The sequence below is a fragment of the Equus przewalskii genome, chromosome 21, assembly GCF_037783145.1.
Source record: "Equus przewalskii isolate Varuska chromosome 21, EquPr2, whole genome shotgun sequence".
Taxonomy (NCBI): domain Eukaryota; kingdom Metazoa; phylum Chordata; class Mammalia; order Perissodactyla; family Equidae; genus Equus; species Equus przewalskii.
Genome location: NC_091851.1, coordinates 20157602 through 20297219, shown reverse-complemented (window position 1 = coordinate 20297219; position 139618 = coordinate 20157602). Strand labels below are relative to the sequence as shown.

The following is a 139618-nucleotide window of genomic DNA, read 5'->3' as shown; positions in this document are numbered from 1 at the left end:
GGGAGCTGCTTGTTATAGGCAGGCTTGGAACCCTCTCTGTGCCACCCAGCACTCTCTATTTGGGCTTTTCTACAGGCGTAGGAGTGAGAGGGGACTTCCAAGTCTTCATGGAGCCCGTTTGCAGAGCAGGTGCCGGTGGCAGCCGGCCTTTGCTTACGCTGGGCTCTTCCCTCCTTGTGCCACGCTCCTCCTCTTGCAGCCAGGAGAGAATGTGCCGCTTCCAGTAGCCACAGCAGTACCCGTTAACGGGAACCTTCTCTGCCCTCACACGCTCTCATGGCTCCTTCGTCTTTGCCCCTTAAAATAACCCCAGGCAGGTCCCATAGCTCTCCGATCAGCTGTGCTGATGAATCCCATTTTGGTAATCATGCCTCACTGTCAAAACGTAGGGGACCAATCCAGTCAAAACAGAAGCTTCAACCGCCAGCTCAAAGCTTCTCTGCTGTGCTCAGCTTGGGTCCTAACTCTCCTTGTCTCCCTTCCTCTCCTGCCACCTGTGACTTGACCCTCAGGGTTGCAGCAGGGAGAGAGGGAGTTAGGAGGAAAACGACAAAGGTCTATTTCACTGGTGCTGAAGGAGCACGGCCACGGAAGCCCTCTGTGTGGCTGGTGTGTAAATGCACGCATTCTGCACTCCATCTTCCTTGATGTGGGCAACATGCCCCTCGGTTTTGACCACAGGAGGTTCACCCGACTCCTTCTAACTGTGCTGGAAGTAGTGGTCCTTTCATGATGACTTGAGCCCAGTTCCCTTTCGTGGGGTCCGCTGGCCCATGGGAAGCTCACACGTCCTTGCTCCAGCAAACAACAGGAAAGCAGGCTGCTCCTAGCTGGCCCCTCTCCTCCTCCTGCATCTCAAGCTGCTCCAGCCTCAGCTTCCCACCTCCAGAATTCCCCTGGGGCAGCCAGCACCAGACCTGTGTCCACACGGACTCCCCATGTCAAGGAACTCTCACCAGGCCCGGCTCTGGTGTCTGAACGAGCAGGGCCACCCAGTCTCTGCAGAACAGCAGGCCTGCAGCCGTGGAGTGAGAAGCTTGTCTCTCCCCCTGCGAGCTTCGCCACTCTCTCCAAGTCTTCTTGGGGCCTTGCCCCTTGACCCGGCCTGGAGACGGGGTATTCCATTCCTCCTCAGAGACTCTGCACCAGTCCCCAGCAAGGAGGGTTAGGGTGAAATAGACTGCTGCTCTGGTTTCTATAGAAAGAAAGAAATTTGGGGATTTCCATTTCCTCCCATCCACGTGAGGCCTGCCCTGGACCTTAACTCCCTCCAGCATCAGCCTCGGCAAGCAAGCATTTCTTGCATTCCTACTGTGTGCCAGGCTTTGTGCTGTGCTGAGCGCAGGGTCCAGAGAGATTAAAAACCAACAACAGCATGATCCTTGCCTTTGGATTTCCACCCTCGAGGGAGACTCCTAAGATGCGACATTGAAAATCCCTGTGGAATTTCTAACCACCCCCAGGCACATGCGTCCCGTGAGAGCTGTATCTAACAACACCGTTCCAGCTCACTTGGGTTCTAAAGAATTTTAGCAAAAAAGTGAAAGAACAGCAGGCAGAGGCCACAACACCACGTTTATTGCTGGTAGGACTGAAGCTGGAGGTTGTAGAGTTAAACTGCAGAGTGAGGCGGCTTTGCTGTGTTGGTTGGTGCACATGCTCAGCTGCCGTAGCAGGAAATCCAAAATGCCAGGGTCCGAAACAAAATGGGCCTTTATTTCCCTCTTGTGTAAGAGCCAAGGGAGGCAGTTCAGGGACTCAGACTCCTTTGTCTTATGACTCTGTCATCCTCCACGCGTCGCTTCCACCCAGTGGCTGTTCCAGTTTAAGGCAAAATGCCCACAGTCCTTCCAGGAGGGAGATAGATGGGCACCTCTTTCCCACTAAGGGAACAATCCGACAGTTGAAAGTTGAAATTGTAGCTCTCACTTCTGCTCACATCCCGTTGGCCACAACTTAGTGACGTGGCCACTAAGGGCCGCATCTACAACAGAGTTTGGGAAGTGTGGTCACTAACTGAGGGGGCATAGACCCAGCTAATAGTCAGGATTTCTACTACTAAAGAGAGAAAGGGAATAGATATTGAGGGAACCAGCAGTCTCCTGATTCTTCAAGACATGGGCCACACTGGACTAGGGTGGTGTTCTCTTCCTTGGGGCAGAAAACCCAAAGGAGCCTAGAGGACCCTTGAGCCAAGAGGAGCAGAGGAGCTAAGTCACCCATACCAATTATTCTTCCCAAATTAATCCATCAGGTCAGCCGCACCACCTGCCCAAGGACAGAGAGATCTGGGGCCGTGCCCAGAGGGAAATTGCTCAATGTAGAAACCCAAAGTCGGGGCCGGCCCGGTGGCACAGCAGTTAAGTTCGTGCGGTCCACTTCGGCAGCCTGGGGTTCGCCAGTTCGGATGCACCTATGCACCACTCATCAAGCCATGCTATGGCAGGCGTCCCACATATAAAGTAGAGGAAGATGGGCACAGATGTTAGCTCAGGGCCAATCTTCCCCCAAAAAAGAAAAAAAAAACAAGGAATCCAAAGTGGGAAAGGCCTTTTCCCAGAACAGATCTCTGCAGCCTTAATTTGCTCTTTGCTCCTTCCATTTCTAGACCTGGCTGCAGGATGACCTCTGGAGCCCGAAGCATGCTCTTCTGAAAATATCCTCACTGGGCGGAACTCTGCCCTTTGAAACTGGATTTAGTGTTTGGAACCAGGCAGAAGTTACCTGGGAGGGGCTCAAAATGAGAATCATTTGGGGCAAAAAATAGAATGTATCTGTTAAGTCCTTAGGAATGTCAAGTTGGAGTTAAAAGTCCGAGAGATTCATTGGAGGGTGATGGCTATGAAAACAAAAGTGGGACAGGAGTACAAGGTAAGCCTTCAGACAGTGACGCAGGTCTGCCATCTGCGAAAGAAGAGGCAGAAGGAAGGAGGGTTGAGTAGGAAGAGCTGTGTTGCAGCTCTGAGAAGACCGGGAGCTGCAGTGCAAAGGTTTCCCATATAGGAGTCGCCCTGGGGCAGACGGCAGACAGGGCCGTGCTCAATCATGGCCAAGGCTTCCGCGGAAGATCACAGCCTCAGCTAGAAAGCGAGGGCAGACCCCGGAGGCGCTGCGCTCTGTGTGCAGCTGATCAGCAAGTTCCTTATCGAAGGGAGCGCTGAGCAGCACACCGCCACGGCTGACACACCGACGCTGGAGGCAGTTCTGACTGGTTGGTGGACTCCTCGAGGACAGAGACCAGACCTGCTTCACTTCTGCATTCTTTATCCAGGCAAAGGGTCCTTACCCAGGGCACACGGACGGTCTGATGGATGAATGAGTGTGTGTGTTCAAGTGTGCCTGTGACTCCTGTGAAAGAAACAATCTGATTCCTAGGAACCCCTTCTCTTACTTGTTTTAATTGTCAGTCTTACGGAGTCCCACCCCGACACGTTTGAGGAGATAATGCAATTCAGTTTACAGTTAATCCCTGCCTCTTGAGAATGCTCACTACCTGTCCTTCCCCGAGCCAAGCACTTATTTGCAGTATCTGATTTAATCCTCCCAACCTACCTATGGGATAGACACTAACATCCCCCACGTCACCACTGAGGGCGCTAAGGCTTACAGATATTGCTCATTCATGCAAGATCGCAGAGCCATGAAGTGGAGGAACTGGAGACCACTGTCCTCTGGACCTCTCTCCACCTTCAGAGCCAAAGCCATTCCGCTAACACGTCAGACGCTTTTGGTGGCCTACAGTCATTTCTTCTTCTTCCTTCTAATTGAATCCTGGTTTCATCTAGGCTTCAAAACCAGTTGGTCTAAACCCATCACAACAATCTTCTTCCCTTTTGCCAGTGATTACCCTGGAGGGGGACGTGTAACCCAGTTCTAACTGATGGGATGGAAGGGAGGTTTTTTGACAGACTTTTGGGAAAGATTTTCCTTCCTAATAAAAAAAAAAAAAAGAAACTTGGAGGAGAAGCCCTGCCCGCTTTGAACTACTTTTAACATTTCTTGCAAGGCAGATCTACTGGCAACAAATTCCCTCAGTTTTTGTTTGCCCGGGAAAGTCTCTATTTTTCTCCTTCACTTTTGAAGGATGATTTCACAACGTACAGAATTCTAATTTGATGATTTTTTTCTCTTAACCCTTGAAATATTTCCCTGCACTCTCTTCTTGTTTGCGTGATTTCTGAGGAGAAATCAGAAGTAATTCTTATCATTGCTCCTTTATAGATAAGGCTTTTTTTTTCCCCTCTGGTATTTTTCAGGATTTTTTCTCTCTCTTTGATTTTCTGTAGTTTGAAAATGATATGCGTAGGTACAGTTTTTTGGTTTTTTTTTTTTGGCGTTTATCCTGTCTGATGTTCTCTGAGTTACCTGCACCTCTGGCTTGGGGTCTGACATTAATTTGGGGAAATTCTCAGTCATTATTATTTCAAATATTTCTTCTACTCCTTTCTCTTTTTCTTCTCCTTATGGTATTCTCATAATATGTATATGTTATATCTTTTGTAGTTGCCCCACAGTTCTTGCATGTTCTGTTCTGCTTTTTTTTTTCCCCCAGTCTTTTTTCTCTTTGCTTTTCAGTTTTGGAGGTTTCTATTGAGATATTTCAAGCTCAGAGATTCTCTCCTCAGTCATATCCAGTCTACTAATAAGCTCATCAAAGGCATTCTTTGTTTCTCTGAAAGTGTTTTGGGGGCCAGCCCAGTGGAGCACCACACGTTACTCTTCAGCGGCCCGGGGTTCACTGGTTCAGATCCTGGGTGTGGACATGGCACCGCTTGGCAAGCCATGCTCTGGCAGGCGTCCCACATATAAAGTAGAGGAAGATGGGCATGGATGTTAGCTCAGGGCCAGTCTTCCTCAGCAAAAAGAGGAGGATTGGCATCAGATGTTAGCTCAGGGCTAATCTTCCTGGAAAAAAAAAAAAGTGTTTTTGATCTTTTGCATTTCTTTTTTCTTTTTTGTGTGTGTTTTTTCTTTTTTGTGTTTTTTCTTAGGATTTCCATGTCTCTGCTTACATTACCCATCTGCTCTTGCATGCTGTGTGCTTTATCCATTAGAGCCCTTAGCATATTAATCATAGTTGTTTTAAATTTCTGGTCTGATGATTTCAACATTCCTGCCTTATCTGAGTCTGGTTTTGCTGCTTGTTCTTTCTCTTTAAACTGTGTCTTTTTGCCTTTTAGTATGTCTTGTGATTTTTTCTTGATAGCCAGATGTGATACACTGGGTAAAATGAGCTGCCATAAGGAAGCTTTAGTAATGTGGTGGTAAGGTAAGGGGGAGCGGAAGCATTCTCTAGTCCTGTGATTAGGTCTGTCTTCAGCGAGCCCCTGCCTCTGACTCTGAACTTTACACGTGCGTCTCAGTGCCTCCTCCTCCTCCGCAGGAGACAGGATGGCTGGAGTGTGCTGGAGTTGTGCGTGTCCTCCCTCCCACCTGGAAGGCTAGAGAGGCTGACGTTGGGTGTTTCCCTTCCTCCAGGTCAGTTAGGCTCTGACAAAACCGCAGCAGATTAGGCTCTGGTTAAGCAGTTTCTCCTGAAGGCAACCTTGTTAAGAAGAGCAGAATGCTCTGGCCTATTTCAAGATAGTTGTTTTCCTCTCCTCCTGCCTGAAGCATGAGAGAATTTCTCTTTGATTTTCACCGGGAGAACCTGATAGGGCCCCTGGAGGTAAAACTCCCAGAAGTGTTGCGGCTTCCCTATGATGGGGTCCCCCTGGAGTTTTTTACTCTCAGACTTGTGCACCCTGAACCTCCAGGAGTGCATCAATCACAGTCCAGGTGTCCCTACCCCAGCGCTGGTTCCCACAGAGTTTCTGCTCCCAGAAGCTGTGATTCTCTGTATTCACTGGTCAGTCTCGCCAATTTGGGAGGCAGCAGTTTGCACTCTGACCTCACTTCTCTTACAGATCTAAGAAGAGCTGTTGGTTTTTCAGTTCAACTTTTTACTTGTTCTTGGGATGGAATCCCAAGCTCCATACATGCCAAACAGGAAGCCAGAAGTCTGTTCTAAGCACTTTACAGGTGTTTATTTAATTCTTCCAACAATCCTTTGAGGAAAGAACTGATATATATATATATGAGGAAGATTGTCACTGAGCTAACATCTGTGCCCATATTCCTCTATTTTATGTGGGATGCCGCCACAGCATGGCTTGATGAGTGGAGCTAGGTCTGCACCCAGGATCTGAACCTGCACATCCCAGGCTGCGAAGCGGAGTGTGTGAACTTAACCACTACACCACCCGGCTGGCCCTAGAAAGGACAAATCTGATCTTCATTTCACAGATGAGGGAACTGAGGCTTAGAGAGTTAATTAGTCACAGGAGAGTTAGTAAATGGCAGCCCTGGATCCCAGGTGGACTGGCTCCAGGGCCTACCCTCTATGTTATACAGTGCTGCCTACACAAATTCCAAACAAGTGTCCAGTGATAAATGCCATCACAGGTTGACAAAGAGAAAGGGAGGTAAACAATGCAGAAACTCGAGGACGCATGTCTCTGTCAGGGCACGCAGCCCTGGAGAGGAATTCTCAGATGCCTCCTCCCAGCCTGCTTTCCTGCAACAGCTTAGTTATTGGCTCTCTCATTCCCATACCGAGTGCCACCAGCAGGGGACCTAAGAGTCCCTCTTTCCAGAGCAGCCTCTCCATTGGCCCTGGTTCTAGCTCGAGGCCACTCCTCCTCCCAACCTTGGTCACACCTACCTGGGAAGGTAGCCTCAAACGCCTGGATTCAGTCAGCATCTCCTGGAGCCTGCCCAGTAGCAGGGGCTCCTCCTGCCATTATGTCATTTCTCCCCCCAACAACCTTCAAAGGCAGACATTATTTACCCTCCTTGCACCGATGAAGAAACAAAGGCTTAGAGCAAGTTCTCTCCGTTCTTTGCTCTCATTCGAGTCTTCACAGACCTTTGTGATCTCCTTCAGTACTTTATTGCAGTCATTTCTTTATCTGTCAATGGTTGACAACTTGTAGGGTAGAAACATAGGCAAATGTACATACAAATGATTTATTGGTATCACATTATAATACATGACATGTTCAGCGACATTACATAAGTTCAACGTGTCTGAATTATTGCACAGCATAATTTATTGTGCTGTGCAAAACTGCGATGAAATTGGAGTGTTAACGCAGCGATTCCATTAATCCTGCACACTGCCTCAAATGATCTGTCTCTGATTTTCACTGAATAAACCGGTACCCTTAGCGTGCCTCAGAAGATATAATCAAGGGACATCAGTATGGAACAAAATAAAATAATATTACTTATGTATTCCAACTTTATGGCCACTTTGTAGTAAATTAGATGTCTCTCCTGTAAAATAAAAAAATTTAAATATATAGACACATTTATTAAGATATTTTGTGCAAATATATTCATGGTATAAAAATTCCCTAAACATACAAGCATACAAGAAAATGAAAAAATAGTTCTTCTTCCTCATTCCTCTTCCACTGCTCTCCCCAGAGGACTCACGAGCTGTCACTTTGGAACGTGCCCTTCCCAGTGCTCCTAAGCCCTTGAGAGGTGACAGTAGGGTGCCTCCTGCTGTTCCATGGTGGGAATTACAGGCTTTTGTAAAATCATGTGATGGCCAGTGCTTCAGAGTGCACCCAGCCTACTATTTAAACTTGAAATGCCCGTGGAGACTGGGGCATCACTCTACACAAAGATTTTGGTATTTTCATGTACGACATTGGCCATCCAGCTCACCTGATCCTGGAAGATGTGACTTGCCAGGGTCACCACGCCATTAAATTGCACGGCCAAGATTTCGCTGAATCAGAGATGACTAATGAGCCCCTATTATGACCAGGTTCTAGGGATTCAGCACAGATGATCTGTGCTTTCTGGGAGTTTGTTGTCATGAGGAGGCAGAGGTAGGGGGGTGGACGTGGGAAGATGGATAATAAATGAGTACTCAAATAAATACAAAGTATAAATTCAAGTAATGATTAGTGCACTGATGAATAAGATTCAGGATGGGGGTCTGTATTGGGGAGGGAGGGGTAGGCAGACCCTCCGACAGAGGGTTGTGGGTAGCACCCTAACATGAACGAGGAGGGAGAGTCATGTGAAGACCCACAGGAGTTCCAGGAACAGTGGGGCCAAGGCCCAAGGCAGGAGTGTGCCAGGTGTGCACACAGAGAATAGAGGCAGCGATGCTCCTGAGCGATGCTCCTGAGCGGTGGGGAGTAATTGAATTAAGATAGAGAGGTGGGGGAGGGAGAACAGACTCCCTAGGGCCGTGTAGGCCACTGTAAGGACTTGAGCTTCTGTCCTGAATGCGATGGGGAGCCCCGGAGGGTTTCAAGCAAAGAAGCGACAGGATCTGACTTGTGTTTTTTTCTTTTTTGAGGAAGACTGGCCCTGAGCTAACATCCGTGCCCATCTTCCTCTATTTTATATGTGGGATGCCTGCCACAGCATGGCTTGACAAGCAATGCTAGGTCCACGCTGGGGATCAAAACCGACAAACCCCAGGCTGCCAGAGTACAGCGCACAAACTTAACCACTATGTCATCGGTCCAGCCCCTGACTTGTGTTTTAAAAGAAACCCTTTGGCTGTTGCACAGAGCCCAGTGAGGAGGCTAGTGAACCCACCCAGGTAAGAGGTGATAGTGGCTCAGACCAGGGTGGTAGCAACGGATGGGGTGAGAAGAAGGGAGAAGGCAGAACCCACCGGAAGACTGGAGGGATTGGATGTGGGATGTGAAGAAAGGAGGCAGGCAACTGACGCCAACACCCGCCAGCCTGAGCAATCTGCTGATTCCAGATCTCACAGAGCACAGCTCTTTTGTTCCTGCACCAGGTGAGCCCTGGGGGAATGTCAAGTGGGGAGCTCTTAACCTCCCTCTCCAGGCTCACTCCCACCCCCTAGCCACTGTGCTGGGACCCTGACCTAAGCCCAGGGAGCATCTTCTTTGGTCGAGTCCCAGGTGCTTAGGGCTCCACACCAGTCCCACAAGGAGGAGGAGTTTTCAGAGGAAAAGGAAGACTTGTGGTCCAGCTGGGAGGCCGGGGCAATCAGGGAGGACTTCTCAGATGAGTTGGCCTTGAAGGATGTTAGGACTTCCTCATGTTCAGGCAGGGGGCCTCGCACCCTGGCATAGGGAGACATGAGGAGGGGCGATGTGTTGCCAAACCTGAGAGACAGGAGGCTTTAGAGGCAGGTGGATGAGGACTGGGGAAAGCCGGATACTGACTGACCAGAGTTAATTTTGGTTTACCGGGGCAGAACAGGGGGAGGGGCCCTGTGGCAGATAAGATTTTCCAAAAATGGCCATAGTAATAGTTCTGATTCCATCTGCTCTTCCAGACTCAATCAAACGGTGGAGTCTAATGTCCTCCTTTCCCAAAGGTTGTCCTCTGAGTCTGTCTTGATGAACAGAAGGCAGCAGAAGCGATGCTACATGACTTCTGATAAATCATGAAGGACCACATGGCTTCCGCCAGCTCTGTCTCTCAGGACACTCACCTTTGGAACCCAGCCTCTGTTTTGTGAGGATGCCCAGGCCACACGGAGAGGCCTCATGTAGGTGTAGCCGGAAGTCCAGCTGAGATTCCCGCCACCAGCCAGAATCAACCGCCAGCCAGGGGAGTAAATGAGCCTTCAGGAGGCTTCAGCCCCAGGCATTGAGTTATCCTCGGCCCTCAAGTCTTTGAGCTGAGGCCCTGGACGTCGTGGCACAGCGGCAAGCCGTCCCCACCATGCCCTGTCTGAAATCGTCTCTCCTAAGAACAATAAATGGATGTTTTACACCACTAAGTTTGGGGATAGTTTGTTATGCATCAATGGTAACTGGAACAAAGTCCAACACGTGTCAGCCTGGTGAATAATTTCCCAGCGTCATTTATGTCTCCCTATTATTTCCAGGGTTATCAATGTCTAAGTAGGCATTATGCACAGGCATTAAAGCCAATTGCATAGACTTTTATCTGAATATTATTTTATTGTTGTTCCCCACTGGGCTTGGCTGGTGCCTGTTTGTTGGGGAGGCCGGCACCCTCCCCACACAGGGCAGGGACAACTCTTGTGACTCTGTTTGAGAATAGAATTTTCTGATCATCATGCTCTCTCACGGCCAATGATGTGTCTGCTCATGATGAATGAAGAGAACTGGGAGACTCCAGGTGACTCTGGAGGAAGGAATGTGGCCTGAGGTAAGGGGCTTCTCTGCCCATCTGGTGACTCCCAGAGCCTTATCCCAAAACAAGCCTCTTTAACCATCCACGCATCCATCAGTCATCTGGGCATCCATTAGTCATCTGGGCATCCATCAGTCAATCACAAGTATCTTGAACACCTGCCATGTGTCAGGCATTGCACTGCACACATGAGAACACAATGGTCCATGGCCTCATGGACTTTACACCCTAATAGGGAGCCAGACAGAAGCAGGTAAACAAATAAAATACTGATAGCTTGTGCTAAGTGTGATGAAGGAAAGACACAGGCGTTGTCCTGGGGAAAAACAGGCTACCTTCCCCTCGGCCAGAGAAGGTCTCCCTGAGGGGTTGCCTTTCAGCTGAGACCTGAAGGAGCCAAGCATGGTAGACCTTCTGCAAACAATGGAAACTGACTCCGGCTGAATCAAGGAGAGGGAAATATTGAAAGGACATCAAGGAATTCACAGACTAAGCAGAAAATTTGGAGGACCAGGCTTAGAAAGTGGGCAGGAGCAAAGGGTGGCCACGCAGCCAGCATCACAGTAAAATTTCATCACAAAACCCCTCAAGTGAGAACATTGGTGCTTGATCTGAGAATAATATGGCAATCCATTTTGGCCTCTAGGGCCATCAACATTGTCCTCCAGAATGGGCTTCTCATTGTTCCCACTTCTTCTTCCCACTGGCTCCCAATTTAAAATTCTAGGTGAGAACACATGCTTGGCTGAGCCTAAGTCACATGACTGTACTCTTGTTGCAGCAAAGTCTGGGAAGTTTGGACAAGATGTCTGGATCTGCAGCAGCCATCTGGCAATTACGAAGCAACAAGCATGAAGAAGAAAAGCGGAACAGAAAACTTGAAAGAACTAGGCCCTTGATGGCACCGCTGAGCTGCTGCACCAGTCTTAAGACTGTCTAATTCTAGGCGTTTTGTTAAATAAAATTCTTTAGAATTTATGGGGCTGGCCCGGTGGCTGAGTGGTTAAGTTCGCGCACTCTGCTTCAGTGGCCCAGGATTTCACCAGTTCGGATCCTGGGCGCGGACATGGCACCACTCACAAGGCCATGTTGAGGCAGCTTCCCACATGCCACAACTAGAAGGACCCACACCTAAAATACACAACTATGTACTGGGGGGATTTGAGGAGAAAAATCAGGAAAAGAAAAGATTGGCAACAGTTTTTAGCTCAGGTGCCAATCTTAAAACAAAAATAAAGAATTTAAGCCACTGTTGTCAGAGATTCTATTACTTGCAGCAAAAGCATTTTTAATCGTTCTAAAAGGAAAGAGACACATGCTCAAGTACTTTTCATCTAAAGCGACTACTGTGCTCTACTTGGTGGAGTGGGGAGGGCAGTAAGGTTTCTCAAACTTTTATGCAAATCAGGATCAACAAGGGGAGCTTGTTAAAATGCAGATTCCCACAGTCCATCCCCCAAACTTGCTGGCTCAATATCACGAGGCGTAAGCATCTTTGTGGCATCCAGATGCACCTGATGGAGGCAGCCCACTGAACACACTTGATCAGTTCTGCCAACACGGGCACCCTGGTTTAGAGGAGCGTGGGAACAGGCAAACCCAAGTCTGCTCAATTTTCTTACTCCTCTTCTCTGAGTCTTACTTCTCATCTGCGAAACTCAATGTGATAATGCATGTCAAGTGGCTAACAATGCCTGGACACAGAAACAATATAAATAATATTATTTAGTGCACCAGACTGCCTAGGGATCCTGGCTCTGCCTCTGAACCAACTGTATGACTTTGGACCAATTCCTACTCTCTGTGCCTCAGTTTCCTCATTTGTACAATGCAGACAATGGCACCCACCTCACAGAGTTGTGATGATCAGTGAGTTAATCATGTTGAGCGCTCAGAACAGTGTCTGGCAGAGAGTAAGTGTTCAGTAAAGGTCAGCTTTAACTACTATTGCCAGGGTCAAGCACTGGTCAAAGCATTGTCTTAGTCAGAGAGGCTCCCCACCCCCACCCCACAGCACCGGGTGTAAGAGTACCAGGGAGGACCCCATCATCCTGCATGGAGGTCGTTGGGAGGACTTTTGAAGGAGGCAAGAATTGATTTCCCCTTTGGTCAGAAGTGGTCTAATCAGGGCTGAGTCCGTGGCGCTGGGGAGAGACCGAGGCTGAGGCTCAGCTCAGAGCTCTGAGGGTCTGCCTGGAGCAGAGCTGAGGCCTCTTCTCTGGGAAATCACAGGGACAGAGACTGAGAGCCGTGGCCTGCGTGTTAAGGAAAGAACGAAGGATGCTGAGGGCTGGGGACAGCCTGCTGCAATCTTAAAGACAACCCACAGAGGGAGACGTAGACCAGAACCAGCCTCCAGAATACGGCAACTAGCAAACTCCAAGCTCCGGCAACTGATGATTTCAAAGTGTGGTCAAGATTGAGAAACAAGCAGCTGGGGAGCGTGTTCTGACTGCATGTATTAATCCAGCATGGGAGGGGGACAGGGAGTGGGGTGGAACATAAATGTGTATCTTACACTCCAAATTCCTTTAGCCTCATCTCTCACCTGTCCCAGTCACTACCGCAGGAACTGACTCTGGCATCCGACAGTACTTTCCCTTGTACCTCCACTGTAACTTTCATCCCCTGTCCATGACTTTCCTTCAGATGCTAAGGACCCAGCTCAGCATCCACTGAGCTGTATACTTAAAAATAGTTAAAATGGTAAATTTTATGTTATGTGTATTTTACCACAATTTTTAAAAATAAATAATTTTTTAAAAAACAGTATGAAACAATAATTGTAAAACTATGTTGATGTGTTCATAATGTATAAAGATGTAATTTGTATGACAATAATTACACAAAGGATTGGGCAAGAAATGGAGTTATATTAAAGTTTCTGTATACAATTCACATTAAGTTAATATTAATCCAAACTAGATTGTTTTAAGTTAAGATGCTAATTGTAACCCTAGGGCAATCACTAAGAAAATAACTTAAAAATTACAGAGAAAGAAACAAGGAAATTAAAATGGTATAGTAGAAAATACCCACTTAACACAAGAGAAGTCAGTAATAGAGGAACAAAGACATAAGACAGAAAACAAATAGCAAGGTGGCAGGTGTAAATCCTATCATAATGGTAATGACATTAAATGTAAATGGGTTAAACTCCAGTTAAAAGGCAGAGGTTGGCAGAATGAATACTAAAGAAAAAAATAACACCAAATTAAACACTATCTACAAGAGACACTTTCGATTCAAAGACACAAATATGTTGAAAGTTAAAGGATGGAAAAATATACACCATGCAAACATAATCAAAAGAGAGCTGGAGTGGCTATACTAATATTAAACAAAATAGACTTTAAGACAAAAATTCTTACTAGAGACAAAATAATGCATGTTCCTGGGGCAGGATCTCCCTAGAAAAAGCCCAGAAATATACATGCTTACCTTCACTCCAGAAGGGCCTCAAGAACGCTGATGTTTAAGAACCACTGGTGAATGTGGTCGGCCCTCGGAGCATTTAATTTAACCCATACTTCATTTTAAGTGTTTGAATTCATTGCTGACATTTAAAAATCAGGAAACTGACATGACGTTCAAACTCGCTGCTTCTCTGGAAAAGTCTGGCCACCCTGGGTCTGCATTTCTGCCTGATAAACATCGGCTCCAGCTGATGCCAGCTTCCTTTTTAGATGGGTCTGTTGGCCAGTTCTCCATAGTTCCCACTTGGAAGAGACTTGGAGTGTGGCCAGGCCAACACTTCCCTCCACCTTACTGTCCAATCTCACTTCATAGATGGTGAAACAGACCTAGCAAGGCAAGAGGCTTGCCAAGGGCCACACGGGGAGGCTCAGGCAGGAGCAGTTGTATGGCTCCTAGTCACCAACCCCCTCCACAGCACTAGCTTGTCTTACCAATAGAAGCAGAAATGCTGCCTTTGAATTCTTACCCCCAAGTCGTGCTAATGGGGGCCCTCCTTCGCCCTTCCCTCTTGCCTGGGATCTGCAGGTACTTTTCCCCCTATCAAAACCATTTCAGGAGAGCCCAACAATCACAGTAACCTTGACAGTTGTATGGATGACAGCAACTCAGGGAAGGTACTCTCAGGGGCACCTGCACCTTAACAGAGATCCAGTGTGAGTTGAATGAGTGATTAAGATTCGAATGCTGGAATTTCAGGCACCTGCCAGGGAATTGGGGCGATACATTCAGATGTATATTGGGGAGGGAGGCACATGGTGAATCTTCCCACTAGAGCTGAAATTGAAATCGGACTATAAAGAGACGTGTCTTTCAAATGATTCCAGCTGCAAAACTCTTTCTTCAAATCAAACAACTAATGAGATTTTAATATATATATAAAGCAATCAGGGAAGTTCCATGATTTGGTGGAAATGGGAGCTAGAGGCTGGGTTCACTCCACTTTCTCTTGTAGTAGACACTTGTGATGGACTGTGCCTTCCTCCCAGCACAGTAGGGTAGAGAGCCCCAGGCACCTGTGTCAGGGTCCCATAGCAAATGCATGCCGTGGCATGTCTCTGCTCTGCTTCCAGATAAGCTTCAGAAGGCTGCTCAGCCATGCGCAGGCACGTTCCAGAAGTGTGGGGGAGTTAACACGTGTGGAAGTGACTCACCAGAGTGGAGGCTGGAATCAGTCCTACCATCCTTTGGAGAGAGAGTTCTAAGGAATGTTCCACACAGTTCTTCAGAGGGCCCAGCAGGGTTAAGACCCAGTTGCCCATAGTAATTGTCTTAGTCTCTTCAGGTTGCTGTAACCAAGTACCAAAGACTGAACGACTTAGAAACAACAGAAATCCTTTTCTCACAGTTCTGGAGGCTGGAAGTCTGAGGTCAAGGTGCCAGTATGGTCAGGTTCTGGTAAGGGCTCTCTTCCAGGTTGCAGACTAGTGACTTCATGTCGTGTCGTATCCTCACATGGCAGAGTGAGGAAGCTCTCTTGGGTCTTTTTTATAAAGGCACTAATCCCTTTCATAAGTGCTCCATCCTCATGACCTAATCACCTCCCAGTGGGCACCTCCTAATGCTATCATATTGGGGGCTCAGATTTCAAGTGGTGAATTTTGGGTGGGACACAAACATTCAGTCTACTGCAGTAATGCACTTATTAACCCTCACTTTATTGAGTTCCTTCCTTCCACATCACTGTTAATGCTCCTTCACGTCTGGCTCCTTGGATCACCACCCAGATCTGTGGGCACCCAAGGCCTTGCCTCAAGTTCTGCTTTCAGGGGAATCCCAACTAAGACGGCCCTCATCATTGCCCCCAACACGCCTCCCCAGACACCTGCCAGGGCTCCTCCGTGTGGTGACAACCACTGCCCTAAGCTTCTCTGGACTCCAGGCTTCTTGACTACTGTGGCCTTGCCCCTTCACCTCCAAGATGCCATCTGGACTCAGGAGAAAGTAGTTAAAAGGAAAAGATCAATATAATTGACTTGATACAACATTTAAGATTCTTTATGTAGAAGAGCACAATAAACAGCCTTGATGCCTGGAAACAGGAGTTGAGAGACGGGAGAAGTAGCAGGGAGAGAGCCCCAGACTTCCGGCTGAGGTTACAGGAGGGGAAGTGACGCCATCAGAGCAACTTGGGGTAGACGAAAAGATTGCTTTTGGCCGTGTGCTTTCGGTCCTGAGGGCTATCCTGGTGGAGTTTCCAGTCAACGTTGGTTATCGGTCTCTGGAATTCAGGAGAGAGAGATTTGAAAGACATCAAACTGTAAGTGATGTTCAAAGTCACGGGCATGGGTGAGATCGCTCAAGGTGAATGTTTAGAGCAGAAAAAAGCTTAAAAATCACTGTTTTAAAACAACCATGGTGGGGCCGGCCCTGTGGCTAAGTGATTAAGTTCACACGCTTCACTTCAGTGGCCCAAGGTTTCGTTGGTTTGAATCCTGGGCACGGACCTGGCACCGCTCATCAGGCCATGCTGAGGCAGCGTCCCACATGCCACAACCAGAAGGACCTACAACTAGAATATACAACTATGTACTGGGGGCGCTTTGGGGAGAAAAAAGAAAAAAAAAAAAGAACATTGGCAACAGATGTTAGCTCAGGTGCCAATCTCTAACAAACAAACAAAATAAAATAAAACAACCATGGTGATTTCTGAAGGGTGGGGTTTTAGCGGTAGTGGAATGAAGGGACTTTTAGTTTAGTTTTTTACACTTTTTTCAGGTTTATTATTACAAATATTATTTGTATTTATCTTTTATGTTTTGTATTTGTATTTCTTTGTACTTTATTAGTATGAATAATTCAACTTTTTATTACAAATAAAATTGTGCAATATTTAACACATACATTGGGGTGATTTGATGCACATACAAATCATGAAAGGATCCCCCCATGTACTTAGTGAAGACATTCATCACCACATATTTCCCTCTCTCTTTTTTGTTGGTGAGAACATTTAAGTTCTACCCTCTCAGCAAATCTCCATTATACAATACGTCATCAACTACAGTCACCATGTTTTACATTATATCCTCGGACCTTATTCATCCTATAACTCAAAGTGTGTGCCCCTTACCAACCTCTCCCTCTTTCCCCCACCTCCCAGCCTCAGGCAGCCACCGTCCTCTCTGTTCTATGAGTCTGACTTTTTTTAATACACTTTTGATTGGTTGTTTTATCATATTTGTCTGTAGTAGTTGAGGGTAAGAGAAGAGAACCAAAGACAGGGTCATGGAGACCCCATGCTGTGCCTGCTGGCTGCTCCTCCTGACACCCTGTCAGCGCCTGTTGGAGGGTCCAGCTCCCAACACGTGCCCCAGCCCAGGGGGCAGGCTCATCCCATCCTCTGGACGTTAAGGATACCAGGCCTGCCCAGCATCCCAGACGTCGCATGCCATTGGCTGTGCTCAAGGGAGCCAAAGAGGGTTTATTTGTTCTCTATAGTCACCTCCTGAGCATTGCCAAGTGCGCCTGGGCTGTTTCGGAGGGCAGTTCCCCTGGTTGGGCATCAGCCTGCCCTCCTGCTGAAGAATGCCACCTATAAAACTCAGGACGAGACGCCAACCCACCAAAGGCTCCGGCCACCAGGAACTCCCAAAGGCAGGGAGGAGAGGCCTCACCTGGGGTCCTGGTGGGGAGCCGGGGCCAGAACACAGAGATGGAAGAGATTGGGGCAAAGTGGGAGTGGGGTCGACACAACTCCCCATCTCCCCATCCTGCCACAACCAACACAAGCATGGTCCTTGGCCAAAATACCCCATCTCTGAGCCTCAGTTCCTCACATCTGTAAAATGGAAATAATTATACACACATTTCAGCCTCTTTGAGCAAAAAAAAACAAAAATTGAAATTTTTTGTCAATTGTTATGTGCTGAACACACTACCAAGGAATTGTTATTATCACTCTGACTGTTGTCACCAGAAATGGCCTGCTCCCAAGCACGTTCCATGAAGTCTCAGAGAAGTTGGGCCTGAAGGCCACCTATCCACGAATCCCAATTTCTGTCGACTGTGAACCATCTTCCCGATTTTTACCTTTTCCTGAGAGGACTGCTTCTACCGTTCACTTAATACTTTTCTTTAAACAGCTGTGCCCTTTTTCTTAGCATCATCCTAAGCAAGCTAAGAGTTTGATGGAAGACCTTGCTGCAGCGGAAGCTGGATGAACCCTGAACTGACACCGGCCCTCATTCTCCCGGGAACACCCCGCCGTCTTCCTCATGTCTCTCTCAAAAACATGTAGAGGAGAAATAAAATAAAAATAAAGTCCGTTTTTCCTAATCTACTCACTAAATGGTGAGACTAGAAAAAAATGCTAAAAAGTATTTTTATTTTTTATCACTGTTTGATTTACATGCCCGTCAGGCATGCCCCTAGCATTTGTCAGCTGGGGCAATAATAGAAATAGAGGCCCACAAATTGTGTATGTAAATGTCTAAAAGTCAAAAATCAAGTTAATAGGCTGCTAAAAATATGCATTCTCTCCTCCAGGCTTGGCAAACACATCTTCAAAATGACCTAAAGGGGCCAGCCCAGTGGCACTGCAGTTGAGTTTGCACGTTCCACTTTGGCCACCCGGGGTTCTCTGGTTCGGATCCCGGGTGTGGACATGGCACCACTTGTCAAGCCATGCTGTGGCAGGCGTCCCACATATAAAGTAGAGGATGATGGGCACGGATCTTAGCTCAGGGCCAGTCTTGCTCAGCAAAAAGAAGAGGATTGGCAGCAGATGTTAGCTCAGGGCTCATCTTCCTCAACAACAACAAAAAAAAGACCTAGAAATATTATGTATCCTTAAAAAGGAAGGAAATTCTGACACATGCGACAACACGGATGAACCTTTAAGGAGGACATTATGCTAAGTGAAATAAGCCAGTCACAAAAAGACGAATACCGTATGATTCCACTTGTATGAAGTACCGAGAGTAGTCAAAATTACAGAAAGGGAAAGTAGAATTGTGGCTGCCAGGGCCTGGGCGTGAGGGCATGGGGAGTCAGCGTTCAATGGGTACAGAGCTGCAGTTTTACAAGATGAAAAGAATTATGGAGCTGGATGGTGTTGATGGTCGCACAACATTGTGACCGTATTTAATACCACTGAACCGTAGACTTAAAATTAGTTCAGACGGTAAATTTTATGTTGTGTGTATTTTGCCACGAAAAACGAATTTATAAACAACAACAAAAAACAATGACTTGGAAGATCAGGCGTGGATTTTAGACTCTTCTGATTTTGTGCCACAAATGATGGTGTAGAGAAAACAAGTCCCCAGCTCCTGGCCCTAAACCAGTTCCGCCTTCCTTCCCACCGGGGCCCTGAGCCAGCCTTCAGAGTGCAAAGGACCCCGCAGGACTCCCCGTCCAAACAAAGTGACGTAGACTTCAACTCTCTGTTTGTCCCCACTCGCTACAACTGTAAACCCTAGAAGTAACGCAAGAGGCAACGGAAGGAGAACCTTCCAGAGGAAAGATGGTAAGATGAAGGTGAACCGGCTGGAGACCCCAGGATAGAGGAAGAGCACCACAGCAGGATGTCCTAGGTTCCCCGCCCAACAGAAGGCGATCCAGACCCAACCCCAGCGTAGTAACTGAAGGTGAGCCAGGTGGACTCCTTCCTCCTCTGGATCCAACAGGGAGTCACTCCATCATCCCCAGGCAGACCCCAGCGCTGGTAAGGGGGACCAATCCAGACCCCCACTGAAAACAGGCAGCCAGGGAAGCGCTAGCCTTCCCCCAGGGCCTGAGACTTCCCTCCCCACCCAGAGACGCCAGGTGCTGGGCAGCGCTGGCAAGCAGGATCCTGCACAGTGAGCGCCAAGACGTCTCCAAACCCAGATGGTTTCACTGGAGAATTCCACCGAACATTAAAGAATAATTAGCACGAGTTTTGTGCATTCTCTTGCAGAAAACAGAAAAAAAGAACATTTCTCAATTTTTTTTTTTTTGGTCCCACCTTTATTCTGGTTTCTGTATCAGAGTAATATTGACTCCAAGTTGTCGTGTGTCTCAACAGTTCGTTCCTCTCTTTTGCTGAGTAGAATTCCATGGTGTGGACGCACCACAGTTTGTTAAACAACTCACTCGCTGAAGGACTATTTGCTTTCCTCTTTGGAGGATCACAAACAAAGCCGTTATGGACGTTCGTGTACAGGTTTTTGTGTGAACATAAGTTTTCACGTCTCTGGGATAAATGCCAAAGAGCGCAGTTACTGGGGCCTCTGGGAATTGCAGGTTTCATTTTATAAGAAACTATGAACCGTTTCCAGAGTGGCCATCCCATCCACCTTCCCCCATGGCATGTGCGGGATTCAGGGTCTCCACATCCTCACCAGCGTTTGGAATGAAATATTGATGCGCACAACAACTTAGAAGAACTTTGTGCAATTATGATGTGTGGAAGAGAAAAAAAAGCCAGTCCCGAGAGATTACCTACTTATGATCCTATTTATATAACGTGCTTGAAATGACAAAATTACGGAAATGGAAAACAGCTCAGTGCTGGTGGTGGTTAGAGACGGGGAGGAAGGTGCAGGAGGGAGGTTGGTGTGGTTATAAAAGAGCAACGGGAGGAGTCCATTATAGCGATGGGACGTTCTGTATCTTGGCTACGGTGGTGGATATGCAAACCTACATAGGTGACACAAATTTGCTTTAAACTAAATACACACACACACACACACACACACACACATCAACATGAGTAAAATGGGAAACCTGAATCAGGTCCATGCATTGCATCAATGTCAGTATCTTGCCCGCAATTCTGTGCTATAGTTTTGTAAGATGTTACCATTAGGGGAAACTGGGTAAAGAGTACCTGGGATCTCTCTGTGTTATGTCTTATAACTGTGTCTCATTCTACAATTATATCAAAATTAAAAGTTTAATTTAAAAAAGACATCTCAGCCAACATCTTCCAGTGCCATCTGCACCCATCTGCTGACAGCCAGCCCTGGTTATTTCTCAGATCTAGGGGTGCACGCAGCAGTGTCCAGTCTACCAACAAAAGGACTAAGCTGGGGAAGAGACCTGCTCAGGATTTAGATGCAGGCCTGGAGCTGTTTGCTCAGGGCATTCAGTGTTCCCAGAGCAAGGTCAAGATTAAAGATGGGCTCACAGGCTCCATGTGGTCATGGCCTCTTGGCTCCACAGAGCTCTCCCCCTGCAGGGAGGGACGTGATGCATGGCCCAGGTGTAAGGACAAATTAAATATCTTTATGAGATTTGTATGAAAAACATCAGTCCCGCACTCCCTTTCCCCTAATTTCCCCCTCTCCAGTGGCAACTTCCTCCTCTTTTTGTGGCAGGCAGAGTTCTAAAATGACCACTGTGATGGTTAATTTTATGTGTCAACTTCTGGGCCAAAGGCTGCCCAGATATTTGGTCAAACATTATTCTGAGTGTTTCTGTGAGGGTGTTGTTGGGTGAGAGTAACATTTAAATTGATAGACTGAGTAAAGCAGATTGCCCTTCCTAATGTGGGTGGGCCTCATCCAATCAGTTGAAGGCCTGCATAGAACAAAAGGCTGACCCTCAAACTGACACTTCGTCTCTTCTTGGGTCTCAAGCCTGCTGGCCTTCAGACTGAAATCAGTCATCAGTTCTCCTGTGTCTCCAACTTGCCAACCTACACTGCCCACCTTGAAATTTGTCAGCCTCCATCATTGCATGAGCCAATTCTTTATAATAAATCTCTATCTATCTATCTGTCTATCTATCATCTATCTACCTATCTTTTATTGATTCTGTTTTTCTGGAGAACCCTGACTTAATATAATCACCAGTGACCCTTGCCCTGATAAAATCCCCTTCCCTTGGAGTGTGGATAGAAACTGAGTGTGGTATCACTCCCATGATTCTGTTACAAAAGGGAGATTATTCTGGGTGGGCCTGACCTAAACAGGTGAGACCTTTGAAAGCAAAGAGTTTTCTCTGCCTGGCCACAGAAGAGGAAATCAGAAAGACCTGCTCCTGCTGGCCTGTGGGGCCATGTGGCAAGTAACTGTGGATGGCTTCCAGGAGCTGAGAGCAGTCCCTAGCTGACAGCGAGCAAGAAGACAAGGACCAAGTCCTACAACTGCGGGATTCTGCCAAGAAGTTGAATGAGTTTGGAAGAGAACCCCAATCCTCAGACGGGAGAGTGGCCCTGGCTGACGCTTCACTTTAGCCCTGTGAGAACCTGGTTCAACCAGCCTAGACTTACAGAAACCGAAATAATAGATGGGTGGGTTTTTCCATTTTGTTTTTTTGGTTGTTTTCAGAAACAGTTTTATTTCACATATACAAGGTCATAATTTCTGGGTATTCCTCCCCATGCTGGAGAATATAGACATGTTGTATTTAGTTACTACTCACCTTAAAGGGGCCCAGAACATTTTCAAAGGACACTAGTAAACACACCCTTTCCTCCATTCTTTAAAGTCAAGTGCACTACTCCAACTTTTTGGAATGGAATTAAACAGAAAAAAAGAATGGAACAGCCAAAAGAAAAAGAAAAAGAAGAAATAAAGTAAGGTTATTTTTTTAATTAATTTTTTAGTGAGGTAACATTGGTTTATAACATTATATCAATTTCAGGTGTACATCATTATATTTCAACTTCCGTATAGACTATGTCGTGTTCACCACAAGTCGGGTTGCCATCCAAAAATTCAGTTACAGCTCTTCCTCGCGGTAGGTTCTCTTCACCAGCTTAGCAGGCCACTGCACACATGAACCCAGAACTATACTGTACAGTTAGATTGTATAGGGGTGTTTCAAGTCAGGTGAAATTCACATAAACATAAAATTAACCACTTTAATTTAACAATTCAGTGACATTCAGTATGTCTACAATATTGTGCAACCATCACCTCTACACAGCGCTGACACATTTTCTCCACCCAAAACAGGAACCACACACCCATGGAGCGGTCCCCCTCCGCTCAGCCCTTGGCAACCATCAATCCTCTTTCTGTCTCTCTGGCTTTACCCATTCTGGATGTTTCATATGAAAGGAACCATACAGTATGGGACGTTTCGTGTCTATGTCTTTCCCTTAGCATAATGTCTTCAAGGCTCATCCACATCATGGCATGTGTCAATACTTCATTCCCTTTTATGGCTGAATAATATTCCATTGCATCCCACAATTTGTTTATCCATCCATCCATTGTTGCACAAATGGGTTGTTTCCTCCTTTCGGCCATTGTGAATCATGCTGCCATGATCGTGGGTGCACACTCACCCGTTTGAGGACCTGTTTTCAATTCTTTTGAACATGGCCCTAGGCGCAGAATTGCAGGGTCATATAGTAATTCTGTGTTCAACTCTGAGGAGCCACCAAACTGCTTCGAATGTTGTTTTAAGCCACTGTTTGTGGTAATTTATTATGCAGAATTACAAAATAAATACCCATTTCTTTTACCTGATTTTTTAAAAATTTACATTCATGTCTCCAAATAACATGCTCTGGGTCATTTGATCACTGGATCTTTATTTTTCAGAAATATAGTGACAACTGTCCCACCATGGAAAACGAGGACTCAGTCCTCTTACCTCCACCCCCGTTGCCTGAGCCCAGCCTCGCCGTCCTCCCCCTCCTCCCAGGTTACATTGTAATTTGGGTTAGATCATTATGCGGCGCTTCCGTTGTTGTGGTGTCCACGTGGTGAAACCACGCTTACTTTCCCTTTCCTGCACAGATTTTCTTTTCTCTGGAGTTAATGATTTAAAGTCTGAACTTTGCATTTGCCTCATTTTCTATACACATTGCTATTTCGAACACCAAACAGTGGTAGCCTCCCAAGATTTTGAGACGCCCCAGGTAGCCTGCCCATCTTACATGCCGCAGATGCCTCTCTCGGAGCCTCTGACCTGCTGGCCCATCTCTGGCTGCTCCTTGTGCCCAGTGCCCAGCTGGAGCCCTGGGGTTTCCCTTCTGGATCGCCCTGGGATTTGTTCTCTTCTGCATTGGAGCTCTGGTTTCCTGTATCACATATTATTTTCTTCCTAGCCAGCTTACTCTCTTTTTTATGCTGCAGGATATTCTCCAGTAATTTCCCAAGAAAGGGTCCCAAGAGGTAAATCTTTTGAGAACTTGCCTGTCTCCAAACGTCTTTATTTTACCCTCACACTTGGCTTGTAGTTTGGCTGGGTAGAGAATTCTAAATTGGAAATTATTCCCCCTCAGGATTTTCTGCATTCCAGTGTCATGCATTTATTTATCTGTTTTCAGTACAGAATAAACCATATTTTAAGACTTTGGTTCAAACAAAAACATGTACATGAATGTTCAGATCAGCAATATCTGCAGTAGCCAAAAAGTGGAAACAACCCAATGCTGGTCAAATGATGAATGGATAAACAAATATGGCGTAGCCACACAACGAAATATTATTCAGCCACAAAAAGGAATCAAGTACTGACACATGCTACAGCATAACAAAAATGTTCTGGAACTAGATAGTGGTTATGACTGCACAACATTGTGAATGTACTAAATGCCACTGAATTGTACTCTCTAAAATGGTTAAAATGATGAATTTTATGTTACGTGAATTTTACCTCAACTCGAAAACAAAGACTTTGAGATGTTTGCCAAAGTTCGGAATGTTGTGTGCTAGTGTTACTGTTGAGAAAATTGAAGCCACTTCCCCTCCCAGTTCTTTGGATGTGGTCTATTGCTTTCCTCTGGAAGCATGCGGGATATTCTCTTTGTCTCTAGCATTCTGTAATTTCACAAGGCTGGTGAGTGTCCCTATTCATCTGGTATCCATTCTACTTGGCATTCAGTGAGTCCTTTCAGCCTGGAAAGTTAAATGTTTTGGTTCTGAGAAATTTTCTTAAAATATTTCATTGATAATTTCTCTCTCTCTCTCTGTTTTTCTGAAACTCCTATTGCTCAGATATTGGACCTTATGGACTGGCCGTCGAATTTTTTCTTCTCTTTACTTTCTCTTGCATATGTCCTTATTTTTCTTTTTACACTTTGTCCTTGTTGAGCAGTATCTTCAGCTTTATTTCACAAGACTCATATTCAAATTCTTCATTTCTGCCATCATATTTGGAGCTTCCTGGAGCTTTTTCTTTGCTTTGAATGTTTCTTTTTTTTTTCATGCTTTGTTTTTATTTCACGGTTGCAAGGTAGTGTTAAAGATATCACAAATAGTGTATTTTCCTGAAATTTTTCTCCCCAAATAGGCTATTTTCTCCAGGGTTCTTGTTTCTGTGTTTATTTTTTCCTCTCTCTTTCATGTTGGAAGTTTTCTTCCGATGCCTGCCTGGCAATTCCTGTCTGTGCATATTTAAGGGTGAGGACTAAAGCTCTGATCCAAGTCTGAGAGCCTGGGGGAGGCTGGTGGACCCAGAGCCTCATGGTGGGGTGGCTGCTGGGGCTGTTTAGCTAGGGAAACTCCAAGTCAGCATCTTTAGATCTTTGGTTCTGAGCTGGTCTCATTCCTGAGAGGTGTTTCCTCCTGGCTGCCAGCATCATGGGGAGAAAGTGTGAGAAGAAGGTGGAGGTTGTGGACCAGCGTCTCAGCATCCAGTGTGTAAAGAACCCCTCAGGACCCCCATTTTCAGTGAGGTACCCCAGTGCTCAACTGTGTGACTGAGCATCAGTCTCTGTTGTATTTCCCCCAAAGAACAAAGCTTCAGAATTTACGGGGTAGGGGAAGGGGGAGTCATTCAGCTCACAGAGTCCGAGAGGGGACCCAGGACTGACTCCTTCACTAACAGACTTTCAAACAATTCTTATTTTATCACCATAAACCCTTGCACCCCAGCCTCCATTTATAGAAGTGTCTTATCCTGTCAGCTCCGGAGCCTTTGGGGGACTCTGCAAGGACTTTGGGTTGGTTTTCCCCACTGCCTGGCTTTCTCCACTGCCAGGTTAGGAATAATGTTTGTCAGGTCTGCTGGTTTTTTGCCATTCTTCCCTCTGCTTTCCAGATTGCAGAATTTTGCTGCTGTTCGAACCTTCTCCCTAGTTCCCCCATCCTTGCATACTTATGCTTTTTTGCATAGAAGCTCCTTCCTGCCATTTTGGTGAGGTTTCAGGAAATAAGTGCATGTGTTCATGCCAACATCTTTTCCTGAACGCCCTCCCCTCGCCCTGCCCTGTTCCATCAAGCTCCCAGTAAGGATTTGGGGGGAGCATTCGTGTCTGGCTTTCCGGGCCAGCCTGAGGACCATCCAGGGTGTGCTGGCCTTGGCACAGTCGAAGCCAGAAGACTCTCACTCCTAATCGTTCATCTTCCTTTTTCATCTCCCTTGAGAGTGTGAAGAATGCTTTGGGGCAGGAAAGATTGGGAATTAGATTATGAGAGTATTTTTCCAGTGGGTTCCATTTGAGATTTAATAAAGTGCTCAAGATTCACAGAGGAACATCATTCTCCCAACAGAATTAAATTATTTTTATTGTTTCCTAGGAAACTTTTGCTGGAAATGGCCTCTCCCAGCTCTGAGCTAACACATTCTCTAATTATGCATTTCTTAGGAATCATCCATTTCTACCATGCATTATAATTATCTTGTGCATTTGTGTTCTCTCTCTTACAAACATTGAGTTGCCTTAAGGCTAGAGACTCTGTCTTACTCATTTTTCTATCTTCCCTGCCCCTTTCCCCCATTATCACTTTGCCAGGAGCAGGTGTTAATAAACATTTTATAAATGATTGAGTAAATGAAAGAATGAATTGAGGGATTCTGAACAAGATAACATCTGTGTGTCTAACTCCCTAACCTTCCACAGAGCCTTACCCAAGGTGGGCACTAACGTATATGTTTAGCAGCTGGTAAGATGAAGTGGGAAATCTTGAACAGTGATAACTGGACCAGAGAGCCAAGAGCATGGCAACCTCCTTGCATTCCTGCTGTATTCTTGCTGTGCCTATCCTTGCCCAATAATAGCACTAGATATTTGCTGAAGAAATGAAGAAACAAAAGAATTGCAGTGAGGCTGGGAAGTTAATTCACTGCAGAACACCATGGTTAAGAATATAGGCTCTAAACTCAAGCTGCACAGGTTCAAATTTTGACTCCATCAGCATTTAACTTTGTGAAATATAACCTGGAGAAATATATGCATCCTTTTGAGCCTCCGTTTCCTCCTCTGAAAAGTGGGGACAGTGGAGCCTAATGATACATAAGAAGCAGACTAGGGGCAGGCCCAGTGGCGCAGCGGTTAAGTTCACACATTCCGCTTCGGTGGCCCGGGGTTCACCAGTTCGGATATCAGGTGCAGAGCTATGCACCACTTGGCAAGCCATGCTGTGGTAGGCATCCCACATATAAAGTAGTGGAAGACGGGCACAGATGTTAGCTCAGGGCCAGTCTTCCTCAGCAAAAAAGAGGAGGATTGGTGGCAGACGTTAACTCAGGGCTAATCTTCCTCAAAAAAACCAAAAACGAAAAAAGAAGCATATTAGATCAGCAGAACATAAGCATGCAGTAAATGGTAGCTATTATAATTGCTAAAAAGGGTAAAGAAAACATGGCTTTTAAATTTTCTATCAAGGATCTAATCTTTGTGAGCCCTGGTCCTGCTTGGTTCCAGGAGCAACACATTTTAAACTTGAGTCAATTGTACTTTAGATCCTTCCAGTCCACGTGGTCTATAGAGATGACCCAGCTCCTACTGGATGAACGCTCAGCCTCTCAAATCTCTTTCTCCTCTTCCTGTCCCTCTCCAGTACTGCATCTGGGGGTCCCTGGCTGGGAGCTTATATGAGGGAGTCCTCTGTTTATAGAGAGGCTCATGTGGTCCGCTCCTTGCCTGGTGACAGTGACTGTGTGCCTGATCCCATCTGGCCTTCAGGGAATGGGGCTGGCTCCAGGGCTGGAGGTTGTGGTCCCAGCCATGTGCCTTCAGTTGAGAAGCTTTTGCTCTCCATAGCTTCTGGCTCAATCCTAGGCCACTGCAGGTCAATCGGCCCTTTCACTTATCCTACTTGGCGCTTCCTGAGCTACTGAGATCTGTGGTTTGCTGTCTGATAATAATTTGGGGAAATTCTCATTCATTATTGCTTCAAATATTTCTTCTATTCCTTTCTCTTTCTTGTATTCTGGTGTTCCCATTATGCATATGTTATATCTTTTGTAGTTGTCCCACAATTCTTGGATATTCTGTTCTGCTCTTTTCTCATTCTTTTTTCTCTTCGCTTTTCCATTTTGGAAGTGTCTATCAACGTAACCTCAAGCTCACTGATTCTTTCCTCAGCCATGTCCAGTCTACTAATGAGCTCATCAAGACATTCTTCATTTGGGTTACAGTGTTCCCAACATTTCTTTTCTCAGGATTCTTTCTTAGGATTTCCATCCCTCTGCTTATATTGCCCATCTGCTCATGCATACTGTCTGCTTTTTCCATTAGAGCTCTTAGCATAATAATCATAGTTATTTTAAATTCCCAGTCTGATAATTCCAGCATCTCTACCATATCTGAATCTGGTTACAATGCTTGCTCTATCTCTTCAAACTGTGTTTTTGCCTTTTAGTATGCCTTGTAATTTTTCGTTGGAAGCCAGACTGGGCAAAACCAACTCCAGTAAATAGGCCTTTAGTGATGTGGTGGTGAGATGTAGGGGGAGGGGAAGGTTTCTACAGCCTTGTGATTAGGTCTCAGTCTTTTAATGAGCCCGTGTCTCTGGGCCGTGACCTTCCCAAGTGCTTCTCAGTACCACCACCACCCCCATCTCTTTGGTGGGTGAGGATGGCTAGAGTGGGCTGGAGTTGGGTATTTCCCTTGCCACAGATCAGTTAGGCTCTGATAAAACCCCAGGAGGTTAGGGTCTTGTAAAATAGTTTCTCTCAAGGGTAGCCCTTGTTAAGGAGAGCAGAAAGCTCTGGTATATTTCAAAATGGTTCCTTTTCCCCTCCCCCTGCCTGAAGCACAAGGGGATTTTTCTCTCACGTTCGCTGTGAGAACCTGGTAGGACTCCTGGTGTTTTCCATCTCAGAAGTGTGTGGGCCCCTCCATGCCTGGGCCCCCTGGAGTTTTTAATCTCAGTCTTATCTGTACTGAGCCTCCAGCAATTTGTCAATCACAGTTTAGGTTTTTCCGTCCCTGACTGGTTCCCGTGGAGATTTCTTCTCCGGTAAATTGTCATACTCTGTATCTGCTTGTCTCCCCAAACTGGGGGGCGGCAGTTTGCCTTGTGACCTCTCTTCTCTGACAGACCTAAGAAGAGTTGTTGGCTCAGTTGTTCACGTCTTCTTAGCACAGCGTGAGGCCTTCCGAGCTCCTTCCATGCCAAACCTTGAACCCGAAGTCCTCCTCCACTGGCCCTTCACCCTCTCCACTTCCCTGGGGCACATGGGGACACCTAGATCCCCACCTGTTACATAAAACAGGGCTGTTTCAGGCCCACCTCTCGGCCTCCTCTTCCTGCAACTGCAGTTTTCAGCAGAAAATGAGTTTATGGAAAGGATAAGGAGGACCCACAGAATCATCAGGAGCACTCAGCTCCCAGAAACAATACCTGGAACCTCACAACTGGCCTGAAGAGGAAAGAACAGCTGCTGCTGATGCTCCTGCCCCTGCCCTGCCAATGCCATCTCTGGGGCAGGAACTCATCCTTGCAATGCCTGGAAAAGCAAATCACCACAGAAGCTGGTCTCTGCCACCATGCCTGCAAACACAGTTGTGCAAGGAGAGGGTGTCATTGGATTGCACACTTCTGAGCTAGAGTCTGGGTGTGATTTGATGAGTGTAGACTGCAGGCCTGCATCCTAGCGGCAAAGGAGGCTGGACTTTGAGTTTTCCATGTTCTACCTCTGGATACTGGGATTCTTAAGGCTGGAGATTCACAAAGCACAAGAAAGGCATTCAAAAGGGGCCCAGCAGATAGATAAAATGACACCACATGGAGCAGAAACTTTTCTCCATTTTTTTATGAGAATTTTCAAACATATAGTAAAGTTAAAAGAGTCTTATAGAGAACCATTTACCCACCACACAGATTCTACCATTAACATTTTATTATACTTGTCTTATCATACATCTATCCATCCATTCGTCCATCCATCCATCCACCTCATCTTTGGTGCATTTCAAAGTAAGCTACAGACATCAGTACACTCCCCCCACATACTTGAGCATGCCTATCATTAATTAGAGTTTGAAATTTGCTTACAGCTTTTTTTCTCTTGAATGTTAAATTCATATACAACGAAACACACAAATCTTAAGCATACGTTTGTTGAAGTTTGACAAATGCCTGTGCAACCAACATCCCACTCAACTGTCCCAATCAAACTGTCACCCCAGAAAATTCCTTCGTGCCTCTTCCCAGTCAATCTCTGTCCACAGCTCACTCCCAAAGGCAACCACCTTTCTGATCTTTTCCCAGCATAGGTTAGTCTACAAAAACCTTTTTAATTTTGACTGTTCCCTCAAACTACGTAGCTACCAACACTTCGCCATCTGCCCTCCTGCCTCTCTGGAAATTTGGTCCAGAGAGGTGAGGTCAGGTGGAGAAACCTGCCTGCTTCTCCTCCTTTGATCTTCCTTCTCCTTCCCACCATCAGCAGAGGCAGGCTTCCTTCACTGCCTGGATGAAAGGACCTCCTTTAAATGCTATGTCTAGAGATCTCTGGCCCTGTTAAGTGAATTTTAGAAGGAGTGAATGGATGAAGAATGAATGGACAAGTGCATGAGAGGATCATGAGCGCTCAAAGCAAGAACACAGTCAGCTCTGAGTGCTTCGTAGCTTCATAGCAGCTTCTAGGTCCTGGTGATGTTTGATAGATGGGCAGGTGGGAGGACAGGGCAACATCTGGACGCTGGGGGTGAGGATGAGGCCGCCTCTAACCTCCCAGTTTGCCCCACGGCTTCTGGCCCACTCACAGGGGACATTAACAAGATCTGCTGACGATGGTAGAAGAGCGACTTACCTTCTGGCTGGGCAAGCACCTCCCTCCCTCCCAGAGTTTGAACGCTGGCCACCTATGTCACCGTGGTTGTTACTCTCAGGTCGAGGTGATGTAGAGATGAGTTAGAGCTTCACGGTCTTTTATTAGTTTCCCAATAGCTTTGCCTAGGGGTGGGAGGGAGGCCGTATAATCTTCCATTTTACAGCCCAGGTTAACAGAGGCCCAGAGAGGGGAAGGGACGGCCTGCCGCCAGGCCAGCCCAGGTCTAGCTTTGGTGGGTCCTTCTGATTCATTGTCTTATGAGGATGAATTCCCAAGACAATGCAGGTGACTCCAGTCCAAACACACAGGGATCATAAGTCCAGCTGGCTGCTCAGCCTTTGGAATTCGCCCACGGGCAGCACCAGGTCTGCCTGGATATGCTGGAGCACGGGGCCCGGGAAATGATGCTTCCCAGCACCAGAGGGCTCTGTGGCTGCCCACTGCAGAGCACAGCTGCCCCTGCATTTTTCTGGCACATGGCCTCGTCTTTATTTGCCTTGGGCCCCGTACCCTGTGATCTGGGTCAGCCTGCGGTTTTCTCTTGTGGGGACACAGTTGGAATCCTAGAGAGGAAGCACATTCTAGACCATTCTAAACACTTGAGTATGAGGACCTCTTCACACTCAAAAATTATTGAGTATCCCAAAAAGCGCTTGCTCACGGGGGTTGTATTTATGGAAAGTTACTGATCTGGAGATTAATCCTAGAAATTTACAAAATGTTTATTCATTAACTGATTTAAAAGCTAATTAACTCATTTAAAAACTAACTCATTGCATCTTAACATAAATAACAAATATTCATGAAAAATAACTACATTTTCCAAAACAAAAAATAATGTTAGCAAGAGTGGCATTGTTTTACCTTTTTTTTTTTTTTGCAAATCCCTTTAATTGAATAGTAGATAATAGAAAACCAGCTGTATTCTCATATCTGCTTTTTTTTTTTTTTAAGATTTTATTTTTTTCCTTTTTCTCCCCAAAGCCCCCCGGTACATAGTTGTATATTCTTCGTTGTGGGTCCTTCTAGTTGTGGCATGTGGGACGCCGCCTCAGCGTGGTTTGATGAGCGGTGCCATGTCCACGCCCAGGATTCGAACCAACGAAACACTGGGCCGCCTGGAGCGGAGCGCGCGAACTTAACCACTGGGCCACGGGGCCAGCCCCTTCTCATATCTGCTTTTGCATTCAACTTTTGGAAATATCACATATCATGTAGCCTCTGGAAAAGTCCACTGTACACTCATGAGGAAATGAAAGTGAAATAGACCCAAAAAAGAAAAAACGCATTAATAGTATTAAGAAAATAGGTGGGTTTTTTTTTTTTCTTGAGGAAGCTTAGCCCTGAGCTAACTGCTCCCAATCCTCCTCTTTTTGCTGAGGAAGACTGGCCCTGGGCTAACATCCGTGCCCATCTTCCTCTACTTTATATGTGGGATGCCTACCACAGCATGGCTTTTGCCAAGTGGTGCCATGTCCGCACCCGGGATCCCAACCGGTGAACCCCGGACCGTCGAGAAGCGGAACGTACAAACTTAACCGCTGCACCACCAGGCTGGCCCCTAAGAAAATAGTTTTGACCTCACAATTTCCCTAAAAGAGTCTTGGGGACCGTGGAGCTCCCTTCGAGAACTGCTGTTCTTCTCAAACTTCACTCTGCATGCGAATCACCGAGCAACTGTTAAAATGCAGATGCTGGCTCAGGGGGTCTGGGGCAGGCCCAGGAGTCTGCATTTCTACCCAGCTCCCAGGTGGTGCTGATGCTGCTGGTCGGAGGACCACACACTCAAGCTTCACAGATCTGACTCTGACGCTCTCCGTGGGCCGGAGAGATGCCCTGAGTCCTGAAAAAGTCGTGCTGCCCTCGCAATCCCTATAATTAAAGCAAGAGTAAATTTGAAATTACGTAAACCCAACAAAATTCTTATTTTTTCCCAAGGTGATCACTTTGATTTTTTTAAATTTTAAATTATCTTTTAAAATCATTTTTGGTGCCCACATTTTGCTGGTCTTAAACACGTGAATAAACATGTGAATAATAATAATAATTTACTGCTTAAAGTAATGAAACAGCCTAAATTCCCATAGGTTTGGGAAGGGTGAGCTAAATTATGTAAATTCACACAAGAGATGCTGCTAGTGGTGACAGCGCGTATCTATATTCTGTGATTTGAAAAGGGAGCACAATATGTCACAATATGTAGTTAAGCGTAAAGGGCAGGTTACAAACTCGCTTCTCCAGACGATTAGATTTATGTAAACTTATTTACATTTGTTTGCTGTGATATGCATGTGTGCTTGCTTCTTTCTCTATGATGCTTGGATTTTCTACATAAGTGGGTATTATCTTGAAGTCAGAAAAACCAGTAAACTATTTTTAAAGCATCTGTTCTTCCACAGGCTTAGATTTTAATTTGAGAGGCCCCCCACTGTTCGCCAGGCACTGGACCAGGTGCTGACGTTGGGGTATCCTGAGTTGCTCCAGTCTTTGGCTCCCATCTGCCATCTCTAGGCTGATCATTTAGAATCAGAAAATGTTGGGGCCAGTAAGACCTAGCCTGCAAGCTTGTTAGACACCAAGGCCCAGAGAAGGCAGGTAACTTGCTGAAGGTCACACAGCCAGTTTCGCCCAAAGATAACTTAGTCCAGTCTCCCGGCTCTCATCCCAGGGCTCTACTGCCAGGCTGCACTGCTCTCCCCTAATTCTGAGTATGAATTGTTGTTTGGAGTTGCTGGGGTAGTGCCTTTGAAAGCCCCGGCTTCTGGGAGCCCAAGTCCAGGCAAATCCAAGATGAAAGATAAAAGGGCCTTGAATGAGACTGTCATTAGTGGGGAGGAGCCTCACCCTGCACAGGCAGAAAAGCAGCTTCAATAGGGCCCGGGTCTGCCCGGCCACAGGGGCAGCCGGCTGCAGAACAAGAGGCAAGGAGCGCCCTGGGCCCGTGCCAGGTGTTCGTAATTACAGGCAATGCAGGCCTGCAAATAGCCCATTAAAGATGTTTGCCCTGTGTCAAACCGGCAAGCAGAACTCAACCCTTTGCCATTTTCTATAAGAAGTTCAATCACATCAAACACTTTCGGGTTTTTATACATTTTCCTGAATGCTTGCCTGATCCCAGGGAGCAATGGCACACAGCACATGTGACCGCCCGCCCCTCCTTGCCCCCATCTGAGGGAGTCCACCCCCTCCCACTGCCCTTTCCTCGCTGGTCCAGCCGCACCCAGCCTCTGATGGCCCCACGTCACCCCCTCAAGGAATTCCCCAACAGAGACAAACTTCCCTCCCAGCATCCATGAAAATTAAATTCCCTCTATTTAGAAGCTTTGAAGTCCGGAGTCCTTGAGCCCTGGAATCTTAGACTTTGAATTAGAACGGCCCTTAAGAATATTTTAACCCAGTCCCTTTAGTTCACAGGTTTAGTTTAGTCCCTGGAGAAGCGAGGGTTCTGAGAGGGGAGAGGTCTTGCCCAAGGTCATGGGCACCGTGGCTGCCAGTTCTCTAAGCCTCAGGCTGGAGCCAGTTCACAAAGTCAGGGACTCACAAAGTCTTTGAGCCAGAGAGCCGCTCCCCCCTTTTTCTGATCACCTCCCTCCCAAGGGCCTAAGTTAGCATCACTCCTGGCAATTAGGTTGTCACAGGGAGGCCCTGCAAGAAGCTCAAAGGACAGAAGACCTCGCGAGAAATCAGGCTGAGGGTCTCCTCCCAATTGCCAAGGTCTGAGTGATCGCAAGAGGGAAGGGCCAGGTGAGTCAGGCTCCCTGGGCTGCCAGGCTCCCTCCATGAGTAATCTCAATCACCCCCTCAGTGGCCCCGTAAAGAGAGGTCACTTCTGCATTTCACCAAGGCTCAGGGAGGACCACAGACCTAGCTGGGGCCACAGGGTGGCCAGGGGCAGGAGCTGGCCTTCAAACCCAGGCCTGTGCAAATCTAAAGTGTGTTCCTCTGAAACTCAGGGCCCCTCGTGGAGGATGAGCCTGAGGGTGGATGTGTGCAGGAGCGCAGGGGAGGGTGGGGCACAGCAGGGTCTCGGCCCCAGGAGAGGACCATGGGCCTTTGCTTCTGTAGATGCCTCTGGAGCCCACACAGAAGAGAGAACTGCGGTCCTTGGAACCTTCTCCTCTCACCCAGGAGGGGAGAAGACAGCCCCAGACTGGATGCCGTGAGTGAGACCTGGGTCCTAGTCCCGGCCCTGCAGCTTATAAGCATGCACCTTTAGGGTCTCCTGTCTGAGCCTCCGTCTTCTCATCTGCGGGCTGCTGCGAGGGCTGTGAAGGCCTGACCACAAACCCGGTTCCCTCCTTTCTCCTCCTCTTCTTGCACTGCTTGTACTCTTTCTGGGCCTCGGTTTCTCCCACAGCCCAGCTCTCAACTCTTGCTTTTAGAAGGCTTCTTGGCTGGAGCCCCTCCCACACTAGACACCTTCTTCTGCAAACTGGGGCAATTACTGGGTGATTAGGTGTCTGACAGGTGTCCTGCTGGGGTGAGGAGGCCACGCCTCCTCTTGCTTCTGACTGTCCTGCCTAGGAGTGTCCCGAGGTTTGCCTTGTTAGTGCTGGTCTGGCTGGCTGCTACGACACGCCGTCCTGAAAGTCCCGCACCACCGTGCAGAGGAAGCGAGGAGCCGGCCGGCCCTGGCATGGCAGGTGAGTGGGCAGGGACTGGGGGCGTTGGGCACAATGGCTCCTGAGAGGAGCTTCAGGAAGGGGGTGTCTGTGGAATGAAGCTTTGATCATCAATCCTTAGGATTTTAGGGCTGCTCAGTCCATGAGTTGTTCCATCATGTTCATGAGAACATGGAGGCCCAGAGATGGAAAGAGCTGGCCCCAGAGCACCCAGCAAGTCTGTGGCAGAGCCTTCCTGGGCGGGGCCAAGCCTTCCCCACTTGCCTGGATGGCCTGGAGGAGGGGGAGTAGACAGGGAAGAAGAGAAGAACTGGAATCTTCTCTTATCCCACGTACATTACATGGATCCAGAAACTTTTCTGGGCAGAGTCGGGGATTGGAGGTGGGGGAAAGGGGGAAGGAGAGGCCCCATGGGCTGTATCCTCTTCTAATTCCCATCCCAACGACTCAAGGGCGAGAACAGTTCTGTCTGAAGTGAAAAGAGCTAGGTGACCTTGAGCAAGAGATATTGCCCTCGGTGCCTCCATTTTCTCGTCTTCAAATGGGGATTATAATGCAAACCATCTCCAGGCCTGATGTGAGGAATTGATGAGACCCAGTGTACCGTACCGCCCAAAGTATCTCCTGTGGGGCCTTGTAAATAGTAGACTCAGAAAATGTGCCTCCCCCTGTGGCCCCAATACAGTGAGGGGCAAGTCCCCTCCCACCCCGGGAAACTCTCCATTAGTTAACAGTTCCGTATTTCACACCAGCTCTGTGCTGGGAGCTGGGGTCCAGGGATGAGCAAGTCAGCAGAAGCAGGGGTCCTACTCTCACAGGTCTTTAAGGGATGTTCCTAATTCCATACCTGCTATTGTCAATTGCCCAGCATCGTGTGACAATTATATGAGTCAACTCTTGTTTATTTTTTGACTTTCAAAGGCAGGCATTTTAATTTCGTTGCCATCTTTGCACTTCCTCGTCTTACTCCCCCTGGCAGTTGCTAACATCACCGGGTACCCTGGGCCCTTCTGGTGGGTCTGGTCCGTGAGGACCACGCCTTGCCATGCCAGCTTACTTCCCGACTGTTTCGAGAGCTGGGCTTGTCCTCCCTGTTAGCCCTGGGTTCGAGGGGACGGGTCTTGCTTCCTTCACATCTGCTTTTCAGAGCTCACCTAGAGGCGCCTCTCCCCTAACTATCTGATGTACTATCAGTCTTAAACTTGACCAAGTTTAATTGCTGAGAAAGGACCCTTCTAGAAGCAAAGTCAGTGACAAGGGGGTTCCAGTGTCAGGTCTGTTACTGACTCGCTGAATGACTGTTCCTCTCTCTGGACCTCAGTGTCTCTATCTACAGAATATCAGGGTTGGATCCACCATGCTTAGCATATAAACTATTAGTTAGGTTGAATTCAATTTACTGATCTTCTGGGTCTTCCTGGCTTCTTGGGGACCTGCTCCTCAAGCAGTAGAACACGCCTGCTATGCAATCTGAGGGTGAACAACTGAGACATCAGCTCCTGGATGGAAAGTGTGTGGCCTGGGTACTGTTCCTATGCTCCCCCTCCCTCACATGGCCCTTGGCAGACATCACTAATGGGCCCCAGAACTCTTCCCTACAGAGCCTGGATGTAGCCCCGTCATTCTTCTCAACACAGTTCTTCAAATAGCCCCTACCATTGATCAATGTTAGCAAATGGAGTGAGACCCTTTTGCCATTGTTGAATTATAATCATCTTTCAGCTCAGAAATTCTAAAAATCGAGGAGAATACTTTGTGTGGGGTTGGCTCTGGTGCGGACATTGGGCTGGAGTTGATGGACCACTGCCTACTGGTGAGAGAGAGGCCAGCAGCTTCCAACAGGACCAGGAAGGAAAGGGAGATTAGGCAGTGGCCCCAGGCAGGCCCCAGGCAACTCCCCAGTTAATCATTTAGCTATGAAGGTCAGGTGCCCATGATCCACACTAAGGATGGAGTCATAATGGGACCCATTAAAAACCAGTTACACTGAGTCCAGAGTCCGGAAGATGTTGCTGGCTTCAGCAGAGCCTCTTGGGCTCGGCCCCTCTGGGGGCCACCCCTGGGGTGGGGACAGAGATCTCGGGAGGAGAGCGGCATCAGCTCTTTGGTGTCACCCGAGGGCAGGAGGAGAAATAGCTGGGGTGAGCCAGGGCGGGGGTGGTGACGGTGGTGAAGAGCTGGGTGGGTGGGAGGCAATCTGCGCACAGACCTTCCCTCCAAGGACTCTTCCTTAAGCTGATTTCTGGGGCCAGCTGGTGAGCAAGTGAGCAGGGAAGAAGATGAGGTTGGCAGGGAGGGGAGTGGTAGGCAGGGCCGGTTTGTGAGGGACCTTGAATGCCAGCATAATGCTGTGGATTTGTTGGTTCTTGAGCAGGGGAAGTGACACGCTGACCCTCGTGCAATCGAGAAAGGCTCCTGCCCTCGCTGAACCTCACTCTCCATAGGAACAGGATACACTGAACAGGATGAGCTGAAAAACGTCCCAAGCCTGTCGGGGCCACGCAGCAACTTAAGGAAGGGGTGAAGAGGGGAGAACAGAAAGTAAAACCACATGTGTAGGACTTGCCGGGGGAGGACTGGAGTGGTGGGGGAGATTTGGGGAGAGGTGGGAGTGACTGTATGAACCCCACCTGTCGAGCTCATAGCTGTGGACCCAGTGCCGTGCTAAGTACCTTCTAAGTGGGGAGACCACTCGCTGCCTGAAGCTTGTTGTCCTGGGGTGTTTATTCTGTCTTCTCCTGTCACCCTCTGAATTTCCAGACGGAGGTGATGCATTTTCTCATCACCCTGTTTATGATTGTTACCGCTCCCTCCCCAAAACTCTGTGAGGAAGGTATTATTATTATTGCCACTTTTCAGGAAGGAAATCCGAGCCTCAGAGAGGGCCACTAACTTACCCAGTGCCACACAGTCAATAAGTGGAAGATTCAGCACAGCGTTAATCGGCAGAACACTGGAATGGCAGCCAGGAGTTCTGGTGCAAATACTGACGATACTAATGCGACTAATAACATGCACATTTACTGAGTACCTAATATGTGCCAGGTACTGTTCTAAGTACTCTAGGTGAAATATTTCATTTAATTCTCAAAACTCAAGGAGGTGGCTACTGTCATCACCACCATTTTCACCAGGAGAGTGCAGTTCAGAGAGGCTCAGTCACTTGCCTCAGGTCACACAGCCAAAAACCAGCAAGTCTGCATTTGGACTCAAGTGGGTGCCTCTGAAATCAGGCTCCTAATTGCTGTGCAGGGTGGAAAAGAATGCCAAGAGAGGAAGGCGGGAGGGAGACGGGAAGGAGGGCAGCAAAACTGGAGGGGCTGTGGGGCTTTGGGGTGATAGAGTAGGTGGAGAGAATGCCCTTACTGCATCCTTCTTTCCTTGTATCTGGTGGGCACAGCTTCAGGCCTGGAGTCCGTGGGCCTGTGCTCAGGGCCGGGAGCTCATCCCGCATATCCCCAGGGTGGGGGCCCGGGGTTGACGACGTGCCATCTATTCTGTCCCCAGGGTCTCAGTGTGCTGTCGACCAGAGGGGTCCCAGATGGGGCATTGCCTCTCCCATCCCTTCCCTGGTGCCCACCAAGTGCCGTGTGACAACCCTCATGTCAGCACACTCTGGGGGGTGGGGGGCAAGTGCTGTGGGACGGGGCCCAGAGGAGTCCTCGGAGTATCAGAGGCACTTGTTTTGGCTAAGCACAGACTATCCAAACCGTAATTCTGGGTCATTCCACAGATAAGAAAACTGAGGCCCAGAGAGGGGAACTAACTTAGCTTGAGTCTCACAGGGCCCCAGGGGCAGGTCAGCCCGCCTGGATCACAGACCACACATTCCACCCGTCTCCCAGGCCCCTGACTGTGGAAGGAAGGAAGTCAGGAAGGAAGGGCAGGTGTCGGAATGTGACAGCTTGAGAGAGAGGGATTATGGGTGGGTGGGGAGGCTGGGGTGTGGGTGCTGATCCTCCAGGGCGCTCCAGGAAGCTGGCGAGCATCTTTCCACACCCTCATCCCAGCCAAAGGACAGGAAGGGACACTTATTCATTCATCCAAACAATGGTTCACTGAGCATCTACTATACGCTGGGCCCTGGGCCAGGCTCTAACAACCCAGAGAAACTCACAGTCTAGTGGAGGAGAGAGACATGGAAGCAAACGACTAGAAGCCGGCCTCCTTGATGTCTGATTAGGGACAGAAGGCTCAGGCTCAGGGAGCAGAATTGGAGCTGAGCACCTGGAGGAGGTGATCTTGGGTTTATCTTGGTAGGGAGTCTGGGACCCATCCCACATGCACATGGGGCTCCCCTATACCTAGGCTGCCCTTCCCTGTGCCATCAGTCCCCAGGAGGGCTGGGGAGGACGTCAGCTAGGACAGAGAGAATCGGGCTGTAATACCAGAAGAGTTGCTTTCCTCTGCAGGATCCTGGCCTCCAGCCCTGACCATCAGCCCACAAATGCCAGGTCACGGGGGATGTGGTGCTGAGGAGTACAGATGACAGGTCACCAAAGGAGCAGCTCCAGGGAAGACCCCACAGGGCCCAGAGCAGTGACCTCCTGCGTTAGGGCAGGTGTAGAGTTCGTGGGGGCGGCAGGTCAGGATTTCTCCAGAATAGCTCTGCGAAACGATCACGGGGCAAAGGGAACAGGTGTGTTCCATAGGGCCAGAGGCAGAGTGGGGACAAATGGGGAGAAGCTGCAAGAAAAAAAGCCCCGGTTCGGGAGAAGGAAGACTTTTAATCTCCGGGCGGTGGTAGAGCTGCCTGTCACAGGTCTGCAGGCTGCCACTATGATCAAGTACCACCCACCAAGAAGGTGGCCAGGGGAATCTGATCCGGGCAGGAAGTTGTGAGAGAGATGCTCTCTGAGATTTGGGGATAATGATGATGAGGACAGTTCTGACTCATCCCACCCTCTCTTGCCCCGCTGTGGTGAGGCTACAGATGCCCAGAGGGTGGTGGGAGCTGGTTCAGGCTGTGACAGGGAAAAGAGAAGCTGAGGCAGAATCCTCAGGGTTGAACTCATGACCCAGGGTCCAAGAAACCTCACGACCTCCTAAACCCCCCTTGGAACATGCTAGGGCTGAGATAATGACCACCCCATCACCTCATGCCCTCTCCTGACTCATCCCTAAAAGAAAGCCTTGCCTCCTGTTCTGGCCTGTCCCGCATAGGCTTGACTGCCTGGGCTGCCCATCCAACGCGCCCTCGGGCAAGAAGTCCCTGTCTTCCCTTCTCTGGGTCTCAGTTTCTGTTAGTAAAATGGAGACCAGCCTCCTAGCAGCCCTTCCAGCTCCGCTGCTATGAGATAAGACAATCTTACATACAAGAGAAATGGGCTTCCAGCCTGTGTTTTCAGACTACACGGAGGCTACCTGAGCCCAAAGTTCTGGGACTTGAGAAGTCTGTTCCTGACCAAGAACCACGGGATGAACTCAGTGTGAAGACTTCAGTTCTGCTTTCAAACGTGAGAAATGACCAGCCAATGGGGACCTCCCCCTGGCACTGTTGTTCCCGCTCCCGCCACACAGGGTGGCTGTTGAACGCCAGTCCTGCACAGCAATGGCTGGAGGAGCTCCCAAGCTTGGGACACATGTGTGAGCTGTGCAAGCTCCCATCACATGTTCAGTTGTTATCCCCAAGTCATGATGCCAGGCTAGGGCTTCCAGCCGAGGCCAAGCCAAAACTAGTCCTTTCCATGGATCTAAGGCCTGGGTATTGAGACCGGGGCACCAGCCCAGCCCTTTATGAGTAGAGACCAGTTGGAAGGTTGTTGCAGTCTAGACAAGAGAGATGTCAGTAGCTTGGCCTAGGGTAGCAGTGAAGACAAAGACGTGTGATGGATTTGGGGCAGGTTTTGGAGGTGGTGCCATTTGGACCCAATGATGGATTGTAAGGGATGTGAGAGCAAAGGGGAATCAAAGGAGATTCCTTGGTTTGGGCCTGAGCACCAGGGTAGATGGGACATCATCTACTGAGCACCAGGGTAGATGGGACGTCGTCTACTGAGCACCAGGGTAGATGGGACGTCGTCTACTGAGCACCAGGGTAGAGGGGACGTCGTCTACTGAGCACCAGGGTAGAGGGGACGTCGTCTACTGAGCACCAGGGTAGAGGGGACGTCGTCTACTGAGCACCAGGGTAGAGGGGACGTCGTCTACTGAGCACCAGGGTAGATGGGATGTCATCTACTGAGCTGGGGGAGAGCAGGGATTTGGGGTGGAGTGAGGAAGAAATCAAGAGCTCTGCTTTGGGCGTGTTGGGTTGGCTGTGCCTAGAAGACCACCAAATGGAGACGTCAAGTAGATGGTTGAATATATTGTTTGGATTTCAAAGAAGAATTGAGAGGGGAGATAGAAACGTGAGTGACATCAGCAGCAGACCCCTGCCAAGCCCGCTTCATCTTATCAAAAAACTTCCAGTAATTTTGAACCTCAAAAGGCAACAGTTTAGGGGCCCCATTCTTTTCCACCTGAGGTGCTCCTGACATAAACGTACCCACCTCTTTCCCAGTTCATATATCAAGCAAGACTTGGAGGAGCCACCTGGGCCAGGCCACAAAGGTCCTGTTACCCCTGACCCCAGAGATTGGGCCTGGTGCCCATAGATGTATGTAAGCAAAGGAGGCCACTCTAGGGATTTTTTTCCAAATAAAATCTGTTCTAAGCTGACTTTCTCTCTCTACCTCTTGAAGTAGAAGCTGGTATAATTTCTCAAGTTCTACCCCACTGTGGCTGCATAAAAATTACCCGAGACACTGGCTTAAAACATCAGTCATTTGTTGTTCCCATTGCTCACAGTTCTGACGCTGAAGTTGGCTCAGCCAGGCAGCTCCTGCCCGGGGTCTCCCCCCAACTGCAGTCCGACCATGGCTGGGGCAGACCCATTGCAAAGGCTTCTTCTCAACCCTGTCTGGTGTTCGGGCTCCTCAGACAGCTCCATCTCGGTCTTTCCTCATGGCTTCTCCAGCATGGTGGTCTCCATGTTGTCGCACTTTATCAGAAAGATAGATAGATGGAGCTCAGGGCTCGAAAAGTGCTTGTCCTGGGAGAGAAATAGCAAGGCAGAAGCTGTATCCTGTTTATATCTTAGTGTCAGAAGGCACACGGCATTCACATCCTGCCACGTGTATTGGTCAGAAGAGTCCCAAGCTCCTGCCCAGAATCAAGGAGATATTACATAGACCCTACCCCTCGGTGGGAGGGGTTCCAATCACATTTTTAGGAAAGCATGTAGGATGCAATCCATCCATCTATCATCTTATAAATTAGTGAAGCCATCTTTGAAAAATACAATGTCCACATTCATCTTGCCTATCAATCAGGGTTCCCAGAGGAACAGAACCGGCAGGATATGTGCGTATATAAATATACGAATGTGCAGTGGTCCCCCTGTATCTGCCAGTGGATAGGCTCCAAGACCCCCAGCGGATGCCTGAAACTGCAGATAGGACCAAGCCCTATCTTTTTTCCTGTGCATATATACCTATGACAAAATTTAATTTATAAAGTAGGCACAGTAAGAGATTAACAACAACTTAGAATAAAATAGAACGATTATAGGGGCCGGCTCCGTGGCCGAGTAGTTAAGTTCGTGTGCTCTGCTGTGGCGGCCCAGGGTTCGGATCCTGGGTGCGGACATGGCACCGCTCGTCAGGCCACGTTGAGGTGGCGTCCCACATCCCACAACTAGAAGGACCTGCAACTAAGATATACAACTGTGTACGGGGGGGTTGGGAAGATAAAGCAGGAAAAAAAAAAAAAAGAAGATGGCAACAATTGCTAGCTCAGGTGCCAATCTTTAAAAAAAAAAAAAGAACGATTATAACAATATACTGTAATAAAAGTTACCAGAGATCTTAGCAATCTCAGCATATGATTTTTTTTCTTTCCTTATTAAGTCGAGAACTTTCAACTTTTTTTTGTTGTTGAGTTCATAATAGTTTACATCATTGTGAAACCTCAGTTGTACGTTATTTCTTTTCTGTCACCACATAGGTGCTCCCCTTCACCCCCTGTGCCCACCCCCCACCCCCTTCCCCTCATAACCTCTGAACTGTTCTCTTTGTCCACGTGTTTGTTTATCTTCCATATGAGTGAAATCATCTGGTCTTTGTCTTTCTCAGTCTGGCTTATTTCACTTAGCATAATTCCCTCCAGGTCCATTCGTGTTGTTGCAAGTGGGATGATTTTGTCTTTTTCATGGCTGAATAGTATTCCATTGTATGTATATACCACACCTTCTTTATCCAGTCATCAGTCGATGGGCACTTGGATTGTTTTCTTGTCTTGGCTATTGTACATAGTGCTGCAATGAACCTAGAGGTGCGTATGTTACTTTGGATTGTTGGTTTCAAGTTTTTCGGGTAGATACCCAGTTGTGGGATAGCTGGGTCATATGGTAGTTCTATTTTTAGAGAACTTTCACCTTTTCACTTAAAAGAAGCACTTTCAGCTTCTCTTTGGCATATCTGAATGCCAGCATTGTGCTTCGGGGCCATTATTAAGTAAAGTAAGTTGAACTTTACTTGAACACAAGCACTGTGATACCATGACAGTCAATCTGATAACCCATACGGCTATGAAGTGGCTAACGAGTGGGCAGCATATTGACCATGGATACGCTGGGGAAAGGGCTGAGTCACGTCCCGGGTGAGACAGAGTGGGATGGCACAAGATTTCACCACATTTCTCAGAATGGGCCGCAATTTTAAAACTTATGACTTGTTTACTTCTGGAATTTTCCATTTAACATTTTTAGACTGCAGTTGACCACAGGTACCTGAAACTGTGGAAATGAAACTGCAAATATATATATATTGTGTGTGTATATATATATATATATATGTAGAGAGAGAGAGAGAGATTTGTTTTAAGGAATTGGCTCATGTAATTATGGAGGCTGGCAAATCCAAAATCTGCAGGGTAGACTGGCAGGTTGGAGACCCAGGGCAGAGTTGCATTCAAATCCAAAGGCCGTCTGCTGGCAGAACTTCCTCCTGCTCATGGCAAGTCAGCCTTTGTTCTATCAAGGTCTTCAACTGATTGGATGAGGCCCACCCACATTATGGAGGGCAATGTGCTTTATTTAAAGTCAACTTCCTTATGTGTTAATCTCACCCAAAAGTCACCTTCACAGAAACATCAAGAATAATATTTGACCAAATATCTGGGCACTGTGGCCCAGCCAAGTTGATACATAAAATTAACCATCATACCATGTAACAAGAGAAGAAGAATGGACATTTAATGAGCACCTGCTATGTTCCAGGTGCTTTTCACACATCATCTTATTCAATCTCATTACCAACACTGAGAGAAAGCCATTGTCCTACTCATTTTATAGATGAGAGAGGTTAAGTCATGCTGAGGGACATGGTAAGTGATTGGCATATCTGGGATTCTGACCCAGGTGTGAGTGACTCCAAGATGTGCTACTCTAGGATCCAGGGATGGGAAAATGAGAGGGAAAGTGGGTGAGTAACAGATTGGAAGGTGGGGCAAGGCTCCCAGTGGCGGTCTCAAGAACCAGGCTGAGGAGTTGAGACTTTTCCTCGGTGGGGAGAAATGCCCCCAGCAGTCATGGAAGCCAACCCTCTTCCCCAGGGCTCGAGTGGCTCCCTCACCACTGTTAACAGACTGTGGCTGGTCCGTAATCATCAGACTCTGGTGAAGAATAATCCTGGGGCCAATTCCATTCCAGCTATGGTGGAAGGACGGGAAGAATGAGTTACGGGGCCTTCCTCGCAGCTCCCAGGCTGCACAGAGGATGCGGCCTTGGCCGTGGGAGGAGGCAGAGGTAAGCGAGAAAAGGGGCAGGAGCATATGGTATCAGAGTGTGGGTCCCACCTCCCCAGGGAGATGAAAGAAAGGGACATTTGCTGAGTGCCTGCTCTCTACCAAATGCCACATGACTGGATTTCACACAGGGGCAATCTTTTTAGTTGAATCCCTCTAAAGAATCCTGTGAGAAAGGTGCTATCATTATCTCCATTTTTTAGATTAGGAAACTGAGATCGGAGAGGTGAGATGACTTGTCCAAGGGCACACTGGGTCCAAGATGGCACAACTGGGGTTACGGTCCGGGATCTTCTGGCCCCAAAACCTGTGTTTTCTCCATTCCATACACGACTACTCAAGATTTGTAGTTTCAGCTCTTGATCATCAGAGAGCCAGGAGAACATATCACCTTGGTACCGCCATTACTAGTTGTGTGACCTTCGTCAGGTTACTTAACCTCTCTGTGCCTCAGTTTCCTCATCTGTAAAATAGGAAGCACAGAGGACAGTGTCAGACTCATGTTAAGTACTACATATTAGCTATTTGTCTTAGTGTTCTTATTATCATAGTTGGGGGGCATGGTGGCTTGCACATCACCTGGGACAACCTTACCCAGCCTCTCAGTTAGGGTTTGCATGTTGGAAGGAACGGCTGAACGTTATTACTGAAGAAGGATCCTAAAGACTTATCCAGACACCAGAATTTCGTGTTGAAAAGTTAGCAGCTTTGAATTGACAACCCAAACTGGATGCAAAAGATATGTCGCATTTACTGATACTACTTAAATTCAATCTCTTTGAGTCCTGAGCCCACTGGGCTTGTCAGAAAATTCCATCCCAGTTATTACTGGGGCTCCCTCCATGTTTCAGTTATCTATTGCTGTGTAACAAACCATCCCAACGCTTAGTGGCTTAAGACAATTCTCTCACTCACACACCTGCAGTTGGGCACAGCAGAAACAGGGGCAGCTTGTTTCTGCTCCATTTGGTATCAGCTGGGGCAGCGTGCCTGGGGGCTGCAGGATTCACTTGCCACGTGGCTCATTCCCGTGGCTGCCAAGCTGGTGCTGGCTGTCAGCTGGGAGTTCAGTGGGCTGTGGGTTGGGGGCCTTGCTTCCTCTCCAAGTGGGCTTCTCCACAGGCCATTCGGGCTTCTTGACAGCAAGGCAGCTGGATTCCAAGATCAAGCAACTCAAGGGAACCAGGTAGAAGCTGTACCAACTTTTATGATCTAGTCTTGGAAGTCACAAAGTATCACTCTGTTTTAGCCACCAGTCCTCCCAGATTCAGGAGGGAACGCGTATCCTACTTCTCCATGAGAGGAGTACCAACGTCGTGTTATAGGAAGAGCACGTGGCATAGGAGATATTATTGCAATGTCTTTGGAAAATACAATCTGCCACTCCCTTAACCAAAAGGTTGTACGAAGGTTCTAGAGTCTTTAAAAAGCCAAAGATTTTGGGAAGTTCTCTCTAGACCTTGGCTCAGACGAGCCACTGCTCTCATGTGCATGGTCCAAGCCCATGTTGTGTTTTAGGGTCTGGGGGCTCTGTGTTTCTGACTCCTGTGGGGTCAAAGGTAAGGCGGCATAGCCTAGAGGTTCCATACAAGCACAGAATCGGGAGCCAGACTCCCAGCTCCATCACCTACAGGCTGTGTGAGCATCAGTGTCCTCATCTGTGACGTCAGGATAATAGTAGCCCCCTCATGTGGTTTATGAAGATTCAATGAGCTAATATTTATAAAATATTTAGAAAAGCACTTGGTTTATAGGAAGTTTTATTAAATAAAACCTATCCAATAGACCAGCCAACAATTACTGAGCACTTCCTGTATGCTGGGCACCAAGTAAAGCAGAGCCAAGAGCCCCATGGCAGGTGCCCTTGGGCAGGAAGTACTTGATATTACTCCAGTGGCTCTCAGCTGTGACAGACCATTTCACAGGATGGTCATATCAATACACATCTCATCTCACATATTCTTACAATGTGACAGTGACCCATTTTCATCAAGAGGTAGAGTGTGTTCCCTCCCCTTGAACTGGGCAGACCCCTGTAGCTGCCCTGACCAATAGCCTACAGTGAAAGTGACAGTGTGTATCTTCTGAGGTTGGGTCATAAAAGGCAGTGCAGCTTCCACCGTGGTCTCTTGGATCACTTGCTCGGGGGGGACCAAGTGCCATGCCGTGAGGACCCTCAACAGTCCCGTGGAGAGATCTGCATGGACAGGAACTGAGGTCCCCAACCCCTACCCAGCACCAATTTCCAGCCATGTGAGGGAGCCACCTTGGAAGTGGATCCTGCAGCCCTAGTCAAGCCTTCAGATGGGTGCCGTCTTGGCTGACATGTGACTGCAACTACATAAGGGCCTCCGAGTAAGAACTGGACAGCTGAGCCCTTCCCAAATTCCTGACCCACAGAAACCACGAGAGACAACACAGGATTATTGTTTTTCTGAGCTACTGAGCTCTGAGCTGATTTGTTAAGCAACAATAGATATCTAAAACACCAACTCCTTTGTCCCTAATACCCTCTTTTTTAACATACTTCTTTTTTAAAAAAAATTGTACCCTGGGGCTGGCCCAGTAGCATAGTGGTTAAGTTCATGGGCTCCACTTCTGTGGCCTGGGGTTCCCAGGTTCGGATCCTGGGGGCAGACCTACACACTGCTCATCAAGCCATGCTGTGGCAGCATCCCACATAAAATAGAGGAAGATTGGCACAGATGTTAGCTCAGGGCCAATCTTCCTCACCAAAAAAAAATTATATTCTAACTGCAATATAAAAGGAAATCAATTTCTAGTTAAATATGTAAATGTTTGCTGACACTTTATCAGAAGACATGATGAAGTGGTCAGATGCCGCCGTCCTGTTTGTAGAAACACCATGAACACAACAGCTACAGGTGCAGACTCGACCCTGTGGGCTGTGTCAGGGACTCAACTCATGCAGTGTTGTCATGTGTGACAGGACTTTCCCAAATCAGAATGGGGAACCTGGGAAAGTCCAAACAAGATAAGTACAATCTTGCATTGACAGAATAGTTGCACTCTTACAAATTCAGTAAATTTTAAAACATTGCAAAACTTAATATATCCATGTAAAACAGAGTTGGATGTTGGTTTTAGATTGTAATAAATAGGATTTTCCCCACACGAATGTCCGGTGGGACAGTTGAATGACGCATGGGACTTGGGACAACTAGTCTATCGAATTTCAGGATATCTGGCATCTCTCCACCGGAGGTCATCATTAAAGGAATCCAACATTGTTGACCCAGACATCCAAAAAGCTCCTGCGGGCAGTGCCACCCTGAACCATCCCCGCTAGAAACGGCTGTTTACAAGGAGGATTACATCAAGCTGCTTCGAGTGCACCTTTCTGCAGCAGATGTTGCCTGTGCTGGCGCTGCTCCGTGTCAGACCCCACGCTGGAGGAGAAGAAATGCAGGCAGTCTAGGAGACTGGACTTTAGGCCAGCAGCCCTCGACCAAGACTGCAACTAGACACACCTGGGGAGCTTTTACAACTCTCAAAGCCCAAGCAACTCCCTGAGCTAATTAAAGCAGGGTCTCTGGGGAAAGGGCCTAGGCATCAGGATCTTCCAGTTTCCCAGGTGATTCCAGTGTGCAGCCGGGTTGGAAACGGGTCGGTAGAAGGAGCCCGGGGTGTGGAAGGCAACTGTGACAGGGCGTGCTGTTTGCCAAATAGCAGAAGCCACTCATAGTCGGTCATGAATCAAATGGGCATAAAAATCAATTTTTAAAAAAGAAATAAAATTAAGAATGAAACGTAGCCCCTGGCGTTCAAGAACTGGCCCAGTGTTATCAGCCAGGCTTCAGTGATGCTGGAGCTGGCCGCGGTGTTCGCCAGGTGAACGTAGACAGTTTCCTAGAACACCAACATCAGACAGGACCACTAGGTGGCCGTGATGGATGGAGACAAAAACAAGAGCATTCCATAACCATGTGTGAACACGGACAGAAGCAGGAACATTATCCAGCCCCAAAAATGACTCAACATCCGCATATTCTGGCTAAGATGAGCAGCAGCTGCTTCTTCACCACTTACAGCCTCGGCCTCCATTCATTCCCCACCTTCTACATGAGAATTGTTAAGACACCCGGACATAAGTTTGCCCTGCTTTCTGACAGCATCCAAACCAGAGCAAAGCCCTGCTTCCTTGAACTCTCACCAAATCCCTAACACAAGCCCAAATCCCACAAGAAGTCCTTTCCAACATCCTCTTCCTGAGGCGCCTTATTCTCCATCGGGTGCGTTCTTCCTCCCCACCGTGAGTGATAAACCCAACTCGCTCAACCACTGGTGTGTCCCAAGTGGTCTGTGACTCAAGAGCTTTGGCAGAAAAGAACATAAAATTTCAGTATTCATTTTCCTTAATAAGGGAAAATATGAGTTAAACTTTTGTTTCAGTTTATCTACATCCGTCCACGCATATAGCATATACGTTTGCATGCACTGGGGCACGAGGTAGAAGTATTTCTTGTGTGGGTCACAAGCAAAACAGTGTGAAGGCAACTCGCCGAGGGGTCAAGAGCTGGAAGGCAGCTGGTACACTCAGTTCCAGCCCTTGCTTGATCGTGTGCCCTTTGGCAAGTCACTTTACTTCTCTTGGCCTCAGTTTCCTCCTGCATTCATTCATTCAAGAAATATTTGTTGAGCGCCTTCCATAGATCGGCGCTGGTCTAGTTGTTGGGGCCCCATTAGTGAACAAAACCCACAAACTCCCTGCCCTGGTGCAGATGATTTTCTTGAAAGGGGAGGTAGGCAACTTAAAAAAAAGAAATCAAATATATTGTGTGCAAGATGTTAATAAGTGCCATGCAGAAAACCAGTGAAGAAGGATGGGGGTCATGGCAGGGGTGATTTGCGGTTTATAAAAGGGTCGTCAGGGAAGGCTTCACTGAAAAGGTGACATTTGAGCAAAGGCCTGAAGAAGGAGGTGAGGGAGCAGCTTCGGCAGGTGTCTGAGGGCAGAGTGATCCAGGTAGAGGGAACAGCATGTGCAAAGGCCCTGAAGAGGGAGCACGCCTGGCAGGTTCAAAGAATGGTAAGGAGGCCAGTGTGACTAAAGAGGAGAGAGAGAGGGGAAGAAAAATAGAAGACCCAGAAAGACATCAAAAGACCCGATCATGAAGGGCTTGCAGGTGAGTGTAAGAAACCACTGGAGAATTTGAGAGAAGTGAGAGTTTAACAGGACCGTTCTGACTGCCATGTTACGAACAGACCCTAGGGGCCCAGAGGGGCCAGGGAGCCCAGCGCATGGTGACCGCATCTGGAAAGCAGGAAGGGTCTTAGTGCCCTGATACAGGGTCGTGTTAGGACCCTGACACAGTGTCACAGGGTCATTGGGAAGCATAAACATTTGAATACATGCAAGCTTTTATTATTGTTATTTATATTATTCTAAATCTAACTGTTGATTAAACAAAGGAGAGATGAACTGTGGTGGAAGGGCAGAGCCGAGGCACCCCAGCCAGAAGCAGCAAAGGACAGGACAAGGCAGGAAAGCGATACCCGGGGTGGGCGTGTGGGCAGGAGGTTGGGGGCACAACTCTTGGGGGGCAGCTCAAGCAAAAGGTAACAGAGCTGTGGGGGAGGGGAGGGGAGCTGGAGGGGCGGCAAGCAGTGGGATCCTGCAGAGTCCTTTGTCCGAGACAAAGGAGTTTAGACAGGTCAGAAGAGGCAGTGGGGCATCCAGCGGAGGTTTGGGAGCACGTGAGTGACAAAATGAAAAGGCAGTGTTGGAAGAGCATCCCTTTGCGTCCTGAAGCCTCTCATCGGGTATTGATGGTCAATTGTCCACACCGCACCAGGGCGATCTTTCCAGGGTGCCAGTCTGACCAGCATGCCCCCACTTCCAACACTTCGTTGCCTTCCCGCTGCCCTTAGGATCATGTCAGACTCCTCAGCCCCCTCCAAGCTTGGTGGTCTGGCCCTGCGATCCTCCAGCCTCATTGCCTTCCCCACGCATCCACTTTCTCCTAAATATTTTAGACGTCACTGGGCTGCCTCCCGCCTCTGTGCAGCTATAGGTCCTGCGAGGGGCCAGGGCTGCACAAGCCCTGTGTTCTGTGGCCCTGGGGCTCCCTATGCCTCTCCGTAGGGAACTTCCCAAAGCTTGCTCTTACACATTTAAGATATATCTGCTTAATGCCAACCACCGGACTGTCAACTGCCTGGCGTCAGGGCTGGTGTAAATCTTACGGACTTTGGGTCCGCAGCACCCAGCACGACGCCTGACACCTGAGCAAATGAACCCCAAATAGATGGAGAGAGAGGATGCTGGGGCTGAGGCTGGATATGGCCCCCACCTCTACGCTGGTGACACCCCCTCCAATTCAAAATTCAGCCTCTATGCCACCTTCTGGTCTGAAGTTGCTGGTCACCCTTCAGGCCAGGCCAGGCCCCTCTGTTACATGCTCCTTCAGCTCCGTGTACTTTTTTTTGACAGCGTGTATCCGGGTGATAATTAGTTATTTGTGGACTCACCTATTTAGGTGTCACCCTTGCTCGTCTGGAATGTAATAACTGATACTCTTGGGCTCTCATGTTCTAAAGGCTCTAAATGCCAGGCCACTGTCCATGAGGGACTATTATTCCCACTCTATAGAAGGGGAAACTGAGGTACAGCCAGTAGATGACCACATCAGGATTTGAACCCACATCAGCTGACCCGAGAGGCTGTGCTCAGAACCATTGAGCCACCCAGGCTCCCTGTGTATCTCTCCAGGGCGAGCCCACATCTGTCTTGTTCACCTATATATCCCAGCGCCAGACACTAGCCTAGCACAGAGAACACACAGTCAATCCCAATATTCACAGATTCCATGTTTGCACATTGGTTTACTTGCTAAAATTTATTTTAAACTCCAAATCAATACTCTTGGCAATTTCGTGGTCATTTGAGTCACATGCAGAGGGGTGAAAAGTGGAATCTCCTAATACACATGCCCCCAACTGAAGTCGAGCCAGTGACACTCCGCCATCTTGTTTCTGCTCTCAGACCATAAGCAAGTGTCCTTTCCAGGTCTGTTTAATGCCATGTTTTTTGCATTTCTGCCCTTTTTGTTGGTGATTTTGCTGTTTAAATGGCCCCAAGCACAGGGCTGAAGTGCTGTCTACTGTTCCCGAGCACAGGAAGGCCATGATGTGCCTTACGGAGAAAACACACGTGTCAGACGAGCTTCTTTCAGGCATGAGTGGCAGTGCTGTTGTCCACGAGTTCAGCGTGAATGAATCAGTATATTAAACTAGGTGTCTTTAAACAGAAACACACATAAAACAAGGTTATGTATTGATCAGTTGATGAAAATGCTGTGACCAGAGGCTCGTGGGAACCTGGCCCTGTATTTCCCCTAGAAACGCTGGTTCAGCACTCACTAATTCAGTACTCATGGAGACTTTATAGAAAGTAACTACCATGAAGAACCAGAATCTACTCTACGTGGTGAAGAGTGGCTGCGTGAGCAAATGACTGGCATGTTGAAGCAGCTGGGAGGGCAGCCAGGCGCGGATGAGAAACGTGCCCAGGGCTTGGCCTCACCTCCCTGTCCTCTCTCTGTTCAGGGATCAGAGTCACCGAGGTGGACTGGCAGCAGCTGAGGAATGGCGCTGCCCACCACACCCAGGAGTACCCCGGCCCTGAGCTGGTGGTTCGCAGGGGCCAGATATTCACCATCACACTGGAGCTAAACAGATCCCTGGACAGCGAGGAGACCTTCATCTTCACTGTGGAGACAGGTAACTGGCTCGCCAGCGCCCTCCGCTGGTCTGCAGGCAGAAAGACGTCTTGTGACCAGTGACCTGAGGCCCTGTGGTCATCAGCCCAGACTTAGGGGGAAGCAGGACCCTGGAGGTGGGCTGATCCCCGAACCCTGGAGGCTTTTGGTGACAGCTTTCTGGGGATGGTCGGAAGGTGCTGCCAGCAGGCAGTGGGAAAGATGAGATGACAACTCTGGAATCCTAAGCATACTGAGCAATCTAGGGCTCTGGAAGGGTATGGAAATTCATCAGCCACTTTTGGAGTCCAGGCTTTTCTTTCCTGGCCATACATAAGGCAGACTTTCATTTCAAAGGGTCCTGTCACTTCTCCTTGACCTAGGAAGTGGGTGGGAGTCAGGACAGCTGGTCTACCCCATTCTGGCACTGGCCCTCTTGTGCACTTGTCAGGTCCCCCTCTGCAGCTGGGTCCCAGCAGTTCAGGGGGTGAGGGGTTGCTCTTCCAGGCCTGCAGCTTTTCCACTTCTCTAGAGCCGGGTTTCCTCGGGGCAGCTAGGTCTCCTGATTCCCTCTCCTTTCCGACAGGACCCCAGGCTTCTGAGGGCCTCCGCACCAAAGCTGTGTTCCAGACGTCGACATCGGAGCTGGAGGTGGGCGATGCCTGGACAGCAGTGAAGGAGGCTCAGGCAGAGGACACAGTGACCGTTAGCCTCGCCAGCCCTCCCAACGCCGTCATTGGCCGCTACCTACTGAGCGCCAGGGTTTCCTCTCGTCGCAAACACAGTGACCGGAAGCTGGGCGAGTTCATTCTCCTGTTCAACCCATGGTGCCCAGGTAGGAGCTGCCAAGCCCAAGGCAGAGGCTTTCCTGGAGGCTGTCCTACAGGAGGGGCCCATGAGGCAGGTTAAGGGACAGGGAGATGAATGCCAAGAGCTTGGCGAGAGCCAGGCATGGGGCAGAGGAACCTGGTAGCAGGTGCTACACAGGAGCCTGTGCCAGAGAGGCCGGAGTCAGTGGGTTCTGGTGTGTGGAGGCCAGTGGACAGGGATGGGGCCTGATGGCAGGAGAGGCCCAGGAGTGGGGAAGAGCTGGGCTCTAGCCATCAGACAGCCTTGGCTTAGTCTCAGCTCTGCTAAGTTGCTTCCCTCTATGAGTCTGTTCCCTCATCTGTCACATGGGGATAACGGTGCCTACCTCTTAGGGTTATAGCGAGAATGCACAGCACTTGTGTTTGTAATGTACAAGGCACATCATAAGGGGCACTGCGGTCATTATTCTTATTAAGGGCTAAGTAAGTAAGCAGGATCCTGGATTGGTATTTTTATTCATATTTAAGAAATATGAGGCTGCTGTTGGCATCAAGTAGTCACCCCAAGGTATCAGGACTTTTAAAATCCCTCAGTCTCGGGCTGGGTTGGGATTGGTCCCTGCCTGGGGAAAGCCCAGCCAGGTGGCACGGGGCTTGGCTGCGGGGCAGCCTGAGAGCCCGCAAGCCCCTCTTGCCCTCTCCTGCCCTGGTCAGCCTCCAGGCACCGTCCTGTAGCTGGTCCCTGATGCAGCCCCTTCCCCAGGCCAGAAAGGCCAGAGCCCCCGCCCACGCCGGGCCTGACGACTACTTTTCAGAGGACAACGTGTTTCTGGCCTCAGAGGAGGAGAGACAGGAGTATGTGCTCAACGACAGCGGGATCATCTTCCGAGGCGTGGAGAAGCACATCCGAGCCCAAGGCTGGAACTTCGGGCAGGTCTCCAGGGGCACGGGCCGGAAGGGGGCCACGGCGTGGCAGGGGGAAAGTCAGCCAGGAGCCCTTCCACCTGCTCACTTCTTGCCAGGAGGGACCAGCTGGGCTGACTCTTAGAGCAAATCCCTTCATTCACTCACCTCCTGTTAGCTGTACCAGGGCCTCGCTGGGTCCTCGGGAGGGAGGCGCTTTAGATGGGAAACAGAACAGGTTGGTTCTGTTGTGAAAGGATAAATCCCTTCCATCAGAGGTTCTCAATCTTGGATGTGAACAGGAATCACGTGGAAAGCTCGTAAAAACACCAATGGCTGGACCCCACCCCCAGAGTTGCTGATTCAGCGGGTCTGGGGTGGCACCTGAGAATCTGCATTTCTAACAAGCTCCCAGGTGATGCTGATGCTGCTGGTCCACAGACCACAGTGTGAGAGCCAACAGCTTAGATAAATAGTTACAACACAAGGTGTAATGGGAGGAGGAAAGTCAGAGTGGTAGAGACGGCAGCAAAGGGAGTTCAGAAAAGAGTGAATGAAAACTCCATCTTGGGGATTGAGGAAACCTTCGTGATACTGAGGCTGGGTGTCCAAAGTCGGGCGGGATCTGGACAGTCAGAGGGAAGAGCAGACAGAGCAGCGCGGAGGTGAGGAGTCAGGGAGTAGCCGAGGTTCTGCTGGAGGACTTCTGTGTGCCTGGGTTCCGAGTCCCCAACAGAAGAAGGGTGGCCAGGCAAGTTAAGGACCTGGACTGTCAGGCTGGGAAGCTGGGGGCGGAAAGCATTTGGGGCTCCGGGGCTGGGCAGGGATGACATACCAGAGAGTGTAGGGTCCATCCAAGGGGGAACCACTCCTCAGCACCCGCCTCTTGCTGCCATGTGGTTCCCAGACCTTTCAAATTTGTGGATACCAGAAATCTTCACTTGTATGTAAAAATCCCCCAGTTTTTAAATGTTGTCGATTGATTCAAATGTATTTTTAAAAAATCACATAATCCCAACAAGTGTACAGTGGGTTAGGTGTGGCTCCAGAGCCACCCGTTTTCCACGATCTTTACTGGTAAGTGGGGAGCCATGGGGGGCTACTGAACAGAGGAGGGACATTTCTGTTTCCCGGGTGACTCTTTGGGGAAGGGTTTCTGAGACTTGGGGGTCGTCTGTGGCGTCCCTGACAGGGGGACAGGTGCAGGCAAACTCCCCTTGCATGACACAAGTGACTGACCGGGTAGGGGTAGTGGGAGTGTCTGGAATATGGGTGAGGCTCTGGCCCTTAAGCACAGCCTCTCTGGGACAGTTCGAGGAGGACATCCTGAACATCTGCCTCTCCATCCTGGACCGAAGCCCCAGTCACCAAGATGACCCAGCCACGGACGTGTCCCACCGCCACGACCCCATCTATGTGACCAGGGCCATCAGCGCCATGGTGAGGAGCCCCACCATTCCTGCATACACACTCCCTCACGCATCCCCAGGCCAATCCCAGGGCCATGCCCTCCGATTTTTCCCTAGTTCCCTGTTGTTTCAATTCTCTATTTCTGCATAACAAACATCCCAAAACTCAGTGGTGTGAAACAGCCATTTATTACGCTTACAATTTTGCAGATCAAGGACCTGGGCAGGGCACCGTGAGGATGCCTTGTCTCTGCTCCAAAATGCTTCAGCTGGGGGTGTCTGAGTGGCTGCAGATGTCTGGGATGGTTTGACGGGACCATCTATCTGGGGCCTTGGTCCTGGTAGTCAATGCCTCCTTGGTTCTCTCCCATGCCATGGCTGCTGGAGCTGGAATGTCAAGATGGTGTGCTCATTCTCATGTCTGGCCCCTTGGCTGGGATGGTTGGAACAGCTGGGGCTGGCCGGTCATCACTCTGTCTCTCCATGCGCCTTTCCACATGGCTAGCTTGGGCTTCCTCACAGCATGGCAGTGTCAGGGTCATCAGAGATGGCAGCTGGCTCTTCCCCAAGCAATCAATCCAGAAAGAGCAAATGGAAGCTGCCAGTCTCATACAGCCTGGGCCTGGAAACCAGCTCAGCACCATTTCCACCATAGTCATTGGTCAAAGCAGTCACCAGCCAGCCCAGATTCAGGGAGAGGGTACACAGACCCACCTCTCCATGAGAGGAGAGCCAGCTTTAATCTATTATACGCCTTGGGGCTTCCGCCTCAAAAGGTAGCCAGAGGGTCTACGAGCTCTCGCTAGAGCAAGAAGGTGTCAAGATTAGTGGGTGGCTATCTGTGATTCCAAAAATGGACACAACTGCTTTTCTTTGATACTCTCCATTCCTTAAGACCTCAGAGAGATGCTGGAGTAAAGAGAATCCAAAGTGGTGACCGTTTCCAAACTGTAGAGTGATACAGCCTGGGGGACAGCCGTACAGGCGCCCAAGTCAAAGTTCTGAACTTGGGGGTCGCCCACACCTTTTGCTGACTTGGTCTGCGATTTGGGCAAAACTGAATCTCATTTTCTTATCTGAGAAAAAAAGGAAAATAATAGAACCCACTTTAAACGGGTTAATGTAGTGCACACAAAGCCCTTAGAACAGTGCCTGGCGCGAGAAGCATTTAAGAAATGTTCACTGTCTCTATAGCTGTTATACCACCAACGGTCCCCAAAACAGGTCATTTAAAACAGGAAATGCTCCGAAACCACAGATGATTTTCAACAGTTGACTATCCCCAGGGAAGGTAATTTGAAATGAGAAGTGGTACCAAAAAGCAGGTATTTGAAGAGGGCAGATGGCCCCAATTTTCAGACCATTTAAAAGCAAAAGCTAGCCCCCAGGGACTGGGTGGTCCACAATTGGAGACGATTTTCTTGGAGGCGAGGTTCCTGAAGAGGGAAGCCCCGCCTGGTGGTGGACCGCGGCCTTCTCCGCCAGGTGAACAGCAACAACGACCGCGGCGTGGTCCAGGGCCAGTGGCAGCGCAAGTACGGCGGCGGCACCAGCCCCCTGCACTGGCGCGGCAGCGTGGCCATCCTGCAGCAGTGGTTCAAGGGCAGGTTCAAGCCAGTCAAATACGGCCAGTGCTGGGTCTTCGCTGGAGTCATGTGCACAGGTACCCAGGAAAAGAAGACCCCAACCCCACCCCACCCAACCCCAGGGTCCCCTCATTTGCATCTATTTGCATATATTTACATAGCACCACCCCCCTAGTCCAGGGGCCCTGCCTGCTCCGAGAGCCTCAGGAGCCTCCTGCTCTTCAGTCCTTAGGTGCTTGGGGATCGCAACACGGGTTGTGTCCAACTTTAACTCGGCCCATGACACGGACAGAAGCCTGAGTGTGGACAAATACGTGGACTCCTTCGGGCGGACCCTGGAGTACCTGACAGAGGACAGCATGTGGTGGGTCCTAGGGTCCTAGGGGCTCCCCAAAGCAGACCCAGACCTGGAGCCATGCTCTCCAGAGTCTGAGTCAGTTCTGGAAGGAGTGAGAGGCGCCCTGCAGAGCAGTTTGGCCCCGGGCAGGGTGACTCCTCTTCTGAGATGATGGGTCTTTGGGCACGTCACTCAGAGGTCATGAGGGGGACTCAAGATTTGAGTGCCGTGAACCCCCAGTTCTCCCCTCTGGGGGACTCTGAGCCCTCCCCAAGATTCCCATGACTGGGAGGGGCACCAAGACCGCCCCACATAGCTACCTCTGTATCATGCTCCTGCTTATCTATCAGCCATCTGTGCACCCTGCTGTGTGTCCAAGTGGGAAACAACCTCCTTTCTCAGCTCAAACAAAACTCTTCACGCAAAGCCTTAAAAATTTATTTTAGGGGGCCAGCCCCATAGCCTAGTGGTTCAGTTCAGCACGCTCCACTTTGGCAGCCCAGGTTTGGTTCCTCAGCACAGACCTACACTACTCATCAGCGGCCATGCTGTGGCAGAGACCCACATACAAAATAGAGGGAGACTAGCACAGATGTTAGCTCAGAGCAAATCTTCCTCAGCAAAAAAAAAAAAAAAAAATTAATTAATTTTAATTTTTTAAAATAGGAAATACACTCATGTGCAGTAATATTCAAAAGGTACAAAATGAGTTACAGTGGTTAGTTTCCCTCGCACCCCATTCCAGCCTCGTCCTCCTCCCAGGGGCAACAGAAGGCCTAGTTCCTTACACCTCCTGTCAGAGAGACTCTGCAGATACAAGAACATGCACATACATCATCCCCTCGCACCCCTACTTTTTACCCACTGACTCTTGGCAGCATAATGTAATCCTGTTCATCTTGCTCATACGTTTAACAACTTCATATCAGTACATCAGTACAAGGTTTCTTTATTTTTTAGTGTTTAAAGAAATAAGAATACTGAGCACCTAGTCTGTGCCAGGCCCAGCTCTAAGTGCTGTACGTATATTAACTTATATGAAAGAAACCTTGTGAGCAAGTTAGTATTATTATCTCTATTTTGCCGATGAGGAAATTGAGGCACAGAGAGGTTAGGTAACTCGTCTAAGGCCATACAGCTAGTGAGTGGTCTGCCTTTCAATTGCATGGGAAAACCATCGTTGATCTAACCATCTCACATGGATGGACCAGACATTTATCTTTACAAGCAAGGTTTCAGGGAATAACCTCATCCGAGTGTCTGTTCATACATGGCAAGTTGTCACGCAAAGCCAGCTTTCTGAAGAGCATGCACTACAGAAACACAGCCTCAGCGTCCCTGTCCTGAGAATGTCCTCAGCCACCCCCAGGGGAGGACAATCAGCAGCCCTTCCCCGAGCTGGTCTCCAGCCTCAGACCATGGCTCTGCCTCTCTTCTCTCTTCTCCCTTTTCCTTCTCTGCTTTTTGGTTCTCTTTACTCCCCCTCCCTGCAGGAGCACCAAAAATATCACATCCTTCTCCTTCCTCCAGCAGAATGGACAGACACTTCTTTCTGACACTGGGACCTCCGTCACCATGCAGGTTATCAGTGTCCTCCCTTTAACCCCCAGATGCTTATCAAGATATTTTCCCAAAGACCATGACCTGCCTAGGAGGAGTTCTGAGGCCGGCTGAAAAGATGCCACGTCAGGCAAACCAGGGTTCCTCTGCTGCTTCCTTACTGTGTGGCCTTGTGCAAATGATGTCACTTTTCCTAATCTCATATTCTCATCTTTAACATAGGAAACTTCAAATGAAGCCCAAACTCCTTACCAAGGCCTGCAAAATTCTGCAAACTCTGAACCCTAGCAACTCTCTATGCTTGCTGTAGCCCAGAGATACTTACAGACTTTCTGTTCCTCCAACACACTAAGCTTTTTCTTGTCTCAAGAGCCTTTGTGCATGCTGTTCCTTCTGCCTGGAACACTGTTCCCTTCACTCTTCCTATGGCTAATTCTTTCTCCTTTAAGTCTCATCTTAGATGTCATTTACCTAGAGTAGGTCTCCAGCAGCTTTTCTCTGTCTCAAGACCCTCTCTTTCTTCACAGCACTTATATTGCATTTTTTTTTTATCTCCTTACTTAAATTTGCCTGTCTTCCCATCTGTCGCCTTTGTTAGAATGTCAGCTGCATGAGGGCAAGGCTCTCCCGTCTTATTTGCAGCTGTATTTCTGGTGCTTTGAACAGTGGGTTCTTGATATATATACACACACACATATGTGAACAACATCTGCTCATCGATAGCGTTGAATGAACGGTTCACAAGATTCGGCCCCGGAGCACCGCCAGGGCCTGGCTGATGGCAGGAACTTCCCCACCCGTGGGCCTGTGTGCTCACCATGGGCCACCTGCCCCATCCTCTCTCTGTGGCAGGAATTTCCATGTCTGGAACGAGAGCTGGTTTGCCCGGCAGGACCTGGGCCCCTTTTACAGCGGCTGGCAGGTTCTGGACGCCACCCCGCAGGAGGAGAGCGAAGGTACGGGCCGGCCGGGGGGTTCCCAGGCCCCCGCTTCTCCTCGCCCTCGCTGCTCACGCCCACCCTCCCCGCCCAGGCGTGTTCCGCTGCGGCCCCGCCTCGGTCGCCGCCATCCTCGAGGGCGACGTGCACCTGGCCCACGACGGCCCCTTTGTGTTTTCGGAGGTCAACGCAGACTACATCACCTGGCTCTGGAATGAGGATGAGAGCCGGGAGCGCGTGTACTCGGACACGAAGAAGATCGGGAGGTGCATCTCCACCAAGGCGGTGGGCAGCGACTCCCGCGTGGACATCACGGGCCTCTACAAGTATCCGGAAGGTAAGGGCCATCGGCGGCCTCTGCCAGCCTCCCCACGGGACCAGTCAGCTGCAGAGGGGCAGCGGCGGCCACCAGAGCCAGGCCCTCTCCCACGGGTCGTGATGATGGCAGCTTCCTTCAGCGCTGTCTCTGCTTGCGCCAAGTGCCTTTGGCTTATGTGAATGCCTTCCCCTGTTTGCTGAGGAGAAGGTTTCCCCATAATAATAGCTACATTTCCTTAACACTTACCATGTGCCAGGCACTGTGCTAGGTGTGTTCACAGATGATAATAATAGCTACCACTAATAATAGTGATGATAGTAGCAGTATCATTTACTGAACATCTAGAATACATACCGCTAGGCACAGTACAAAACAATAATAATGGCAGCTCTTGTTTGTCACCTGTCAGTGCTGACTATGCCGTGGTCACTAATTGATGGTCACTGGTTTGTTGAAGAGCTTGTACTTGTTTGGGTACAAAAACAAAACAGGTGTGTTTTTTTCTAGTAGCTACCTCCAGCTACAGGCTTTAAAAGTCGCCCTTCCCCGAGGAATAACTGGTCCCTTGGCAATGCCATGACCTGATCCATATGTTTTCAGCCACATCTGCTTGTTAAAACACTGTTATTTGAGTCATGAGGACTTCAAGTTCAAACATGAATCAGAGCTTGTCTCCTCCCCTCACCTGAGCACAAGCCCGCGACCTTGGAAGTTTGCTGTAAAGAGGGGCACGGTCTGCTCTGGATGCCCCCATCTGTCTATCGTCTGCTTTATGGCACAGTGCTTTGCAGCCAGGTTGCACACTGGAACCGCCTGGGGTGCTCTTTTAGTTACATAGATTAAGTAACAATTATTTATTTGCTCGGGATCCTGTGGGTCAGCAATTCGGGCTGTGATCAGCTGGGATGGTTCCTCTGCTGCTCGTGGTGTCGGCTGGGATCTGGAATATGTCTGGGGCCTCCCATGGGGCTGCTGGGCTGGCTGGGCCCCTCTCCCCACTTGGCCTCTCGTGTTCCAGCCCTGGCTTGTCCACGTGGCAGCAGCATTCTGAGAGGCTGAGAGTTGAAGCTGCAAGGTCACTGGAGGCCTCGCTCAGAATTCACACCATGTCACTTCTGCCACATTATATCCGTCAAAGCAACTTCTGAGGCCACCTCAGATTCAAGGAGCAGGAAGTAGACTCCACCTCTTGATGGGAGAAGTCGTAAAGAGAGTATTATGGCCATTGTTAATCTACCCTAGCAGCCCAGACTGCCCCCTAACTCCCTAGAGAGAGTGACCTGGGCATCAGGACTTTTAAAAGCTTCCCAGGCAATTCCAACGTGCAGCCGATGTTGAGAAGGCGGGTCTAAGTCTTCTGGTGTGTTAGGCCGAGGAGGAGGAGGAGGAAAGAGAGCCAATGATTTGACTTCACTGAGCGAGGATTCCGTGCCCTCGGGCAGGCAGTGCTGCTGCCCTAGTTTACTCTCATGCTCCGCAAGGACAGATGGTGGCTCCAATACAGCCTGCTGCCCTCAGGACCCTCTCCTGTGCTGCTCCCCCAGGCACTGCTGGTTTCTTGAGACATTTGCCCCATTCTTTCACTGGCAGTCACACAGCTTCCCTCTGGTGCGTGGCAGTTTTGGGCCCCAGGTTCTGCAGGGGTTTGACAAGGCTGTGGCCCCCACACTCATCTATACTCAGTGCCCCAGTTCAAAGGCTGGGGGGAGAGCAGTCTTGATGGGCTGTCTTCCACCTGCCATCTCCCGTCAGTTCTCTTCTCCCTGCTCAGGTAATACACGGCTCAGTAAGCAAGACAGGCTAGCGGACCTGTAGGCAGCCCCAGTCTTTACCAGACAGCTCTTCCTCATTGCAGACACTCCCAAACTTTAACAGTGATTACTGTAAACACACACACACCCTTCATCAACACTCCCTCAGTTCCTTCTCTAGGAACATGGCGCTTCCCTGATTGTTGATGACCTCCTCCCCTTCAGGCCTCTTCTTACAGAGGGCAGTGGATGGGATGGTAGGTGTTAAGGCCTCTTCTGAGCTGGCGTCTCTCTCACAAGTCCTATAGGTTGATGCCCGGTCCCACCTGCGGGGAGCTTCTGAAACTTAGAACATGGGGTCTTTAGGGTTTTTTGTCATGGTGGCAAGAGAAACAACATCCTGTTACATGATGATCATAGCAGTCACCATCACTGGGCATCTACTGTGGGCTGGCCAGTTTCACGCATCATTTAGTTCTTTTGTTTAACAAATGCTAACAAAGGCAGACACTGGTGTAGCATTCATTCTACAGAGGAGAGAACGGAGGTGCAGCCAGGGAAGCCGATTCAGTCGAGGGACAGAGCTAGAGAGTGGCGAGTCTGGCTCCAGAGCCCACGCTCTTCATTCTGTCCTTTGCTGCCACTATCTAGTTATAATATTATTACTGCTGGTTGGCTGCTTGTTGTGGGTCACGTGATTTCACATCCAGCTTATAATGATAATACTAGTAATAGCATCTAAAATTTGTTAGCATGGTGGTAGGCAATGTCCAACTCAACAAATTAAGAACAGAGGTGAACTTTTTCTGCCTGATAAAAGTCATCTGTGAAAAACCCACAGCTCACACCATGTTTAATGGTGAAAGATTGCGCGCTTTCCCCCTCAGATCAGAAACAAGCCAAGGCTGTCCACTCCTGCTGCTTTGACTCAACGTTGTCATGGAAGTACCGGCCAAGGAAATTAGGCAAAAAAAAGAAATAGAGATGTTTTCAACCAATGGTGCTGGGAAAACGGGATATTCACATGTGAAAGGATGAAGGTGGACCCTTACCTTATACCATATTGAAAAATTAACTCAAAATGGGTCAAAGGCCTAACTGTAAGACCTAACACGATAAAATTCTCAAAAGTAAAAGTAGGAAAAAAGCTTCATGACATTGGACTTGGCAATGATTTCTTGGCTATGACAGCAAAGGCACAGGCAAAAAAGAAAAAACAGACAAATTGGACTTCATCAAAATTTAAAACTTTTGTGACACTGCCAACAAGGTAAAAAGGCGACCGATAGAATAGGAGGAAATATTTTCAAATCACATATCTGATAAGAGGTTAATATCCAGACTATATAGAGAACTCCAGACACTCAACAGCAAAAAAACGAACAACCTGAAAACAATGAGCAGAGGACTTGAATAGACGTTTCTTCAGAGAAGGTACACAAATGGCCAAAAAGCACATGAAAAGATGCTCACATCACTGATTATTAGGGAAATGAAAATCAAAACCACAATGAGATTCCACCTCATATCCATTAGGATAGCTACTATCAGAAATTAAAAAAAAAGAGGGGCCAGTACCAGTGGCCTAGTGGTTAAGTTCAGCGTGTTCCACTTTGGTGGCCCGGATTTAGTTCCCAGGCGTGGACCTACACCACTTGTCTATCAGTGGTCATGCTATGGTGGCAGCTCACATACAAAATAGAGGAAGATTGGCAACAGATGTTAACTCGGGGTGAATCTTCCTCAGCAAAAAAAAAAAAGAAGAAGAAGAAGAAGAAGAAAGAAAGAAAGGAAAAGAATAAGTGTTAGTGAGGATGTGGGGAAATTAGGACCACCTGTGCACTGTTGATAGGAATTTAAAATGGTACAGGCACTGTGGAAAACAGGATGGAAGTTCTTCATAATATTAAAAATAAAATTATCTTTTAATCCAGCAATTCCAACTTTGGATATATACCCAAAAGAATTGAAAGCAGCAACTCAAAGAGATCTTACACCCGTGTTCATAGCAACATTATTCACAGCATGCAAAAGGTGGAAGCAACCCTAATGTCTATTGATGGATGAATAGATAAACAAAATGTGGTATATACATACAATGGAATATTATTCAGCCTTAAAAAGGAAGGAAGTTCTGACACATGCTCAACATGGATGAACTTTGAAGACATGATCCTAAGTGAAATAAGCCAGTCACAAAAAGACGAATGCAGTCTGATTCCTCTTACACGAGGCACCTCGAGTAGTCAAATTCATAGAGACAGAAAGTGGAATGGTAGTTACCAGGGGCTGGACGGAGGAGGCAACGGGGAGTTACTGTTTAGTGGGTACAGTTTCAGTTTTGCAAGATGAAAGGAGTTCTAGAGACGGATGCTGGTGATGGCTGCACAGCGATAGAAATGTACTTAATGCCACTGAAGTATACACTTAAAAATGGTTAAGACAGTAAATTTTATGTTATGTATATTTTGCCAAAATTTAAGAAAATTAAAAGAAGGAAAGGAAAGGAATGGAAGGAAAGAAGGGAAAGAAATAGAGGAATTTCCAAATTGGAAAAGATTAGAAGTAAAACCATCTCTATTTGCACATGACACGTATATATAAAATCCTAAGGAATCCACTAAAAAGCTATTAGAACCAATAAACCAGTTCAACAAGATGGTAGAACACAAAATCGATTTATAAAAATGAATTGTATTTCTGGACACTAACAATGTGTAATCTGAAAACGAAATTAAGAAAACAAATCCATTTACAATAGCATCAAAAAGAATAAAATACTTAGGAATAAGTGGCAAATAAATACATGAAAAGATGCTTTAACAGCATTAGTCATTAGGGAAATGCAAATCAAAACCACAAGGACATACCTCTTCACACCCACTAGGACTGCTATAATCAAAAAACAGACAATAAGTGTTGGTGAGGCTGTGGAGAAACTGGAAGACTCAGACATTGCTGGTGGAAATATATAATGGTGCAGCCACCTTCGAAAACAGTTTGACGGTTCCTCAAAAGGCTAAACACAGAGTTACCTATAACTCAGCAGATGCACTCTAGGTTTATACCCAAGAGAAGGGACAGCAAACATCCACATAAAAACTTGTACATGAACATTCATAGCAACATTACTCAAAATAGCTAAAGAGTGGAAACAACCCAAATGTCCATCAAAGGATAAATAAAATGTGGTGTATCCATACAAAGGAATATTATTCAGCAATAAAAAGGAATCAAGTGCTGACTTATGTTACAACACGGGTAAATCTTGAAAACATATGTTAAGTGAAAAAAGCCAGTCACAAAAGACCACACACATGGGATGTTAAAGAATCTTTAGGTCCACATGGGCCCCTTCAAGCCACGGTCACACAGAATTGAAGTACTTCGAGGAAAATGTTTGGGAAGGAGTAGTGTGGGAGACCGCACACCACAGGTTTCAAGTGGGGAAGTGGAACCATCAAAGTTGGGTTTGGAGATATCAGGGTGGAAAAAGGACTGGAGTGGAGATGGCACCTGCATTCCCAGGAAGGGAGAGGACATTCTTGAGCATTGTGCTCAGTGCCTTACCTGGGAGCCTCTTGTCCCCACTTTACAGATGGAAAAACTGAGGCTCGTGGGGGCAGCTAAGTAATGATAATAGTAATAAACTCCACAATACCTGGTGGCAAACGGACCTGATGGTGAGGCGATTTCAGCGGTGGTCTGATGGGAGAAGAGAGAATGGAGAAGAGGGCAGGTTGTAGAGATCAATGAGGATGCTCGGCAGGACTTGCTGACAGATCAGTTATGGCTGGTGAGGGTTTGGGAAGAGTCAAGGACGCTCCCAGTTTCTGGCTTGGACATTGGGTGAATGGTAGTGGAGCCGTTTGCTGAGATGGGGGACGCTGCTGGGCAGAAGATGGCGTGTTTGGTTGGATTTGAGGCAGCTGTGGGACATCAGGTGGGGTGAGGGAGCTGTCCAATTGCACGTATTGGTCTGGAGGTCAAAAGAGAAGTCTGAGCTACAACAGGGCAAGTGGGAGATCAGGGGTCCTAAACTCACACCTCTGCAGGAGGCTTGCAGGTGGCCCCACCTGAGTGCAGCAGGCCAGTGGCAATTACAGGGTGGAGACTGTGCAGAACCAGACAGTGCATTCCTTCCAGAGAGAGCAGCCCTTGCTCAGCTCTAGACCTTACCGCCATGTGGGAAGAGAGTGGGAAGGGCGTGTGATTAAGAGCATGGAATTTTGAACTGCGTGGGTTCAAATTCCTGTTCCCTCACAAGCTGCTTTACTTGTCTGTGCCTTAGGTGCCTTATCTATAAAATGGTACCTACCTCGTAGAGGGAAAAGTACAGCACCTGGAACTAAGGTGCCTGGCACATAGTAAGTCTACCAAAGTATCAGCCATTATTATCACATGACTTCAGACCCAGTTGTCAGAGAAGCTGCAAATCTGTATTGTTATGTGAAATCTCCTGATGTGAGGTTGTTGGCAACTGATTGAAAATTTATTTGAATAGTCCCAGAACCAAAGACAGTGCACGTGGCTGAGGTCTGCATGTGGCTTTTGGGCTGCCAACTGGAGACCCCCGAGAGCCGTGGTAAATTACAGTGGCAAAGGAGTGGTGATTTTGCCCAGAGAAGAGGGGAAATGAGAAGAGATGGGCCCCGGGACAGGCGGAGGAGGAAGAGGGTGTCTGCTTCACGGTGCGCCATGCCCTGCAGGGTCCCGGAAGGAGAGGCAGGTGTACAGGAGGGCCGTGAAGAAGCTTTTCAGCGTGGAAGCCTCTGGGAGGAGGGCCCGAGTCCGCAGGGCCAGCGGCCGAGGTCTCTGGCGTGATGACCTCCTGCAGCCCGCTGCCAAGCCCAGCATCACCGGCAAGTTCAAGGTGCTGGAGCCCCCCAAGTTGGGCCACGATCTGAGGCTGGCCCTGTGCCTGGCCAACCTCACCTCCCAGACCCAGCAGGTCCAAGTCAACCTGAGTGGTGCCACCATCCTCTACACCCGCAGGCCAGTGGCAGAGATCCTGCACGAATCCCACAAGGTGCGGCTGGGGCCGGAAGAAGGTAAGAACGCAAGGTTTGGTGGGACCTGGCCAGCCCATCCCCCTTTCCAGGAGGGTTGGGGCAGGGCAGGGCCAGACTGCCAGGAATCCTACATTCATTCCCAGGAAAGAAGGGGGTATTTCTGAGCATTTGCTCACTGTCTTGCCTCCTGTGCCCACTTTACAGATGAGAAAAATGAGGCTGAGAGGGGCTAAATAAGGAGAAAAGTAGTAAAAGTCCACAATCATCAGGTGGCAAGCTGACCTCATGGTGAGGTGATTCATAGCTCTATTTATCCCAATTAGTATGAATGTTTCCATGCCAAATAAACACCTGCTGGGAGCTTTTCCTAATGTATGAGCCTGGTGTTACCTGTCTAAAATCCAAAATATTCTGGAGTCCATCTGGCTCCAGATTTTCTGTCTGGAGGGGTGGACCAGTAAGAGATGTCTACTCAGTACTTACACGTGCCAGGCCCTGACCTGAGGATTCCACACACATCGGCCACCATCCCCGCAGCCACCTTTTGGGGAACACCAGCTCAGTTTCTCAGAGAAGGAAACAGTCACACGGTCAGCGTGTGTGCTGGCAGGATTCAAACCAGTCTGGCCGTAGAGACACTCCTGACCAAGGGCCACGGCGGGGAGGGGCAGAGCCAGGGCTCAAAGCCAGGGCACACTGACTCAGCGGGTTCAGCTGCGTGATTGCCGGCCTTCGAGTGGTCTGTGGGGTCAGCACACAGCAATTCTGCTTCACGTGCCTAATGGTGCCTGAAATGCACCCTTAGGATTTTGCACCAAAATAGGATGGCTTCAGTCCTTTTGAAGGTTTTTGTATAATTTTAAGTGACTTTATTCCAACTGCTTTTTTAAAAAAATGTCAAGGACGTTTTTCATGATCCTTAAACATGTAGCACTTCGTATATGATTTACTAAATGTACCCATTAGATCATTCTTCCTCCTTTTCCTGTTCTCCGTCTCCCTCCCTCTCTCTCTTTCTCTCTCTCTATCCCCTCCCCTCCAGCTCCTCTCTGTCTGGCTGGTTCTCTCTTCACATACCTCCCTTCTGAACTCTAAGGATTCAATTAAACAAAGAAATTGTTCCTCTGGGCCGGTTTCTGGCAAGTGAAGCTTGTGCATCTTGACAGGGGTGAAAACACGTGAAGGAGATGGCATTTAGTTTTCACAAAATCGAAATCACAAAATAACACTTCCTAATGAAATATTAATTAACATGCACTTTCTCCTGGCTTTTAGCAATTATTTTCATATTGAAAGTAATACATATTCATTAAAGATTTAGAGAGCACAAGAGAACTGTCACCTTTGATCCTGCCACCCTTCCTCAAACTAACATTTTTCTTCCAAATTTTGAATGCTTGTTTGCTTTTTGAAAAAACATGGTTCTAATTATATTGCAAATACTCAGTAGTGCCCTGATCTTTTCATTTTACGTTGTAAGTTAAACATTTTTATAAGCTCTTCAGTAACATCATTTTAATAGATGCGTAATCTTTAAATAAATATATGATGATTTATATCTTTTTCCTTCTTTGGGGTAGTTATCAGCTTATTGCTATTTTTTAAAAAACCTAAAGTAAACATCTTGGTGAAAAAGATCTTTCTTTGTCTGGATTTTGGACTGTTTTGTTAGAATAGATTCACGAAAGTGGAATTACTGAGCCAAATGGTATGACTATTAAAATATATAATTTATTAAAATTTATCATTTTAATTGACTTTTTTTTTAGCCGTTTTAGGTTTACAGAAAAATTCAGTGAAAAGGACAGAGTTCCCATGTACCCCCTCACCACTTTCTATCTTCCCTACTATTAGCATGTTGGGTTAGTGTGGTACCTTTGTTACCAATGACAAGCTAATATTGATACATTATTTTTAACTAAAGTCCATAGTTTACATTAGGGTTCACTCTATTGTGCATTGTATGGGTTTTAACAAATGTATGGCGTGTATCCACCGTTGGAGTATCATACAGAATAATTTCATTGCCCTAAAACCTCCTGATTTTCATCTGTTTGCTGCTCTCTCCCTCCCCTCGAACCCCTGGCAACCACAGATCTTTTTATTGTCTCCATAGTTTTGCCTTTTTGAGAATGTCTTATACTGGGAATCATATAGTATGTAGCCTTTTCAAATTGGCTTCTTTCACTTAGAACTATGTACTGCAGATTCCTCCATGGTTTTTTTGTGGCTTGATAGCTCATTTCTTTGTAGTGCTGAATAATACTCCAGAGTATGGATGTACCACAGCTTATCTATCTGTTCACCTACTGAGGGACATCTTGGCTGCTTCCAAGTTTTGGCAATTATGGATAGAGTTGCAATAAAGCTCGGTGTGCAGGTTCTCATGTGGACAGTTTTCAACTCATTTGGGTAAATACCAAGGAGTGTGATTACTAGATGGGTATAAGAGAATGTTTAGTTTTCTAGGAAACTGCCAAACAGCCTTCCAAAGTGGCCGTACCATTTGGCATTCCCACCAGCAGCGAATGAGAGTTCCTGTCGCTCCACATCCTCTCCAACACTTGGTGTTGTCAGTATTTTGGATTTTTGCTATTCTAAAAGGTATATGGTAGTATCTCATTGTTTTAATTTGCAGTTCCTTAATGATGTGTGATGCTGAGCATCTTTTTATATGCATCTGTGTATCCTTTTTGGTGAGGTGTCTGTTCAGATCTTTTGCCCATTTTTCAGTCATGTTATTCATTTTCTTATTGTTGAGTTTTAAGAGTTCTTTGTATATTTTGGATAAGTCCTTTATCAAATAGGTCTTTTGCAAATATTTTCTCCCAGTCTGTGGCTTGTCTTCTCAATCTCTTGATAGTGTCTTTCACAGAGCAGAAGTTTTTAATTTTAATGAAGTCCAACTTGTCAATTTTTTCATGGATTGTGCCTTTGATGTTGTATCTAAAAAGTCATCACCATACCTAAGATCATCTAGATTTTCTCCTATTTTATCTTATAGGAGTTTTATAGTTTTGCATTTTACGTTTAGGCTTATAATCTATTTTGAGTTCATTTTTGTGTCTGTATTCATTTATTTGGGTTTTTTTTATTTACTTGCATTTGGATGTCCAGTTATTCCAGCACCATTTATTGAAAAGACTATCTTTTCATCATTTTATTTCCTTTGCTCCTTTGTCAAAGATCAGATGACTATGTTTGTGTGGGTGTATTTCTGGGCTCTCTATTCTGTTCTGTTGATGTATTTACCTATTCTTTCGCCAATACCACACTGTTTTGATTACTTTAGCTTTATAGTCAGTCTTGAAGTCACGTAGTCTCAGTCCTCTCATGTTGTTCTTCTCTTTCAATGTTGTGTTGGCTGTTCTGGGTCTTTTACGTCTCTACATAACTTTAGAATCAATTCGTCGGTATCCATGAAATAACTTTCTGGGACTTTGATGAGATCATCTTGAATATAGGTCAAGTTAAGAAGAACTGACATCTTGATAATCTTGAGTCTTCCTACCCATGAACATGGAATATCTCTCCATTTATTTAGTTCTTCTTTGATTTCTTTCATCAGAGTATTGTAGTTTTTCTCATATAGATCGTGTACATCTTTTGTTAGATTAATGCCTAAGTATTTCATTTTGGGGGTGCTAATAGAAATGGCATTGTGTTTTTAATTCCAAGTTCCATTTGTTCATTGCTGGTATGTAGGAAAGTGATTGACTTTTGTATATTAATCTTTTATACTGTGACCTTGCTGTAATCACTTATTAGTTCCAGGATTTTTTGTTGTTGATTCTTTCAGATTTTCTATATAAATGATCACATCATATGTGAACAAAGACTGCTTTATTTATTCCTTCCCATTCTGTATACCTTTTATTTCCTTTTCTTGTCTTATTGCCTTAGCCAGGTCTTCCAGTACAATATTGAAAAGGAGTGGTAAGAGAAGCCATCCTTGCCTTGTTCCTGATCTTAGTGGGAAAGCTTTGAGTTTCTCACCACGAAGTATGTTGTTAGCTGTACATTTTTTGTAGATGCTCTTTATCAAGTTGAGGAAGTTCCCCTCTATTCCTAGTTTTCTGAGATATTTTTATCATGAATAAATGTTGGATTTTCTCAGGTGCTTTTTTTGTATCTATTGATATGATCATGTGATTTTTCTTCTTTAGCCTATTGATGGAATGGGTTACATTAGTTGAGTTTTGAATGTTGAACCAACCGTACATACCTAGAATAAATCCCACTTGATCATGATATATAATCCTTTTTGTACATTGTTGGGTTCAATTTGCTAATATTTTGCTGAGGATTTTTATGTCTATGGTCATGAGAGATATTGGCCTGTAGTTTTCCTTTCCTGTAAAATCTTTGTCTAGTTTTGGTATTAAGTTAATGCTGGCCTCATAGAATGAGTTGGGAAGTATTCTCTCTGCTTCCTTCTTCTGGAAGAGATTGTAGAGAATTGTTATCATTTCTTTCTTAAATGTTTGGTGGAATTCACCAGTGAACTCCTCTGGGCCAGGTACTTTCTATATTGGATTCAATATATTGGATTATTGATTCAATTTATTTAATAGATATAGACTTATTCAGATTGTCTATTTCTTCTGTGACTTTTGGCAGATTGTCTATTTTGAGGAATCAGTCTATTTCATCTATGCTATCAAATTTGTGGGCATAGAGTTGTTCACAGTATTTCATTATTATCCTTCTAGTTTTTATAGGATCTGTAGTGATGTCTTCTCTTTCATTTGTCATATTAGTAATTTGTGTGTTCTCTCCTTTTTTCTTGTTTAGCCTGGCTAGAGGCTTATCAATTTCATTGACTGTTTCAAAGAACTAGTTTTGGTTTCATTAATTTTCTCTTTTGATCTCTTGTTTTCAGTCTCATTGATTTTGCTCTAATTTTTTTTTTTTTAATTTCTCTTCTTTTGCTTACTTCGGATTTAATTGCACTGCTTTTTCTAGTTTCCTAAACTGGAAGCTTAGACTATTGATTTTAGATCTTTCTTCTTTTTTAATATGTGCATTCAGTGCTATAAATTTCCCTCTATGCACTGCTTTCACTGCATCCCACAAGTTTTTAAAAGTTGTATTTTCATTTAGTTCAAAATATTTTTAAACGTCTTTTGAGATATCTTCTTTGGCTCGTGTGTTATGTAGAAGTGTGTGGTTTCATCTCCACGTATTTTAAGATTTTTCAACTATCTTTCTGTTACTGATATCTAGTTTAATTCCACTGTGCTTTGAGAGCATACACTGTGTGATTTCTTTTAAATTTGGTAATGTTATTCATGGCCCAGAATGTGGTCTAGCTTGGTGAACGTCCCATGTCAGCTTGAGAAGAATGTGTATGATGCTGTTGTTGGATAAAGTATTGTACAGTTATCAGTTACATCCAGTGCTCGATGATGCTGTTCAGAACACTGTTTAGGGAAAGGGACTCAGCTTTCATTAGCTATCAGTAGAGTCCATGACCCAGAGGACTTCAAGATGCTTTGGTCTGAACATTGTAAGAGACAGTCTTTCTCCTCCCTTCTCCCATCGTCTAATGTCCAAAGCTCTGCCACATGCATTATTGGCAGCATCTGATGGTTCTTCATGCTTGAGCCTGAGAATTTGCATTTCTAACAAGTTTCCAGGTGATACGGATGCTGCTGGTCCCAGGACCACACTTTCCCAACCACTGGTCCAACACCATGCAAGGAGTAAATGATAAAAAATACATAAAGTATTCGGCATAATTCCTACTACTCGATGAACATTTAATTTATGGTAGTGATTGTCAGTATTATTGATGTTACTCTAAGTTGGGGATAATAATACTTGTTCATGCAATTGTTGTGAGGATTGAATGAGTTAACCGATGAATGTGCTTCCAAGCACCCATCACGTTTTAATTCCTCAGTAAAAGTTAGCTTTTATAATTATTAATTATTGCTATTATTGTAGAAAGTCTTCTCCCAGGAATGACCTACCGGACTAAGGGAACCCATAAAACAAGGTAGAACTTCGGAACAAGGATCAGCCTACAAGTATTCAAGAAGCATCTACTGTGTGCAAGCTCTGGGGAACAGAGAGTGTGAGCCAAGTTCAAGCCCTTTAAGGACCTTTTCCACAGGTTGAAAACTCAGACACCTTCAGGGAAAGGAACGAAACAGAAATAAAAGAAGCAGGGGCAATAGAACAGTGACAGATGGTGGGCCCTTGGACAAACTGGAAAGGACGTCTTGTACCTAAAAGAAAAAAAATATATATATGACTGACAGTCACATATGGCCTGTGGTGACTCATGCTCACAAGCAGAGAACACGTAGGTAGGGTGTTTGTGGCTGGTGAGAGAGAGAGACAGAGATGGCCAAGACCACAGGAGCTCAGAAGGCAGAGGGCACAAGTTCACTGGGTAGGGGTATTGGTGAAGGTTTTTCACAGCTGATGGGGCTGACTAGGACTGGGCCTTAATAGGGAGGGAGGATTTGGAGAAGCTGCAAGGAAGTTGACATCTTCACAGGATTGGGAGCTTGAGGCAAACCTTTGGCCTCTCTATTCTCTGCACCTAGTACATAGTAGGTGCCCAATAAACAGTGAGTGAATTCCTGATGGGATGAATGGTTGATGGACTGAGAGATTTCCATCTGGAATGACTAGAGAAAGTTTAAACACATCTGCAGGAGGTCTTGGAGATACAAGCTGGTGTCATGGTAGCTGACTGGCCTTAATTTGAATCCCACCTCATCTTGGCTCCTTGATTTACTTGCTATGTGACATTAGGAAAGAAATTACCTTCTCTGATCCTTAGGTTTCTTCATCTGTGAACTGATGATAATGATGCCTGTCTCAGGTTGGTTGCAAGGGCCGGAGAGGGTATAATTATGAATTGAGTCTTCCTTTGCTCCTTCTGGGTATTGATGAAAAAAACCATCAGAACCCCCAATTCCCATCTCTGCTTTCCCTTCCAGAGAGAAAGATCCCAATCACAATATCTTATTCTCAATATAAGGAAGACCTGACAGAGGACAAGAAGATCCTGTTGGCTGCTATGTGCCTTGTCACCAAAGGAGAGAAGCTCCTGGTGGAGAAGGACATTACTCTAGAGGATTTCATCACCATCAAGGTGACTCCTGTTTGCATCCACCACCACCACCCTGTGCCTAGAAGGCCCCCTCCAGAGCTCGGGGAGGGCATCAGAAGCTGGGGATTTTGTAGACATGATTGGTGCCCTATCCTCTGACCCAGCCAAGACCATGGGTTTCCTTGGGGAAGGGAGAGGAGGAGGGATGACTTATGGGTATTGCCCCTCCAGGTGCTGGGCCCGGCCGTGGTTGGGATGGCAGTGGTGGTAGAAGTGATGGTGGTCAATCCTCTCTTGGAGAGAGTGGAGGACTGTGTGCTGATGGTGGAAGGAAGTGGCCTTCTCCGGGGACAGCTCAGCATTGAGTAAGTGCCAGCCTGGTTGGGTGGGGTGGGATGCTGCCTTCCTTATAAGATGGGCCATAGAGAAGCTGTTGGCATGGGGGTGTGGGAGAGATTCTGGACCCCCAGGAACTAGCCCACTGCCTAGACATATCGGCCTTCATTCTTTTTTTCATTCCTTCGTTTATTTAATCATTAACTTAGTCATATAATTCATCCACTCATATCATTCACTTATATTTTGACTCATTGATCCCATTTACTTATTGATTTACTCACTCTCTTATTCATTTGCTCTTTCACTCGTTCATTCACTCACTATTCATGTTTTCATTCATTCATTCACTTAGTCAACTCAGTTTTGACTCATTCACTCATTCTTTCATTTGCTCACTCATTTTGCTATTCATTCATTCATGCATCCACTCACTCATTCATACATGTTCCATTCATTCACACTCATTCATTTACTTACTCATTCTCAATTGTTCACTCACTCATTCATCCTTTCATTCATTCACTCACTCCCTCCCTCATATGTTCCTTGATCACACTGACCTGTGCTCTGAGCCACACGTCAACTGTTAGGAACACCGAGATGAACAGAAGGGTTCTCACAGACAGATGGCCCTTCCAATGAGGACAGTGTGACTTGCGCAAACAGAAGGATGGATCCATGAGGTCCAGGGGATCAGAGGCAACCCTTGAGTGGGAGTGGAGTATGGCCAGGGAGAAACCCCAGTGGAGTAGATATTTGATCTGGGCCTTACATGATGAATCGAGAAGCTTTTCAGATATAAAGAAGAATGGAAGTCTTCCCAGGCAGAGGTCTCTATGGCTGGTAGTCAGGGAAGGTATCCTGGAAGAAGAGAAACTTGATCTGGGCTTTGGGTGTGATTGGAATGGGAAGGGCATCCCAGGTGGGAGGAACAGTGCAGACAAAAGCTCAGAGAGAGGAAGTGTGAGGTGTGTTCAAGAAACAGGGAGGAGATGAGCCTGGCTGGTTGGAAAGAATGGGTAGTGGTGGAAGGAAGATTAAGCTAAAAGCATATTGACAAGGCTTGAATGTCAAGCCTCAAGGTGTGACCTTGATCCCAAGGGCTCTGGAGAGCCATGGACTGGAAGGCCAGGCTCAGGAAGGAGCCAGGGCTAATGGTCTGCCTTTCTTCCATCCCCTTTCACCAGTGTGCCAAGCCTGGAGCCCCAGGAAAGGGCCTCGGTCCGATTCAACATCACCCCCTCCAAGAGTGGCCCAAGGCAGCTGCAGGTGGACCTCGTCAGCCCCCATTTCCCAGACATCAAGGGCTTTGTGATCATCCACGTGGCCAAAGCCAAGTGATAGGCCATGATGGGCTGAGAGGGAAGGAGACGGCCCCCATTCCCCTCCTGTCCACCCCTTTGCCACTCCCATGTGGGAACCAGAAGGCCTGGGTTCTAGTCCTGCTTCAGCTTCTGCCCCACTTTGTGAACTTGGGCAGGTCTCATCTCTTCCCTTCCTGGGCCTCAGTTTCCCCATCTGTAAAATGAGATGTTAGACTCAGTAATCCTTAAACCTTTGGACAATGATGGATGAGGTAGGGAGCCTCTACCACCTTCATCTGTCACCCTCACGGCTGGGAGGCGGGCAGACCGACCATCACACTAACCCTGGCCCACCTGGCTCGGCCACCTCCTGCCCCGCCAGTTCACCATCACCTGGGCTGACCCCTGGGCTCTCCTTGCTTCTCTCTCAGCTCTTCAATGCTCTGACCACATCCAGACCCAGGAACCTTCTCCCGGGCTCTGAGAGAGAACCCCAAAGTATTAGAGCTGATACCTAAGCCTCCCTCAGCACTCCCATACACAGAGGGAAGAGCCTTGCCCGAGGCCAGTGGGCGAGCTGGAGGAAGAGCTGGGGCCCGTGTGCCTGCCGTTTACACCGTCTGAGTTCTATCCAAAGTCATGTTCCGGAAAATCATTAGATTTGAAGCAATGGGCGATCTTCCCTCAATGAAGACATAGCCTCAGCATCCGCGGGGCTCCTGCTGCCTGAAAGAAGCTGAAGATGGAGGAGGAGCCATCAAGACTGGATTGCATTCAGGGATGCAGTCCCAAATCTGGTCTAGTTATGGTCATCAGGGACCTTATACGACCAGCCCAGTGTTGATTGACTTCTTTGCAACCAGAACAGTGTTGACTTTGCAAAACATCCCCTGCAGCTACACTACACGCAGTCATGTTCTCAGCATCAAACAGGACAGAGACCTCTGGGACGAAGACCAGAGTGGAGACCACCAAGCCATGAAGATAACTGCAGCAGACGTGGAAATCAGCTCAGAAGCGTTCTGGAGAGCCCCAGGCATTATGACTAGTCATATAACTTGAGCCATCTGGACAAGAACAGACCAGGCTCAAGTGCTGTGAGCCGCCTCCTGGGTACGGACTGGAGTGGGAACAGTTGATATAGTGGGCCTTTGTGAGCAAGTGTTTGATGGGTGATCCTTGTGACCAAGGCCTCAGCGAAGGCACTTCTCTGGTGATTCTACACAGCGTGGGGACGGCCTGGAGAACCCAGGTGACTGCATGCATTTAATGAGTCAGGCCCTTCAGGACCCCCTGTCCAAACCTAGGTTTTGGATGCTGATCCCGTATAAGGGGGGCAGCTGGAGGTTCAGAGCAGGCAGCCATTTCCTCGGAGTTGACAAGCAACTTCAAGCCTGGAGGGGGCCCTGGGGGCTGAAGACAACAGGAGGCCATCTCCCCTCTTAATAAGATGCTTCTTTCAGCAGGGAGACAGCACAGTCTCCCCTTGCAGTGGCCCCAGACACCTCATTCTTCCAGCAAATGCCAACTGCCTGTCTTCCTCCAGCTCAGCTGTCTCAGGCTGAGCTCCCCAGGAACTGACTCTGAGCTGGGGTTTCGGGTACAGGACACTTATGAAGGAATGACCTGGGGACCAACACCCATGGAAAGGAGGGGGAGGAAGCAGGAGGGGGAAGAGGGAGATATCGAACCGTGATACAAGTCCAGTGGCAGCCTGGGCCCACCCTGTGGGCAGCTCCAGAGCCAGAATGGTCTGCCAGAGTGTGTGTGTGTTTGAGGAAGGGACCGTAGCTGCAGGTGATGAGGGCCACCTGCCACATAGCTCTGTCTCCACTTCAACCCCCTCGCTCTTGGCGCCTCTCAGCTGAGCTGAGGCAGCGCTTCCCGGGGACAAAACTCACCCCGAAGCTTCTTCCAGCCCATGCTGAGAGCAAAGGCCACCCCACAGCCAATGAGAGCACCCTGACTGGGGGTGGGAGAAGCGGGGACACTGAGAGAAGACAGCCCAAAGCAGAGGGTGGATGGAAATGCGGCTTTGGAAGCTGCAAAGAAAAATGTGCAAGTAGAATTACCTTTCAGTGGGTCTGGCAACACGCTAACGATGCTGTCCCCAGAGGAAGGGCAGAACAGTAGTTCTGGAGTGAGCAGAGCCTTAGAATTGGCTGGCTGTGGGGACCCAGAAGGATGCCGGCAACAGGGCCCTCCCCCAGACTCAGGCCTCGCCCTGCTTCCTTTGGGTCCCCTTGGTCTCTTAAACACCACTGTGACCTTCACAGAGGCTTTTGACATGGAGTTACCTCAGCGATCTGGGCTTTCACGTGCCAGAGGGGCCTCTGAGCCTTTAGAAGAAGGATTGGCAAGCTTTCACTGTCGAGGACCACATAGTAAATATTTCAGGTTTGCAGGCTGTACAGTCTCTGTTTCAACTACTCAACTCAGCTTTTATGGCATGAAAGCTGATAATGGGTAAACAAATGAGCGTGGTGTTGCAATAAAACTTTATTTATAAAAACAGGCAGCTGGCCAGGTTTGGCCCACAGGCTGCGGTTTGCTGACCCTGCTGTAGAACCACGTGCTGACGCAGCTGCTTGCTCCAGGGCTGAGCTCTGATGCCAGGCTGCCTCCCAGCCTAGGATCAAGCCCAAAGCTGGGCTGAGGCCAAGCCCGAGCAGGCCCCACACAGAAACGCAGATGAGTTTCCAGCTTGTGCTCATGAGCCCAGATAGAGTCGTTACTCAGAGCCGTGATTGGCCAGACCAGGTCATGACCCTGATGCTAGAAAGAGCCCTAAACCTTGGCCTCACAGTAAGTCCTGGCTCCTACCACAGCTACATCATGACTCGACTCTGGCCATCCGCTGAGCCCTGACTCCATGCTGAGCCCTGATGCAGCCCCAGACAGTCCTGACCTCAGACTGAGCTCCAATCCTGATCTCTCATTGAGCCCTGGACCCAGACTGAGCCCTGATCCCAAACAGAACCCTGACCGTGGACTGAGCTCTGACCCCACACTGAGCCCTGATCCAGCCTCATTCCGAGTCCTGACCTCAGTCAGACCCCAGTTGGGGCTCCAGGCCTTGACTTTGAACTTCTCTTCTAGATCTGAGCTTCTCCAGTGGGGGCCACACACCCATCTGGCCCATTGATGTCACTGGGTAAACACGACCTGCCTTCCTGGACCAGGGTCTGAGTTCACCTTCCTTTTCTTTTGAGGTACTTGGGCAGAAATATTTGAGGAGCCTGGTGGACCCCTGGATCCTCCCAGCTCTGTCACGCTTTGAAAGTCTGCCTTCGTGGCCCAGTTCTCCAGGAACGAGTATAAGAGCCTGGCATCCGACCAGGGCCCTGTCCTCCACTCAGGTGCTCTCACTTCCCTTCTCATGCGCTTGCCAAGAGTGAAAGGAGCTCTGCTGAGCGCCTGCCACCAGAACAGTAGGCGATCTGCCACTCTTAGTACCAGGGACACTCCTTTCAGCAGGGGTGCTCCATATGTCATCCGAGTTGGTCTCCTCTTGTGGCCGCCCCACACGGCTCATTCTTCCAGCAAATGCCAGCTGCCACAGGCTGTCCCCCAGGAAGCTGACTCTGAGATGGAGTTTAGGGTGCAGGATGGAGGTCGAGAAAGGCGGGGGCCAGAGGGAGGAATCGAACCACGATGCAGGCCCAGTGACAGTCTGGGCCCACTGCACAGGCAGCTCTAGAGCCAGAATGGTCCATCCAAGTCATCTCGGGTTGGGCCAAGATGGCTGGGACTTTCTATGCCTGCGACTTTCTATGCCTGCATCTGTCACTGATTCGCCCCAGAAGGGGCGTGACTTTGGGTGAGATAACTACTGCTGGGGCCATCCGTGAAGCAGCTGACAGCTGAGGGTCATTTGCCGGCAGCACTTCCAGCAGACGGGGCGACAAGCCGTCCGTTGAAGGGAGGTCTGGATGGTGTACCTTCACGTCCACCGCCCCGCAGCCCGTTCAAGCCAGGACAGAGCAGGGACATTACAAGTTCCCTACACTCACCAGGCTAACCTTCCAGCTGGTGGACACAGGTATTCAATCACAACATTTTAAAAGGTGTGAAAAGTAAAATGAGAAATAAAAGTAAACAAATTCATGAATAAGTAATTAAAGCTAGTGATAAGTGCCTAAAAGAAAATATTTGCCCTCTAGGATGCCAGAGAAAGCCATTCATGGTGAGGTGACTCCCCAGAGGCACTCTGTTACAAACTGCCCAAGACCGGCGCCAGGGGAAGCTGCTGGCTGCTGGGTGCTAATGGCCACCGTGCATTGCCGGAGCCGGTGCCGAAGAAGCCATCTTCCCTGCAGAAGCCCCCAGGGCTGAGACCACCAGGGCGTTGGCGGGCCCTGGAAGCAGTGCCGCGCAGAGAGCACCAGAACCAGCGCAGGAAGCCCTCTCTCCTGCAGCGTCTCTCTGGCGCCCTCTACTGGCAGACCTTAACATCGTGCCCGCTGACAAAAAATATTTTTATCTAGCCACAGAGCAGGCACCAAGGGTGGATTTGGAGCTGAGACAGAATAAATTGATAACTGGCACTGTGACCCTCTTGATCTTCTCTGAGAAATAAAGGGTGCTCCCACCTCGGTGCCTTTGCAGTTGCTGTACCCTCTCCCTGGAGTCCTTTCTCTCCTTCCCCAGCCATATCTGCATGGCTTGCTCCCTTACTTCCAACAGGTTTCTACTCAAACTGCTCTTTATCTTTATGATGAAATAGCACCACACTCGCAGCACTTTCCATCTCCCTCTTCCTGATTTCCTTTCTCCACAGCGATTGTTACCGTTTGACATCATTTACATGTTTGTTATTTATTGTTCGCCCCCTCTTCTAGAATGTAAGCTTAGCAAGTGCAGAGCATTCGTCCGTCTTGTTTGCTCTTGTGTACCCAGCAGAGCTGAATGAACAGTGCCTCGGACACAGTAGAAATTCCATAAATACGTATTGAATGAATGAATTGTAGCAAATTAGGAGCGTACAGGGAGACAAGGGAAACTCCAGGCAGAGTCTCATTACCTTGTCACGACCCCAGTTAACATGGTGGTAAGCTTCCTTTTAGATTTTTCCCCAGTGACGTTGTTGGTTGTTTTTTTTAAAATAGGGCCTTAACACACACAGAGAAATATATTCATATCAAAAGTGTGCACCTTACTGAATTTTCACAAAATGAACCCACCCAGGTAACCAGCACCCAGATCAAGAAATAGAACATTACCAGGACTCTAGAAGCATCTTTTGTGCCCCCTCCCAGGGTAACCATTCTCTTCGGTTGTAGAAGCAAAGGTTAGTTTTTGTGCTTTATTTGAATGGAATTACACTGTATGTATTTTGTGTTTGGTCTCTGGATTCTGTCACTTGACATTCTATGTAGAAGGTTCATCCATATTGCTGAGTGTTATTGTGGATCTTTCATACTCTTTGATGTGCAACATTCCAGTGTGTGGATATACTCCAATTTATCCACTTTACTGTTGATGGATATTTGGGTAGTTTCCAGTTTGGGCCTATCAGGAATAGAGTTGCTATACACATTCTTGTACATGTCTTCTTGTGAACATGTGTCAGCATGCCTCTTGGGTATATATCTAGCAGTGGAATCTCTGGATGATATGCGTATGTTCAACTTCACCAGCCGACCTCCCCACTCCACACCCCAGGGGTATTCTCTTTCATTCATGTCAGTTAGCATCCGCTGACACGAAGCACCCAGCATTGTGCCTTCTGGAGGTGGACATGTTCTTTCTTTGACTCCTTGGGAAATGCTGGACCTGGTCCAGTGGCAAGAAACAAAGACAAATCAGCCACAGCACAGGTAAAAGTGGCCACACCCCGTAACGATGGATCCCACTCCTGAAGAAAATATTCTAAGGTCATGTGCCGAAGAAACAACTCTGTCTTTACAAAGCTAGAATTGAAAGCCTCAAGAATAACAACCCTAACGCCAATCACTTGTTGGCCACTTGCTCTGTGCTGACCTTGCTATGTATACTACCTCACTTAATCTTCAGTGAGATGAGGGCCTGTCACCCTGTAATACGAAGGCTGACTTCTTTGCTGACAGCTGTCAGGCCCTCTCCTCCCTGTTCCCCACTGGCCCACATCTGGGCGAGCCCATAAGAAAGCCCCAGGGCTCCCACCCTGGGCACCTGCGGGAAGTTCAAACCACACAAGCCCTAACCCTCTTGTGGGACCCTCGCCACGGCCCTACCCCCAGTGAAATGGGCCGTTGCCCCTCCCTGCTCTCTCAAGCCATTTTCAGACCTGCTTGGGAGCCTGCCCTGCTCTCCCCAGAAAGCCTCATTATGTCAATAATAAATACTTTCCTACCCTCTTGTTGCATGTATACACCATCAGTCTCAGATGTCCAAACCAAATTTGGAGGAGGGCTCAATCCCGCCCCCCCATGAGGCAGCAACAAGACACATCCCCATTTAGAGTCGAGGAAACTAGAACTCAGAAAAGTTCTTTATCATTCATTCGTTTAAGAACAGGTGTCGAGTGCACAGAGCAGTGAGAAATAACATGGAGGAATCCCCTGGCCTCGTTAGCGTGGGGGAAGTAGTTCACAGAAAAATAAATAGAAATTTCTTTTAAATATATGAAAACACAGCGAGCGTCCCTCATAGCTAAATATATACTAATTAAGGAGATATTTTAATTTATCAGATTGAACAAGATCTAACAATGTAACGCTACGCCGTGTTGTCAAGGATGTTAGAAACAGAACCTGCATGTACCATTGTTAATGGTGCAGGATAACACAACCAGAGGGCTATTTGGAATATCTAGCAATATTTTCAGCGTAACCTCCTCCTCCTCAGTAACCCTACTTTTAGGAATTTATACACATACACAGAGTTATGGCCCCACAGCTAAAGAGGGACAGGGCTTGACACTTCCTTCTTTCTTTAAATTAAGTATATTTTATTTCTGTATAGGTCTTTGTAGATTATTAGAACAATACAGAAAATGAGGAAGAAAAACTCTGCCCCACAGTCCCAGCCTTCGTGCACCAGACCGAGCCCACACACTACCACCTTCCTCCTGAAAGAGCAATGCTGCCTCCTAGTGGATTTGTCTTTTTTTAAGCACATTTATTATTGAACTATTTCTAAGTTTTTTAAGGTAGCTAATTATTTTAACTAGGTAATGCACTCACGTGGTTCGATATTTTACAAGTTCTAAACAGCACACAGTGGACACTCTGCCTTCCATTCCTGTTCCCATTGAACTCGGTTCCTCTCCCCACAAGCAACCAAACTGGCCAATTCCTCGTGTGTAGCCTTCCAGGGATATTTTATGCAGACGCCTGAATTCGGTAAATGGGAGTTTCCTTCCTTCTAGCCCCTGCCTTTGAATCATCAATATTGCTCCTAAAAACTTAGAAAATCCAAAATAAAATATTTCTACACAAAATATTCATTGCTGCCCGATTGGTACTCATGAAAAATCAGAGATAATAGGAATTCCCCAAATGGTAAGAATGACCACTCGCTATATATACATCCAGTCATCATTATGAAGACTTGCATAATAACCTGGTAAAATGTCTATAACAAAAGTTTGGGGGGTTTGTTTTGTTTTATTTTGTTTTGTTTTTTGCAGGGAAAGATTCACCCTGAGCTAACATCTATTGCCAATCGTCCTCTTTTTTTCCCCCTCTCCAAAGCCCCAGGACATAGTAGTATATGCTAGTTGTAAGTTGTTCTAGTTCTTCCATGTGAGTCGCCACCACAGCATGGCAACTGACAGACAGGGGGTGACTTTGACTCAGAAATTCTTTTTAAATTATCTAAATATAAAATAATATTTATCCAAAAATACGATCATCACACTATTTATTAGTGAAAAAACTAATCTAAATGACCAACTACAGAGAATTATAGGTATTGCAGTGGGAGAGGATGGGGAGAAAGGAGCAGAGAGCTTGCTCAAAGAAATACCAGTTGAGACCTCCCCAAACCTGGGGAAGGAGCTGGAACTACAAGTAAATGAAGCCAATAGAACTCCTAGTTACATCAATGCAAAAAGACCTTCAAGGCATATATTAGTAAAACTGGCAAAAGTCAATGACAGAGAAAACATATTAAGGGCAGCAAGCAGAAGAAAATAACCTACAAAGGAACCCCTATCAGGTTTTCAGTGGAGCTCTCAGCAGAAACCTCAAAGCTAGGAGAGAGTGGAATGATATATTCAAAATACTGAAAGAAAAAACTTCAGCCAAGAATACTCTACTCAGCGAAATTATCCTTCATATACAGTGGAGAAATAATAACTTTCCCAGATAAACAAAAGCTGAGAGAGTTCATCACTACAAGACCCCCTCCCCCCAGAAGAAATGAGCAAGAAGGCCCTCATACTTGAAAAAAAAAAAAAAAAAGAAAAGGTTTACAAAGACTTGAGCAAGGAGATAAATAGACAGGCAAATTCAGAAAATTGCCACTCTCTATTAAAACAGTTTAGGAAACAATTACAACATTAAAGGTAAAGGGAAGAAAAGCATCAAAAATACCTATAAACACTTCATTTTTAACACAAATTCACAAAACAAAATGGAATAACTTGTGACAACAATAGCTTAGAGGGGGCAGAGGAAAGGGATGGAATCTGTTTAGGCTAAGGAGATAAGACACTATCAGAAAATGAACTGTCACATCTACAAGGTCTTTTATACAAACCTCATGGTAACCACTAAACAAAACGTCAGACACAATGATAAATAAAAAGAAAACCATTATAGAAAATCACCAAACTGGAATGGCAGTCAGAAATACATGGGACAAGAAACTAGGGAAATATAGAACAACTGGAAGACAAGAGGTAAAATGGCAGTATTAAGCTCTCATATCTCAATAATCACTCTAAATATAAATGGACTGAATTTTCCAATCAAAAGATACAGAGTAGCTGGATGGATTAAAAAACAAGACCCAACAATATGCTGCCTCCAGGAAACACATCTCAGCTCTAAAGACAAACCCAGGTTCAGAGTGAGGGGATGGAAGACGATACTCCAAGCCAATGGCAAACAAAAGAAAGCAAGGGTTGCCACACGTATATCAGACAAAGCAGATTTCAAGATTAAAAAGGCAATAAGAGACAAAGAGGAGCAGTATACAATGATAAAAGGGACACTGCACCAAGAGGACATGACACTTATGAATATATATGCTCCTAACACAGGAGCACCAAAGTACATAAAGGAACTATTAACAGATCTAAAGGGAGAAATTAACAGCAACACAATAATAGTAGGGGACATCAACACCCCACTTACATCAATGGATGGATCATCCAGACAGAAAGCCAAGAAGGAAATAGTGGAATTAAATGAAAAAACTAGACCAGATGGACTTAATAGATATATACAGAACACTCCATCTAAAAACAGGAGAATACACATTCTTCTCAAGTGTACGTAGAACAGTCTCAAAAATAGACCACATATTGGGAAACAAGGCAAGCCTCAATAAATTTAATAAGTTTGAAATTATATCAAGCACCTTTTCTGACCATAATGCTATGAAACTAGAAATCAACTACAAGAAAAAAGCTGGGAAAGTCACAAATACGTGGAGACTAAACAAAATGCTACTGAACAACAAACAGATAGTGAAGAAATCAAAAGAAAAATAAAAAAAATCTGGAGACAAATAAAAATGAAAGCACATCATACCAACTCTTGTGGGATACAGCAACAGGGGTCCTAAGAGGGAAATTCATAGCAATACAGGCCCACCTCAACAAACAAGAAAAATCTCAAATAAGTAATCTTAAACTACACCTAATAGAACTAGAAAAAGAAGAACAAACAAAGCCCAAAGGCAGCAGAAGGAGGAAAATAATAAAAAATTATAGCAGAAATAAATGAAATAGAAACAACAACAACAACAAAAAAAACCAGTAGAAAGGATCAATGAAACAAAGAGCTGGTTCTTTGAGAAGATAAAGAAAATTGACAAACCCCTAGCCAGACTCACTAGGAAAAAAAGAGAGGAGACTCAAATAAATAAAGTTAGAAATGAGGAGAAATTACAATGAATACCACAGAAATACAAAGGATTCTAAGAGAAAATGATGAAAAACTATACGCCAAAAAATTGGACAATCTAGAAGAAATGGATAAATGCTTAGACTATACAACCTCCCAAAACTGAATAGGAAAAAATAGAGAATCTGAATAGACAAATCACAAGTAAAGAAACTGAAACAGTAATCAAAAACCTCCAAAAACTAAAAGTCCAAGACCAGATGGCTTCTCTGAAGAATTCTACCAAACATTCAAAAAATATTTAATACGTCTCCTTCTCACACTATTCCAAAAAACTGGAGACAACAGAATGCTCTCCTAACTCATTCTATAAAGACAACATCACCCTGATACCAAAACCAGACAAGAACAACACAAAGAAGAAAAATTACAAGCCAATATCGCTGATGAACGTAGATGCAAAAATTGTCAACTAAATTTTGGCAAACCAAATACAGCAATACATTAAAAAGAGTATACACCATGATCAAGTGGGATTTATACCAGGGACACAGGGATGGTCCAACATCCGCAAATCGATCAATGTGATACACCACATAACAAAATGAGGAATAAAAAATCTCATGATCATCTCAATAAGATGCAGAGAAAGACAAACACCCCATGATTTCACTCATATGTGGAAAATAAACAAACACATGGACAAAGAGAACAGATTTGTGGGTACCAGAGGGGAATGGAGTTGGGAGGTGGGCAAAAGGGGTAAAAGGGCACATATATACGGTGACCGATAAAATTTAGACTATTGGTGGTGAATACAATGCAGTCTATACAGAAGGTGATAAATAATAATGTACACCTGAAATTTCAGTGTTATAAACCATTATGACCTCAATAAAACAAAAAAAAATTTTTTTAAGAATACTTTTGAGCATCCAGTATTTTTACTTTGCTAACCACTAGGTAATGCGTGACCAGTTTTTCCTTCACTCAGTATGCTTGTTGTCTGTGATAAAAGAGTCCCTGCCTTTCAGCTCAGGCTAGGAGTACAAAACCCTTTGCGGTCACACTCGGCAGGTAGATGGGAGGCTAGCCAGAGGGTTGCCTCAGCCCTGCTTTGCAGGTGGTGCTACTCAGAGCATAGGTTCCTGTGACACCGTCTGAGTCAACCATTGGCTCTTCTGCCGAAAGCTGCTGCCAAGCTCATCTCCCTGCTGATGTCCTAACTCCTCAGCCTTTTCCTCCGCCGGGACTATGCTGCTCACAAAGAAAAGCCTTAGTAAACTCTTTCTGTGAAGAAACTTTCTTTTTTAAATTGAGGTCAAATTCACAAACCATACAATTTAACTTGACTGTTAGAACTCATTAGCATTTAGTGTATTCACAATGTTGTGCAACTACTAGCTGTCTCCAGTGTCAAAACGTTTTCATCACCACATAAAAACTCCCTGTCCCATTAAGGAATCACTCTCCATCTCCCGCATCCCCACCCCCAGCTCCTGGTAACCTCTAATCTGCATCTTGTCTCTATGGGTTTACCTACTCTGGATATTTCATATAATATGTGACCATTTGTTTCTGGCTTCTTTCACTTAGCACAGTATTTTTGAGGTTCATCCAAGTGGTAGCATGTATCAATACTTCTTTCCTTTTATGGCTAAATCATATTCCATTGGCTGTACATCCCACAGTTTGTTTATCCATTCATCCACTGATGGAGACTGGGTTGTTTCCACCTTTTGGCTATGATGAATAATGCTGCTACAAACATTCGTGTGCAAGTGTCGGTATAGACAAGTATTTTCATTTCTCTTAGGTATGTTATCCAGGAGTGGAACTGCTGGATCACGTGGTAATTCTACGTTTAACCTTTGAGGAGCTGCTAAACTGTTTACCACAGCGGCTGCACCACTTTACATGCTCACCAGCAACGCATGGGGGTTACTTCTCCACATCCTAACCAAGCGTTGTTAGTTTCTTTTTTGTTGCCCCATTAGTCATCCTAGGGGGTATGAAATGGTATCTCATTGTGACTTTAATTTGCATTTTTTAAATAACCAATGATATTGAACAGCTTTTCATGTGCTTGTTGTCCATTTACGTATCTTCTTTGAAGAAATGTCTGTTCCTTTCCTTTTAATTGGGCTGCTTATCTTCTTACTGTTGAGTTATAAAAGTTCTTTACATAATGTGGAAGTTAAACCCAAATCAGATATATGATTTGCAAATATTTTCTCCCATTCTGTAGGCTGCCTTTTCACATTTTTGACAATATCCTTTGATGCACACGCTTTTGGGTTTTTTTTTAGGAAGATTAGCCCTAAGCTAACTGCTGCCAATCCTCTTTTCGCTGAGGAAGACTGGCCCTGAGCTAACATCCCTACCCATCTTCCTCTACTTTCTATGTGAGACGCCTACCACACCATGGCATGCCAAGCGGTGCTGTCTCCGCACCCGGGATCTGAACCGGCAAACCCTGGGCCGCCAAAGGGGAACGTGCGCACTTAACCGCTGCAGCACTGGGCCAGCCCCGATGCACGTTTTTTATTTTGATGAGCTCCAATTTATTTTTTCTTTTGTCGCTTGTGCTTTTGGTGTCAAATCTAGGAATCTGTCACCAAATCCAATGTCATGAAGATTTACCTGTTATCTTCTAGCAGTTTTACAGTTTTAGCTCTTACGTTTAGATTGTCGATCTATTTTGACTTAATGAGGGATGTATGGAGTGATGCGGGGGGTCCAACTTCATTCTTCTGCATGTTGTTATCCAGTTGTCCCAACACCATTTGTTGAAGAGACTATTTTTTTCCCAGTAAATGGTCTTCACACTCTTGTCAAAACTCAATTGGCCATATATGCAAGGGCTTATTTCCGGATTCTCAATTCTATTCCACTTGTCTACCTTTATGCCACTTTTGGTTACTGAAGCTTTGCACTAAGTTCTGAAATCAGAAAGTGTGACGCAGCCAACTTTGTTTTGTCAAGATTGTTTTTGCTATTCGGAGCCCCTTCATGTGAACTTGAAGATCAGTTTCTCCATTTCTGCCAAAAAAACAAAAAACAAAAACAATTGGCATTTTGATAGAGATTGCATTCAATCTACAGATCACTTTGGGGAACATTATCATCTTAATAGTAGATCTCCCAATCTATCAACATGAGACGTCTTTCCATTTATTTAGGATGTTTGTAGTTTTCAGTGTTTAAATCTTTCACCTACTTGGTTAAACTGTTTCCTAGGTATTTTATTCTTTTGGATGCTATGGAGGTTTTAAAATTTCCTCGTTTGTTGCTGGTGTATAGAAATACAACTGATTAGTGTGTGATCTTCTACCCTGCAACTTTGCTGAATTCATTTCTCAGCTCTAGTAGCTCCTATGGATTATTCAGGATTTGCTATACATAGGACCATATTTGTGAAGTTTGACTTCTTCCTGATTTAGATGCCTTTTACCTTTTCTTGCCTAATTGCTCTGGGTAGAATTTCCAATACAATGTTGCACAGTAGTGGTCAAAGTGGTACCCTTGTCTTGTTCCCCATCTTAAGTACAAAGTTTTTAGCCTTTCACTATTGAGAATGTTAGCTGTGGATTTTTCATAAATCCCTTTATCATGTTCAGAAAGTTCCCTTCTACTCCTAATTTGCTGAATATTTTTATTATGAAAGGGTGTTGGCATGATCATCTATTGAGATGATCATGTGGCTTTTTTCTTCTGTTCTATTAACGTGGTATATTCCATTGCTCTTACGCTGAGCCAGCTTTACAGTCCTGGAGAACACCCTCATAGCACACTACTAGTCTAATTTCATTAAAGCTTCCTTTGCATTTAAAATTGTCTTCCCCTCAGGTAGTAACTTAAGAACAGCGTCCGCCTCTTATTTCTGCACCCTTGAAACTTGATGTACTAAGTACTAGAGCACTGCTCAGTGACAGCACAGACTCTGGGTGGACAGTCATGACAATCCCACAGCTCAAAAGTTCGATTAGCTTATATGTATGTGTGTAACGCTGGGAGAAAGTCACACCAAAATTGTTCCTCTCCCAGTGGGACTGGTTCTCATTTTTAGTATTTGTTTCATACTGTATTGTACAAAAATGAACATGATAATCTAAAGTTCATTTAAGAAGCTATCTAGATGTGTGCTTTCCAAAGAGGATACACCAATTCACAACCCTCACCCAAAAGTGTGTTTATTTCGCAAACCGATGTTTGCCAGTTTGATAGGTGAAAATGTCCCATTATAGTTCAGTTTTGTAATTCTCTTGGTATATAAGGTTATGCATCTCTGCAAATGTGTGGTAAAATATTTTATAAGGGAAGCAGCTAAGATCAGGGCTAATTTTTTCAAGGCAACCTTTTTCAATTCTGTTAAGCATCCAATTTATCAAAGACTTCCAAAAATAAACAGACACACCAGGTACATTTATAATATTCTCTTAAGAGTTTATTATAAACTAGTTTCACAGGCCACAAGGAAATAAAAGGACTATGTACAGCCTTACGGGAAACAGGCAGGGAGCTGAGGAGGGCCAAGATGAGTCTAGGGCCTTGGTGGGCGCATTCCCGGGGGAGGGGGGCCTGTAAGGGAAACCAGATAATCCCGTGAGACTCGGCGAACAACGGCATAACAAACAAACAGGTCTGTGGTAACGTGGCCCTGGGGTATCGGGCCCACGCCTCTGTGGAGCTACTTCCATAACTCTGTGGCCAAGGGTCAAAGAAGGCCTGAAGTAAGAGTAAGAAGTTTAGTCAGTGCCTGATCTGCAACTCAAATCCCCAGCCCCACCCCAGCCTCCCACACCCCGCAGTCACCAAACGATCAGAGGGATGTACAGGGCATATGTGCTAAGTGGGGACTTCTCTGGGGGCCAAGTGGGTTCCTATGCTTTTAAACCCATAACAGAAAACCTGAACTAGAGACACAGGGGTCACCCAGTGTGGCTGTGGGTTATCTTAGAAGCCGCTAGGGCTTGGTGGAAAGAACACTGGTGTGGAAGTCAGGACACTGAGCTCTCTCTGGGCCTGTTTCCTTAACTATAAAATAAAAGGGCTAATCTATGTCAGCATTCCTCAAACTGGAGTTAAATAGATAGTCATAATAAATAGCATAGCAAAGACCAGATGCCCCTCTTAATCACTAGATACTATCAAACCAAAGGGCCACAGACAATCCATGACCTCTGTTGGGGACCCTCAGAATGCATCACTTCGCAGTGCCCTGAGAACAATGCCTTGGACGCTGAGAATACCCTCGGTACGGGGCTGTTCTAACTGCTCTAAGAGGGAAGTAAGGTCAATTTAAGAAATGCTTGTTCCCTCTTTCCTGTCTGGACAAAGCTGTCCTCTAATAGTTTATTTCCATAGGCTTAAGGCCTGAAAGCCCAGAGACTATGGTCAAAATCCAATTTTCCCTCCATCTCCCATCCCAAGATGGTTCTAACGAAGTCAAAACCACTGCTGCAGCCACTTACCTCGCATCCCAGGGGGAGGGGGCCGCATCCCCGGAGGGGGCATGCCCATTGGAGTTCCTCGCCCAGGGGGGATCCCCAATGGGGGACCCATAGGGGGCCTCATACCAGGAGGTGGGCCCATCATGCCTGCAAGAGAAAAGTCCCAAGAATAGAGCTCAAGCATCTATCTTGAAAAGGGAGCAGGAAACATATCAAGTTCTGAGACAGATGGACCATTCCACCTTCCCAGTCTTTCCTGGAAAACTGGGACTTGAGCCAAAGAGGTGGAGCTCCCAATGGCTCTTGTCCAGCTAGTGCCCTGGTCAGTCAGCCAGGCCGGATCTCAGAGTAATCCTGCTTAATTACACAAACTCATCATCAGTTTCAGTCAAGGTTATGTCTCATCACAAATCCAGCTCAGGCATCTTCTATCAATTAGCAATGGTCTCCTCAGGGGCTCCTCACCTGGAGGGGGTGCCCCTCGGCCCATAGGTGGAGGAGGACCCCCACGGCCGGGTGGATACTGGGTTGGGGCCCCTGCAATACTGGCTGTGGCAGCAGCTGCAGCGGCTGCAACAGTGCCTCTTCCTTGTGGGGTCATCACCTAAGAGTACACAGGAAAGGAGTTAGACAGAATAGAGTACAATGCAGTATCCCACTCTCCTGCCCAACTTGCTTAAGAAATAGTAGATGCCAATCCCCTAAGCTACAACTCAAGGCATCAGATTTCCTGTCTAAAACCATCTGTCAGAGAACATCAAGCTCGAATGCCCAATTCCCACCTTCTAGGCCTGAGTTAAGGATGCCCAATTCAAGTTAGAGAAGGTACCTGCATTTTCAAACATGACTGATAACAGGCTGGGAGAGAGAACATTTCAAATGTTGTCATGGAAATATTTTGCTCCAATACAGTTGGCTAAAATACCTTTTATGCATCTCGTTAACAGCATCAACATAATTTACAATGGGAAGCTTTCCTTTTCGCTTGATTCTGAGACCACATACAAAGCACAGTGAAAACTGATAGCCTGACAGTCATAGGTTGGTCATTCTGGGCTCTTCCCAAACTGAGGACCCTCATGCTATCCTTTATTTTAACCACCAGAAGGTGGTGCCTTTCTCCAACTCTTCACCTGTTGGGATGGCCCACCAACCCCACGGACTGGTCCAGCAAGTCCTGCAGGAGCCTGGGGCATGGGAACACCAGCTGGGATTCCTCTGCCAGCAGCTCTGCCGATCCCTGGGCCCCCAGCAGCTCCAGCAAGTGGCACTCGGGCAATGCCAGTCTGAAAAATAAAGAAACATGCTCAAATGTCTGTGGCCTATAGGATCAAAAGTACACTTTGGAATACCATTGCCAAGAGTGCCCTTCAGATTTACAATGCATGAAAATAGCTTATAAACACTACCCACCCATATGTGTTAACACCAATCCTCCATCATCCAAGATTATGTGCCTAGCTGTCACCTCTACAGCAGGCTAGAAAAAGAGTAAGAGAATCACACCACAACTCAACCTGTATGCACTCCTGTGAAAATTAAGCCAACAAAGGGCTAGGGCTCCATTCAGAAAGGGGCAGTAAACAAGAGCCCTTGACTTGGCATTAGAGACACGAGGTCCAGTCCTAGCTGATTCTCACCTGGTGGGTGACAATGGGCAAGTAATCCCATGACTAGGACTGTTTCCTCACCTGCAGATGATGGAGTTATGACAAAACTGACTGTGGTCATGAAGGTTTACAATGGGCTACATCAGAGTAGCAAATTCTACTGGAAATAGATACTAAGAGTTATGAATATGTACACATGCTTTGACCCCAAAAATATGGTAACATCCCGTGCAGACATTTTATAAATGGAAAAAACTTCAACGTAAGAGTCCACAAAAGGGAAATGACTAGGATAAACTATTCTGTACTCACTTGAGAATATCTTTAAGTCATTAACATGACTTAAAAAGTATACAGCAACTGGAAAAATGTTTACAACTTTAAGTGAAAAGGCAGAACAAAACATGTGTTAAGTACCAAATAACAGATATATATGTGGATAAAAATAAAAACAAGGTAAGAGGATTAGTCCTTTGATGAACAATGTCTTAAAATGAAAAAGAGAAAAATTTGGTTAGGTTCTCTAGAGTCTCTTTGATTTCTAAATGTAGGTTGGTGTTTATGGAAGGAACATCTGGGATCAACTGCCAGTTTCATCACTTCCTAGTATGATACCTTGGCCAAGTTACTAGACACCAGTTTGTTTTATCTATAAAGTGGCAATAATTTATCGCAAAAGATTGTTACAAGGGCCAGCCCTGTGGCCAACTGGTTAAGTTCATACACTCCACTTCAGCAGCCTGGGGTTCACCAGTTCAGATCCTGGGCACAGACCTACACATTGCTCATCAAGCCATGCTGTGGCAGCATCCCACATAGAAGAACTAGGATGTCTCATAACTAGGATATACAAGTACGCACTGGGGCTTTGGGCAGAAAAAAAAAAGAGGAAGATTGGCAACAGATGTTAGCTGAGAACCAATCTTCCTCACCGAAAAGCGTACCTTTAAAAAAAATTAAAAAAAAAAAAGACTGTTACAAGGATTAAATAAAATACTGAAATGCTTGGCACACAGAAGATGCTCAATAAATGTTAACTATTATTCTATAACTGTATAAAATAGAGATTCTTTTGTTTGGAGTTACAACTTTTTATGGTCCAGCTTGATTGTCATCATAGTAAGAACTGATCCAAATGGCCTTAGCTACCTCTTCTCCCGACTTACTATGCACATCAACTAAGGAAAGGGGAGGGCTTTAAAGTTCGGAACCTCCAAATTCTAGTTCTCTATCTCCACTTCTTACTTGCAGGGTAACCTCTTTAAGATTCTGTTTATTATCTGCAAAAGGGGGACAAAAATCAGAGGGTCGCTGTGAGTACTGCAATGGAATGCAGAGAACCTAACACAGAGCCTGGCTCATGGCAGGGCCCCCCTTCCACAAGGTTTTCTGGCCTAGCAGTGGCACTCTGCTCTGACTTACATCTTTGGGAGGAGGTCCCTCTACTGTCATTGAAACCAGGTTCTCCCCTCGAAGTAGCACCAGACCAAGGACTCGCTTCTCTTCTCTTTCTGCTTGTTTTGAGTTCTTTGGCCTAAAGATAGGTTTAGAAGAAACAAAAAAGTAAGCATTAGAAAATGGGTAAAGTTCATGTTCACCTGCCTAGGGGCCCTCCAAGATTTGTTTCACACTGTATGTCCTGACAAATGGTACATAAACTTTCCCTAAGACAGCTCCTCTGCACAGTCTTCACAGGCTGAATTCGTAATCCTTTAGGTGGTGGTCTCCCATGCCAAGAGGACGACAATGCACCAACCAAGAGACAGGACAAGAGTCCAGAAAGCCCAGCCCTGGCTCACACGTTATTCTGTAGCCATCATGAAGGCCTTTCCTCAGTCAACTCTTCTTTGCCATTACCCTGTTCCCTCCCTTCAGCTTAAGGCCTTGCCAGTGTTAGGAGGCAGCTAAACAATTCCTCGAGTGAAATGAACTCCACTCACCCCACTGACAGGTGGTATCCATCTAGTACCAATTCACCCCACAGGCCTAGGATCCCATCCCTACCTCACATCAAAAATAGAAGCCATAAAGAAAAAAGAGTTAACTCCACTGAAATTACACCTCTGTCCTCAAAGCACAAAAACAGAAACCTCCAAACAGCAACAACCAGAAGGGGATGAACAAAATACAAACATAAACTGGAAAAAATAACTGCAACAAAACAGGGGAAAGGAAGAGAAAGCCAAAGCCAATACCCTAAAAATAAAGGAGAAACAAAGTACCCTGATTTAAAAAAATAACTTACAGGTTTCATTTTAATGATATTTTATGTTAAATCAACAGTAGTTTTCTATGGGTGGACATTTTTCCTTTTTTTGGCTTATCTATATTTTCCTACTTTTTAATAAAAGCATGTACTGCCCTTTCATAATTAAAAAAAACCCTTCTGGGTATTTTAATTTTTTCTCATATACTGTTATCTATTTTTTTAAATTTTTCTAATAAACATTCTTTAATTAGAATAGTTAGTTTCTTTTAAAAGAACAGAAGAGAACCACTTGGAATAGTTCTCCACTGATCCGTTGGTCCCTCTCCAATGTGTACCTGGCACTCAGCCATCCCTACCCACATTTTCTGTCCTGTACTTCCTCACCTCGTGCGACAAAGAAAACAGCCTCAAAGGGATTCACAGCCACTGACTACATAATAAAGAAACTGCATGTGGCAAGAGAGTTGGATGATCATGGAAGTCACATATCCTCTTTAGGCCTCAAGATGCCTTGAATGTAAAATAGGATGAAAAGCTAGACCACATCTTTTAATGGGTTAGAAGCTTAAGATCTGTGAGTCCTAAGGGAGTTATCCAATAACTTATGGGATTGTAAGAAAGTAGAAAATATCTCCAATTATTTGTATAAATGCCAACAAAAATCAATGGCCCCAAACCCACAAGGGGAGCTGAGCACTTACCCTGAAGAGGGTCAGAGGCTTCTTAAAGCAGTTTCAGACCAGGCTGCATTGGGAGAGCCCTTTAGGCTACAGCTTTACAAATAGGCAATGAGGCCAGAAAATCAAGCTCTCCCCCCTTACACACCTGTGGGGAGAACAGGAGAGCCCTTTACCCCAGTACCCAGGGGCACAAAGTCAGAGAAACAAAAAGCCTAGCAGCCCTCCTGACAACCTGTACTCCAACAGGGCTAGAGAGCAACGCTGCCTGAGCTAAGCAAGACTTCACAGTGGCCAATGTCCCCATTTAAATCTGCCCTCTAAAACAGGAGAGCAAGCCGAGAGGACCCAGCTAGCTACATCACCACCTGTCACTCGATCCACCCACCCAATCCACTCCCGCAACCTATGTCCACCCCCACAGCCCACTCCTCACTTGATCTTCCTGAACTCATCACAGTCACAGAGGATCAAATTCATATGTTTGTCAAAAGCCTTGAAGGTGCCAATGAAGATGCGGCCGTCTTGCAGGATGCACCTCATCCTGTAGTCGATGTGCTGCAGCATCTTGCTGCTCTTGCCCACAGTCTGCAAGGAGAAATCAGAAGGAATGAGACTCAGCTCTTTCGGCCCACACACCCCCGGTCCTTCCTAATAACGTCTGCTGTGAACTTCTTTTCTACATCTGTCTTTCCCAATAGATTCTCACCTCTGTCTTCCAGCCACAGCCCTTTCCTGGGCAATTCTCCCATGTCACCCTGTTTTCGGTCCTGACCTCTGTTATTCCCCCTTCCCTTAAAGTCATCTTTCTCATATTACAATTGCCTTTGTCTGTGTTGTGACAGTTTCAGGGGTGAGAAGGCAGGGTGTCTCCAAACTAGTCAAACCCACTCGTATCAGAGATTAGCCACCTGCCGTTGTGCAGATGCTGGGTGTGACTCCGGCGCTGTGGAACACCCACAACCTATTAAAAAGACCGAGTAAAAGAGCTGGAGCAGGACCGGCACTAAAAATCCAATCAGTGAGAAGCTGTCAGCAGAAAGGAGCCAGCCAGCTTGGAAGTGAGAATGGAATCCCCAAACCAAGAATTTGTTAGTACGCCTTCAAGACTACCTTTGGGAGAGGAAAACTTTCTGGTGGTCAGGGTGCTAATCAGTTTGAACACATAATGGTCTTTAAGAACATAAAACTTCTCATACTTCTTAATTAACCCAACCTTTTCTGCTTTACAGCCTGGCTTCCAGTGTAGCTTTGCTTTGCTGAAGTAGAGAGACGATACAGACATCACAACGCGAGCTGTCAAGAGCCCTGGACAGTTATAGTCCTCTCTAGAAATAAATGACCCAGCATTTGAACTGTGTATCAGCCTCCCACCAGTCTGACTGCTGTGGGCCAGTCATAACTCATCCAAGTGCCTTCCATGTACCAGGCACTGCGCCTGCTGTTCATCTCTGTGAGCTTGGACAAGAACAGGTTTTCTGGACCCACAAATGTGAGGATCAGAACCTTGACTGCTGCCACCCTGGAGACCCAGGTTATGTGGCTCAGTCTCCCTTAGATGACCACTTTAACCGGTTTGTAATCACAGCTTCTAACCACACAGATCTAAACATTTATGGCAACATTTATTGGTCCATCTCCCTTGTGACAGCTAACTCTCACTAGGTGCTCACTGTGTCAGGCACTGTGATAAGCGTTATACATCTCATTTATTCCCCAAAATCAGATCCATTATTATTCCTATTTTACAGACAGGCCACTGAGGCTGGGAGAAGTTGAGCAGTTTGCCCTGCCTCACAGCCAGGAAGCTGCGTTGGAATCTAGCCAGCCTGACTCCAGTGCCTACTCTTCCAATGATTCCCCAACAATATCCTACCAGGTTTCCCTGCCTACAGTTGACCCAGTACCTAACAGACCCAGAACAGGGTGATCTTCCCAAACACAACTTAGTTCATGTCATGTTGCTGGTTAACATCCTTCGACGGCATGCCCCATCACCAACAGGCTCAAATAGCATTTAAAGCCTTTAGGAACCAGGCTCCTGCCAATTCCTCCCATCTCCTCTTCCACCTCTTCCTCCCCTGCCCGCTCCGGGAGCTTCCAACAGCGCTCCCCTTCCTGCTTCGCCCCTGCACTCCTGCGGATCTCTACTATTCCCTCCCACTCCCACCGGGAAAACGCCGGACGATCTTTTGTGACTGCTCAGGAATCCTCTACTCCAGAAGGCATTCACACCCCGCCCCGCCGTTACTTCGACTTAATGCTGAACTACCACTCCGAATTACATCATCCGTGTCCCCAACTCGAAAGTGAACTCGGTGAAGGCAGGAACACTTCACTGCGTAGCCCTAGGGCCTAAAGTCAGACACACTCCAACACACATCGCTGTGAACAAACGAGCCGAACTCTTCCTCCAAACTTTCTCATTCACCCCCCGTTCCTCCTCCCCATCTACTAAACCCAAGAAGACGCTGAGTCGGGGCCACAAGCCCTTCCACCTCCTTCCGCACCTCCTCCTCGGCCCTCCCCCTGCACCGGTCTCAGCCTCTCGCCGGGTCCTCCCCAGTCTCCCGCGCTCCAGCGCCTGCTCCCAAACCGCGGACACACATCGACTCTGCAAAAGTTTTCTCAGTGCCTCCAGGACTGCAAGCACTGCGGCTCCAGAGGCGAGGAGCCGCGCTTCCACCCTCGCGCCCACCTAGCGACCCCGGCCGCGGCCCCTCAGTTCCTGCCTTCCCCTCCCCCACCCAGCCGAACGGCCAAGGTCCGGCTCTTCCCAACCGGGACCGAGCGGCCGTGGCCCGGGCCTTCACCGCCATGAGCCGCCAACCCACGGCCTGCTCCCCGACCAGTCGCGGTCCCCACTCCACAAAAGACTCGGAAGCTCCCGCGCGGCCGGCCTGCGCCTCCTTACCATGGTGGCGGTTCTGATGGCTCCGATTCCCGCCGGATTCGCCTCCACAGAGGCCTAACCGCCTGCCAGTAGCAGCTTCCCGCCGCCGCTACCGGAAACGCGGCTGCCGGTAAAACCTGGTCCGGTGGAAAGCTGCTTCCGGTGCCGGCTCCCCGCTCTTGAGTTCCGGCCCAGACGCGGAGCTGGAGCCCAAAGCGGGGCGGGGCTTGGGACGACGCTAACGTCTAACTGAACTCAGAGAGGCTCCGACGCCTTCCTAGTTTCAGTCCTTACACGAGCTGCTCTTCTTCACCCTCGTCCCCGCGCCCCGGCCCACTACCCTCGGTCCTCTCATCTCCCACTCTCCCCGGGCTCTCTCCTCTACAGCCACTCCCCTGCCTTTCCGTGAACTTGCTCGCGTGCTCCTGCCTCAGTGCCTTTGCATTTGCTTGCCTCTGCCTGGAATGCTAGTCGTCCAGGTATGTGCACGGCTCATGCCCTCACCTTCAAGACCGGAGCGCAAATAACATTTTCACCCTGAGGACTTCCCTGGCCACCCTGTTTAAAACTGCAACCTTCCCACCAATCTCTGCTTTTTCTCCTTAACATCGATCCCTAACGTACTACAGATTTTTGCTCATTACTTTATAATCCCTCCCCATTAGAATGGAAGTTCCCAGACTATGGATTTTCGTTTGTGTATCCTTCATTGCTATAGTGTCTAGAACACTGCTTAGCACAAACCAAAGGCTCAATTAATATTTGAATGAATGAATGAGTCAATCCATCCTGTCCAGTCCTATGACTTTTGAATAATACTGAAATGCTCAGGAATTTCATATTTATTCCTCTAAACCTGGTCTCTTCATTTAACTCTTGGCCTTTTATATCCAGCCACGTGCTTGGCATGGATGTCTAATAGGTATACTAAATTTAACATGTTGAAAACTGAATCCTTGATTCTATTCACTCTTCTTCCCAAAACCACTTCTTACCAGTGTTCCCCATCTCAGAAGTTTCTCAAGTTAAAAAACAAAAAGGAAAAGGACAAACTTGGAAACATGCTTGATTTCTTTCTCTCCCATCCCATAATCAATCTGTCAGCGAATCCTACAGACCTTACCTTCAAAATGTCTTGAATCTGAGTGTTGTCCCCTGCTCCACTGCTACCACGCTAGTCCTAGCCACCATCATTTCTATCTTGGATCATTTAACGAGCCCCTACCTGGTCTCTTGCTCTCACAGCAGCCAGACGGCTCCTTCTATAATGTAAGAATTATACCAGATGATGTCATTGCCCTGCTCTCCACTTCCCAATAACTTCCCAGCACATGTGGAATAAAATCCAGCCCTGCATCCCTCTCTAACCTCATCTCCTTCACTGTTCCCCTCATTCACCATCCTGCAGTCACACTAATCTCTTTGCTATTCCTCAGACCCAGCAAGGAAAGCTTCCACCTCAGGGCTTTGTAATCCTCACACCATCCCTAAGATGTATGTGCTGTCAGATGAAGAGATGGAGGCTCAGAGATGAATTATCTTGCCCAAGGTGGTAGAGGCAGAACAGGAATATAGTTCCATCTGGCTCCTCAGCTGTCCCTTTGCCACCAAGGCACCTCATAACATATCATTCATGCATTCATTTTAAAAATATTTATTTAGCACCTACTAATACTGTTACTGGGATACAATGTCCCTTCCCTGAAGGAGCTTATGTTCTAGTGAGAAAGAAAGACAATAAACCAAAAGAATAAGTATACAAAGTACCGTGGAAAGGATATGAAAAAAAAACAAAGTAGAGTAGAAGGACTGAAAGTGATGGGTTGCAATTTTGGCTAGAATGATCAGAGAAAGCCTCTTTGAGGAGCGGCATGTGAGCAAAGACCTCAATGAAGTGAAAGACATTCTGGACATTTCTTTTTTTTTTTTTTCCTGGGAGAGATTCGCCCTAATATCTGTTGCCAATCTTCCTCTCCTTCTTTTTTTTTCTCCCCAAAGCCCCAGTGCATAGCTGTATATTCTAGCTGTGTGTCCTTCCAGTTCTTCTACGTGAGCCGCCACCACAGCACGGCTGACAGATGAGTGGTGTGATTCTGTACCCGGGAACCAAACCCAGGCTGCCAAAACACAACGCACCGAACTTTAACCACTAGACCATCAGGGCTGGCTCAATTCTGGACATGTCTTACAAAGGGAATCATATCTTACGTGGTCTTTTGAGACTGCCTTCTTTCACTAGCATAATGTTTTCAAGGTTCACCCATATTGTGGCATGTATCAGTACTTCATTTCTTTTTATGGCTGAATCATATTTCATTGTATGGTTAGACCATTTTTGTTTATCCTGTCATCAGTTGATGGATATTTGGGTTGTTTCCACCTCTTGGCTATCATGATTAATGCTACTGTAAACATTTGTGTGCAAGTTTTCATGTGGACACATGCTTTCATTTCTCTTGGGTATATACCTAGAAGTGGAATTGCTGGGTCATATGGTAACTCTGTTTAACTGTTTGAGGAAGTGCCAGACTGTTTTCCAAAGTGGCTGCACCATTTTACATTCCCACCAGCAGTGTAAGGAGTGTTCTGATTTCTCCACATCTTCCCCAACACTTGTTATTATGTGACTTTTGGATTCAGCCATCCTAGTGTGTGTAAAGTGGTATCTATCGCATTGTCGTTTTGATTTGCATTTCCCTGGTGACTAACGATGTTGAGCATCTTTTCATTTACTTACTGGCCATTTGTATATCATCCTTGGGTTATTTGTCTTTTATTACTAAGTTATAAGAGCTCTTTATGTATTCTAGATACAAGCCCCTTATCAGATATAAGATTTATAAACATTTCCTCTCATTCTGTGGGTTGTCTTTTCACTTTCTTGATAGTGTCCTGCACAAGAGTTTTTAATTTTGATGAAGTCTAATTTATCTTTTTTTTTTCTTTTGTTGCTCATGCTTTTGTTGCCATATCTAAAAATCCTTTGGCAAATCCAAGATCATGAAGATTTGGCCCTATGTTTTCTTCTAATAGTTTTAGTACTTACATTTAGATCTTTAATACATTTTTAGCTAATTTTTGTACATGGCATAAGGTAGGGGTCAAGTTTTATTCTTTTGTAGGTAGATATACAATAGTCCCAGCACCATTTGTTGAAAAGACTATTCTTCCCCCGATTGAATGGTCTTCAATGGAAAATCAGTTGACCGTAGACACATGGTTTTATTTCTGACCTCTCAATTCTATTCCATTGATCTCTATGTCTATCTTTAAGTCAGTACCATTGCTTTGTACTAAGTTTTGAAATAACAAAAAAATGAGTCCTCCAACTTTGTTTTTCTTTTTCAAGATTGTTTTGGCTGCTCTGAATCCCTTGCAATTCCACATAAATTTCAGAATCAGCTTGTCAATTTCTAAAAACAAAAAAAGGGGGGGTCATGAATGCCAGAGCTGGGAGTTAAATCGGCTGTTCATTTGGCCTTTTGTTTGCTAAAGTGTTCTCAAGGTTCAGTCTAGATTGGGGATTGGCAAACTTTTTCTGTTCAAGGTCAGATAGTATTTTGGGTTTGTGAGCCATATGGTCTCCATCACAATTACTTAACTCAATCCCTGTAAGTAGGATGAAAGCAACTATAGGCAATACTAACAAATGTGTGGCTGTGTTACAAATATAACTTTATTTATGAACACAAATGTATCACAAAATATTATTCTTTTCATTCTTTTCAACCATTTAAAATGTAAAAACTATACTTAGTTCACAGGCCATACAAAAAGAGGTGGCAGGACAGATCTGTAGTTTGCCATTCCCAGATGTAGACCATCATATTTCTGGGTCTGGGTTCAGGGCCATAGCCCCAGCTGGTGCTGATAATAACTTTGACTTGCATTGTTTCTTTGGCTTATTGCTGTGTTCACTGAATAGATGCAGTCAAAAATTCACCTCTTTGCCTTCAAATAAAAACTGCACACATGCACATTCACATCTCTGTCAATCTGGGTCCAATGAGGAGACAGAAACCAGACAGTAATTTAAATGGGAAATTTAACATAAAGAATTATTATGCAATGATAGGGGAGCAACTGTAAATATCGAATGAAACCCTCAGCTGAGGGAGAGTGCTAAGGAAGTATAAAGCTGGAAGGAAGGTTCCCTCCCCAAGGCTGGGGTTCAGCCCTCACTGGAGAAGTTGCTACAGCCCACTGGATGGTGGAAAAGTCAGGGTAAGGGGGATTTGCACGGGCCAGAGCAGGTCTACCATCACCAGCAAGCAGGAATAACCCTCTGGAGTGCAGGCAACCAAAGCTGGTAGCCAGGTGCACAGAGGGAGCTGGATGGGCACAGAGGGCCAGGGTGTTGATGCTGACACAAAGCCTGGACCACACAGTGCCTGTGTCTGGAGGGCCGCAGCAAATTAACCTCTGGGGGGACAAGCGAGCTGAGACTGAAGGGCAAGTGAGCAGAGGAGGTCAAGGCACTGCTGGAGGCGCTGCTGGAAAAGGAGGCTGAGAAGCTGCAAGAACCTAGTGTACTTCTGTGCACGGCCTGGACTGGGGCAGCTCAGAGTGGCTGCTGGGGCCCTGGTGTGCATGCACAGAGAGCCAAGGAGAAAGTGTGGGAGCAGCAACCAGGCTGGGGAGGCTCTGAGCCTCTGCCAGGGATGAAGGCCAGGTGATCTGCTTGCCAGAGAGCCAGTCCAGTGGGGCCCCAGGGTGTATGCCCGTGGGGCTGAAGAGGGGGTGCAGGAGCAGTGAGCTGGGCTGGGGCACAGGCTTGTACTGTTTGCGCTCCCGACTAAGCCACCAGTGCCCGGGTGGACAGCTGGAGAAAATATAGGGTGCCAATCAGTGGAGAAAGCTGTGTCCTGCAGGCATTTAGCATGGGAGAAAACTGCGCTGGCTGAGGAGCCTAGTGAAAGAGCCACCTGAACCAGGAAAGAGGACCCCTTCCTCCTGTCACGTGGCTCCAGAGCTCGCTACTGATGAATCTCACACCACCAGGCAAATATTTAAAGGGCCCAGGTCCATTTTCACAAATAGGCAACAAAAGGTGAATTTGGAGCTGAGACAATATGCTGATAAGTGGCACCATCCCACATACACACAAATATATTCTACCACACGGGTCAGCACATGCAAGACTCAGATGCGGAAAGAGGATAGCCAGCTCAACCTACCTCTAGAGAAGGAAATATTCTTATGGTAAACACAGATAGGATGATGTTGGCTTTCCGCTTGGATTCTTGGAGTGATGAGAACTTTTTCTCCTTTGCAAATGTTTTTACTGTTAGAAAGCTGTGTTTGTGGGAGTCCTTTTAAATTCTCCCTTATCTTCTGCATCCAGGCAACCACCAAGTGCTTTGAAGACAACCCCTACAGAGTCCATCTTCTCTTTCAGTCCACACTCTTGCCATAGTTGTGCTGTAAATTTTGCCCGGGCAATTGCAACACTTCCTGCTTCCCAAATTTATCCCAGTCTCAGTGCTGGTCATCACACCATCTCTTTCTCTTACGTTTTCTCAGATTCCCTGCACTGTCTCTTCCAGATCTTCAACCGCCAGATAATTTCCGTGCCAATACATTCAGCAGAAAATCTGATCGGAAAGGTTTTCACAATTCTATTAGTCAGACACACCTCCAATATTGCACAATTTATTTATGCTACAATTTTGACGGGTTGGGCCCCCCTCTCAAAAGACAAGTAAACCTCTTTTGGTGGCAGTGTTTACAGACTAAGCGGAAGGTGCGGGCCCTGCTGCTTTTACCCAAGGGAATTAGAAGAGAGGCAGCTCAGACAAAAACTACTGTAAGCAGTATTAACATTCATAAAATTAGGCTCTCTTCCTCCCAGCCAAAAAATAGCTTTCTAGTTCCCAGAGGAAGTGGGGAGCAGGAAAAGGGGAACGGATGACCAGCAGCAGCGAGCGTTCTGTGGAGCCTGGTAAGCCAGGTAGGCTGGGACCCGCCCTAGGGGGCCACCTCAGCAGCAGCTGAGGGCGATACCTGAGCCTGTGTGTCCCTGGCTTGGTGAGATTTTCCAATCCTCAGCTGTTGCCCCCCAACTCAGACAGACATGGAATGCTTTCATCCTGTTTACAACACCGGTGGATGGAACTCTAAGAACCTTTTCTCATTTTAGGATTCTAGAACATCATGTTTCAAGCTGGCCCAAATTTCTCTTTAATTAAAGGGCAGCTGAGTGTTTGGCTATTCTCCAAAAGGACTTCTAGACTAAAACTGATGAATAGGGTATACCCGTTTTTCCAAAGGAAGGTGCTGGTTTTCTTGTTTGCATTTTCTCTCCCAATGGCAGGCATGGGCAAGGCCTTGGGGTCATCCGGAATGTAGAGGGCCTACCCACATACACCTGTCCCTCTCTGGCTTCCAGTTCAGACCAGAAGCAAAGCGTTGGTGTCACAGGGGTAGCTCTGGCGAAGGAGCACGAGGGGAGACGGGGGCGAGGGCAGGGCCCACACTTGGGGCTCACACCTGCCCTCGCCAGAGCTGACTCAGGACCCACTGGAAAGCTGACTTCACGGCTGAGGGAGTGAGTAGAGACCTTGGAGTCAGTGACGCCTTCAGACCCTCTTCTACTGCCCCCTCCTCTGCTGGGGTGTCAAAACCACTTCGCACTTTTTCTGATTTTCAAAGCCTGATGTCCATTTCATGAATCTGGCCAATTGGCAAACCAATTTGCTAGAGCCTAGGCAGACCCTCTCCAGTAAACAGTTACTGGCCCAGGACGTACAAGTCAGAGCCTGGGCCTGCGGAGCTGTCTAAAATCTGGGCAAATTGGGCTCTGAGGGAGCAGGACTAGGTATGGGTGTGGCTAAAGGGCCAGGTCCTTGGGCTCAGAAACAATGGCCACAGTACGGCTGGGCTGTCTTGGACCAGTTAGTAGAGGGATGATGGGAGGTGTCATTAGCAGGACTGGACCCTCGGGTTGGCAGGCTGAGGGGGCACAGCATTGGAGCTGTGTTCAGAGATCTTTAGACCTATGACCTGACGTGGGGAGTAGCTAAGGGGCCCAGAGCCATGATTCATGATGGATAACAGTTTGGGCCTGGCTAAAGGACCTGACCCTGGAATCTGGAAGGCTGCAGAGGGAGCATGCTTAAAGGGTCCCTGGAGCTGGAGGACGTGAACAGACCACTGAGGAACAGCAATGCTTGATGGGGTCGAGGATTCAGCAGAGATCTGAAAGAGATGAGAAGGAAGGAGAAAACCCAGGGAAGGGAGCTTGCACAGAAGTCAAAGGGAGGGATCAGGTAGGAGAAGAGGCAACCCAGCCCCTGGAGACCTGGGAAGTTCCCTCCCTTCAGCTGGCCTGTCTCCAGAACTTAAATCATCCTCCTCATGCAAAGGCTCCGATGCCCAGCAAACCTGTTAGATTGATTTGAGACTTATTTTTTCTTAAAAGTTGAATTAATGGAGGAAATCTGGGTTGTGAATGTGAATTCCTTTCCAGACAAATGAGAGACTAAGGTACAAAGCCTGAGCTCAGTAAAGATTTTACTAGAACAAAGGACAAGAAAACATGGGAAAGAACTGGTGTATGAAAATAAAACAAGTTGATCACTCTTAGATTACTTAAATAAAGCTTTCTACTTTTTTATTCCATCTGATTACAAAAAGTGAAAAGCATGTCTATGTAGTCATTAGTGCCATTTTCACACTCATACAGAGTATGGGGGTGGTCAAGACTTCTGAAACCCCCTCAGAGGTGCATGAGGTAGTGGTTTGTGGTGGCAAGACTCTGTCCTCTTCATCTGTTGAGGGGGCCATCAGGATAAAGCTCCACCCACACACCTTGCCCCACGGGTCTACTCACCTGGGTATGTCCTCTGCTGCAAGATGAGGTATGACTAACGCATCTCACAGTCTCCCTCCCTTCCTCCCAAAAAACCTGTTCTCTGATGTACACTGAGGTGTGCTTTTCCTAAGGCCTTGCCCGTTCTCCACACACACACAGAGCTTCTATGCTATGTACTCTGGGGTTTGTTGAGGGGTGACTTATAGCCAAAGCCTTGTCCACACTCCCTGTCAACTTAAGATGTCTTAGGTTGGATTCCCTGGAGAGACAGTGAGATGAAGAATTGAGTGGTTTATTGGGGAATGAGGGCAGGGCTGGGCAGAGGAAGAAGCTGACCTGCAATGTATTTGCAAACGAGAGATCATTCAGTCCGACGGGCACCTCTGGATCTGGGATGAACCTTGGGAGTTGTCCCAACTGAGTCAAGGGGAGTTTTGTCTACCCATATCACTCATTCAATGGCCAGGAGCCAGCCAGCCCTTGGGAAGGTGCAGTTCCCCGTGGCTGAGAACGAGTCCTAGTGAGGAAGTCAGCTCTGCAGCCATCAGCAGCAGTTATCTGGAGCGGCGTGGGCGCTGGCCCTGATAAGGTTAACTGGGCAGAGCTCCACAGTATCCCACAGAAGGATTCTCCCTGTGGCATGTGAAGAAGGCTGACTCGCCTTCTCACAAGAATCTCAAGATCACAAGAGCCTCGCCCACACTCCCTGCAAATATAGGGCTTCTAGTCTGAATGTATCCTCTCATGTTTGATAAGGTCTGACTTCTGGCTAAAGCCTCGCCCACACTCCTTGCACAAATAAGACTTTTCTGAATCTGTTTTTCTCATGTGTTGAGGTTGGACTTCTGACTAAGGCTTCGCTCACACTCCTTGCACACATATGGCTTCTCCCCTGAGTGTGTCCCCTGGGGGTTAATAAGGATTGACATCAGGCTGAAGCCTTGGCCACAGTCACTGCACACATAGGGCTTCTCCACTAACTGTGTCCAGTGGTGTCTGATGAGGGCTGCCTTATCTTTAAAGCCTCACCCACGCTCCCTGCAAACAGGGTTTCTCCTTGAAGGGGGTCGTCTGGTCGGTAACGAAGTTTGATTTCGGGCTACAGTCTAGTTCATGCTCTCTACAGTTGGCTGCTCCAGATCTCAAGATTTCTGATTCCTTCAATTCTTTGTCTGGTTGCACAGGGTTTACTCTTTGGGCTGAACTGGACTCTATTTCTACCACTGTGGTGACTTCTCTAGGACTTGCTGACGGTCCTTGGGGGGGGCCAGAGAATGAGCTTGAGGTCTTTCTCCCCTCTGTCCCCGCACACAAGGCTTTGGAGCCGCCTTCCCTCGCTTGCCCTTCCGTGTATTCACTCCAGCAACTCTGAGCAGAATAATGCTGCTCCTGAGGCTCCGGGCCAGAATCCTCTGGATGGAAGTGATTTTCCACACATGAGCCAGGGAAGATCTGAAGCACATGCTGGCTGAGGAATTGCTGACAAGAGAATGCCAGCAGGAACAGGGGTAGATTTCTGGCTTTGGTTCTGCTGGAGAGAGAGTTTCCAGTTAGAGAAGTGCTAAGGGGTCTCCCGGGCTGCTCCGCCTTGTCTTAGAACAGAGGGTGTCTTCCTGCCACACGTGTAACTGATAATATGTGTACAACCTGATTTGTTTCTTGCCAATAATTCCTTTACATTCCATTTCTACACATTCCATTTTCTATAGTGATCCAGAAAATCCATGCCAAAAACATCTTCTACAGGTCAGCCAGACTAGGAACGTTTCAAGGAAGCAATCTGCTCTGTAAGCAGCTTCAATTATCCTTAGCCTTTTCTTCCTACTAAAGCGTCTAAGCCATCAACACTCACACTGACATATACTGTCCACAACTGGAGGTAACAGTCTCTGTGACCTATGTGGAAATCTTCTTCATCACTTTTCTTATTACAAAAAAGGGACTGATACACATAAAAAGTCACTCGATCTGAAGGGCTTCCAAACATAGGAGTCAGTATAAGAAACAGTGGTTGAACAGACTATATATGAAAGAAACCTGAATTTCATGTTGCCCATCTGCAAACAAATACTTATCAGAATTTTCTAAGTGTGAGGTTCTCTACCAAGTAGTGTGGATTCAGCAGTGGACAAGAAAGACATGGTCCATGATTTCAGGATTCTAGCACCTTGTGCCCAAACCAATCCATCACAACGACATGAGACTTGGCTGTGGCGTTTGCTTTGGCCAACGAAGGTTAGTGAAAAGTTAGTGCCTCTTTCAAACAAGCTTTAAGAGGCACAATGTGGTTCTATCATTGCTCTTTTGCCCTCTTTCCTTAAGAACCCCATGACCCAGATAGAGGTCTTTTGCTGTTCTTTTTGCCTGGATTCCAGAACCAATAGAGCTGACCCACGCCTGAACTGTAGGCAATAGGTAATATAAGTAAGAGATGAACATTTGCTATTATAAGCCACCAAAGTTTGGGGTTGTTTGTTATCACAGTGTTACCTAGCCTAGGCTCACTGAAATATCTCCCCTGTGAAAGCTTTAAAGATTATTTCAGGAGAAATTGGCCCATTTATTTCCAACAGTATCCTTGAAGAAGAGACATCACAGTAGGAATATGTGAAGAATTAGAGAAAGAGATTGGTTTAGGAGGAAAAATGGTAAGGTCTCAATTTTTGATAAGTTTGAGAATAAACTTGTGCTGTCTTGTAACCAAATAGAAATAAGAGGACAAAGCACAGGTGAGACAGTGACAGAGAAAATAAGTTCATTGTAATATGGGACAGGGAAAATTGTTAAAGTTCATAAAACTGTTTAAGGGTGTAAATATAGACACAGAAAAAAAGCATATGTGACACCAGTCCTGTGGATCCCTAGTCCAAAGAAAAGAGAAAGAAGAGAAAAGCCCAAAAGAGAGACATAAGAGGCTGGAGGACTGCAGAATATTGTGGTGTTGAGAAAGACAGAGGAAACAATGTCAAGAAGTGCAATTGGGATCCAGGCTTTCAATATCGAGACTAATCCAAACCAGGGCATTTTAACATTTTCCTCTGAAACCATTAAATGTATTAACATAGAAAAAGGGACTAATATGACCAGAGAAAAATGAACACAAAATCGAGTTAGAATGGCTAGCTAAGGCCAAAAACCAAAACACACATAACCAGACTGAAATGGATGAAGCCACACTTAATTACACGGAGCTCAAACTGGATAGAACCAAATCAAAACACATCAAAGAAGACGAAAATAGAACAAAGTTTCCCTGACTGATTCCCATCAGGAAAACAGCCATGCCGTTTAAGGAGACTCCTGCCTGAAGCTGGTTTGTGTCGCTAAAACTGTGGTTCTTCTCTACAGGCTTTCTCTAGAAATACAGGAATGGCTAGAACTGCACTATCTGACATGGGAGCCGCTAGCCATGCTGACTGAGCACTTGCAACGTGGCCAGTCTGAACTGAAATGTGCTCTAGCTGTAAAACACATAAATTTTGAAGACAGTACAAAAAAAAGAGTAAAATATCAAATTAACTTTTATATTGATTACATGTTAAATGATATTTTGATGTTAGGTTAAATAAAGTACATTATTAAAACTAATATCACCCATTACTTCTACTTTTTTAATGTGGTTACTAGGAAATTTAAATTTACCCACATGTCTCCCATTTTATTTCTACTGAACAGCAGTGATCTGGAACAAGGGGTGGGGAAACTACAGCCCACAAGCTAAATCCAGTCCTCTGCCTGTTTTTGTATAGCCTACGAACTAAGAATGGTTTTTAAATTTTTAAATGGTTGGAAAAAAGTCAAAGGAATAATAATGTTTCATGACACATAAAAATTACGTGAAATTCAAAATTCAAAATACACAAATAAAGTTTTATTGGAACACAGCCTTGCTCATTTTTTTACGTACTGTCGATGGCTATTGAGCACTACAAGGGCCGAGTTGAGAGTGTTTACAGAGACGATATTGCCCAAAAACCTAAAATAGTTACTATCTAGTCCTTTACAGAAAAAGTTGGCCAACCTCGGATCCAGAGTAACGTCTCAATCAAAAATATTTATCAACCTAGATTTAAGGAATCAGCGTAAGTTTCTAAACAAAGGAAAAAGAAAAAAATACGGTTTACAAAACCCAAAGGCCATACAAAATTGGACATGTAACTTTAACTTCTGTCACAGAAGGGTTCTCTTACCATTCTCCTCCTCGCAAACTGTGCCTCCAGTCTCACTGGCTTTCTGGCAGTTCCTTATGCTGGGCAGGCACATCCTTTCCTTAAAGTCTTAGCACCAATGGTTCCCTCCACCCGAAATGCTCTTACCCTACATAGCCAGAGTTCTAACTCCCTCACCACATTATGTCTTTGGTCAAATGTTACCTCCTCACTGACTTCAAATCCCCAATTTTAAAATTCAGCTAGCCACCCTCTCACACTCGATTCTCTTTTAACCTGCTCTATTTTATAATTACTTTAAACTATGGAGCACTTATCACCCTCTAACATACCATATTATAATATCCCTGGATATGAAGCTTTTTGTTTGTTGTCTGTCTCCATACACTGGAAAGTAAGCCCCATGGGCAGGGATTACTATTTCATTTACTAATGTGTTCTAAGTGTCTAGAACATTTTCTGGCACATAGTCAATAAATCTCTACTGAATTAATGAAGGAAGGTACACAGCCTCACCCGACGAGAGCAGATTCCAGTAATTCTCCAGCATCACTTCTTTGTATAGGTTCCTCTGCTCAGAGCTCAGTCTCTTCCATTTGCCTCTGTGAAGACCACTGCCACATTCCTTAATGTAACTGGCATCTATAAACAAGCAATAAATTAATGGACAGCAAGTCACCATCAATTTTCCTAGCATGAGGAATGTATCTAGTGTCCCTGGAGTCTGGATACACAAGAAGTTGATCTAATTCTTTTCAGAGCACACAGTTCACCATATTAAGTTCTTCTGGGCATTACTATGGCTTTGTGTTAAAATCCAAGGGGAGCATAACTGATGCAGAAAGCACATTCCTGGCCGTCGGACACTTATGATTTCATTGGAGAAGCGATTTGTGGATCAATCTGGAAAAACCTCAAGCAGTGCTCAGGAAAGTGATCTTGAGGATCCGTTATCGAGGAATTCTGCGATGGAAGACACAGGATGGGCTGCAGAAGAAAAAGAGCATCATGGACATGGGTCTCGTGCTGGGCGTTAGGGGATGGAGAAGATTTAGAGGAGAAAACAGAAGAACACTCCAACCACACAGAAAAGTGGGAGTGAACAGCTGGGATCTGGAACAAGCATTTTTGAAGAGTTCAGGCCTATTAAGTGAGATCTGTAAAATCTCTGTCTTTGCCTAGTATTTTAATAACCTTTTAAAAATAAAGCTCCTAATGCTTCTCTCATCACGTAGAGCAGTATGCCATTTATGCGAAACAGCTGTCAGGGGAATGGCAGTAATCTTCAAGAAAAGGGGCATTTACAGATAACTCATAATGTTGAACAAAAGAAGCCAAACACAAATGAGTACAAATTACGTGTTACATTAATTTTAAAAAAATTAGAAAAATTATGATGTCAGAAGTCAGCACAGAGTTATCCTTGGGGCAGTAATGACTAGAAGGTTTACAAGCATGGATGGTTCACAGTGGCAGTGTTCCGTATCTTGACCGAGGGGCTGGTTATGTGGTGGTGGTCACTTTCCGAAAGTTTACTGAGTACTTTTTTTTAACTATGCACTTTGCTACATGGATATTACACCTCAACAAAATTTAAAAACAAGCAAAACCTGGTTGGGTGGGAGATCATTCTTTCCTAATACTTAAAAGTGCTTCTTTCCCAGAAGATTGCTGACGATATACAATGTTTGCCCATAGGCAATGGTATGAGATGAGGGCAGTTTTCAGCTTTACATGCCCAATCTTGAGTGCAGTGGTAACCGATTAAAGTACACAGGGTGGGGGAAGGATGTGATCCACATATTTTCATTCCTTGTGAGCTAAGTGTCCAGGATTTGGTTTCTCTAAAAAGACATTCAGTAGGTATTTAACTTGAAAATATTGGAGACACAGTGACTAGTAGTTTCCACACTGAATGCTCATGACTTAGGACCTGATCATGATGGTAACATCTGAGGGCTACACACAGCGTGTCAGTACTTAGAACTCAGTATTACAGATGGAACTAAACACAAGAGGAATAAAAAGTTTTGCCCTGAGTATCCTTCCTGAAACTAATAATAGTACAGAGACTATAATTTTCATTCTCTGATTCCTATACAGTTACTTCTTATGACCTAAGCAGTGGCACCTGTGTAATCATCACACATTTGCATGGGCTTCCTCAACTTCAAGTGCATTTTAACTGTCAGTGGTAGGGCAACTGCCTTTATATTGGGTATTTTAGTTTCCTAAGAAAGAGAAAATTATAACCAAAATCTTTAGGGTAAGTTCAGTGTAACTCATCTTGAAAATAATTCCATATTTGAAAGACCATTTAGACAACATGAGCCTTGTTCTCCAACAGCCCAAAGACTCAATGATCTGCATTGCTCTTATTTTGCCGGGTTCCCGTGCCAAAGACACCTTGAAGTGACCTTGACTCTTCTCTCTCATCCACACCTTATCCCCAGCTTTTTCCATTCATTGATCCCCTTTGCCCAAACACTGTAGATGGCCTCCATATGCTTCAGATTGACATTCAAGGCCTGCCTGCACTCGGCTTCTCCCAATTAGCAAAACCTACCTCTCTCTTTCCTGTAATCAGGTCTCCCTGCTCCAGCCAGGTCTGGGTCCTCACAGTTCCCTGCAAATGTCCTGTTTGCTCCACCTCTTAGTTTTAGTCATGATGGCTTTCTATCTGAATATATCATTCCTATTTCTTCCTACTATGTAAAAATCCACTTATCCTTCAGGATCAACTCAAATCTCACTACTTTCAAGATCTCCCAAAGCCATCCCCGAGGGCCTAATGGTTAAAGTTTGGCGTTCACTGTTTCAGTGGCCCCAGTTCACTTCCTGGTCATGGAACCACACCACCCATCTGTCAGTTGCCATGCTGCGGCAGCAGCTCAGATAGAAGGACTAGAGCAACTTACAACCAGGATATACTACCATGCACCGGGGCTTTGGGGAGGGAACAAAAAAGAGGAAGACTGGCAACAGATGTTAGCTCAGGGCAATCTTTCCCCACACACACAAAAAAAGACGACGACCTCGCAGCTTACTCCAGTCTACAAAAGTGTCTTCATCTTATAAATACTTAGGACATTTATATTTTATAGACTTTGGAGAAAAAAATTTTTCTAAAATCTGGAAAAAATGTTACAGGTTACTAGAGCATACTTCAATCAGCTTCCTGGAAGGAAAGCAGGGCATGCAGCTTGCTTGGCTTCCTCCTCCCAAGCCCATCTGACATTCTCTGGGACTATAACTTTGTGTCCACAGTGTATAACCTGATGAACAACCCATAACCAATATGGCGAGGATGAATTTTTAATCCAATGAGGTTGTAATCTAACACATAGAATTGAAAAGTTGTTTTCATTTTACTTACCAGGAAAATTTATTTAGGCTTTCTCTCATTCTCATATTCGTATATTCTTTCTCTTTCTCTCTCTCCCTCTCTCTCTCTCCGTCTATCTACCTGTATAATTCTTTGTTGAATATTGGACATTTTAGGTAAAATATTGTAGTAACTCTGGATACCAACCCTGCCTCCTCCCCAGGCTGTTGCTGTGGTCGCTTGTTCATTTGTTTTGTGACTTGTTTGGACTGGTTCAATAAAGGCTATTTCCTCTGAAGATGTGACTGCTCAGATGGTGCAGCCTTGGACATGCACAGTCACTCTGACCCTCCCCCTCCAGAAATGACAGTCCTTTTAGCTGCGCTCTCTTTGTGTCTCTCCTTGATGTCCCTGTTAAGCTTCTGGCTGGTCCGCCTCTATTGGTATCACACCCAGCTGTTAGCCTCCACGAATCGCTGGCTGGTTGCTCTATTAGTTTCAACCATGTCCCTCGGTATAAAGGGCTGATCCAATTAAAGTCAGGCCCTTTTGCAGGGGTAGTTTTGAGGCCAGTACGTGAGACTTGCTCTGACCCCAGCAAGGCTCTTCTCAGCTCTCTCTCTCCCTGGCTCTCTCTGTTAAACTTCTAGCTGATCTGCCATTTTGCTTGTTGTCATCATGCACCTGCCAGCTTCCTCTTTACTGCTCGCCACCAAATCTCTGTTGTTTTTAATAGCACCCTTAGGCTTCGACTTCCCTATGCTCTGTTCCAAATAAAGCCAGTCCCCTTAGGCAGCACTGTACTGGTCTCTGTTCTTACAGCCTGCCTCTCCCCCTGGGCAGGACCTCTGCACCACTGCTCAGGAGCTGGCGGCAGGACCAGCAGCCACTTCTCAAGAGAGACCCTTCTGCTCTAAGAGCGGGTCCCTGGGCAGAGGTTTGTTTTTATCATTTTGGTTATTTCACTGGCCAGAGTCTGTGGAGCTCCTCATACCACCATTCCAGAAGTGCTTCTCCTGGGTCCTCTGAGTTTGACTGTCAATCCACTATGAGTGGCTGGACATTGGTTTCAAAGCTTTAGGCTAGGACTTTGCAGTGACTTTCACTGCACCATTATGTAACCATTTCAACCATTATAATAAAAAATCACTATTACTGTCATCATCTTTTGTTTTTATACATTATTTTTCCAAAGAACCTGTAGGCTTGAGGATAAGGATAGTGTATTTATAAATGTATTGGTTTGGCTTACAGAATCTCACACAACCCATTCAAATGAAAGAATACATCAAATTTCTGGTAGAGGAGAGAAGATTGAGGGGGGATTGGATTGGGGGTGAAGCACTGTATCTAGAGAGAGCATTCTCTCTGAGTCAGTCATCAAATAATATAGGCCCCTTCCTGAGGGTTGGAAAATATGCTCCCACATTTTTAGAAGGGGATTTATGTGGCAGCAAGAAGGTTATACAATACTTTAGAAGATGCAGGAGCTTACAAGTCAGAGAAAACTGAGCTTAAATCCTGGCTCCTCCATGTACTAGATGAGTGTGGCCAGACACAAATCACACACCCCCTTGAGCCAGACTTTCTCCTTCTGAAATAAGTACTATTACCACCACCACTACCTTCTCACAGCTATTGTTAAGAAGTATGGAGAGGGGCTGGCCCCATGGCCGAGTGGTTACAGTTCCGTGCGCTCCACTTCAGCAGCCCAGGTTGGTGGGTGTGGATCCCAGGCACGGACCTACTCCACTCACCAGCCATTCTGTGGAGGCATCCCACATACCAAATAGAGGGAGACTGGCACAGATGTTAGCTCAGGGACAATCTTGCTCAAGCGAAAAAAAAGGGAAGATTGGCGACGGATGTTAGCTCAGGGCGAATCTTCTTCATAAAAAAAGAAAAATTTGTGGAGAAATGTTATGACATCTGAGATCTGTTTAAATACAATGAGGGAAGTGTGAGGGGTATAAATAAAATAACATTGGCCGTTATACATGACTACTGAAGCTAGATGATGCTACCTGAGACCCATTATTGCTATGCTCTCTAATTCGATATATGTTCAAAAATTTCAATGAAAAAGTAAAAAAAGCCCAGTGAGCAATATCATTAGATAGTGTGGATGGGAAGTGAAATTTAATAGTACATTTAAAAATTTTAATTGTCTCAGTTTTTCAAAAATATTCCTTATGTTTAAAAGTTTCCTGGACTCTTAATATTAATCTTGGGTATATTTTTCAACAAAGAAAATAAAACGCACAAATGCAGGAACGATTATAAAGTGATTGACACAGTACCTGGCCCAAGCATGACCTGCCTAAATGCTGATTGCCTTTCCCTTCCCAAAAAAGAGAATACATGCCTGTTCTTGGGGAAACAACCCAGCATCTCAGGAAAAAAACATAACCCCAACTCACCAGTATTGGGGGCTTTCCCTCCTTTTCTTGCAGCCAGTCAGTATCGTTAGGAGGCAAACGCAGTTGAAGAAAACACAGCTGGGAGACCCAGACCCCCCATTCTGCGCCCAGAGGAGCTCCCCTAAGCCGTGCCATGGAGGAGGCAGCCCCTTTACCAAGCTGTGGTCCTAAAGCACTCTCAGCGGAACCTGGAGCCCTGCTCCCCTCTCCACCCCTCCAGATCCTCAGCAACTCTCACCTTTGGCCTTAGGATTCTGAGTCAATTTCTTCATGCTTTCCATATCTTCCCTGTTCTCCAAAGGCAAAATCTCCTCCCGGTCCTGCTCTCCCCAGGCAGAAGGATCAGGCAATGTCATGGCCCCAGAGCCAGCCCAGCGTTTGCCTTGAAATTCTGCCAGAGGGCCAGGTAGAAGGTATTTCATCTCAAGATGGATTTCTGCTGCCTGGGGTGACTTCCGAACCTGACTTGTAAACGCCCATCCTGTTTCCAAGAAGCCAGGACCTGTGGAATGGAGAAACAATTTGACGTAGCTAGGACCGTTATGGCAGGCCCTCAGCCTCTGCCTGCTCAGCAGGGATCCTGTCCTCTCCCACCGTCCTCATCCAACGAATGTGGAGTCTCAGTCTATGCGGGTTCCTTGGATTTTTTTTACCTCACTCCTTTCCCTCAAGTCTGTCCCCCCCCACTCTCCCTTATCTGTCAAAATTTACTATTCCCTCCTCAGATTCAAACTCCATGTCCTGTATCAGTCTCTGCTACTTGAAGCCTGAGTCAGAGAGAAGACACAGCAAAATGTCTTTGGAGACAGAGCCTCAGAAGGTCTCATTCCAGACCGATTGGGGCATGCAGACCTCAGGTCTGACTGCCCGGCCAAAGGTTGCAGCTGTGTTCGCCCCCCTATGTCCCTGTCCTCTGAGGAGTTTGGGAGGCCTAACCTGAATCCTTCTCAGGTTAGGTAGAGCTCCAGGTCTCACAATGACTCTGTAAAACAACCCCTCACCTTCTGTTGTGTGTGTGCACCACATGCTTTATCAGAGATACGCACTGTGTCTCCCGATGGGCCCTGGCTAAAGTCCTCCACTCACGTGATCACAAAGCAGAAGCAACTCAGACACCCTGTCCAGCATCTCAGCCCAAATGGTTGCAGACCTACTATTGCTAAGTTCCCTTCTGAGGCTGGCTAGGGCTCCCTTAAGATGCGCTTGTGATTCATCCCAACACCAAAGGCAGAGATGGCCACCCTCTCTCCTGTGCAACCTGGGCATCTCACCGTAATCACAACACATCACAATTTTTCTATTCATATGACTATTTCTACCAGAATGTAAGCTTCTTGTAAGACGAAATACTCCTCAGTCGTTTTGCTAATCCTAGTGACTAGACTAAAATAAGCCTTTGTGGTAGATTTTATTACTTTTCCCAATTACTGGTTTCTCTGTGATAAGATTGTACTTCCCTGTCCCTGACATCAGGTTTGACCTTGAGACTTGCCTTGGACAATGAAATGTGAGTGAAAGTCACTTCTAAGCCTTGCCTGATTCCACCATCTGCCATGTTCTCAAAGCAGCATGTTCCCAAAAGGGGTCTTGGTTCTACTGTAAAATGTCACGGTGCAGAGTTAAAGCTGACCCACATGGAGGAGGACTAAGACTGGGCTGAAGGTTAGATTCCTGTGTGAGCCACTGAGATTGGGGGCCGTGCTACTGCCGTGCAACTTAACCTAAGCTGGAAAATACAGCCCTCTCCCTCCCACTAATACTAGTATGTGTAGCCAACATTCATAAAACAGGCACTGTACTAAGTGCAGAGTTCCACGAAATCTTCACAACACAGCCAAGAGGAAGACACTGCTATTCTTTCCATCTCACAGAAGAGGAAACCAAGGACTAAGAGCTCGGTTTATCTGTCCTTAAGATCTCACAGCTACCGGGGCTGGCCCTGTGGTCGAGTGGTTAAGTTCGCGCGCTCCGCTGCAGGCGGCCCAGTGTTTCGTTGGTTCGAATCCTGGGCGCGGACATGGCACTGCTCATTAAACCACGCTGAGGCAGCATCCCACATACCACATCTAGAAGAACCCACAACGAAGAATATACAACTATGTACCGGGGGGCTTTGGGGAGAAAAAGGAAAAAAATAAAATCTTAAAAAAAAAAGATCACACAGCTACCAAGTGACAGAGCCAAGTCTAGAACCCAAAATTCTCACTCCAAAGCCCTTTTTATTCCCCATTGCCTAAAATAGTGCCCAGTGAACAAATGCCTAAATGAAAAGGCAAAGAGTAAGCAGATGTCCACAGGGTTCAAAGTTCACCCTGAAGAAGACAGGAGCCTCAGAGTGAAGTGGAGAAAGGGGTCTGTATCAATCAGGACGGGCCCAGTTATTCTGTAGTGACAAGTACTCCCCCACAAAATCTCAGCGACTTAAAAGTAATGAAAGTTTATTTCTCACTCCAGCTCCACGTCCATCATGTGTCAACTGTAATTGTGCTCAAAGTCATCTTCACTCAGGACCAAGGCTAACGGTGCAGCCTCTGTTCAGAACATGGCTAGCAGGAGCGGCAGAGGGAAATGAAAGACAGAGCGCCATACTCAGCCTCTTAAAAACTCTACCCAAAGTGACACTTCTGGGGCCAGCCCAGTGGCGCAGCAGTTAAGTTCGCACGTTCCGCTTCAGTGGCCTGGGGTTCACTGGTTCGGATTCTGGGTGTGGACATGGCACCACCTGGCAAGCCGTGCTGTGGCAGGCATCCCACATATAAAGTAGAGGAAGATGGGCACGGATGTTAGCTCAGGGCCAGTCTTCCTCAGCAAAAAGAGGAGGATTGGCAGCAGATGTTAGCTCAGGGCTAATCTTCCTCAAAAACAAAACAAAAAACAAAGTGACACTTCTGACCATAGCACATAAGCAAACCATGTCACATGGTCACTCTTGAGTTCAATAGGAGAGGCCATACAGGCAGGGCGGGGGGAGTGGAGGATGTCTGATAAACAATGACACTCTACTACAAAGTCCCAAGCCCATAAACCAATTCTCACCCAGGCCCAGTCCTCATTATGGATTAGGACATAAGTGTGCTAGGATCTGTGGCTGTGCCCAGGACACAAAAATAAAAGACACCGTCTCTACACTTACCATACTATCAGAGAACAAGCAAGGATACTGACCAGGAAAATCCTAACTCAGCACAGAAAGAAGAGGACTCTATCAGGGAAGATCCACAGAAATGAAAAGGATGCTGCTCTTTAGAGCATGAGATGAAGTCTGCCCATCCGGCCAAGAAGCACACTCCAGGCAGAGGGGTCAGTCTGATCAAAGATCAAATGGCGGGGACGGGGGGGAGGGGTACCAAGAGAAATGGGTAATTTCCTGGGTGAATATAAACTGCCTAAAATGAAGTTAAAGGAAAAAAATGAACAAATTATTAACCAAAAAAGAAAATGAAGACAGTCAAAGATCTCTTCCAAAGGCAGCAGCCTCAGGCAATTTTATTGGTCACTTTTTGTAAAACTTTGAGGAATAGGTCATTCCTGTAATAAATATTAAGTGCCCAAACACATTAAAAAAAAAAAAAAGCTTCCTAACTCATTCATCAAGGACACCAAAAGCAAGCAAGAACACAACAGAAACAGAAAACTAGAGGTCAATTCCACTTATAAAAAACAGATACAAAAATCCTAAATAAAACACGTGCAAACAGAATCCAGCTGTACCTTAAAGAAGTAATAATATATCACAACCAAGCAGACTTTACCCCAAGAATGAAAAGACAGAGGCCCACCCCGTGGCGCAGCAGTTAAGTTCGCAGTCCACTTTGGTGGCCTGGGGTTCCCCGGTTCAGATGCCAGGTTGCATCCCACATACAAAATGGAGGACGATGGGCACAGATGTTAGCTCAGGGCCAATCTTCCTCAGCAAAAACAGGAGAATTGGCGGTGGATGTTAGCTCAGGGCTAATCTTCCTCAGAGGAGGGAGAAAAAAAAGAATAAAAGGACAGTTTACCACCAGGAACCCTACAATGGGCGGGGGGAACTTTAGTCTTTTAGTAAACTGATAATTCAGAATACTTTTACCTGAGAAAACCTTCTTGTTGAAATATGAGCCAGGTGTTAACATTTTGCCCTATTTGCTTCATCACATCTATGCATTCATTTAGGTGGGTATGCGGACATTTAGTGCAGCAAACCTTTAAGCTTTTCCGTTTGCATGAAAAACGTCACACAAAAACGTTGGGGAAAAACTGGATCCAAAAAGACTTAAATATTTACAAAATATACAATGAGTGTAAAAAATCAACTGCTTATTGCTATTTCCCAGAGAAATGAATTTAACTGTCTCATTTTCATTCCAAAGGTAAATAATTATCTCTCTCACTACATTATAAGCCACTTCAGAGATGAAAAGCTATCTATGGCCATAAAAATAGTATAATATGAAATCTGTAGAAAATAAATATTGTAAGTCCAACCTGCATCATAAAATTCTATGTCTCAACAACACCTCAGGGATAGGATTTTCCATTAGTCCCATCTGATTGTAAGAGGTGTCCCAGAGATGGCAAATGATATAATTTATACAGTACATCCAGATGAATTTCACTTTCTCTTTTTGTTTGCCAAGTCCATTGTGACAAATCTATTCCCTCGCAAAAATACAAGTATTTGAAATACATAATCTTCTTTAGGCTTCTATGGCATTACAGAAAAGTCAGGCTAAAGGGATCTCATTTCCAGCTAACCACGTGATATAACACAAGAACATTCCAACTACCTCTAAATTCTTGGTCAGAATTTTCTCTCCAGACCTCTCCAGCTCTTACATTACTTATTTGTCCCACTGCCAGTAACGAAGGCGTTTTAAAGTGCATCGTCCCTGTATTGGTAGGTTAAAGATGGCAATTCAAACTCGGTAACTGAGGAGAGTTTAATAAAGTACTCTTTAAAAAGGTGTGGGGCGCGTCAGGGAAAACAAAAGGATGCTGTGGCAGCATGGACACTCACAAGACCAGAGGGTCTTTACCAACCCCAGGTCTAAAGGTGGGGGGAGCAGTTACCAGACTCAGGAGCTAGAATCCTGGAGGGAGGGTTGCTTGACAGAAGTTCTGGCTTTCAGCAGAGGTACACAATGAGCTGCGGTGACCCAGTACAGAGGCAGCCACAGGAATAAAACACGCAGAAACAACAGAGATTAGCAAAGCTACCTGAAGCAAGTCTCCTTCTAAAACAAATGACTACTTATGGGACACTCCCATTCTATCAACCCCTGTGAACTAGAGAAACAGGGGTTTTGAAGTAGAAGAAAGCAGATATTGACGTGATACTGAAAAGGTGAGGTAAAAACCCAGTAATCCTAAAATTGGATTGGAAATATCAGTATGAACTCACGAGGGATTTCTTAGCCATGTCCACTGCAAAAGTCTAGGAACAATGATCAATTCAGTTGCAGGGACTGTCTGTATTGCCCAGATTGTGGTCCTGAATGACCATTTAAGAAACACACACTTGCAGGAAAAATGGCTGATGCCAAATCTGGTGCAGGAAATGTACAAGATGAGCCTAGAATATCTTGACATAGCAGAAGGCCAAGATGTTTACAAAGATGCCTTAGATTCCTATCAAAATGACTTAGGAGCTAGCTAGATAAGGCTCCCAGGGGCCACAGATTGGACAATGTTAGTTTTAATAAGAACAAGATTTGCAATAGATTGAAACCCATCAGACGTGTTTAAATTCATGAGTTAATAATAAATTCTTTTTAAAGGTCAACTTCTAATGACAAGTAACCAATCCATTAGTATTTTGAAATCTAGATAAATAAAAGCTTCAAGCATTTAAGCTCCTTCCCTATATGACTGTGCCACTGGGTAATCAAACAGCAGATGAGGTGAAGTGTCTCTTTATAATATTATTCCAGCTAATACAGCAAAATGACCGAATTAGCATATCACCATTTTACACTCCCCAGAGAATTAACAGATCTAGGCATTAAGTATTAAGAAGAGCTAACATCAAAAAAGAGCAAAAATCAGACATTCTTTGCATCCTGATAAAAGAACACAACATCACTTAGAATCCTTTCAAAGCGATGGAACCTGAGTCTGATGAAGCTCTACGCCAAACTGCCAATTTAGGGGAAATACAAAAGAAGGCTTTAATCTTCACTAAGAGGATGTAATCAGCAAAACCCAGCCTGCAGGAAGCTCTACATGTCAAATGGCCTGGGTTCTTCAACAGACAAACGGTAAGGAAAAGGAGGAAGGAAAAACCTGTAGATTAAAAGAGACTTTTTAAAAAATCATTAGGCTTTTTTTTTTTTAAAGCTAAACTATAGTGTTTGGGGATGCATACTTGGCTGATTGACCTTAAAGAAACTCAAGGGAAAGGTTACTTTTGGAAAAGAAGAAAAAAAAGTGGTGATTGGGATGGAACAAATGGAGGGACATCTGGGGGAAACCAGCACAGTTCTATTTCTCGACCTAAGTGTTCACCTTACACTAATTCTACACTATACATCTCTTTTGTGTGGTTTATTTCCTGAGTTTTATTTTATAATAAAAAAGAAACTACATAACAGCAAAGAAAATAAAACTGTGGTGTTAGTGCAGCAGTAGACAGTAAATGGAACAGAAGAGAGAGTGTACGTACAGACAATGGTAAATACAGCATTTCAACAGTCAGGAAAGCATGGCCTCATCACAAAGGGTTGCGACAAGCTGCTATCCAACTGGAAGTCAGATTCCTAGCTCACACCTTACATAAAAATAAATTCCAAGCAGAGAAAGAGCTAAACATTAGAATCTAAAATATCAACATTTAGAAACACACAGGAGAATATACATAGGAAGCTAGGGAAGGGCAGACCTACTTTAAAAAGAAAAAACATAAAATCCAGAAGCCATTAAGGAAGAGGGAGATAAATTTTACTATGTATTAATTAAAAACTTTAAACCAAAGACAATTTTAGGAAAGCTGGGGGGGGGGGGGGTGCATAAATATGTGTGTGTTTAATCTTTGACTGTCTTTTCATAAAAAAAAAATACTGGGAAGATACATAGGAAATTAACAAAACTGATTATCTATGAGAAATAAATTTGTCTTTATTTGCATGGACATAATTGTGTTCTACAATCCAAAAAATCAAAATAAGAACTAGAACTAATAAGTAAATTTAAATTTAGCCAGGTGGCAGGATATGAGGGGTTAATAAACAAACATTAATTCTATTTTTAAATACTAGTCAGAAACAATTGGAAAATTACATTTAACAAACATTTCCAGGGGTCCGGCCCCAGGGCCTGCTGGTTAAGTTCGGTGTGCTTTGCTTTGGCAGCCCAGGTATGAGGGTTCGGATCCCAGGCACGGACCTACACCACTCACTGGCCGTGCTCTGGAGGCAACCCACATATAAAATAGAGGAAGACTGGCACAGATGTTAGCTCAGGACTAATCTTCCTCGAACAAAAAAAGAGGAAGATTGGCAACAGATATTGGCTCAAGGCTAATCTTCCTCAGCAAAAAATAAAAATAATAATAATTAAATTAAAGTCCTGATATTTGGGCCCCATCAGATGCCAGAAGTAATTTGAATAGTCGCCCTAGTGTTCTCAGAGACACCCCCCTACCTAACCCTTCTAAGTCCCAAACCAGAGGTTTGACCCCAACACATAAGGGAAAAGCAGACAAGAAAAGGGGGAATCAGCCAATCTAGTCACTCCCATTTCAACCAAATCTGGGATCTTTGCCACAGAGTGCGCCCCTGCACCACGACAAACCCTGAGAAAAATGTCCCAGAGAAGCAGACCCGCCCCCACTCAAAAAACTGCCTAGACTCAGGCTCTGACGGTGCAGTCCACGCCACTGGAGCATGTCAGTCCCAGGCCAAAACCTCCCCCACCCCCTAAAAACTCCTGGGACTCCAGACCCAAGACACTCCTCACGACCCCCTGGAGATATTTTGCCCATGTCTAGCTCACCTCCACCCACCCCCAACAAACCAAGGCACGGCAGGACCCGAGATGCTCTCCCCGCCAGCCCGCCCCCGTCCAGCCCCACCAAAACAAAATGACATTTACGATCAGCCCTGCGTTCCCACCACCATTCGGAGATGCAGGACCCAAGCAAGTGCTTACTTGCTAAAAACACCCGGGGATATATGGCCCGAGCCGCGCCCCCATCCCCACCACAGAGGATGTTTGTCTATCTGGCCCTGGCTGAACCCAGCCCCACAGCCCAAAGAAACCCCAAGGACGCACGCTGGAGCGTCCCCCTATTCGGAAACTGTTTGGCCCAGAATATACCCACCTCCTCAAAAAAGAAATTAGAGTTCCAGGTCACTCGCCCCAGCCGAGAAAGGAAGGTCCGCGCAGCGCCCAGCACCTCAGGCATCCATGCTGGCTGAGTCTCACCCCATGTACCCGCCCCGAGTGCACGCCTCCAGCCGCGCCCCCTCCTCCAGAAATGAAGCCTTCCGAACCCCCGGCCTGAGCCGCCGCACTCCCCCACCAGCTGCACCGCACCCCGGGCCCCAGCCCTAGACCACGCCTTTCCAGACCCTCCTTCCCGCTGGGGGAAGCACCGGTGCAGGCCTCGCTCACCAGCAGCAGCGGTACAGGGCAGTCCAGCCCTCCGCCGCTCAACGACGCAAGAACTACAGTTCCCACAATCCCCGCAGACCCCGCCTTCCAGTGGTCGCCCTGAGAGCCACTTCCTGGCCGCGCGGTTAATTTACCAACGCAATGGCTATTTCAATGACGGCTACCCTCTCTTTTCATAAAACACCTATGCATAAAACAAGATGTGGTTCCGGAGCGAAGTCTCTGTCTCCCCTGCCCATTCGCCGGAAGAACTACATTCTCCAGAAGCCCCTGCAACTGCTTCCGCGGGTGGCTTCCAGGTCCCGCCCCTCTGCGCGCCGGGTCCAAGCGGCGAAGGCCTTTCCGGTTGGCGTGCCAGGCTTGCCTTTTAGCTTTTCTATTTCCTTCCCCGACGGAGCTAAATTCCCTGGGCTTAGGCTCAGCAACATACACACCACCATCCGTGAGCGCCATCTAAGTTTGGCTTCCTGCTGCCCGCGCACCCCTGTGGTCATCGCCATTTTACTTGCGGGAGAAACAGTCTAGGAAGGCAAAGCGGTCTCCCGAAGTCTCAGTTAAGCCAGTTATCCTCAACTCCAGCGCTCTCCTTTGGATGTCGTGTAGTCATCTTCCTCTCGTCCAAGTGGCCGAAGTTAGTGACAAACTCTCATCCAGTTCCTAGAGGATGGAAGGCTCACTCAGGCTGGAGCCTGGCTCTCCGGCCTTTTATCTAGGACCCGGGTTAACGGTTACACCGGTACTGTCAACTTTTTAAAAAATTGCCAGTTATCTTACCAGCAAAATTAGTTTATTGGGTTCTCTCTCGGGGGTAATTGTTCCAAGAGAAGTTGTAAATTGGTTGTGTCCGCGGGAGGAGGTGAGTTCAGAGTCCGCCTATGCTGCCATCTTAACACCAACTCCCTCAGTTTATTCGGGCATAGCCAGAGGAATTGCAACTCAGGAAATGCAAGTTATGACGGACCATAGGCAAATCCAAGGAACAAAAGTGGGGCCCCAGCTTGCCTTTGTAGAGAAAAAGGGAAGTTGAGAGGGGTTGTCCTAAGAGGAAGATCATCGGAGGAGAATGAGAGTTCAGGGCGGCAGTGGCTTCTCATTGGCGGAGCTGCTGCAGTTTCCAGTGGCTGAGCTTGTTGCGCAACGAGTAGAAAATGTTCCTTCCTCCTGTAAAGCAGAGAACCCTTCTAGTTGGAGATGCGAGGGAGTCTTTCCTGTTGGGGTAATTGACAAGGAGTGGTCGGGTGTGAGAGCTCCCTCTACAGGCCATCCTGACTTCAATTTTAGTTGAGGTTCCCTCTACTGGTTTTCACCTTCGGTTGGAAACACGCCAATTGGGGATTTGCAAAGCAGACCTATTTCAGTTCATAGGAAGAGCATTTACATTGTAATGGTAAATGAAAATTAAATTTAGTTTTCACTGTTTCCAAAACGGAAATAGACCGTTTCCTCCCTCCCTTTTCTCGCAGTATTTTCTTGAGAAACCCATTTGTAAATGTACCCCTTTGATATGTATGTAAATCTTTTTAAAGGCTGAAAAGTATCTGCCTGCTTTATAACCTAGGAATATTTTTCTTAAAGGCTTGGGAGCCATCTCTTTTAAATGTAAACGTTAAGGGAGATAGTGCCCTGTCACTGTGAGAGTTTAGCTTAGGTGCCTACTTCCAAACCATAACCACCTGCTTCCCTCAGAGATAGGAGACGTTTTCTTTTTCTTTCAAATAAAGGCAATTAACTAGAAGAGGTGGCTACCCCAATTACCAGGTAAATTTAGGATGAACTGTGAAAAAAATCTACAGCAAACCATGTTGTCAAATCCTCTTATAAGAGGACAAATTACCTTTAATCTTGAGAACTTGTTTCTAATGGGTTGTATCTGCTTGACTATATAAAAGTGGAATTTCTTTCTGTCTTTGCAATCTCATTAGCAGATTGCCTGTGACGTGTTTCACAGTCTGGTTTAACACTTATTCAATGATAAAACTATTTTCTTTCTTTCCCACGTTTGTGAAGAGATTTTCTGGGTTGGCAAGAGATTTTATTTTAATCTTCTTCACCACCATCTCTCCCATTTCTCTTCACCTTCCCTATATCAGCCTTCTGAGACTTCTCTGTTGTCCAGTCTCAGGAGACAGAGAAAATGGCCAGGAGGCCACTGTGAGCCAGGAGCTAGATAAGAATTTCCTGAACGTCTGTCCTGGCTCTTGCAGAATGGACTCGTTCCTTTCTGTTGTCTTGGAGGCAGCAGGTTCGTACCGGACAGAATCCTGCCCTGGATCTCGAGACCTCCCTCTCAGCATCCCTCTGTGCTCCATTGTGACTGTTATTCACCACGTGAACAACATCCAAGAAGCAGTTTAAATAAAAATACAACAGAGGTGATGCCAGTGAAAATGAGTAGGTAGCTCCAAAGATTCATCTCCCCACAAAACATGATAAATTAAGCAAAAACCATCAGAATCAACTTTGTCAGAACTCTGGATAATAGTCAAATGTTTACAGAAATCAAGTAAGTGATGAATCAAGAAAATGACAACTCAAAAATGGTAGGAAAACTCGGAGAAAATATTTGGAAAAGACCAAGTATCAAAAAATATTTGATAAAGGACTGTTATCTAAAATATAGAAAATCTTAAAATTCAACAATAGGAAAACTAACGACCCAACTTAAAAATAGGCAAAAGATCTGAACAGACACCTCACCAAAGAAGATATACAGAAGGCAAAAAAGCATATGAAAAGATGCTTAACATCATATGTGATGGGAATTGCAAATTAAAACAACAATGAGATTTCACTACACTCCTATTAGAATGGCCAAAACCCAAAACACCCAGACAACACCAAATGCCGGAGAGGATGTGGAGCAACAGGAGCTCTCACTCAGTGCTGGTGGGAATGCAAAATGGTACAGGCACTTTGGAAGACAGTTTGGCAGTTTCTTGTAAAAGTCAACATACTCTTCCATATAATCCAGCAGTTGTACTCCTTGGTATTTATCCAAAGGACCTGAAAACTTATGTTCACAGAAAAACCTGCACATGGATATTTATAGCAGCTTTATTCATAATTACCAAAACTTGGAAGTAACCAAGATGTCCTTCAATAGATGATGGATGAACAAACTGTGGCACATCCAGACAAAGGAATATTATTCAGTACTAAAAAAAAAAAAGAATCAAGCCATGAAAAGACGTGGAGGAATCTTAAGTGCATATTATTAAATGACAGAAGCCAACCTGAAAAGGCTACAAACTGTATGATTTCAACTATATGACGTTCTGGAAAAGGCCAAACTATGGAGACAGTAAGAGGGTCAGTGGTTGTCAGGGTTTGAGGGAAGGGAGGGATAAAGAGGCAGAGCATAGAGGATTTTTAGAACAGTGAAACTATTCTGTGTGGAACTATAATGGTGGATATATGTCATATATTTTTCGACACCCATATATTGTGCAACACCATTAGTGGACCCTAATGTAAACTATGATCTTTGGGTGATAATGATGCATCAATGTAGGTTCATTGATTGTAACAAATGTACCACTCTGGTGTGGATTTGGATAGTGAAGAAGGCTGTGCATATGTCGGGGCAGGGGATATACGGGAAATCTCTGTGCTTTCTGTGCAATTTTTCTGTGAACCTAAAACTGCTCTTTTAAGAAAGAGCCTGTTTTTTAAAAAAAATTTTAAATGCAAAGTTCCTACTTGCCTGGCGCCATTCTCCTCCCTGGCTCAGTGGTGGTCTTGAAGATGGTAGCCCACATTCACAGTGTAGGGCCCTAGTCCCTGCTTCCAGAGGAAGCAGAGCAGAACTTATTCTCAAAGAATCATGTTTGTCTGTTCTAGCCTGTCAAGGGGCTACCTGAGGGACTGACACAGGCACCTGCCTTTGTTTTGCCTAATTCAGAACTCACTCGGAACACAAAAGAAGTTATGCAGAGAGCATTCCCCCAAAACACGAGAAGGCAAATGAACAAGCAGCTACCATCTGGGCAGAAGATTTCAGCTGAGGGAAACAGCAGAGTGCTGAGAGCCTGGGAGGACAAGCTGAGGAGAGAATTTCTCTGGGGTTGGCCCAGTGGTGTAGTGGTTAAGTTCACACACTCTGCTTCAGCGGCCTGGGGTTCGTGGGTTCAGATCCCAGGTGCAGACCTACACACCACTCATCAAGCCATGCTGTGGTGGCATCCTACATACAAAATAGAGGAAGATTGGCACAGATGTTAGCTCAGGGACAATATTCCTCACCAAAATTAATTTAATTAAATTAAAAAGGAAATTAGAGCATTAAAATGCTCCTGTGAATACTGGGTAATTTCTTTCCCCCTTCCCCTAGGGGGACTCCTTAAAGTGTATTCTTTTTTTTTTTCCTTGCATTTGATGCTTTTTGGTGAGGAAGATTGGCCCTGAGCGAACATCTGTTGCCATTCTTCCACTTTTTCTTCCTCCCCAAAGACCCAGTACATAGTTGTATACTCTAGTTGCAGGTCATTCTAGTTATTCTACGTGGGATACCACCACAGCATGGCTTGATGAGCGGTGTGTAGGTCTGCACCCAGGATCCAAACTGGTGAACCCCGGGCCACTGAAGCAGGGTGTGCAAACTTAACCACTATGCCACTGAGCCAGCCCCAATAATGAGTAGTTTCAAAAGCTATTCATGTGCCCAGAGCAGGGCACATGCTCAGAAAGGACCAGAGAAGACCCTAAGCTTTTACCTCTGGTTGATCTCTAGGCTCATTATAAACAGAAAATGAAAGCTAAGACAGAGTTGTAAACAGCCTGTCCAGGCTTGGAAGGAGCCCACAACACAGAGCCAGTCTGCAAAGACTGGGAGTGGGTGTTTATTCCTTTTGTTTTCCTTTCTACCTGCTCTGGCCCCTTTCCCCTCCCTGGCTCCGTGGTGTCTTGAAGATGGTAGCCAGCATTCACAGTGCAAAGCCCTTTAGTGAATTTCCATTTCAGTCATTGTACTTTTCAACTCTGGAATATCTGTTTGGTTTCTTTTTATAATCTCTATCTCAGAATTTGTCTTATTGGGAATTATAAGCAATTATAGTGGATCAAGGCAGTATTTGTGTAAATGAGGGCATAATTACACATGTTCTCAAATGAACCTTCTTGTTGCTAGTAAAATCAAAGTAATCTGAATCCAGGCAGTATTTGAAAAAATAAGCAGTCTAATGTAAAGAGGCTCAATATCATATATATTGTTTTTTTTTTTTAAAGATTTTATTTTTTCCTTTTTCTCCCCAAAGCCCCCCAATACATAGTTGTATATTCTTCGTTGTGGGTCCTTCTAGTTGTAGCATGTGGGACGCTGCCTCAGCGTGGTTTGATGAGCAGTGCCATGTCTGTGCCCAGGATTCGAACCAACGAAACACTGGGCCGCCTGCAGCGGAGTGCACAGACTTAACCACTCGGCCACAGGGCCAGCCCCTATATATTGTATTTTTTAAAGAAGCAGTGTTAGTAAACACAAGCTCAGTCATTCTACTCAATTTCTTATTGCTGGTTAGAATAAACTGAGATTAACATAAACTTTGTTTAAACAAACCAAATGAGAATCATACATTCATCACAAGTGCACTTTCTTGCTCTGTTAAAGCTAGTTTTGATGTTTATAAAAATGAACTCAGAGTCACATATTGCTCTTAATAAAATTTCAAACGTAGGCAAAAGCACTCAAAAGATTTCTTATTGTGATATGGAGGAATTATAATGTACTGAAGCAGGATTTGTGTCAACAACCCCGTAATTACACACTATTTTATTTATTTATCTGTTTATTTATTTATTTATTTATTTATTTGAGGAAGATTAACTCTGAGCTAACATCTGCTTCCAATCCTCCTCAGGGTTTTTTTGGGGTTTTTTGTTTTTGTTTTTGTTTTTTTGCTAAGGAAGATTGGCCCTGAGCTAACATCCATGCCCATCTTCCTCTATTTTATATGTGGGACGCCTGCCACAGCACAGCTTGATAAGCAGTACCTAGGTCCGCACCCAGGATCCAAACCAGCAAACCCTGGGCTGCTGAAGCAGAGCACGCAAACTTAACTGCTGCACCACTGGGCAGGCCCCTACACGCTATTTTAAAAGATCCTTTTTATTTAGGGTTAAAGCGAACTAAGAATATAAGAGTGTTTGTGAAATCAGCTCAGAATCATTTATTATTCTCCAAAGAACATTCAAAAGTACTCCAAAATACAAAATTATTCAAAAACACTCAAACTCTAACTTCTTTTTTGTTGTTAGAATTACTACTGTTACCGAGATAACTAGATAAATCACTTAAACTAGTTAATATCACTTAAGTTAGTTAAGTGATAACTTAAGACTCATGTACGTTCTGGAGCTTCTCTTTACTTACTCTAGTTATTCTAATTATATCTAGCTGTCTAGTTATTCTGAATTCAGCATAACTACTTCTCTACTAGCCGCTAGTTCTCACTAGTTATATTAACAAGAAATAAGTTATGGTTAAGAAGAATGCATGATTCAGAGGTTCTTTGCTGAACCTGTAGCCTTTGGCCTTAAATGTGGACTTCAACTTCAGACCATGAGGGTCAATATGAGGGTGAGAGACAGGGTCAGGGTGGTGGCATCAGAGTGAGCATCACACAGTCAGGAAGATGACTCATATCTGGATCATGGAGGGGATCAGAGTAAGGGTGAGTGTCAGGATCAGTGACTCTGTCAGGGGGGAGGGAGCCAGACTCAGGGTGATCTGTGGGTCAGGGTCAGGGTCAGAATGAGGGTAAGCATGAGGGTGAGGGGGTGATGATGTCGGTCAGGATGAGGGTGAGGTTGAGAGTCAGGGGGAGGGTCAGGGCTGGGGTTTGGGAGTCAGGCTGAGTGTTTGGTCCAGGTTAGAATCAAGGTGAGGATGAGGGTTAAGGTGATGGAGAGGTTAAGAGGGTGGTTTAGGGTGAAGGTGGGGTCACAGTGAAGTTCAGGGTAACTGTTAGAGTCAGGCTGGGGGTGAGGGTCAGTGTTGATTTAGGATCAGGGTAGGTCACAAAGAGGGTCAGGATCAGGTGAGAACAGGAGCAGAGTAAGTGTGAGGGTCAGCACAAGAGTGAGGTCAAGGTCATGTCAGGGTAAGTGTCTGTTTTAGGAATAAGTTCAGGGTAAGGATGAGTGAAAGGTGGAGAGGGAGTGTGAAAGTGAAAATCAAGTGTGGTTCAGGTCCAGTATGAGGCTTACGGTCAGGTTTAGGGTGAGCATCCGGGTCATGGTGATGTTCAGAGTCAGATTGAGGATAAAGGTCATGTTCAGGGTCAGAGAGTGTTAAGGTGAAGATGAGTGTGAGGTTCAGGATCTGGGGGAGTATGATAGATTGAATTTGAGGGAGTCACTCATGATCAGTATCAGTGTCAAGGTCAAGGTCATAGTTACGGTTAGGATGAGTGATTGTCAGGGTCAAAGAGAAAGTCAGGTTTAGTGTGAGAGTCAAGGTCATGGTGAGGGTCAATATATTTGTGAGTGTGGGAATTATCGTCAGAGTGTGAGTCTGAATCAGGTTCACGGTGAGAGTCAAAGTCAGATCAGGGTCAGGTTGAGAGTAAGGTTGGTTTAGAGTCGTGCTGGTGAGGATCTGAGTGAGTATAAGTGTCAGGACGAGGGGCAGGGCAGGGCCAAGGTGAGGCTGAATGTGGGAGTGATGTTTAGTTTCAGGGTCAGTTTGAGGTTCAAGGTAAGGGTCAGGGTGAGTTTGAAGGGGATAGACTGGGGCAGGGTGAGGAGAGTCTGTGGTGAAGATAAAGGTCCTTATGAGAATGAGGATCAGGGTGAGGATGAGGTTGAGATTGAGAGGATGAAGATCAGGTCTAGTGACAAGAGTCAGCAAGAGGGAGAGTCAGTGTCAGCATCAAGGTCAGGGTCAATGTAGGGTTCAGGTTCAGGGACCCTGTCAGGGTCAGAATCACCATTAGAGTCAGTCTTGGGGTCAGGGTCAGCGTGAGGCTCAATGTTAGAGTGTGATGGTTAATCTTAGGTGTCAACTCGACTGGACCACAGAGTGCCCAGATATTCAGTCACACATTATTCTGGGTGTTTCCGTGACAGCATTTTTGGATGAGTTTAACATTTGAATTGATAGACTGAGTAAAGCAGATCGCCCTCCCTGATGTGGGTGGGCCTCATCCAATCAGTTCAAGGCCTGAGTAGAACAATAAGGCTGACCCTTCCCTAAATAAGGGGGAACTGCTCCTGTCTGACTGCCTTTGAGGTGGGACATCAGTTTTTTCCTGCTTTTAGACTCAAACAGAAGCATTGACTCTTCCCGGGTCTCAGGCCTGCTGGCCTTCAGACTGGAACTACACCGTCAGATCTCCTGGGTCTCCAGCTCGCCCACTGCAGATCTTGGGACTTATCAGCCTCCATAATCATGTGAGCCAAATCCATATGTATCCCCTTTCACTGGGCCAAGCTTCCTTGAAGGAAGGGGACCTGAACCTTATTTCTAGGTGTGCTATTTAGGGGACCTTGGGCAAATCCTTTCTCTTGGCTTACATCTGTCAACTGAGGGGGTGGCTGTGGATCATCTCAAAGGTCCATTCCAGCTCTGACCTGCTCAATCTCTGTAAACAATTTAGTGAGAGCCATTCACAAAAGGATGAAGGATTCATGATATAATAACAGCAGATAATATTTTGAAGGGTTAGGTTCTGCTTCTCTGGAGAACCCTGACTAACACTGAGGGTTGGATTGACATTCAGTATCGTGGTGAGGGTCTGTTTGGGTGTGAGAGTCAGAGTTATGGTGAGGGTGAGTGATGGTCAGTGCGAGGGTCATGGTGAGGGTTAAGTTGAGTGTCATGGTCATTGTTAAGGACAGGTTGGGTGACAGGATCAGAAGCAAGGTGAAGTTCTGTGCGGGGGTGAGGGTGAGAGTAATGGTGACAGTCTTGGTGAATGTCAGGGTCAGGGTGTGTGTGAGAGTCTGGGTCAAGATGAATGTGAGGGTGAGCTTGAGGGTCAGTTGGAGAGTGAGGGTGAGGTCAGGGTCAGGGTGAGGGTGAGAATGAGGATGATGGTGAGGGTCGGGTTCAAGACCAGATTGAAGGTGAGAGTTAGGGTCATATTGAGGTTCTGGATCAGAGTAAGTTGCCGTGTCATGATGATGGTGCATGTCATGGTGAATGTGATGATCAGGGTCAGAGTGAAAGTGAGGATTTAGGTAGCCAGTGCTGTAAGTTGAGGTGTAGGTGGTGATTGGGAATAGTGAGTGGGTACTAAGGGGGTGTGGAGCAGGGTGTAGGTATCAGGTATCTAAGGAAGTTAGGTCGCAGTGAGTGTCTGAGGGGGCAAGTGAGTGGGTGAGAAGGTTGTGAGTGGGTGGGGCTATAAGGGGCTATAAGCAAGTGGGTAGATAACCAGCAGTAATGGGACAGGAGGTAGGTACTGAGGGGGTGTGGGGCAGAAGGTAGGCAGGGAAGTGGACGTGGGGCTGAGGGTCTGTAGAGAGCTGGTAGGTAGTGTCTGTAAAAAGAGGGTTATAGGCAGTGAGTAGGTGTGGGGCTGGGAGTAGATTGTGAGCGTGGAATGGGAGGGATAAGTGGTCAAAAATAAGAAGAGTTGGATACTTCTGAGCACTTTTGTATATTTTGGAGTACTTTTGCAAGACAAGAGATTCTTTTGAGAACAATAAATGATTCTGAGCCGGTTTCGCAATCTGAGATTCTTCTTAGTTTGCTCCAACTGGCCACAAAAAGGATCTTTAAGAGCAGTGTGTGAGTTTGAGCTTGCTTACACAAATACTGTTTTTGATTCATTATAATTCTCCCAAATAGCAATAAGAAATCTTCGAGTACTTTTTAAAAAAATTTGTTAAGAACAATATGTGATTTTTAGATCTTTTTCACATATACATTTTCCATTCATCTAAGCTCTAAGTTTGGTTGTGATAAGTGTGTGTTTCTCACCTTTTTTGGTCAGATAAAGCTTCCTTTCATCTCAGTTTATTCTAACAAGCAATAAGAAATTGAGTAGGTCTGAGCTTGTGTGCACCAGTACTGCTTTTTTTAAGAAATACAGCAATGTGTATGATACGGCTCAATATCACATCCTTCCCTCAACTATAACTTCTTATTTCCTTTAGAGTAATTGGTGAGAACTAGATGTTACAGATCACCAGTGATAACTAGACCACCATATAACTAGAACAACTAGAGTAAGCCAAGAAGCTCAAAAACGTAAACTCAACTCTAACTTCTTATACTTGCTTGAAGATCAGAAGTAGGGATAGGTAGAGATAACTAGATAACCAAGAATAACTAACAGAGTCTCACACTAACCCTGATCCTGACACTAACCTGACCTTGAAGCTCACCCTCACACTCAGGCTCTCCCTCACCCTAACCTCACCTGCACCCTCATCCTCATTACCATCCTCACCCTAGCCTGGTCCCTCAGCCTCATTCAGACCCCAACCTCCACCCTGACTATGACCATGATTCTGACACTGACCGTAATCCGGACCCTCACTGTGAGTGTAAACCTGACTGTGCCGCTGACTCTCAGTCTGGCCCTTACCCTGACCCTCAGCCTGACAGGAACCTCGGCTCACTCTCATGCTCACTCTGATCCTAACCTTTATCTTGATGCTCACGCTCACACTGACTCTGAACCTCACCCTCATACTCACCTCACCCTGACCCTACCCCCACCTCACTTACCCCACCGTCACCTTCAACCTGACCCTCACCCCTAGCCTTACCAGGACGCTGACCCAGATTTCATCCTCACCATCACCCTAAACCTCACCTTCAACTTCACTTGACCAACACTCTCACCCTCTCCCTGCACTCATCCTGACCCTTACCCTCACCATGATACTGACCCTCACTCACCCTCACCCTCACCTTCAACATGACCCAGACGCTGACACTGACCACCCTCACACTCTGAACCCTGACCTTGACCTATCCTCTCACCCTAACACTGACACTGACCATACACTGACCCTGAACCTCATCCTGACCCAGATTATGAGCCCCTTGACCATGACCTGATCTGACTCTTATACTCTGAGCCAAGCTCACCTGGGCCCTAAACTTAAACTTCACCATCGTCCTTACCCTGACCCTGACCTGAGACCCTGACCCTCAGCCTGACCTCCACTCTGAAGCTGAGCTTGACATTCACCCTCACCATGATCACGACCCAGACCCTCACTCTCACCCTTATGCTGATAATTGTCACAGTAAGTGTCCGTGTCAGGGTCATGGGAAAGGTAACATCTGGGTCATCCTTACACTGACATTGACCTTGGCATTCATGCTCACCCCGACACTGACTTTCACCCTGACCCTGACCCTGACCCTCCCTCTGACCCTGACCCTCCCTCTGACCCAGACACTTGTAGCTTTGACCTCTGAGGTCCAAATTCAGATCCAAACTCCAAGATCCAACTTGAAATCTGAGGTCCAGATCTAAGGTCTAGGTCCAGGTCCAAGGTCCAGGTTTTAGATACAGGTTCAAGCCCAAGGTTCAGATCTGAAGTCCAGGTCCAAAGTTCAGGTACTAGGTCCATAGTTTATTCACAACATCCAGTTCCAGGTCTCACTCCAAGTCCAGATTCAAAATTAGGTCCAGTGCAGACGTCTAGTGTCCAAGTTTAAGGTCCAGGTCCCAGGTCCAAGGTCCAGGTCCACAGTCTAGGGGCTATGGTTAACATTCAGGTCCAAATTACAGGTCCATCCTGGTCTCAGGCCCAAGGTCCCAGGTCCACTTCCAAGGTCCAGGTCCACATCCTGGCCCAAGATCCAATGGCTAAGTCTAGGGCCATGTCCAGGAGCAAGTTCCAGATCAAAGGTAAAGGCACAATGCAGAGGTCCAATGCCCAGGTCTAAGTTCAGCTCCCAAATCCTGGACAGATCAGTCTACCAGGCCAAACCAAGCTTGATTTCATTCATACTCTCGAATAGCTGTGCTCTAACTCACCCTAATCAGATATCATTGAGAAGAATGCGTCTGAACTTGCATCGCTCTAACGATAAATAGAAAGCTTCATTTGTACTGTATGAGTGGTACAGAGCTTGACTTCATGTAAAATGCCTAGTATGAACTCAGTTTGCTCTCCCTATAAATTATGTTTAGGAAATGTGGTAGTTAATTTTATGTGTCAATTTTGAGGGTTTTTTCCTGATGAAATTAACATTTAAATCAGTGAACTTTGAGTAAGCAGACAGCCTTCCATAATGTGGGTGGGCCTCATCCAATCAGTTGAAGGCCCACATAGAACAAAAAGGCTGGCCTCCAAGAGCAATTCGGCAGGAAAAAGAAATAAAAGGAATCCAAATAGGCAACGAAGAAGTAAAACTCTCGCTGTTTGCAGACAACATGATCTTATATATAGAAAACCCCAAAGAATCCTTAGGAAAACTATTAGAAACAATCAGCAGCTACAGCAAAGTTGCAGGGTATAAAATCAACATACATAAATCAGTAGCATTTCTATACGCTAACAATGAACTAACAGAAAAAGATCTCAAGAACTCAATCCCATTCACGATTGCAACAAAAAGAATAAAATACCTTGGGATAAATTTAACCAAGGAAGTGAAAGATCTATATAATGAAAACTACAAGACTTTCTTGAAAGAAATCGATGACGACATAAAGAGATGGAAAGACATTCCATGCACATGGATTGGAAGAATAAACATAGTTAAAATGTCCGTACTACCTAAAGCAATCTACAGATTCAATGCTATCCCAATCAGAACCCCAATGACATTCTTTACAGAAATTGAACAAAGAATCCTAAAATTCATATGGGGCAACAAAAGACCCCGAATTGCTAAAGCAATCCTGAGAAAGAAGAACAAAGCTGGAGGCATCACAATCCCTGACTTCAAAACATACTACAAAGCTACAGTAATCAAAACAGCACGGCACTGGTACAAAAACAGGTGCACAGATTAATGGAACAGAATTGAAAGCCCAGAAATAAAACCACACATCTATGGACAGCTAATCTTTGACAAAGGAGCTGAGGGCCTACAATGGAGAAAACAAAGTCTCTTCAACAAATGGTGCTGGGAAAACTGGACAGCCACATGTAAAAGAATGAAAATCGACCATTCTTTTTCACCATTCACTAAAATAAACTCAAAATGGATCAAAGACCTAAAGATTAGGCCTGAAACAATAAGTCTTCTAGAAGAGAATATAGGCAGTACACTCTTTGACATCAGCTTCAAAAGAATCTTTTCGGACACCATAACCCCTCAGATGAGGGAAACAATAGAAAGAATAAACAAATGGGACTTCATCAGACTAAAGAGCTTCTTCAAGGCAAGGGAAAACAGGATTTAAACAAAAAAACAGCCTACTAATTGGGAAAAAATATTTACAAGTTATTTATCCGACAAAGGGTTAATCTCCATAATATATAAAGAACTCACACAGCTCAACAACAAAAAATCAAACAACCCAATCACAAAATGGGCAGAGGACATGAACAGACATTTCTCCAAAAAAGATATACAGATGGCCAATAGGCACATGAAAAGATGCTCATCATCACTAATCATCAGGAAAATGCAAATCAAAACTACACTAAGATATCACCTTACACCTGTTAGAATGGCAAAAATATCCAAAACCAAGAGTGACAAATGTTGGAGTGGCTGTGAAGAAAAAGAAACCCTCATACACTGTTGGTGGGAATGGAAACTGGTGCAGCCACTATGGAAAACAGTATGGAGATTTCTCAAAAAGTTAAAAATAGAAATACCTTATGACCCAGCCATCCCACAACTAGGTATCTATCCTAAGAACCTGAAATCAGCAATTCCAAAAGTCCCATGCACCCCTATGTTCATCGCAGCGTTATTCACAATAGTCAAGTCATGGAACCAACCTAAGTGCCCAGCAACTGATGATTGGATAAAGAAGATATGGTATATATATACAATGGAATACTACTCAGCCATAAAAAAGGACAAAGTCGTCCCATTTGCAACAAAATGGATAGACCTTGAGGGTATTATGTTGAGTGAAATAAGCCAGACAGAGAAAGACGAACTCTGTATGACTCCACTCATAGGTGGTAGTTAACATATAGACAAAGAGAACTGATCGGTGGTTGCCAGGGGAAAGGGGGGTTGGGAGAGGGCACTAGGGGTGAAGTGGTGTACCTACAACATGACTAATAATGATGTACAACTGTAATTTCACAAGGTTAACTATCATAATCTTAATTTAAAAATTTTTTTAAATAAAAAAAAAAGCTGGCCTCCAGAGCAAGAGGGGATTCTCCAGCAGACTGCCTTCGCACTGGAACCACACTATCGGCCCTCCTAGATCTCTGGCCAGCCAGCCCATGGCAGATTTTGGATTTGCCAGGCTCCATAATTGCGTGAGCCAATTCTTTACAGTAAATCTCCACATATACAACTACACATACACACACACACACACACACCCCCTATTGGTTCTATTTCTCTGCAGAACCCTGACTAATACAGAAAGA

The 139618-nt window shown here is 46.2% G+C and overlaps 3 protein-coding genes and 1 long non-coding RNA gene across 10 annotated transcripts; 1 reads left to right on the top strand and 3 right to left on the bottom strand.

Annotated features, from left to right (window-relative positions):
- The first annotated feature begins 34322 nt into the window (after positions 1–34322).
- TGM6 (transglutaminase 6) lies at positions 34323–78482 on the top strand. The gene is made up of 14 exons (XM_070587989.1): positions 34323–34451; positions 34585–35162; positions 52497–52670; positions 53235–53483; positions 54273–54391; positions 55672–55800; positions 57255–57432; positions 57581–57719; positions 60105–60208; positions 60285–60527; positions 66970–67311; positions 74229–74383; positions 74573–74706; positions 75868–78482. The coding sequence occupies exons 2-14, from the start codon at positions 35156–35158 to the stop codon at positions 76019–76021; spliced, it is 2127 nt and encodes a 708-aa protein (XP_070444090.1). The 5' UTR covers positions 34323–34451; positions 34585–35155; the 3' UTR covers positions 76022–78482.
- An 11921-nt stretch (positions 78483–90403) lies between these two features.
- On the bottom strand, positions 90404–99293 carry SNRPB (small nuclear ribonucleoprotein polypeptides B and B1). 2 transcript variants are annotated; one of them, XM_008507749.2, is made up of 7 exons: positions 98846–99293; positions 96368–96519; positions 94468–94579; positions 92569–92721; positions 91901–92039; positions 91457–91582; positions 90404–90710 (listed from the first exon to the last, which is right to left on the bottom strand). In XM_008507749.2, the coding sequence occupies exons 1-7, from the start codon at positions 98846–98848 to the stop codon at positions 90700–90702; spliced, it is 696 nt and encodes a 231-aa protein (XP_008505971.2). In that variant the 5' UTR covers positions 98849–99293; the 3' UTR covers positions 90404–90699. The 2 variants fall into 2 exon arrangements, with proteins under 2 accessions (XP_008505971.2, XP_070444091.1); XM_070587990.1 differs by having other exon boundaries at positions 90404–90563; positions 98846–99184.
- Positions 99294–102026: 2733 nt separating this feature from the next.
- On the bottom strand, positions 102027–104418 carry LOC139078038 (uncharacterized). The gene is made up of 2 exons (XR_011530754.1): positions 104002–104418; positions 102027–102237 (listed from the first exon to the last, which is right to left on the bottom strand). It is a non-coding gene; the product is annotated as an uncharacterized lncRNA (long non-coding RNA).
- Positions 104419–105884: 1466 nt separating this feature from the next.
- On the bottom strand, positions 105885–126352 carry ZNF343 (zinc finger protein 343). Of its 6 annotated transcripts, none has more exons than XM_070587993.1 (5): positions 125918–126167; positions 125574–125800; positions 116790–117053; positions 111323–111448; positions 105885–106021 (listed from the first exon to the last, which is right to left on the bottom strand). In XM_070587993.1, exons 2-5 carry the CDS (start codon positions 125641–125643, stop codon positions 106011–106013), a joined length of 471 nt encoding a protein of 156 aa, XP_070444094.1. In that variant the 5' UTR covers positions 125644–125800; positions 125918–126167; the 3' UTR covers positions 105885–106010. The 6 variants fall into 6 exon arrangements, 1 of the variants encoding a protein (XP_070444094.1); XR_011530750.1 differs by lacking the exon at positions 105885–106021 and adding an exon at positions 106411–108165 and having other exon boundaries at positions 125578–125800; XR_011530752.1 differs by lacking the exons at positions 105885–106021; positions 125574–125800 and adding an exon at positions 106411–108165 and having other exon boundaries at positions 125918–126352.
- Positions 126353–139618: the final 13266 nt, after the last annotated feature.

Excerpts from the sequence above, each read along its gene's own strand:
- ZNF343 (XM_070587993.1), bottom strand. The coding sequence starts at position 125,643 with ATGGCGATGACCACAGGGGTGCGCGGGCAGCAGGAAGCCAAACTTAGA. Across the intron at positions 117,054-125,573 it reads GCGCTCACGGATGGTGGTGT|GTCCTGGCTTCTTGGAAACA; the intron begins GTATGTTGCTGA and ends TCCATTCCACAG. Across the intron at positions 111,449-116,789 it reads TCAGAATCCTAAGGCCAAAG|ATGCCAGTTACATTAAGGAA; the intron begins GTGAGAGTTGCT and ends GCTTGTTTATAG.
- TGM6 (XM_070587989.1), top strand. Across the intron at positions 55,801-57,254 it reads CCAGGGCCATCAGCGCCATG|GTGAACAGCAACAACGACCG; the intron begins GTGAGGAGCCCC and ends CTTCTCCGCCAG. Across the intron at positions 57,433-57,580 it reads CGCTGGAGTCATGTGCACAG|TCCTTAGGTGCTTGGGGATC; the intron begins GTACCCAGGAAA and ends CCTGCTCTTCAG.
- SNRPB (XM_070587990.1), bottom strand. Across the intron at positions 91,583-91,900 it reads CCGAGGGGCACCCCCTCCAG|GCATGATGGGCCCACCTCCT; the intron begins GTGAGGAGCCCC and ends TTTCTCTTGCAG. Across the intron at positions 90,564-91,456 it reads CCCTCCCCCTGGGATGCGAG|GCCCCCCTCCCCCGGGAATG; the intron begins GTAAGTGGCTGC and ends TTTCCCTTACAG.